The sequence below is a fragment of the Chanodichthys erythropterus genome, chromosome 13 (genome assembly GCF_024489055.1).
Source record: "Chanodichthys erythropterus isolate Z2021 chromosome 13, ASM2448905v1, whole genome shotgun sequence".
NCBI lineage: Eukaryota > Metazoa > Chordata > Actinopteri > Cypriniformes > Xenocyprididae > Chanodichthys > Chanodichthys erythropterus.
This window is the reverse complement of record NC_090233.1, coordinates 13587723-13714069: the sequence shown is the minus strand read 5'-3', so window position 1 is coordinate 13714069 and position 126347 is coordinate 13587723. Positions and strand designations below refer to the sequence as shown.

At 36.5% G+C, this 126347-nt stretch overlaps 5 protein-coding genes and 1 long non-coding RNA gene across 14 annotated transcripts; 4 read left to right on the top strand and 2 right to left on the bottom strand.

The window, feature by feature from the left end:
- The first annotated feature begins 7809 nt into the window (after positions 1-7809).
- nup214 (nucleoporin 214) lies at positions 7810-60770 on the top strand. 5 transcript variants are annotated; one of them, XM_067405785.1, is made up of 36 exons: positions 7810-8012; positions 8426-8621; positions 10798-10949; positions 11960-12161; positions 12263-12333; positions 12482-12545; positions 14336-14439; positions 14521-14627; positions 14711-14777; positions 16967-17093; positions 17494-17652; positions 19284-19701; positions 19782-19915; positions 22509-22594; positions 23349-23429; positions 23507-23656; positions 24339-24497; positions 24580-24683; positions 24953-25135; positions 26633-26718; positions 26924-27007; positions 29536-29808; positions 29886-30047; positions 31885-31987; positions 39153-39219; positions 39324-39402; positions 39572-39650; positions 39798-39850; positions 40235-41779; positions 44095-44165; positions 46409-46562; positions 46737-46889; positions 48266-48437; positions 59261-59403; positions 59880-59913; positions 60008-60770. In XM_067405785.1, exons 1-36 carry the CDS (start codon positions 7971-7973, stop codon positions 60042-60044), a joined length of 5901 nt encoding a protein of 1966 aa, XP_067261886.1. In that variant the 5' UTR covers positions 7810-7970; the 3' UTR covers positions 60045-60770. The 5 variants fall into 5 exon arrangements, with proteins under 5 accessions (XP_067261886.1, XP_067261884.1, XP_067261887.1 ...); XM_067405783.1 differs by having other exon boundaries at positions 7810-8027; XM_067405786.1 differs by having other exon boundaries at positions 11963-12161; positions 60008-60769.
- Positions 60771-67108: 6338 nt separating this feature from the next.
- Positions 67109-78122, bottom strand: fam78ab (family with sequence similarity 78 member Ab). 2 transcript variants are annotated; one of them, XM_067405788.1, is made up of 2 exons: positions 77258-78122; positions 67109-71567 (listed from the first exon to the last, which is right to left on the bottom strand). In XM_067405788.1, exons 1-2 carry the CDS (start codon positions 77548-77550, stop codon positions 71042-71044), a joined length of 819 nt encoding a protein of 272 aa, XP_067261889.1. In that variant the 5' UTR covers positions 77551-78122; the 3' UTR covers positions 67109-71041. The 2 variants fall into 2 exon arrangements, with proteins under 2 accessions (XP_067261889.1, XP_067261890.1); XM_067405789.1 differs by having other exon boundaries at positions 67109-75208; positions 77258-77394.
- Positions 78123-81900: 3778 nt separating this feature from the next.
- Positions 81901-83971, top strand: plpp7 (phospholipid phosphatase 7 (inactive)). Its single transcript, XM_067407924.1, has 2 exons — positions 81901-82321; positions 83551-83971. Exons 1-2 carry the CDS (start codon positions 81901-81903, stop codon positions 83937-83939), a joined length of 810 nt encoding a protein of 269 aa, XP_067264025.1. The 3' UTR covers positions 83940-83971.
- Positions 83972-87392: 3421 nt separating this feature from the next.
- Positions 87393-103091, top strand: LOC137034093 (GTPase IMAP family member 8-like). 3 transcript variants are annotated; one of them, XM_067406701.1, is made up of 4 exons: positions 87393-87504; positions 89878-89982; positions 99446-100027; positions 101187-103091. In XM_067406701.1, the coding sequence occupies exons 1-4, from the start codon at positions 87492-87494 to the stop codon at positions 102182-102184; spliced, it is 1698 nt and encodes a 565-aa protein (XP_067262802.1). In that variant the 5' UTR covers positions 87393-87491; the 3' UTR covers positions 102185-103091. The 3 variants fall into 3 exon arrangements, with proteins under 3 accessions (XP_067262802.1, XP_067262804.1, XP_067262803.1); XM_067406703.1 differs by lacking the exons at positions 87393-87504; positions 89878-89982 and adding an exon at positions 93648-93745; XM_067406702.1 differs by lacking the exons at positions 87393-87504; positions 89878-89982 and adding an exon at positions 93652-93750.
- Positions 91135-94704, bottom strand: LOC137034094 (uncharacterized). 2 transcript variants are annotated; one of them, XR_010896906.1, is made up of 4 exons: positions 94570-94704; positions 94365-94441; positions 93622-93691; positions 91135-91933 (listed from the first exon to the last, which is right to left on the bottom strand). It is a non-coding gene; the product is annotated as an uncharacterized lncRNA (long non-coding RNA). The 2 variants fall into 2 exon arrangements; XR_010896905.1 differs by having other exon boundaries at positions 94365-94704.
- Positions 103092-115310: 12219 nt separating the features above from the next.
- LOC137034938 (uncharacterized) lies at positions 115311-119480 on the top strand. Its single transcript, XM_067408184.1, has 7 exons — positions 115311-115323; positions 115489-115707; positions 116765-116904; positions 116982-117248; positions 118139-118457; positions 119057-119267; positions 119365-119480. The coding sequence occupies exons 3-7, from the start codon at positions 116855-116857 to the stop codon at positions 119478-119480; spliced, it is 963 nt and encodes a 320-aa protein (XP_067264285.1). The 5' UTR covers positions 115311-115323; positions 115489-115707; positions 116765-116854.
- Positions 119481-126347: the final 6867 nt, after the last annotated feature.

Below are 126347 nucleotides of genomic sequence, written 5' to 3'. Positions count from 1 at the left end.
CTTTTGGCCACTACTATACATTTCTTCTATGGAAGTAAACTAATGCCATAAGCTTTTAAAATAAAAAGCTTGTTGAATTGCTACTTGCAAAAAATATGCATCGCATTAACTGTGCTTGTATTTTAATGCATTGTATTTTTAGGGCTTGCATTGCAAAATGTTGAAATTTGAACCACTGACGTAAAATAAAAATGGACAGAAAATTGCCTGCTGAATATTATAGGTTGTATTTGTAAACAGAATTAATATTTTGGAAGTGATATCTGAAAGGTGAATATGGATTATTAAATGAAAATGTGTGAATGTTTTGAATTGAAATATTAACAGCTTAAATATATACACCATGTTGAATTTAAAAAAAAATGCAAGCCTTAAAAATACAATACATTAAAATACAAGCACGGTTAATGCAATGAATATTTTTTTTCAAGTAGTGCAATTCAACAAGCTTTTTATTTCAAAAACATATGGCATTATTTTACTTCCATATTGTTTTCATTTTTATTTTTAAAGTACTGTATTAGAATCATTGATTAATGCATTTTGATTTAATTTTCATTAGAATAGCGTCACAATGCAAACATAACATGGTGAAACGCGATCTGAGCATGTTATTTTGTGAGATTCATCTACTATCTGCGTTTAATAAAACTGAACTGATTCATTTCACGACAGTTAAGTGATGTTTCATGTCACTGCACAGTTTTCAAGTGCAGTAGTTTTGAATGCTTCCATCGTCTTTCAGATGCCTGCGCGTGTTTGACCGTCTGAACGCTCGCATGACGTCAGACACTCACAGAGACAAACGCACGCCGACGCTGCTAGAATGTGCGCTCACTTCCACCGCTTGCATGCCAAATCTGATACAAATTCACAGCCTTGATAAAATCTGCATCCCCAAAAGCAAGCAGATAAACTGCTACTGTTAATGTAAGGAGGGCGTCAGAGATGTGGGAACAGTCTGGAATCTGAGCGACAAGTTTTTCTGTACTATAGACTGTTTAATGAACTCGCTGGCTTCTTCACATTTGCACTTGATGGGTTTAAGATGGCGATGGAAAGACTGTTGACGAGCGGCACTAAGAGTGACGTTCGTGTCTCTGGGTGATTCTGTTCACGCAGGCTTTGCTTTACGTGCGAAGCGCTTCCTGTTCCCTATGTGTTTCTGACACATGCACTAGTCTAGAGGACACTAACAGAACAAGCCCTCCGGTCTACAGATGACACGATATGACAAAAACATGAAGTGATTCTCACCAAAATCACCAAATGATCTTTGGCCTTAAGAGACTCAAAATGTGTGTTGATGGAGGTTCTGCAGGAGCAGGGTTGGAAAGCACTTGATTTTTTGTGTGTGTGTGTGCGTTTTCTTCATGAAATATGTTATTTTGATTTACACTAGTGGTCAAAAGTTTGGAATATAGTTACGATTTAAAAAAAAAAAAAATATATATATATATATATATATATATATAAATATAAATATATATATAAATATTGTTGCCAAGGCTGCATTTATTTGATTTAAAAACAGCAAAAATTGTGAAATATTATTACAATTAATTTATTTCTGTGATACTTTCAGAAAAAAGTTCAAAGGAAATATTTAGTATCATTATAAATGCCTTTACTGTCACTTTTGATCAATTTAATGAATCCTTACTTAACAAATTTGAATGGTAGTCTATCACCAGGGTTGCCAGGTTTTCACAACAAAATCCACCCAATCGCTACTCAAAACTAGCATTTTTTGGTGGGGTTCCCCTGGTAAAATTTGCATTTCAGGGGTTAAATATCATGTTATTTGGGGTCACTTTAACCCGCGGACATGAAAAACAACTCGCTGCGACGGTATTAAAGTAGCCCAATTCCGCGGGCTTGGCAACACTGTCTATCACCGTTTTCACAAAAATGTTAATATTGATAATAAGAAGAAATATTTCTTCTTTAAAAAAAAAAAAAAAAAAAAAAAAAACATTAAAAAAATCAATTTTATTCCAAACGTTTGACCAGTAGTGTAAGCTCTTAAACATTTAATGACGCAAACATATATAATATTCTCACTGAGACTTTAAGAGCGTTATCTTTATCAGGCTATTAATCCTGTGGTCGTCAGAATCTCCAGGTATGTTGAGTTTATGGAAATCCTTCCTCAGTCCTGATGACGTTGAGATCTACTGATTTAACCTCGTTATATTTGATTCGATTGGTGGTTTATTTTGCACTGTCGGTTGTTAAAGTGCCTCGTCAGTGCCGTTGATTGACAGCTGTCATGATTCTAATCAACACTAGATGACTAAACTAAAGACACATTTGTTCTTTCTTTCTTGTGAAGAGTTCAAAACATCATCTTCACTCTCTTCTCTTGTTTTATCATTAGCAGCATCATTAATCAGGAAGATTCCTGACTCGCGTCTCTGTGAGGATGAAACGTCTTAAGGAGGAATAATCGCCTTGGTTTTGTTGTGGTTGAAGAACTTGTGCCTTATTGTGACTACTGATACCATCATAATAACAACACTTCGGCCTTGTTTGCTAATAATAATGATCAAACCTTCGCTTATGGAGACGGTTTGGGAAATTATGCAAAAAAAAATCTCATGCAATTGCTTGTTGTTTATCACAGCTGTAGTTGCAGGTGTTGGTTTGCTGTTTTAATAACCTCTACAAACCTGAAGATTCTGACCAGAACGATTAATACTGTTAGATTTCATGTTTATGTAGTCTGTGACTATTTAGAGCGATAGCAATACATTTCTAAAGGTAGAAAGAGTCACTAAAATGTGCTGGAACTAATATATGATCATTAAGGCCAGTTCTTACACTAGTACTTTCAAGCATGTCTTTTATCCACCTTGTTTTTCAACGCAGTTTTCTGTGAATGTGCGAGACTTGCGATTCTTCGGGAATCAACTAGTGCTGAAATGAAAAAACTATTTGCGCTACAGACCTGTGTGTTACGACAACACATTCAAATAATATGGTATGAAATGTTTTGGGAGGAGCTGTTTTGTGCAGCTGATAATGACTGGAAGTGGATAAGACCTGACACATTCAATTTGCAAATGGCCGTGGCGTTGTCATGAGAAATCGAATCCCCCCCCGGGGTTGCCAGGTTTTCACAACAAAACCCAACCAATTGCTCCTCAAAACCAGCCCAATGGCATTTCAGTGGGATCCCATGGTCAAATCCAGAGGGTAAAATTCACATTTTTGGTGGGGATCACCTGGTAAAATTTGCATTCCAGGGACTAAATATCACGTTATTTTTGGTCGATTCAACCACGGACATGAAAAACAACCCGCGGCAACAATGTAAAAGTAGCCCAATTCTTGGCAACACTGTCTCCCATTATTTTGCAAGAATTATATTCAGGGCTAAAAATACTACCCATTAAAAGTCTGTTGAACCAATGGGATCACTAAAGGAGACCCGATTCCTGGGGGGCACTCGATTTCTCACCACACCGTTCTTACGTGAAAAATAAGGTGGTTCTTCATTATTTACCCAGAAAGCCCAATATGCATCAATATGCCAACCTTCTAAGTATATTGTTATATCTTTGAAACTAAGCACGTTGCACTATAAAGTGGATATCGGAGAATGTCCTTTGCCAACCTGTAGAGCGCAAAGCGGTTTGTTGTAGCTATTCGAATGAATGTAACGTGCTAACTTATAGATTTAGGTAGAGGCTATTTCAATAAGGCCGCGAGATTATATCAGCACTAATGGCTAATGTAAGCGCTTTTGCACAGCTGTGAGGTTTTGTTTGCGTGTGAGAATGAGAGACGAGTGTTTGTGTCTGCGAGAACACTTTGAGCAGCTCCACATTGTGAATATAAAATGCAAACTCTGTCGAACTGAACATACTCGAAGATCACAGTGGTCCATAATTTCACTTGTATCATTTAGTGTTCGTTTGGATGCTGCCCGAGTACAGATATCACGGAAACTGCCTTTGAATGTAATGAAAATGGCTGTTTTCGGGTGAAACTCGCAAAAGAAATGCTCGCAAAATAAGAATGCGTATTTGTTCACATCAAGGTTGATGACTATAATGATAAAGATACAGTTCTAAATATAAAAGAATAGCAGAGTCCACATCACAACTATAATGATAACGGCACAGTGAAACGATATCGCAACGGGGTTGCCAGGTTTTCACAACAAAACCCACCCAATTTCTACTCAAAACTAGCCCAAAACCCGCCCAATCGCATTTCGGGCATAATTTCTGGTATGAGGATGCGAACAGCTCCGAGTAGAAAGTTGTAAAATTTGCGTTACGGGGAGTAAAATCTGCATTTTAGGCAGGGTTTCCCTGATAAAATTGGCATTCCATGGGGTTAAATATCATGTTATTTGGGGTCGTTTCAACCCGCAGACGTGAAAAATAACCCGCGGCAACAGTGTTAAAGTAGCCCAATTGGCAGACTTGGCAACACTGATTGCTAGAATCACTTTCAGAGCGATTTTTCCAGCTGATGAACTATAAAAACATTGACAGCCAATCAAAATCCATTCTGCTTTAAGGAGCGCGAGTATTTAAAGCGACAGATGACAAAACTGCAGTGCGCTTATAATAAACAGAACGATATTGTGCATTAATGTGGGTGCTAATATCGTTATCGTTCTTAGTGTGAATGGGTTTGTAAAGAAAATGAAGCAGGGTCATTCCTGCAGTTGAAAGAAAATTCAAATTAAATTATTATCTAGACTTGTCAGAATGTCTATCATAAAAACACTGGTCAAGCTCAGGCTAGTATCACCTAGTTCACATGTGGTCGAGGAAGTTTGTCCACCCTGTTATATGATATTTTTTACAACGCATTGTGTAACAGGGTGGATGTTTTAAGATAAAGCCCATCACTAGCTAGGAAAGAACAACACGCTAGCAGAAGATTTACATTTAGGAAGACTTTTAATGACTACATAAAATCTATTTTAAAAAATAAATTGGCACAACAGGGTGGACATGTTATGTTTTACACTATTAGGTATATGTTATAAAAAATACACATTTTTACTTTGTTCATGGAGTTGAGTGCATTCACGCCATGTCGTAATTACCGTAATTACGAGATTCCAGCGTTCAAGTCCTGCTAGACCTCATAATTAGCTTTTTCTGAGAGCTCCTACTTGTACCATGTGACTGCTGCAGATTAATTTAGACGTTGATAGTGTTGCCATATAAACGCATAATTCCTGGTATGAGGATGCGAACAGCTCCGAGTAGAAAGTTGTCAAGAAATTACGGTATGACATGGCATGAACACAGGAAGGAAATTATTTCACTTCTAGAAAGTCATGTGATTTAGGGAGTATGCATAAGATTTTGAAGGGCAAGTAGCACCAATGTAACCGGGTGGACTGAAGTTTGAGAGACAAACCAATTTAATGGTTTTACACAATAACAAATATCACAATAAATTGTATTTTATGTCAAAGTGGAAAATGTACTAATACTCAAAATTGCTAATTTAGAAATATAACATTAATTTCAAAGTGAAGTTGAGAAAACAACTTTGAGGACAAGTGTCAAGTGCTTCAAAAAGTTTTTATTTTTTAATAATTCTTGGGTACTAATTATGAATTTGTGTTAACTAGTTACATCTATGCATTGAAATCCATGTGCTATGATCAAGATTTTATGTAAAATATGAAGTATTGTTTCATGGGGACATAAAATCCACCAAACTATAGGAATGACCCCTAAAAATAGGCTTCATTTTCTTCATGCAAATGATCATTTCTCATTTTGTTCCTTTGATTTTGGAGTGAAAATCACCCTGAGGAAGTTGCATATTCCTCTGTGCAACCGAAAGACTTACTGTTTAATTATTGAAATTATTATGCGCATTAATTATCTGCCTATAATAACTGCATGCTGTTTCTCCACAGACTGGTGTCCCGTGTGCACGTGCGCACTGTTCGTATGCGTGTTTCTCCTTGTAAATAACGGCAGCACTTTAAACGCCTCACAGTTCGTGTGAAGCTTGGTGAAATAAATTCACTGGGAGCTTTAAAGCCTTGAGCTCCGAGCGCCGACAATCAGAGGAAGAAGATGTTTTCAGGATTTCTGCTATTGAATGTGTTTCTCGTCTGAACACACGAGGCCACGACTCAAATATAACGATAGCTAAGCTTTGCCTGTAGCGATGCGCTTTCATGCTTTGCATTAAAGACAGGTTCCTTAAGAAAGTTTATAACAAACCATTAAACTGCTTTTTTATTGAACTAAGAAACAATTATGTCTACTGCAACACATCACAAATAAAATCTCTTTCATTCCCAGTGTCATTGTGTTGTGTGATGCTTGTTTCTTTTTAAACGTATACTATATTTTAAAACTACAAAACTACATGCATTTTGCAGAAGAACATTGTTTTGGATGTGCTTTGGCTCTGCAGATGAATATGATTATCCTGCTGCTCATAAAACATTCACTACTAGGCTTGAGAGATATAACCAGTTTAAATGGAAAGGATCTCAAGCTAAAGACGTTACTGTAGCTTTACTCATTAATAGACACGGTACTCCTTGAAAATAAATTCCAGCACAGCGCTACAACAACCATAATGAGCCTTCACAATAGATAATGCTTTATAATGAACTCTGTTATAGAGCTACATTTGGCAATTTATCTGTTCAATAAAACAACTTACTCACCTGTTGAGTAATAAAACACCATCACCTCTGAAAAGCCAAGCTAATGTTGATTCTTGTTTTATTACGAGGTCTGTCGCCATCTCTTTTTGCCAGCAGACTCTCCTCTGGTCGGTGGTTGTTTAAAACGAGTGATTTCCCGGAGGCTGGAGATTTTTTCTCACCCGTTGTGTTGACTGAAGCCCAAAGTATACTTCATTTTTTATGTTTAAGCCTGGGTCAGCATACAGTGTGCGTGGCACTAATTTTGTCATCATCAGAGTACGCGCACCACCGGATTTTACGCACAGGTCGCACATGCGCATTTAATTTTTTTTGCAGTAATTAGTTTATCCACAAGGTGGCAGCCGTGCCCTGATACTTATGTGGTCCTCAAGATAAGGGAAAATGAGGCAGAAGCACAATGATAGTATTTAAAGTAATTTTAGGATGTTAAATGATCAGAATACATCTATGACATAGGGCTCTAAAAATATGGCTTCTTAAAAAAAAAAGTGTTCCTCTGGCTCAATTTACCCCAGGTTAGGGTAAGTTGAGCCGAGTCAGTAGGTGGGTGTAAACTGACCATCTAAGTTAAAAATTTTAAGTTAAAAATTAATTATTAATATAAACAAATGCATTTAATTAAGGGAATAAATAACAGTACAGTATTGTGGGTAAAAAAAAATGTAATAATGTAACAGAAATTGAATATTTTCCTAATATTTTACACATATTTATAGTATTAATTTGTCATAGTATAAATTGGGTCTGCTAGGGAATAATTAAGAAAAATTCAGAGTAAAACTGTAAAATAGGCCTAAATCAAAAATAAATGATTAAAATAAACATATTTTAAAATAAACATATTTTACATATATAATATATATATATATATATATATATATATATATATATATATATATTTTTTTTTTTTTTTTTTTTTTTTTAACAGTACAGCCTAAAACTTGTCTTTATACATTTATAGCTGTTTTTTAAATTTTAGAATGGGGTTCCTCGAGCCAAAATGGTCAAATTTGGGGGTCAGTGTTGTCTAAAAGATTAAAATCCCTCCATTATTACCTCATGTTCAGCTGCCGCTGTGCTCCGTTTGGCCAGTAGATGTCAATGTCCGAAGAGAAGGAGACAAGTTTCCGCTTCAAAACACGCGTCATTTCCTGCCAAAGTTCAACGCGGGTTCTTGCTAGCACGCAGAGAGTTTGAGATGACCAGAATAAATTCATTAATTCTCTATTAATAACTTAATTAAATTCATATTTACTTGTTATTGTTGTTGGCGACGCGAGCGGGACGCTTTGTAAAGATGGGAGACGATCCGGACTCCATTCCAGAGAGAGAGATGAAGGTGACACACTCAACGGCTAGTGCTATTATTATTATTATTATTATTATTATTATTAGAGTAAAATGTTCTGTGGCAGATATATGTTGTCTAAATGTGTTTACTTTCTCTTATAAGTCGATGTAGTGTAACTTTTGTAAAATGGTTATTATCTTTTGAGAAATAAATACACTAAGTACATTAGAGAGAAATATATTTTCCCATCAGATTCTCTACAAAGGTTCATTTCAGACTCACTTATTACTCAGTTTTCTGAAATCAGGCTTTCTTTCATCAGATTTTAAGTTATTTATGCTGTGAAGTGAAAGTGAATCATGACTGTGTGTTGTCATTATTAGTTTCACTTCTGTCATCATGTGTGTTTGCTGTACTAATAACTGATCTAATGTCAGTCATCTGATGCTCTTGCTCTCCAGGACTTCCAGTTCCGTCAGATGAAGAAGATCCGTGTGTTTGAGTCGTCTGCTGATCTGCCTAAAGAGCGCTCCAGTCTTCTCTCTGTCTCCAACAAGTATGGCCTGACGTTCGTCGGCAGAGACCAAACGCTCAAGGTGTTCTGGACGAGAGACGTCATCACCGCCGGACGGCAGGAGGGAAACCCCAATGACACCGGTGTGAACGCAGTCGGTCATGTCTAAAAAGTCAGCGTGAAACAAGTTGCGCTGGTCTTTTCTTCCCTATTGTGACGTACACTACCAGTCAAAAGTTTGGAAACATTACTATTTTTAATGTTTTCGAAAGAAGTCTCATCAAACCTGCATTTATTTGATCAAAAATACAGAAAAAAAACAGTAATATTGTAAAATATTATTATAATTTAAAATAATGGTTTTCTATTTTAATATACTTTAAAATATAATTTATTTCTGTGACACAAAGCTGAATTTTCAGCATCATTACTCCAGTCTTCAGTGTCACATGATCCTTCAGAAATCATTCTAATATGATGATTTATTACAAATGTTGTGCTGCTTGATATTTTTTTTATAACGTGATACTTTTTTTTTCAGGATTCTTTGATGTATAAAAAGTTAAAAAAGAGCAGCATTTATTTAAAGTAAATATTTTGTAACAATATACAATATTGTTCAAAAGTTTGGGGTCAGTAATTTTTTTTTTTCTTTTTTTTTTTTGGAAGAAATTAATACTTTTATTCAGCACGGATGTGTTAAATTGATAAAAAGTGATAGTAAAGATTTGTATTGTTAGAAAATATTTCTATTTTAAATAAATGCTGTTCTTTTTGACTATTTATTCATCAGTGAATCCTAAAAAAAGTATCACAGTTTCCAAAAAATGAGAAGCACAACTGTTTCAACATTGATAATAACTGAGTATCAAATCATCATATAAGAATGATTTCTGAAGGATCATGTGACACTGAAGACTGGAGTAAATTTAGCTTTGTATTACAGAAAAAAAAAAAAATTAAATGATATTAAAATAGAAAACCATTATTTTAAATTGTAATAATATTTCATAGGGCTGGGTAAAAAATATTGATTTCTCGATTTTAATCGATTCTTATATTTACGAACCGATATCGATTCTTAAATCCCAAGAATCGATTATTCTAGTCTGTTTCCAGTTGATGAATGAGCAGAATATGCAGCGCCTCCCATCCAATAAATCTCAATAATCTTTGTTACTTTTGATATGAAGCAAAGTCTCAGATTTCAAATGACGTCCATCTTATGAAATTCAAAAAATAAATGCCATTTTGGCGCTGTTTAATGTGGCGTGACAGATCGCTTTAGCGCCTCAGTTAAAGAGAAGCATGTGATCATCCTCTCCTCCGCTTTAATACCAATTACAGCGAAATAAACATGAATGAACATCTGAAGGTATGTTAAAATATACAGTACAACTTACCGAAATCCGTATCATGTCTCGTGTAATCGCTCAAACAGTGCTTCAACCTCAATAAAACAGCTTCAATGTCACGTGACGTCACATTTACCTCAGAAAAACATATTCAGTGACCATAAACTCATTAGTCATTTTTAATGTTCTTCAATATTTAATGCATGTTTGAATAAATCAGTTATGACAGCCCTGATTTAAATGGTTGTATTTCAAAAAAACGAATTGGAGTAGAAATATGATTATGTAATTCTAAACTTTATTCATAATAAAAACATAATTGAGTGTAATTTAAGTGTTTGTATATAAATAAGTTAATTTAACCTTCAATATTATTATAGTAGTACCAACTGACTCCCATGTGTAGTTTACAGCATTAGTTGAAAGATTTTTTTCCTCTAGAAAATTTGCCGTGTACTGAAATACTACATCCAAAATAATCGAATCGAAAGCATGTGAATAGTAATCGAATCGTGAAAATTGTGGCAATACCCAGCCCTAATATTTCACAATATTACTGTTTTTTTCTGTATGTTTGATCAAATAAATGAAGGTTTGATGAGCAAAAGAGACTTCTTTCGAAAACATTAAAAATAGTAATGTTTCCAAACTTCTGAATGGTAGTGTATATCCGAGTGACAGGTTGGAGAAGTGAAGAGATGTCACTGAGAGAGGGAGGGGAACTTATTCACTCACATGAGATCCAGCAGTAGTAAACCACAACCATCCAATCAATTACATTTGTTTGGGAAGCCGTTTCACTCAGGATATACGGTACAATAGAGGAGAAAAGACCAGCACAACTTCCCTTTCATGCTGACTTAAATTTAATTTCAAGAACATTATTCTTGTGTAACGTAAATAAAACTAAAAGCCGCCGGTGTGAGTGCGATCAGACTGATGTGTGTGTCTTGTGTGTCGTCAGTCGAGTGCCCGAGCGCTGTCACGGTGACTGTTGACATGGTGATGCATCACATGGCCCTGAGCAGTGATGAGCTCACGCTGTCCGTGTGCGGTGTGGGTGGCGCCGGTGGCCTCACACTGGACTTCTACGACGTCCGCACCTTCCTGAACAAGGTCATTCATCTCTTTTCATTATATTTCAGCTGTTTTCATTTGTTTCCAAGTCAAGCAGCATTTTATGTTTAGTTTGTTTTTCATCTTAAAGTTCAGTCATTAATAAAGCTCTGTGTCTGCTTTGCATGATATGGTTGGGGGGGGGGGCTGCTTTTATTAACCCTCTGTTACATTTTAGGTACATTTTACAGACTATAAGTAACTTTGCATCTACATGTCAGCTTATTCTACTAACACTGACCTTACAGTCTACTAATACTCTGAGAGATTGTTGACATGTAGATGCATTGTTACTTATCAAAATAAAGCTGAATGGTACAAAACTTGGTGACTTTTGTGGCACTTGCTATTTGAAAAATGAAATTGTGTTCATAAAGAGAAAAAGCCAAAGTGTCACACTTGTGATCTTTGCGAATTAACGGGAAATACGATAAATATGAAGATACGGAGCAATTTTTGAGGATGTGGGCTTTGATCATGCTGAAATGTGTCCAAATGCACAACATAATAACATTTTCTACTATTAGTAAATATGTCTGAAAATACTCTTATACTCTTACTCTTAAGCTAAGGAATACACAACCTTAAAAAAAACATCTAAAAGAAATGTAATTAAATTAAAATGAAATTTAAAAAGTATGTTTAAAAAAAAAAAATGAAATTAAATGAAATTATAATATATATATATATATATATATATATATATATATATATATATATATATATATATATATATATATATATATATGTGTGTATATAATTTCATATTTTAATTTAATATTTTAAAAAAATGCATGAATGTATATAAACAAAAAATATACAGTGTGTATATAAAAAATGTATTTTTTTTTATTTATTTATTTTTTTTTATTTTATTTACATTTCTTTCAGATGTTGTAACAAAATATATTACATTTATCTCATGGAAAAAATAAAACATGGCTGCTTGTCGTGGGTCTGTTGTGACCGCTGATGGTCACCTGAGGGTTGATGTCATGTGTTTGCCGCAGCAGGACAGACAGGAGAAGCGTCCCTTCACCTCCTTCAGACCCTCGGCTGCTCCGGACACGCTGGTCCAGGATCTGAAGTGGAGTCCGGTGGAGGCGTTCCGTCTGGCCGCGTGTCTGTCCGACGGCAGTATGATGGTGCTGGACGTGCAGGACTCTGTCAATGTGGTCGCTCAGCTCCCGGCCTCCACGGGAATCACCTGCGGTCAGTGTTCACTGTCAGGAGTTCACTGTGGGGATTTTTCAGTGGGATGTCACAGTGTCTTTGCCCTTTAAATATGTTTGTTCCTCTCTCGCACATTGTAGTTTGCTGGAGTCCCAAAGGGAAGCAGGTGTCTGCTGGGAAACAGGACGCCACAGTGGTTCAGTTCACTCCTGTAAGTGTGTACATGGACATTAATGATGGACAGATCTTCACACATCATCTGTTAACACTTTAAGGCTTGTTCACACCAAGAACGATATCGTTCTGAGCGGGCCTTTAGTCCAGTGTCTTAACTCATGCCGTGTGTTTGTGTGTCTCAGACCTTACAGGCCAAGAAGGTGATCCCCTGTCCCAGCTTCTACAGCCAGGATCACCCCGTCAAAGGTACGACAGCTCAGATTCACTTTCATTCTAAGCTGTTTTAACATATTTTATATCATCTTTTATTCTTGCATTTTTTTTTTTTTTTTTTTTAATTCCTTCTGTGTAAAGCACTTTGAATTATCATTGTGTATGAAATGTGCTTATAAATAAGCTTGCCCTGCTCCACATCAGCACTGATGTTACACTGACCGTATTTGCAATATGAGCACCAACACCACTTTAAACCCAGACTTGTGTGATTGGGGGAAATAATCGAAATAATCTATAGCAATATGACTACATAATAATAATTATTATTATTATTATTATTATTGTTATTATTATTATTTTGTTAATGTATTATTATTTTTGTTGTTTTTATTACAAATACTAAACTACTATTAATAAATAAAAATATTAAACAGAATTAGAAAAATTACTATTGTGATATTTTAGTGTAAAATATTTTTATAAATAATATTTTTACTATTTAAGAAAAGTATAAGACTAATTTTATTTTATAGTACAACAGTACAATTGCAATACCAAAATAATTTATATATTTATTTTATAAATACATACAAAATATATAAAATGTATATAAATAATACCAAAAAAGTTCAAACATTAAACCGTCAAGCTTTTAATACAGCACATTTATTATTATTACCAAACTACTAATACTAAATAAAAATATATAAAGTTAAAATTAAATTAAGTTTTATTAAATATATGAAAAAATGTAAAAAATGTAATTATTTTATAGTAAAATAACTTTTTTACTTTAAGAAAAATATAATAAAAAATAATAATTTTATTTTAAGGTACGACAGTATAATTACCATACTTTAGCTTATTTTCAAACATTAAACCGTCAATGATTTTTGGGCAATTTATTAGTTAATAGTAAGTAGTAATTACAGTTACTGTTGTAATAGTTTACTGTAAATTTACTGTGACGTTATTATAAAAATTATTTTTAAGTATTTAAGAAATATAATAATAATAATAATAATTGTATTAACAGCACAATTGTAATACTTTTGGTAATTTTCAAACATTAAACATCAAGCTTTTTTTGATGCAGCACATTTATTATGACAACTACTGTTATTAAATAATATATTTAAAAAATAAAAATATTACTATTGCAATATTTTGCAGTAAAATAAAAATCAAGAATTTTTACTGTAAGAAAAAATAATTATTTTATTTTAAGGTACTATTACAATACTTTAGCTAATTTTCAAACATTAAACAGTCTTTTCTGGACAATTTATTAGTTAATAGAAAATAGTAATTACAGGTAATATTGTAATATTATACTGTAAATTTACTGTAAAAAAATTAAGAAAAATTTAATAGTACAATAATACAATTGATACTGTAGCTCATTTATTCATTTTCTAACAAACCATCAAGCCTTTATTGACACAGCATTTATTTGTTTAATAAAATCGCAGCCTTGGCAATTTGATAATCGCGCTAAGCCATGTGGTGATTTTGGTTTTATTTTGGTTCATTCTTCAGCTCCATCCCATCATCCTCTGTGTTAGTGCGAGAAATAAAAAACACGTAGTTAAACGCCAATTACACGTGCTTTACTGAAAATCATCCACTATGGAAGCTTGTTTCCGCCACTGAATAAAAAATTACGCAATTACTTTTTATTTTTTACTTCGAGGTGGAAACAAATTACCATTATCCAGTGTTCGTTTGGAAAGTGAAAACGAGAGACAGAACTACGTAATTGCACATTTTAATCCTCAGTCAAACTTGCATCATGTTGTACTGTGTCATGTGATCTGCAGTGCTGGACGTGTTGTGGCTCAGCACATATAACTTCGCGGTGGCGTACGCAGCGGCTGATGGATCTCTGGAGACGCCGCCGGAGCTAGTGGTGGTGTCGCTGCCCGTGAGTTACTCTTGCAAAACACATCGTACAACACCTTTCAGACACGACCATGCTGACGTGCCCCGTGTGTGTGTGTGTCAGAAAAAGGACGAGAAGAGAGGCGAGCGCTATCTGAACTTCAACGACCTGGTGTACGGCACCTGCACCGAGAGGCAGCATCACTACTACCTGACCCATATGGAAGACTGGTGAGGCTGGTGTCGCACATGAGTTTTGTTGGTCAACATCGCTGGAAATGATAAATCTAATGAAACTGATTTCTTCTGCGCAGGGATCTGGTCTTAGCCGCATCCGCTGCTGCGATTGAGGTCAGCATCATCGCTAAACAAGAGGACAAGGTAAACACAACACTCCAAAGCACGTTATTATCGTTAACTAAAACTAAAGCCATAAATAAAACACACAAGCAAAAATCGTCACTTGAAATAAAATAAATGGTCTCACTATATTAAGTGGCTTCTATTAGGGCTCTATGATTTCCGTGATGCAGGAAATACGGACAGAATCCAGTCATAAAAACAGAATTTACTGTATAACATGGAATGTCCTGGAATTTCTCAAATTTTTGATCGATAAATAAAAAGTAGGTGGTTACACTTAAATCATGTTCTGTGTCTGTGTGAATGAATGGTGCAGACGCACGGTTACACGTGAGGCTCGCCGTGTTTTCAGCCTCTGCCGCCTCACTATATGAGGATATATCCGCATGAACTTTATCTCCAGAGCCGCTCTGAGAGTCACTCCATGAGCATTTTACCATTTCATTTGAGAAAAACTATCATCATATCATAAACACACAGAAACTCAAAGGTCTTCACGGCAGCCCGTCAAAATAAAAGTTCGGTTTAGAAATAGTGACAGAAATGTATTACTGTTGTACAGTAGAATTTAGCTGTGTCTCAATGTAATATTAATAATACCAACACTAATAATAATAATAAATTATTATTAAAACTCTATGGGATAATCAAATTTTTTCTTCCATGATTTAATTTTAACAGTAAAGCTCTGTTGTGCAGCACTTTGTTTGACAAAAGTTTAATTTCAAATGATTTAATGAATGTTTTTTGCCTTCAGTTGATTGCCAGAAAAAATTAAAATGCACAACACAGAATTTCTAAAAGAACAAAAACAAAACATTTCATAGTTTTTTTTTTAAATTACTACATTTTGTTGTTTCTATGAATTCAATTAATTAGGTATGCTTTTTGATTATTAAAATTAATATAATTAAAATTAAACTATTAAATTGGAATCCAGACAACTGGTAAAAACAGAATTTGAGGGGGAAAAAATAAAACATATGACATAGGGCACTAAAAATATATATATTTTTTGCTAAACTTTTAATGAATTGTTGTTAAATTTTATAAGTTTCATTATTTTAATTAATTGGACATGCTTTTTGATTACTTAAATTTAATTTAACCATTAAAATGGAGTGCAGAAATATTAATAAAACTGATTTCATTGGGCCCTATACTATATAGTAACATTAAACACCTACAACTCTATGGATTTACTAGGCAACTACATGTTATTCTGGAAAAATCCCACATTTACTGCTGATGAGTTTGAGATATGGTTAGGATTAGAGTAAAGGGTTAATATTATAGGGGTTTTTGGGTAATTGTTGGGTTATGGTTAGAGGTAAAGTTAAGTTTAACTGTAATGCATTGAAAAAACTGTATACATCTGTTGCATAAACGGACCCGGTGAAATGTAAGCTTATTAAACAGTCATAACTTTAAATTTCTCCACTAAAACCATATTGTATCTGATCAGTAATTTCCCATTAATTAGTGAATGTGGAAACTTTTTAGGTTTTGAATGTTACCATGTTTTTACCACTTAATTTACCCCCTTTTTATTAATTAAATAAATCAAGAAATTCTTTGAAATTTAAAATGTTACAAGAATTACAGAAAAAAACAGTGTGATGCAAGAAAATGTGTATTGTTTTTGTCAATATTTATGAAAACTATTATTTTTCTAACAAAAAAATCAATATTACTCAATGTATTCAAACAAAATATATTAATTTTACTTGCATAAGCATTCTGAATCTCCTTTTTATGCTGCAATGGTTCATCAATAGGTGGCAGCAAACTTCTTTTTCAAACCCTCTTTCCTTTTTCAAATTTAGACTATTTGGTCTATTAATATTTGATCTACAAACAGACATTAATTTGCCATTTTATAGTTGTTATATCTAAATATTTAAATGGTTACATCTCTTATGTTTTTATTTTAAAAAATCTGGGGGGAAAAAAAACATGTATTTGGCAGTCTTAACACGCATCCAGTTTAATTTTTTTTTTACTAAAAACTGGTCAAAACAGACCCGAATGCATTAGGAAAGTTAACTGCAAATGTTAATTAAATTCAAGTACTTTAATTATAATGCACCAACATGCATGAACATAATAAAATCTGAGTAAAATCTATAACAGTGTGTCAGTGGCGCTTCAGTAGCACTGGTCAGGAGTGTTTGTCGCAGAGGTTTGATGTGATGTGACGTGTACAGGTGAACTGGGAGCTGTGGATTCTGGAAGACGCCAGTCGAGCGGAGCTGCCTGTCACAGAGAACAGCGAGGACACACTTCCTGTGGGCGTGGCCATCGATTACACTAGCCAGGAGGACATTCAGCTGTGTAAGAGCTCCTGTGATTGATGCTTGTCTATTTGCATGATGTATTTCCTGTATTTACGTCCCAGAATGCACATTAAACTTGCAGCGCTTGTAGAGACGGAGTTGGTGAGATTCAACATTTACATGTAAATGAACACAGAGCCACTCTTTTATTTTAAAAGATATGTTGCCATTTCAGTTTTATGTCATTTAATTGTGCAAAAGAGGGGAAGAGTATAAATCATCTTCAACAGGTGCAAAATAGATCAATGAAAAAGGTCACCATTTAACTATTCTTTTTATTTGTGCAGCCACATTTGTTTATTTTAATGGTTCTTTCAGTTTAATTAGTTAGCTTTTCACCAGTTGTCACAGAGACTGGTTGTTTGTTGTAAAGTGTTTTGTGTTTGTGTCGTCCTCAGCTGATGAGAAGAGGTTGCCTCCGGCACCGACGCTGATGCTGCTGTCTACAGATGGAGTCCTGTGTCCTTTCTCTTTACTGAACCTCAACCCAGGGGCAAAACAGCTGACCGTGGCTGCCGTCCCGCTGCCCGAGGATGGAGAGAGAGCGCCTGCCGCCGGTAAGACCGCAGCTATAAGACTCGCTTAAGGCCCCGATATACTCAGTTTTTACATTCCTCACTTAGTGGGTAAAGTTTGAAAAGTGGTGACACTTTCCTATAAAACAAAATAAATGCACAATGAAGATTAAAAGATTAAAATTAATAAGATTAAAATAAGATTAAAATTAGAACACTGGCAGAAACTACCTGCTTTCAATGTTTAAAGGTTTCTTTCTAAGAAAACCAGCATGTCCACCATTTCTGATTTCACTGCCATAAGCAGCCTATGACTATAAATAATTAGAAAGGTCTAAGGATTTATTATAAAATATTAAATTATCATGATAAAAATCTGTGACGATAATTTCTTTATTTTTGTCAGGAGGTATCCAAAATCCATGCATTTAAAATGAAATATGTGCCTAAATCCCTTCTGTTGAAGAAAAACATTGATATGTTGCCCTCAAAGTTCTTTAGAGAGAGATATTATTTTTCCTATTTTTACAGAGAATAGGATTGAGTGAGCTTTACTTGCCGTTAAACACGTCTGTTTCATACTGGACGCCGGAGGGCGCTCTTGAGCAGATACTCCAAATATGTCTCGCAGAAGTAATGTTGTTCCAGGAAGTCCCCTATGGACATCATACTATCGCTGTGACTGAGTAAAAAGGAGATAGAAACACTTTGATTAAACATGATTATAATAAACAGACGACTATAACAACACATGGTTTATCCGTGTTCTTCAAGCCTTCTCGGGTATTTCAGGTATTTCCATAATAATAAAGTTAATCTTAATAAAGCTGTCATGATTAATGATATTCTAAAGCCCGCCCACACATTGACGTGATTGGTTACAAGGTAGTTTGTGATGTCACTAACACCGGCCATTTCAAACCACGTTTTTGAGACTGTCTTTAGATGACTGCTAGACTGGGTAAACCCAGCCTGATCTGCCGGCGATTTGATTTCGCCCGGCAACTCAGTCTGGAAACCCGTACATTCATTTCTACTGCGTCTGTTACACTTTTGCGGGAACCAATCACAGACTGGCTTGTCCACCTTGCTCGCTATTGGCGGGTATAACACGATGACGGTAGAGAAGCGACGGCAAGCGCGACCATCAGTCCAATTCCTTTTAACCTCTCGACGATGCTGAATGACTCACTTGCTCACTTCGACGCTCTGAATTTTTGTAAAGCTTCATGGGTAATGTAGTTTTTCACTTGAATTCAGCTGTTAAACATGATTATTTTAAAAAGATGTTGAAATAATGCATTCTGTTGACTTAAAAAAAAAAACATATTCCATCGATTAACAACCTTTTTAAGTCATCGTTAAAAATCAGTGAATGGAGTTTTTACTTCCAGAACTGACTTTTGCACTTTATAGTAGTTCAGAGATGTTTACCAACTTTTCCATAAAATTCGCTTTGGCAAGCTGTTTCTAACTGCCCAAACGAACTTCTGATTTTGTTCTAAGTTATGTCACATCAGTTCGTTCTTTTATTTTGGTTGAAGTATATCATTGTGCTCTGAATCAAACCTACAGGCTGCTTTGATGTTGACTGATTTAATTCTGTTGTAGCACTGATGCCGTGTTTTCCCTCCAACTCCAGTCATGTGACTTTATTGCGTTCTTCGTTTCAGAGTCGTCCTTCTCTGCAGCTCCTGTCTCAGCTGCGTCCTCCATCTTCCCATCTTTCTCTGCATCTTCTGGCACAGCCCCGCCCCCAGTCACATTATCCTTCACAGCCCCGCCCCCAGCGGCCCCGCCCACCTCTGCATCCACCACAGGTTTCTCCTTCTCTCTTCCTCCTATGGGCTCTGCCGCACCCTCAGGCTTCTCGCTCGGCTCCACCGCGGGGGGTTTCTCCTTTGGTGCTCCCAAAACGTCCTCCTCCGACGCTTCTGCCTTCTCCTTCACTTCCTCCGCGCTGAAGGAGGTCAGCGGTGCTCCGGCGTCCGCCCCTCCTCAGCATCTGCCCACCGTGTCTCCCATCATCAGCGGCCCCAAAGCCCCGGCGGAGCCTGCCACGCCTGCCGTCAGGACGAACCTCACTGACAGGTGAGCGCCTGATCTCAATATCACTCTTCCTGGACAATCCTGAATGATCAAATGAGCATTTCATGTGTGTGTTTCGGCAGGTTTTTGGCGGTGGACTCTATGACGTCAGTCGCACCTGCTGCCCCGCCGTTCTCTTTGACCTCCACACCCAAACCCCCAGCAGCGGAGGTCAGCGGTCTGACGGGAGCTGCGCTCAAACCAGCCGCTCCTGCAGGTACTCGCTCACCTCACATCCTCTTCCGTCCAGTTCTTCACCTCTTCAGGTTTTTCTTAGAGCCTCATTTATAAAATGCACAGATTTCATCCTACGTCAGAAGTGAGAAACAAATCGGGATTTATAAAGGCACAAACTGACGTGAAAATCTTCTTATGCTGAAGAGCATGTTCAAACTTTATGCACTCATATAAACCAAAAATTAAAATAATCTGGCATTGTTTATTAAAATGTAAATATAAATAGACATTCATAGTGTGCAGATATATTATTATATGCACAAATGAGCAGCTGCTTTGTGATAATTGTCACTGAAAATAATATATATGATTTCCTGAAGAAAAAAAAATATACACTAACGTTCAAAAGTTTGGGATCGGTAAGATTTTTAATGTCTTTAAAAGAAGTTTGGTCTGCTCACCAAGGCTGCATTTATTTAATTAAAAATAAAATAAAAAACAGTAATATTGTGAAATATTATTACAATTTAAAATAACTGTTTTCTATTTGGATATATTTTACAAAGTAATTTATTCCTGTGATCAAAGCTGAATTTTCAGCATCATTACTCCAGTCTTCAGTGTCACATGATCCTTCAGAAATCATTCTAATATGCTGATCTGCTGCTCAAGAAACATTTAATGTGTACAATTGTACAAAATATTTGTGTACAATATTTTTTTCAGGATTATTTGATGAATAGAAAGTTCAAAAGAACAGTGTTTATCTGAAATCTAATCTTTTGTAACATTATAAATGTCTTTACTGCCACTTTTGATTGATTTAATGCATCCTTGCTGAATAAAAGTATTCATTTCTTTAATTTCTTTTCAAAAAAATAAAAATAAAGATTCTTACTGACCCCAAACTTTTGAACGGTAGTGTATAATGCTACAGAAGCTTTGTATTTCAGATAAATGCTGTTCTTTTGAACTTTCTATTCATCAAGGATCCTGAAAAAAATTTAAACAACTGTTTTCAACATTGAAAATAATCATAAATGTTTCTTGAGCAGCAAATCAGCATATTAGAATGATTTCTGAAGAATCATGTGACACTGAAGACTGGAGTAATGATGCTGAAAATTCAGCTTTGATCACAGAAATAAATTACTTTGTAAAATATATTCCAATAGAAAACAGTTATTTTAAATTGTAATAATATTTCACAATATTACTGTTTTAATAAATGCAGTCTTGGTGAGCAGAAGAAACTTATTTTAAAAATATTAAAAATCTTACAGATCCCAAACTTTTGTACGGTAGTATATGTTTATTTTTTTGCAGTTGCGCTGCTTCATATTTGTGGAAACTGTGATACATTTTATTTTTCATGATTCTTTGATGAATAGAAAGTTCAAAAGAACAACATTATTTATTTGAAATTGAATCTTTTGTAACAAATGTCTTTACTGTCACTTTTGATCAATTTAATGCATCCTTGATGGATAAAAGTATCAGTTTCTTAACTATTGAATGGGAATGCAAATCATCATATCAGAATGATTTCTGAAGGATCATGTGACACTGAAGACTGGAGTAATGATGCTGAAAATTCAGCTTTGATCACAGGAATAAATTACTTTTTACTATTGTTTTGTTTTAAAGCGGGATGCATTTACAAACTTTTTTATTCCAATGGGGCATGTTATAAATCATTCATAGGAACTTTTCAGGAACTGACGTACTTTCACATTTTGGATCATTCTTTGCATGTCTTTATAAATGAGGCCCCTGGAGCATTAAAGGGATAGTTCACCCAAAAATGAAAATCATCCCATGATTTACTCATCCTCAAGCCATCCGAAGTGTATATGATGATCTTCTTTTAGACGAACACGGAGATAAAAATATTCTGGCTCTTCCAAGCTTTATAATGGTAGTGAACGGGGGGAGTGTTTTGAAGCCCCCACAAAAAAGTGCATCCATCCATCATAAAGATAATCCATACGACTCCAGGGGGTTAATAAAGTCCTCCTGAAGTGAAGCGATTGTTTTTTGTTTAGTTGTTTTTTTTTTTAAGAAAAATATCAATATTAAAAACCTTATTAACTATAATAACTAGCTTCCGGCAGACAGCCGTATGCATTGATTTGCAGCGGAAGAATGACCTCTGACCCGACACGTGACGTAATGAATGCGGAAGCTCAGAGGATAGAGCAAAACAAAACACCGGTCACGAATTAGAAGTCTAAAATGAGAAAATGTGAAGAGAAATGTCGGAGGATTTCGATATGAGTGAAGAGGAGCTTGAGTTTGTTGCACAGCCCTATTTGTTTAAACTGCGAGAGGCGTCTAAGCTGATACTCCTACATCCTGCGTCATAGATCATATCAGAGGTTACTCTTGCGGTGCAATTCGACTTGCACAGTATGCGTACGGCTGTCTGCTGGAAGCTAGTTATTTTAGTTTTTAAAGTTTTAAGTTTGGATTTTTTTTCTTACAAAAAAAAATTCTTTTTTTAAATGTATCTCTAATTGTGTTTGTCTGAAATAAACACCTAGGATGGGAGTAAATCTTGGGATCATTTTAATTTTTGGGTGAACAATCTCTTTAAGGCATCAGAATATGATGATGTTGTTGTTGTGTTTCAGTGTTGACACGGAGTGTCGCTCCTCCAGCCGCTCTGCAGAAACCAGCTGCGGTCGCCCCTCCTGCGTCCAGCGCTCCGTCTGCGCAGGTATGTCACCAGTGTCCATCCAGCCTCATTGGGTGATATGGCGAAAACATCATGTGACTTTTTCTGGCAGGATCACGATCTACAATTTTGCCACAACTCTTTTCTATGTTGGTTTTAAGGCTGTTTTGCAAGTTACTGAGCAGTGCAGCAAAAACTAATTTACCTATTTATAAATAAAAAATAGCCCAAAAGCCAACAAAACATGAAGGAAAATATAATGACAGACCATTTTAGATCAAAGTTGGGATGACCAATGACTTATTCCACTTTTATTTGATTATTATTAAAAATAAGAACAAAGATGTGAATTACAAACAACAGGATAAATGCAATACAAGAAAGAAACATTAAATAAACAGCTTTCAGTTTTTCTGCGACAGTAGGTCTATATAAACTGCATTATTTAAATATTCATTTATTTCTTATTAAAGCCACAAAAGTCATTCAGTCAAGAGCAGTGAGTGGTTTTCTCATCATCTTTTGTTGTTTGATTAACATTAATGACACAGATAGCCTCAGTTATATTAGGCTGCTGTTACTTTAAGACCGAGTGCACAAATCCAATATACTGTTAGATGTGATTTCTGTTTAAGTACCATAGTCACTGCATAGCAACACGGTAATAAAATGCATGAAAATAATAATGACCTTTCTGTGAAAGAACATTGTGGAGACATTTCAATCGCTCACAATCTTGTATTGTCATAACGCACACCCCTAGACTGATCTGAATAGTGTGTTTTTGGTCTGGCAGGCCGTGTCCATGAAAGCCCTGGAGAAACACCTACAGCAGAAGAAAGAAACGGACCCCGTCATGACAGGAATACTGGAGGAGGTAGAGCCGATAATCACATGAACGCGCGCTCACGTCTGAGTGCAAGTCGTATTTACGCTGCTCTGTTCTCTGCTCAGATTGCCCACTTTCAGAAGGAGCTGGACGATCTGAAGACCCGCTGCAGAAATGCTGATTTCAGGGTGGGCAGCACAGATGACATGAAAGACCTGAGGAAAGACTCTGAGAACTTGCACGACTTCACACTGGAGATCAAAGACACCACGGAGGTACGGCACACACACTTGAAGGGATAGATCACCCTAAAATGAAAATCACGTCATAGTTTACTCATCCTGCTGCTTCTTTCTTTTTTTGGACCACAAAAAAAACATCTTGTTTCCTCACAACTCTTTTGCTGCATCGAAGGTTGCATCCTCCAGAGGTCTCATTTGAAGGCTGCATATGTCATCGAGGCAGTCTCATTTAAGAAAAGTAACCGTTAGATTGCAAATTAAGAAATTAATGTCAGTATTTTACACCTCACGAGGGACAAGTCAGTTTTATTATGGTTACTTTTCTTAAATAAGACATCCTTGATGACGTATGGAGCTTTCAAATGTGACCTCTGGAGGACGCAGCCTCCAAAATGAGAGCTTTTAAGTTCATTTAAGCCGTTATTTAACTCATTTAAGACAACTTTTATGAGGATACTCCTCAAAACGGCATGAATAAGAACTCGATACTGGAGCGCGTCGAGTCGCTAGCCAGATTATGACGGAAAAAACAGATGCTGCACTAATTGTGTTAAATATTTTTAACATGATTAAACAAAAAAAAAATGTATTGCACGCTAATTTTGACAGCATTCGTTTAGTTTGATGTTCTGAAATAACTAATTAAACCCTAGACGTCACAATAGTTGTGAGTTGTATGAATGCATGACTGGCCGTGTCGATCCGTTGAGCGCAGTCTCTGCACGGTGACATCAGTGCGCTGAAGACCAGCCTGCTGGAGGGCTTCGCCGGAGCGGAGGAGGCGCGAGCTCAGAGCGAGCTCAACCGAGACAAAGACTACCTCCAGCTGCTCTACAAGAAACCTCTGGACCCGCGGCGAGAGGAGCAGCTCAAGGTCTCGTCACACGCACGCTTGACAGATCATCATATGAAGAGCGTATGAACGTGTGCTGAAAGGAAATGTGTTTTTGTAACAGGAGATCCGACGCTTGTACCAGTACGTGAAGTTCGCCATGGAGGACGTGAATGACGTTTTAGACGTGGAGTGGGAGAAGCACTTGGAGAAGAAAAAGAAGCAGAGGTGAGCGGCTGTGATATTCTGTCCGTACGGCATCTGTCCACCTATTTTTGGATATCGCATTAAAAAACACTGGATGAAACCGTAAAGTATGCATGAACATAATTTAGGAAAAGGAAAAAAAGAGCCTGATTGCAGCAACTTAAATTTTTATTACTGATATTTTGCACCAGGAAGTGACTATTTTATTCTCTTGAACACATTGGATGAAAACGCTGCTTTATTTTCAATATTGTGCGTAGTGTTTCAGTGTTCAGTGTTTTCTCCTGCAGGCACATGATCGTCCCTGAGAGAGAGGCTCTGTTTGCAGCGCTGGCCAATAATCTGGACATCATCAATCAGCAGAAGCAGCGTCTGGACCGGCTGGCGAGTGACCTGCACAAGCTGAGACTCTACAGAGCGACGTCAGTGTGGAGCTTCGCCAGCCGGACGCCCTCCACACCCTCCGAACAGAGGTGAGACCCACAACGTTAAAACAACTGCAATATCACACACTGCTAGAGTTACCATCTGATACTCTCATTGTACTTTGGTACCACCACAGAATGTTGTTAAAATAGTAATATTACATAAACACAGTTGTTTATATCTTAAAGGGGTCCTTGATTATGATTTCACTTTAACTCTTGTTAGTGTGTAATGTTGCTGTTTGATCATAAACAACATCTGCAAAGTTACAACACTCAAAGTTCAATGCAAATGGGATATTTTCACTGATTTTCACTAAGGACTACAGCACACGGCTGGTAGGGACTACAATGAGCTTCTTCCTGAGTTAGTGACATCACTAACCCTACAATTTACATAAACCCCGCCCCTGAGAACACACAACAAAGGGGGCGGGGCCATGTTGGGCTGCTTTAGAGAAGAGGAAGAGTTGTTGTAGTCGAGTGTTGTTGTCATGCCGTCATTTTACGCCGGACTGCTTCACAAACGAGGATCAATTCAACGCTGGATTTGCACAAAAGATGAACATGACGGCACATGCTAGTGGATGAGTTGAATCAACTCCACAGCAACTACATCAATTTATCCACTAACCATTCAGAAACGTCTAAAAGTTGTAACTTCTTCCTGAGTCTCTCCATCAGTGTCGACTCCGGCTTGAACAATGTAAGGCTGAACACTTTCGTCATTTTGGCTGCGTGAGATTCTCCAGCTTTGTTGTTTTTGAGCTGTTAAAGCCCCGCCCTCTTCTGGAAAGGGGGCGGGAGCAGCAGCTCATTTGCATTTAAAGGGACACACACAAAAACGAGTGTTTTATTTGGGCGTGTTTTTGCTCACACTCAAATAGGGGCAAATTTGACAAGCTATAATAAATGATCTGTGGGGTATTATCTAAAACTAAAACTTCTTTGTTATTTAATAAACTTAATATACATTGACTGAAATAAAACTCAATGAAAAATAGTGCTGATAGTTTTTATAATCAATTCATTACAAATTTATGGATAATAAATTAACCATGACAATATTTTGTAATTATTAAAATAAATTAAATTGCTTAAAAATAGCTTAGCTTCTTCATCACTACCATACTAATGCTTTATTTATTTTTTATTTCCATATGAAATATAAATAATTTCTACATTAGAAATGGAGAGAGGAAAAAAGGGACAGAAATAAAATCAAAGTCTTTTTTTTTTTTTTTTTTAAGTTTTCAAATGGCATTGTGACCTCACATGAATGTATTACCATTGATTGGATGGTTGTTTGAGGAGAGATGCCGCTGAGAGAGGGAGGGGAAGATATTCCGATTCAAGATTACAAGGAACATGAATTTAAAACGATGTATGCATAAATCATTTATAATAAATAGTGCAATATTTCATAAAAAAGTAAATGATGATTTCTTGGTTACTTTAAGAGCAGAAATATGTCTGGAGCTCCTGCTGAATAAGAGCGCGTCGCTGTTGAACCTCAGGATTCACTTTCTTCTGTTTGTTTTACAGTCTGGACAGTGAGCTGGAGAGTTTGAAGGATGCTCTTCTGAAGGCCAGTCTGGAAACGGCACCCAAAACTCCTGCCAAATCACCATGTAAGAGCTGCATGATTGTCCTTTTGTGATGATGCATGAACTCTTCACCACCCAGAGTTCAATCCACCTTCACCTCGAGTCTAAAAGCACTGCTGAACACATTAATCTGAATTATCCATGCCATTAGACTCATGATGCTTCTGCACAGTTGAATGCAGTGAGGAGTTGATCTAGTTTGATGTCATCCTGTGTGTGTGTGTTGCAGCTAAAATGACCCCAGCCAAACAGTCTCAGCTGAGGAACTTCCTGTCAAAGAGACAGACTCCACCGGTGCGCTCCACCGCTCCAGGTACGTCACACTTGTGCTTCTGTCTCGTATGCAGTGCTGGGTAGTAACTGATTATGTCATCTTTATTATGTAATCAGACTCCAAAAATGAAGTATTTGTCTTAAAATGCTCATAATCAGACTAGTTATTGTTTTACTGATTGCATATTATTCACATAATGGCAGTAAATTATTCATAATTTATTGATTCGCCCTAAAACCATGTCTTAACCATGTTAATCATCATCTTTTCCATGTTAATCAGAGTTTTTGTCATAACCAGCCGCGACAGCAACAGTTCTGTTTTAGAAACGGTTTCTATTTTTGCGACGCAGCGGCTGGAGCAACAACATACAAAGTATAACAATGATAATCTCAGGCACTGATTATGTGCTTTAAGGTTTAAAGAATTAATGTGAGTTTTAATGTTTTGCGTGAACTTTATAGCCATACTGAAAGTGATAATTCACCCCAGATCCTAAAAATAAGTTAAAGGAAACATTAACATTCAAATTTTCAACTCAATGTGAAAAAGAGGCAAGGATTGTTTCACTATATATTTTTAATGTTAAAATGGTTTAATTTATGAATTTGATGTGCCCGTCCATTTGGTTGTGATTGCAGTGCACGCTCTTCTGATTGGCTGTGATTTTTGATCGATTTGGTTGTGAGTGCAGTTGCAGAGAGACTCCGCCCACCCGCTCTTCTGATTGGCTGTGATTTTTGATCGATTTGGTTGTGAGTGCAGTTGCAGAGAGACTCCGCCCACCCGCTCTTCTGATTGGCTGTGATTTTTGATTTTTTTTGTTGCGAGTGCAGTTGCAGAGACTCCGCCCACAAGCTCTTCTGATTGGTTGTGATTTTTGATTTGGTTGAGTGCATTGCGCCTGCAGAGACTCCTCCCACATGCTCTTCTGATTGGCTGTGGTTTTTGATTTGGTTGTGAGTGCATTGTGCCTGCAGAGACTCCGCCCACACGCTCTTTTGATTGGCTGTGGTTTTTGATTTGGTTGTGAGTGCATTGTGCCTGCAGAGACTCCGCCCACACGCTCTTTTGATTGGCTGTGGTTTTTGATTTGGTTGTGAGTGCATTGTGCCTGCAGAGACTCCGCCCACACGCTCTTTTGATTGGCTGTGGTTTTTGATTTGGTTGTGAGTGCATTGTGCCTGCAGAGACTCCGCCCACACGCTCTTTTGATTGGCTGTGGTTTTTGATTTGGTTGTGAGTGCATTGTGCCTGCAGAGACTCCGCCCACACGCTCTTTTGATTGGCTGTGGTTTTTGATTTGGTTGTGAGTGCATTGTGCCTGCAGAGACTCCGCCCACACGCTCTTTTGATTGGCTGTGGTTTTTGATTTGGTTGTGATTGCAGTGCACGCTCTTCTGATTGGCTGTGGTTTTTGATTTGGTTGTGAGTGCATTGTGCCTGCAGAGACTCCGCCCACACGCTCTTCTGATTGGCTGTGGTTTTTGATTTGGTTGTGAGTGCGGTGCACCTGCAGAGAGACTCCGCCCACAAGCTCTTCTGATTGGCTGTAATTTTGGATTGATTTGTTTGTGAGTGCAGTTGCAGAGAGACTCCGCCCACCCGCTCTTCTGATTGGCTGATTTTTGATTTTTTTGTTGCGAGTGCAGTTGCAGAGACTCCGCCCACACGCTCTTTTGATTGGCTGTGGTTTTTGATTTGGTTGTGAGTGCGGTGCACCTGCAGAGAGACTCCGCCCACAAGCTCTTCTGATTGGCTGTAATTTTGGATTGATTTGTTTGTGAGTGCAGTTGCAGAGAGACTCCGCCCACCCGCTCTTCTGATTGGCTGATTTTTGATTTTTTTGTTGCGAGTGCAGTTGCAGAGACTCCGCCCACAAGCTCTTCTGATTGGTTGTGATTTTTGATTTGGTTGAGTGCATTGCACCTGCAGAGACTCCGCCCACACGCTCTTCTGATTGGCTGTAATTTTTGATTGATTTGTTTGCGAGTGCAGTTGCAGAGACTCCACCCACAAGCTCTTCTGATTGGCTGTAATTTTGGATTGATTTTTTTGCGAGTGCAGTTGCAGAGAGACTCCGCCCACGCTCTTCTGATTGGCTGTAATTTTGGATTAGATTTTTTTGCGAGTGCAGTTGCAGAGAGACTCCGCCCACACGCTCTTCTGATTGGCTGTAATTTTGGATTAGATTTTTTTGCGAGTGCAGTTGCAGAGAGACTCCGCCCACACGCTCTTCTGATTGGCTGTAATTTTGGATTGATCTGTTTGCGAGTGCAGTTGCAGAGAGACTCCGCCCACACGCTCTTCTGATTGACTTTGATATTTGATTGATTTTTGTTCATAGTCGTCGCATCTGGCGTGGACAGACAAACTTATTAGTATTCCAAAGTATTCTAAAGTATTTCGATTGTTACAAATCTTGGGTAATCTAACAAAATATGTTACAAATTACTTTTTAAAGCATAATCTGTAGTGAAATTCATTTTAAAAGTAACCTACCCAGCCCTGGTAATGACTACAGCTTTGTAAGTGACGTACTCTCCCGGTGTCTCTCCGTGTCTCAGCCAACCTGTCGCGGTCAGCCTTCCTGTCTCCTCAGTTCTATGAGGATCTGGATGAGGTGAGCTCCAGCTCGTCTCTGTCTCAGCCTCTGGAGCCCGAGGACACGCTGGCGGTGGCCGAGGAAGAGGACGAGCCAGTGCCCGTCCCGGTGCTGACACCCGCCGTCCCGCGACACCCCGCCGTAGTCCGAACACCCTCCATACAGCCGGGCTTCAGCATGCAGTCCAGTCCGTTCAGCAGAGTCCAGACCGGCCCCGTACCCGTCATCAGCGCCGGTGAGGCTCAATGTCAATCAAAACGCATCAAATAATGCATGTTTTTTGGTCATTAATGTCTCTTGAATGTGTTGCAGCTCCGAAGATAAACATGGACAGTGCCGACAGCACAGCGCTAGCCACAAAAACAGTGAAGCACGGAGCTCCGCCCACAGAGAAGACCACGCCCACTACAGTACCCGCCACTCAGGCTGCAGGAAGAGCCGCCCTTAGCAGACACATGACCAGCCAGAAACCAGGTACAAACACGCCGGCCTTCACACGTTTACCAGGCAGATCTGTGTTAGAATCCACATTTCAGCTTTGTTTTCATTTTAAAATGTTTAGAGCTGGTCTTTTAAAGGGATAGTTCACCCAAAAATGAAAATTTGATGTTTATCTGCTTACCCCCAGTGCATCCAAGATGTAGAGGACTTTTTTTCTTCAGGCGAACGCAAATTATGATTTTTAACTGCAACCGCTGCCGTCTGTCAGTCAAATAATAGCAGTGATTGGGAACTTGAACAATAAGAGTCGAAAAAACTTCCATAGACAAATCCAAATTCGTGACGGCACATTGATGTCCTAAGACACGAAACGATCGGTTTGTGCGAGAAACCGAACAGTATTTATATAATTTTTTACCTCTAATACACCACTATGTCCAACTTCGTTCAGCTTCCGGTTAGTGAGGTCTGATCGCGCTCTGACAACGGAAGTAATGTCTCGCGCTCATTGAAGTATATGGGCGAGACATCACTTCCGTCATCACAACGCGTTTTTTGACCTCACTAACCGGAAGCTGAACGGAGTTGGACATAGTGGTGTATTAGAGGTAAAAAATTATATAAATACTGTTCGGTTTCTCGTACAAACCGATCGTTTCGTGTCTTAGGACATTAATGTGTTGTCACAAGCCGCAGGTTTTAATTTTGATTTGTCTATGCAAGTTTTATTCACTGTTATAGTTGAAGTTCCCATCTACTGCTATTATTTGACTGACAGACGGCAGCGGTTGCAGTTAAAAATCATAATTTGCGTTCGACTGAAGAAAAAAAGTCACCTACATCTTGGATGCACTGGGGGTAAGCAGATAAACATCAAATTTTCATTTTTGGGTGAACTATCCCTTTAATATTCATGTATTTGCATCGGATGTGATTATCAGTGTCAGTGCAGTGTGTCTCTTTACACTAGAGGGCGACAGACACTATATATCAGACCTACAGCATGACTGAACTGTTAAACCGACATTAGTTTTCTCAATTTATTGTTATAAATAAAATACACACTACAGTTCAAAAGATTTTATTGTGTTTCAGGAAATTAAGGACACAAATTAATTGAACAAAAGTCACAGTAAACACATTTATATCAAACAAAATGTGTTATTTTGAACTTTATAATGATGATAAAAGACTCCAAAAATATATAAATATGAAGCAGCACAAGTGTTTTTATTATTGATGATAATCTTGAGTATCAAATGATCATCTTAGAATGATTTCTGAAGGATCATGTGACACTGAACACTGGAGTAATGATGCTGAAAATTCAGCTTTGATCACAGGAATAAATTACACTTTACTATATATTCACATAGAGAACAGATACATTAAATTGTAAAAATATTTCACTATTTTTACTGTATTTTTTATCAAATAAAAGCAACCTTGGAGAGCAGAAGAGACTTTCAAAAACATTAAAAATTAAAATAGTTTTTTGCACTTTTTTGCTCTTCACTCTGAGTGTCTCTCTATTAATACAAGCTCATAAAATCAGTTTTAGATTTAGTAAAACATTATTGAGTGTTTCATTGAAACTGAAGTTATCCTTCCAAAACAGACAGTCCGATGTATCATCATCATTTGGGACACTAGATCACATCACATTGAGACTGCATGTCACATCAGCTTCTGGAAAGTGTTATATAACAATAACTGATAAATTAAGTTATTATTGACCGTTACTGTGCTCACATTGAAGGCTGTGAAACACATGGACACGCAGCTGTCACCGTGATCAGAAATGTGACTTCGTTTAATATCGGCATATCCCTTCACGAGTAATACAGCTGTCTGTCGCTGTCATTTCTAGGAGCGTCTTTGACCGAGTCCACGCTCAAGACGGTTCCTCAGGTGGTGAACGTACAGGAACTGAAGGATAAAGGTCCGCCCATACCGGTGTCCACCGTGATCAGGTGAGAGCCCTGCGTACACCGCAGGGGAATTATGGGGCAGTTTTATTGTCTTTACACTGAATAAAGATGCTTCACTTCAGAACGGTTTGAAAACGCGTGCAGAATGCATTGGGGCTGTACAGTAGTAAAATCAGTATCATAATATGACTTATATGGTTGTGATTTAATTAAACAGTTATATGCACTACCAGCACATCCATTCGCCAGCAACCCGTCAAAATAAAAGTTTGGTGGTTTAACATTTAAAAATGAAAATATTAGTTTTGTGATTCTACAGTTGTATTATAAATAGGAAAATTTTTAATCTAATTAATTACATGATGTGGCAGTTATTAATCTAATTAATTGCAAATTAAATTTGGCTGATAAATATCCCCCCCCCCCCCAAAATAATTTCAAGTCCTTATTGTGTAAAGCATTAAATAGACATTACAAAAAGTAGCTTCTGAAAGAAATATTGTATTTGATTCAACAAAAAATTTTTTACACATGAACATTTGGATCGGGAGCTTGAGTAAATGATGACTGATTTTTCATTTTTGGGTGAACCATACCTTTAAGGGGTTTTTTTTGTTTGTTTTTTGGGACTGAAATTTTATTTTTTAGTGACATTATAATCTAAATAAAAAAACTAAAACTGCCAGTAGTTGGCAGTAAATGTCTTATTCATTCATTCATTCATTCATTCATTCATTCATTCATTCATTCCTTCATTTGATTTGTTCAAACAGCTGATTCATTCATGAGTGAATCAAATGGTTCTCTTTTTGAATTGTCCATTGAATCATTGGTTCACCCAATTCGTTCAAAATGCGGATTTAGAAAAAAATCCCGTTGTGTTGCTTTATCTTTATATTTTCATTTGACAACATCCTTATGCGTGTTATTTAGCTTAACTATATCATATGATGTAAATATGAGACAAAAGCTTGAACAGGGACATTTTTTTTGCCCCATATCTTGAATTTTAGGGACATTATAGGCAAGTGCATTAAATGCGTTAATAATTTGAATGCATTATTTTTACTGCAATTAATCAAATTAACGTGTTAAACATAATAATAAAATAAAATTATTTTTATTAAATACTCTTTTTAATAGTACAACAGTTAACAATAAAATTTATTATTTAATAATTATTACTATTATTTCATACTGAATTGGTCAAAAACACTAGCTATATTTCCATCTAAAGGTGTGAAGTTAACTTGTGCACAAAATTGGAATATGGTATAAAACATTTGTGAATAAAGCAGCGTTTCTGTCCCATGTGTTCAAGAGAACAAAATCATCACTTCCTGGTGCAAAATATCAGTAATAAAAATGTACGTTTCTGCAGTCAGGCTCTTTTTTCCTCCATAATAAAGGAGTTTTGTCTCAGAGCGTCGGACGAAACGCGATAAACGCTGTCATTTCCTCTTGCGTTCAGATGCTGGTGTTTGTGAGACGCTTCTTAGAGGGAATTAAACCAAATCATTCTGATGACAGACTGCGTTTCAGAACCACCAAACCAACATTTGAGATGCTGCGATGTGATTGGTCCACTGGGGCAAAGTCACATGAGGGTTTTGAGGGATTTATTGAGTAAACGTGTTCCATGCATCATAGTTTATGTGCATATTTTCTTATCAGATAAAAAATTTGCCTCAATTTTATTTTTTTATTTTTTTTTTTTTAGTTTTTATGCAATATCCCAAAATGTACATAAAAATAAGTGGATAAAATCAAAGCCAGTGGGAATGTGCCTTGTGGAAACTTTTTTTAAACTCTGGTTTTTAACTTGATGCTGTAAGAGGTTTGTATTATTTCTTGTAAACCCAAGTTACAAAAAAAATCCCAGATGTTTCAGTCCTAAAAGGATGGTTTGCAATCAAATAAGGAGTAAAAATATTTTCCAGCTTTTTTCAATTATTTTTATTTTGTACTCCCCAACATCATCACCTGGAATGATTATTTCCAAATACAGCTATTCAAGTCATCTGCTGAACATTCCTGTATTTCTTTACGTCACAATATATATATATATATATATATATATGGCAGAAATATATATACATATGTATATATCAGTGTTCTTCTTTCCAGTATCATGCGATCCTAGAATGCATGGGTGGTTGTTTTTGGTTTGTCACTGCAGTCGTTTCTCTCGCTGTGACACTGAGCTCACGCCACAGATAACACACTCATTATGCGCAACAGAAGTTATAACAAATGTGATGTTCATTCGCTGCGCTGCCTGTGCTTGTGTGCGCTCCGTGAATCTGCTCGGACTGTGAAATCCTCTCTCTGCGTCTGAAATGAGGTCAGGGTCAGACTGGAGTCTGTCTGTGTGTGTTTATTATGGGCTGTGCGTGTGTACGGCGTCCTGTTTTAACCTTTCACATGAGCTCATCTGCCCTCGGGTGCGTTTAGACCACGAATGTGAGCACGAGCGAACCATCTTATCTGATGAATAACAATCGCCCGCCGACAGCAGCTGCAGCCATCATAGATGTGTCGACCTGTGAGACCATCAAACCTAAATAAACATCTGACAATTGCTTAGACATGAGTGTCACATGACCACACACTGAACATCTGTCCATCACAACAAACAGTGTGTTTGGTTTTTCTCTCGAGGGGTTCACTTGCAGTGTGATGAAGTTATTAAACTGTCGTCACTGCATCTGAATCTTTGTCATGTGACAGATTTGTGCAGGGCTGATGCGTTGAGGATAGATGGCAGAGCATTGCACAGTACAACTATTATGATTATGATACAGAGGATCCTGTTATCGTTCATTATCATTAGTAAATTTAATTATAAATAAGTTTACATTAGTTATTGTTATGTTATAGATATTATAGTTATCATTTTACATATAATAATGTTAACTGTTGATAACTAACAGTAATAAGTTTAAATTGTAGTTATTATAGGAATGTTATCATTATCAGGATACATTAAAATTATAGTTTTTTGTTATTGTTATAATCATTAGTTTATGTAGTTGTTGTTGTTGTTATCGTTATAGATCTGGTTGTGACGTGAATCAGCCTTAAGTGTGTAGAGTTTTTCTGGTGTGCATTGAGACACAGCAGGATGTGAGAGTTTGTGGTGGTGATGTGACATCACTTCCTGCCCCGAAGCCCTGACTCTTGCTGTCCGAGCGGAGGTGTATCTCATGTCTGGTTGTTTCTCTGCGTTTTGTTACACGCGAGACGCCTCATCTGTGTGTGAATGCTCAAGACAGTGTATCCCATGCAACTTTAACCCAGACACATGTATTATTAACGCTCGAGCCGCTCGGCCTGAGACATACTGATCTGAGTGAATACTGTATCCCACAATGCAACGCTCAACCTGACCTTCCATTTCCTATGTAATATCAACTGTAATCTCTTGACTCATTGTTGTTAAATTTTTACCCTGACATTTTAATTAAGTTTAAAACAAGCATTTTATATCCAGTATAGTGAGGTCATGTGACAGATTTAGTGAAGACACACATATGGGGTTCATACAGTCATGAAAAACCTGGAAAAGTCGTGGAATTTGTAAAATAAAATTTTTGAGGCTTGGAAATTTTTTGAAAAATAAATAAACCCAGAAAGTTTTGGAAAAGTCATGGAAATTTGCTTCACAAAAATCTGTATAATAGAATGTTTAATTGAATATATAATACTTAGCCTTCGGGCATTCAGTCACGTGACTTTGAGAGAAAGAGAGCCTGTGCGAGCGTTACCTGTGTCTGATATAACATTCATTCTTCAGGTTGATGTCCATAATATTATATCCATTATAAAAATCTGTTTGAATGTCTGCTGAGGAAAGCGATATCTTTGTATTTGTCCTTTTTACAGTTAAGGGAATTTTCCATAACATACAGCGCTAAAATAACATCTTTTGTTTACAAAAGTCCCTTTCAATTTAAAAGTCTCTTGCGACTGACTGACTCATTCACTCGTAAAGTTTGCTGCCATCTAATGGCGTATTAGTGTAACTTTCACTCAATCCATATTACGCACTAATGGACCCTTTCTCAATCGCAAATACAACATATTTATATAAAATAATATTTATTGAACAACAATATTTAAATTAACAATAGCCATTATAAATGACAATAGGAAATAAACACAATTGTACAATTCAGTCAAACGTACAAAAGTAGTGCTCTACAGGATGTAAGTAATCAAATTTAACAACGCCCAATTCGATTAGCTCAGGAACAAGTAATAGATTAATAAGACCAAAGATTGCCTGTTTTATGTACCCAAAATGAATTTGATCTCATGTTTAACCACTATAAGAGACAGCCGTTCTCAGCGGGTACTCGAGCACTGAACGACCTGGAGCCTAAACAAATTGTAAAATTGGCGCTATGATTAAATATGAGTCTCATATTTCAGGTCTAAACAACTACATTCTCACCTGAAAAAAACTCTTAAAACTACAGTTCGTGGCACAAGTGTAGTATTTGTAAAAAATACAGTGGATTCGCTCGGCCGCCATGACAGTCGCTTTAAGTGGAGTGATACAAACGGTGAAAATTTAGGAGTGCCGTTATCACTAGAATATCACACTGCTCTCAGCCAATCAGATTCGAGAACCAGAAAGAACGTGGTATATGAATTATTATTCTTATTTTACATTATGCATAGACTTTCATGTAACATTAGGTCATGAATATTTGTCTCAAAAGTCATGAAAGTCATAATTTATTGGTAAAAATGTGAATGAATCCTGCAAATGGAGTACTACTACTACATTTACTATTCCTTACTTAATTTCATTCAAACATTACCACATCATTATTTAATTTGTAAACAGCACAAATAACTATATTGTGTAGGGATGTACCGTTGTGGAAATTTTGACCGATAATCCTTGATATTTGGAAGCCGATAACAGATATATTGGCCAATAAATCTAAATCTTGATATTTTTCTGAGCCTGATTACAAAAACAAAAGGCCACTGCTTTTATTTTAAAACAACTGCAGAAAACAAGGAAACTGCAATGAAACATCTAGATCTTTCTTTTCCCAAAATCATTTACTAATTTAATATATCAACCCAAAACCAATATGACCGCCGATATAATGTGCTTCTCTAATACCATGTTAAGCTTTTACTTAAAGTTATAGATAGTCAGATTGTTAGACTGTCCTCCTCAGTGTGTACTGCACAGTATGCACTACGCTAGAGTTTCAGCCTCTGTTTGTGTGTGTCTCTTCCTGTCTGTATTGATCTCTCATACTGATGCAGAAAGAGGCTGATGGGGAACGTCCACACACACACATTATTGTGTGTTCTTTTGGTTTTTTTCGCTGTGCAGAGGTCAGGTGACCATTGTAATGAGGTCACTGATGTTTATCAGAGCACATCTCTCCTCTTCCTCTGCTCCAGTTACTGCTCTTCATCATCATCATAATCACATGACCGTCGGACGTTCTGCCTGCTCACTTCTGTGTCTATCTGACCGGCACTGCAGTGGCAGATATTTGTCCTGAACATCCCGCAGGACACTTTCCACTTGATCTTCCTGTATGAGCATCACGCTCTCAGATGTGAAAGCAAAACTAACGTGAACGCAGGACATCAGACCTCTTTTGTTCAGATTTTCAGACTGTTTCTCAAATGTATCCCAGCATACCTAAACACACAGACATTCATCTGTAAATATGGTCCTCTCACACACACACTGTTCATGAAGGGTCAGTTTTGGCCTAGAGCCATATGAAATCCTTTTTATTTTTTCCCCCAATTTTTTTTTTTTTTTTCCACTTATTTTCTGGATTCCTTTTTAATAATTAAAATAAATTTATTAATCAAAAACCATATTTACTAATTGAAATCATGAACTGTTTTTAATTTAACAACACTTTTATAACTGTGACACTGGACCACAAAACCAGTCATAAGTCGCACAGATATATTTGTAGCAGTAGCCAACAATATTTTGTATGGGTCAAAATGATCAATTTTTCTTTTATGCCAAAAATCAGTAGGATATTATGTAAAGATCAAGTTCCATGTAAAATTTTGTAAATTTACTACCGTAAATATATCAAAAATATATTTTTGTGAGTGGATATGCATTGATAGGGACAACTTTAAAGGTGATTTTTCTCAATATTTTTTTTTTTTTTTTTCTTACCCAAATTGACCCTTATAATTGGTTTTGTGGTCCAGGGCCACAATTTTAAACACAAATTATCCTATGAAAATGTGTTGTTTTTTTTTTTGTTTTTTTTTTGTTTTTGTTTTTTCCCTAAATGTATTTTTTTCTAAATTCTGTTCTCATAATTTTTCTTGATTCCATTTTAATGATTTTTAATAAATGTAATTAAACATGATTCCAAGTTTAATTACATTTTAATAATCAATGCATTTAAGCATTTGACCAATTTATTGAACTTGTTACAGTAATACAAGCTTTTTCCCCATTGAACAACCACTTTCTGTTGGTGGTTTACATTTTTTCTGAAATTATGATAATTATTGTTACCAAAACCGATGATCAAATGAAGAAATGAAGCATTAACAATTTAATTAAACTCTTAAAGAAAAATAATACAATGAAAATGTAACAATTTATTTTATATTTTGGCAAACAAAATGCTGCAAAACAGGTTTACTGTACAAATTATCATATGGGACTACACATAGTATTGTGATATTCCTTTAAAAAATACATAATAATAATTGTATTTTTAGTTTTAGTAGTGTATTACTTCGAGAGGTAAATTCTACTGTACAATAGTAATATATTTCTGTCATTAATTCTTCAGGTTAAACCGAACTTTTATTATGGCTGGTTGCAGTGAGGAGCTGTGAGTTTCTGTGTGTATCTGCCGATAGTTTTCTCAGATGAAAGGCTGCTGAAGAGACTCTCAGAGCAGCTCTAGAGATGAAGTTCATGTGCTCATATAGTGAGACGGAAGACCAGGATTTAATAGCAGTCTTAATATTCACAGACACTAGTCCATATCGCCATTTGATTAAGTGTAATGATTGATTTATTCATCCAAAAATTGCCAAATTCGGTTACTGTAAATGAATTTACAGTGCAGTTCCGTCCATGTTTTTTCCGCAAAGCAGTAATCATAGGGCCTTCATATTACTTCTTAATGATTAATGGTCTTAATGATTAATGGTCCTGTTTTATGTGTGTCTGTAGTGCGTCTGTTCCAGCGCCGGCGGCTCAGGTGGTTCAGCAGGTTCTGGCTACGGTGGAGGCCAATAAAGTGAGTCGCACATGAGTTACATCTGAAGGAAACGTCAAACTGCTTTTTAACAGACCATCAGCAAATGTCTGTCGTTTGGTGTAACCATTGTTTTTCACTTTCAGAGTTCCTTTCAAGGTGCGTTAAAGGTCCCAGCGCCGCTGGCAGGTCCGGCCCAGACCACATCATCTAGTTTTGTGTTTGGTGGGTATGAGTTCTCATTCGGTTTTTACTGTTACTTTTGATCAGTTTGATAAATTTAATTGCTGAATAAAAGTATTAATATCTTTTTAAAAAAATCGTACTGAGCCCAAACTTTTGAAAGATATTGTATATTCTGTATCGGTAAAGTTTCATTATATTGCTGGTACAGGTGGAGCAGCTAAACCTGATGCAGGAGCATCTTTATCTGTCAGTGAGAAGAACTCAAAGGGCTTCTCATTTTCTCCAGCGTGAGTATTATAACTACCTCCACCTCATTATAGGTGATTGTTATTAACTGTATTGAGTCTTGACTGAAGCAACTTTTTCAGTGTCTCTTCAGCATGTCTTTATGTTTGTATATAAATATGAATGGTTTAGACTCTGCTGTTTCACAGGTCAGCAGGGTTCAGTTTCGCACCTCAATCACAGGACACCAACAACACTCAAGGTATCATCTCCATATGCGTCTTATCTCATTTGGAAATGCAAATAATTGATTTTACTCTTTAGATTTCTTTTTATCACTGTAATGGTCAGAAAATGTCAATTTTCAGTAGCATTCCAATGGCCGGGAGTCAGTGCTGCAAGAATCTGCAGAAATCGCTGCATAATTTACATCATTGTTTCTCAACCAGAGAGCCAGGGGCCTTAGAAACCCTCTAAGTGGGTCTCAAGAAGACATATAAATAAGACAAAGTATTGAAATAAGCTAAAACAACTAATTTGGTACTTATTTTAACTTTCTGCAGATTCTGGACCTGCCATTGGCCAATTAGTCACACCTTTCTTAGTAAATTCCTTTTTTTTTTTTTCCTTCTTCTTCTGCAAATAGCGAAGAGTTCAGGCCTGCCAGGCAAGTTCTCTTTTGCAAGCACTACGGGACCAAAGATGCCATTTGGCCCTGTGGGGTCTGAGGAGCCTTTTTCCTTCTCTCCAAAACTGGCTTCTCCCGCACAGAGCGTGAGCTCCTCTACACCACCTCCGGAGCCACCTAAAATCCCTCAAGCTCCCAAAGCCCAAGGCAGTACTGGAGAAACTCTTGGCTGCTTCTCCGGCTTAAGAGTGGGCCAAAGTGAAGAAGTCAAGGATGCCTCCAAGACTGCCCTAAGTTTCACCTTTGGACCACCTGGCAACGGAGCTACAGGATTCGCATTCGGTACTGCGCCAATCAAGCCTGCAGAAACTGGAAGTTCAACAGAATCAGCAAGCGCCACAACAGAGGCTCCAAAGACGACTACGCCACAAGTGCTCGGCACGTCTACGTTTGCCGTTAAACCACAGGAGGGAACGGCTCCCTCAATAAAGCCAACTTTCGGCATCCCCTCAACGACATCTTTTTCACCAGTCGCCACCTCTTTCGGCAGTCTTCTGCGTGCGCCTCTACAAGAGACGACGACGACTCTTCCAACAAAGTCCCTCCAGCCAGAGACGACGACTTCACCTGAGTCGACTCCCACCGCTGATACTGAACCTAAAGAACCTCCAGAACCCAGTCCTAAACTACTAACCTTAAGTGCTCCAGTTGTATCGGTCGCTGAAGCCACTGTTCCCACCAGTACCGAGACCACTGCAGCGCCTTCCAACAAGCCCCCAACTCCTCCAACTCTCGAGGTCTCACCCACACCACCTCCATCAGTTACCCCACCATCCGAGACACCAACACCTGTCTCCGAGCCTCCTGCAGCAGAGCCTGTCTCTGATCCTGCCGTTGAGACCACCAGCACTTCCACAGCCGCTCCTGCACCCCAAGAGACTCCAGTAACTTCAGCCCCAACGTCCGACAAACCAGGCTCTATCTTTGCCCCACCGTCGGGCGGCACAGACAGTCTAGCAGTAGGAGCCATCGGTTTCACCACAGCCGTCACTACGGCGGCCTCCTCCACCCCATCCGCAGCCATTACCACCAGTGCAGCTCCTACCTCGGTCTTCGGACAACCCTCGTCTGCTGCTTCGACTACAGCGTTCGGATCGACCGCTTTTGGCGCCAGTTCTACCACCTCTGGCTTCGGCAGTCTTGCCTTCGGACAGAGTGCTGGGTTCGGCCAGCCTGCAGCCTCTGCATCTGCTAGCAGCTTCTCTTTTGGTCAGCCGGCATTTAGCACAAGTTCTGGGTTCGGGCAGCCAGCTCCGACCGCCACCACATCGGCAGCAGCCAGCAGTGGAGGAGGGCTGTTTGGAGCCTCTAACGCCAACAGTGCCAGTTCCTTCTCCTTCGGAGCAAACGGCACCAGCTCTGCAGCCAGCACTGGCACTGGGCTCTTTAGCCAAAGTGCTCCTGGCTTCGGACAGCCCAGCGCAGGCTTTGGCCAGGGATCCATGTTTGGCAGCAACACCACCACAGCGTCGTCCTCTGGGTTCGGTTTTGGACAACCATCAGGTGAGTTTTTACAATACGCACTGGCCATTGTGGCTTGTTTTCACAAATTACAGGCTAGTTTATTCCATCAGGAATAGAATAGGATGTAGAAAGGATATATGAGGTTTAGTGGTGCTAACTGCTGGATTGTTCCCGACCAGAGGTGTCTCTCGACCCTTTTTTACTGGAACACAAGCCCTAGTTAAAGGGGGTCATTTCCTGAGGCGCACTTATAATGTTAATAATCTTTTTACATCAAAAAATCGTCATAATTTAGATTTTAGCCCTTTTATTTGAATGCTATGTTTTAAGGGGCGTGTCTGCTGAGAGACTTCAGTGTAAAAACCCACTGCTGTGATTAGCTAACATTTTTGCAATATGAAATAGCTAAGTATTACTTTCTCAAACTTTTAGCATGTTTTTACTATTACGGCTCTCAAGGTTAACTAATCATGAGAAGTGTTTATTATAGCATTACATTAAATCTATAGCATTATATTTAGATTGTAGCATGAAAGGTTGCAGTGATGAACATTGTAGTCGATCACAGACATGTTGTTGAGCTCATGAAAGCAGTGATCTCGTCATTGAAACTCAATTTCTGCACACTACGAATGTTTTCAACATAACTAACAGTGCAAACACCATATAAATAAGAGATTTGTTGAATAAAACAGGAGTTTTGGCTCGAGTCCAGAACTCAGTCACTGATAAACTCACTCTGTTTGATTGACAGCTCCAGTGATTGTAAAGGGAGCGTTCTTTAATCTCTCTATATATATAATTTAATCACTGTTTAAATAACAGATTATTTTCATCCTACTAAGAGAAACAAGGTGAAGTTGAGCGTTTAGTCGCTGGTTTGATTTACTGACACACAGACAGAGATCATGTGACTGTACATGAATCATTAATATCAGATCAGGCATTAGAATGAACACAGTTACTGACATGTTGTTGCATTACTGTCGAGTTCATATCGTAAAAGTCTGTTTGTGCCAAAATGAGATTGATTAACCAAAGAATCCACAGTGAAATGAAGCGAATACAAATAAAGCTCAACTGAGACATTCACATTGTTAAAAATAATCATATTCCTGCATTAGGATCCTTTGAAAGGTAATCCCTCCTCATCTCACTAACACACCAGTGGGCGGGGCTAACGTTGCAATGATGTAGGCGTTGATTTCTTCTGTGGAGGCGGAGTTTCACCATCTATAGATACATTCTGGGACAAGTTGTTCGCTGGGCCTGGTGTCAAAAAAAGGTTTTATTGGACTAAAAAGGACGTTTTTTAGTTCTGAAACTTGCAGGATAATCTTATAGTATGATGAACTTATATATCAAAAGCTCAAGGAAAAGTTCTAAATTCATTCATCCTTTAAATCCTTTAAATTTAAATATTACTGATAAATCATTTTCTGATGGTGGAGATTACAATATAACGACCTAATATGTCAGCAGTAGTGTCATGCATGTTTTCAGCTGTTTGGAATCAGAATTAGCCATTCGTGAGCGAATCTCCATTAGTCTAATCGGCCACAGAAAGGTCTGAAATTGTTTGTGATTCACTCACACACTGAGTATCGTACTTTATAAGACAGAAAGCAATGATAGCACTGGAGATAAGTTAGACTGTTGACATCTAACATGTATGTTTACAGGATTAATTAAGTGTTGCACATGTCATGAGGATGTAGTTATGGGTCAGTGGATGTGATTCCAGCCCATCCGTGGAATGTGCAGCAGTCTCGGGTGTGTCTTCAGGGCAGGATTTCTCCCATTCCTATGAGTTCTTAAAGTTCCTGTGACTTCCACATTATAAACAGCTGAGTCACTGACCCCTGACCCCCTATTCCCACCTGTTTATGTTCTGCTTGTTTAGGGCCACGTTAAACGCTAAAGAATGTGCTGATTGAAATGATGCAAATGTGATGGTCTGATTCACCTTAGACTGCATATCATGTTCTGGGTAATTAATGAAATTTGAGATGAATAGTTTGTGCATTTCAGACTGATAGAGGGAGTGTTAAAGGCCAATGCTTTAGTAAGGCAATCAAATCTCAACATCCAAATGAATCAAATTGGATAAACTCAAAAATGATGTCAATGAATGCATGCACATAAGCACATCTTCCTTGTTGCATGCCCTCATTATGATGCACAAATATAAAAGAAAGGTCATTTCAAGTTGAAAAGCATTTGATTTTGCAACGTTTGTCAGGTTCAGTGATAATTATGCATGCATTTGTTAATATGAGACTAATTAAATCCCATACTGAAGAATAAACGCATTCGTTGGCTGTATGTTTGATCTCTTAATGTTTTCTGGTCAGGTTTCGGCAGCAGCACCTCCACCTCGTCTGTGTTTGGACAGCAGGCCAGCGGAGCCGGCGTCTTTGGACAGGTACAGTCCTTACACAATACACAAACACACATTCTTTACCAGCTAAACCAGACAGGTTGAATGTAACGATCTGCTGGACGTGTTTGACTCTCAGATGCACTGACAGGTCATCTGGTTTCAGAGGCCTCAGCTGATGAAACACCATCAGTCTACTGAAGGACCGCTTTGAGTAACCTGAATGAGATCTTAGCTGGGTTTCCATTTTTGGAGGCACATTGTAGGTTTTTACTAGGGCTGTCAAACACATGCAATTAATCTTTTCAGCTTAACGCACTAAAAATATTTAACACAATTAGCACTGCATACATTTATTTTTCCATCATCCATTGGTTAGTGTGATGTGCATTCAAGGAGGACAAGACACTCAGTGACACACTGTCTTTCTCACTTAAATCGACAAACACAGAATTATGCCAAAATGGCCGCTTTGTCAAGTTTCCTCGTAAGCACAATCTTAAATGAGTTAAATAAAGTCTTAAAGAGTTAGTTCATTAATTACTCACCCTCATGTCGTTCCACACCTGTAAGACCTTCGTTCATCTTCAGAACACAAATTAAGATATTTTTGATGAAATCCGATGGCTCAGTGAGTCATTGAAGGCAAAATAATTAAAACTTTCAGTGCCCAGAAAGCTACTAAAAACATATTTTAAACAGTTCATGTGACTACAGTGGTTTAACCTTTATGTTATGAAGTGACAAAAATACTTTTTGTGCACCAAAAAAAACTAAATAAGGACTTTATTAAACAATATCTAGTGATGGGTGATTTCAAAACACCGGAAGCTTCGAAGCTTAATGAATCTTTTGTTTCGAATCACCCTTTAAATGACTCTAAAGAGTTGTTAGGACATCGGAGGTGTGTCAGATCCATGTCATGTGCGTCAGCTCTTAAAGTGACAGCAGCCTAATAAACCTCCTGCTGTCTGTCATCAATGTTAATCAAAGAACAAAAGACACAGAGAAAATCATTTACTGCTCTTGCCTGAATAACTTTTATAGCTTTAATATGGATTAATCTATATATGATTTATAATTTATGCAATGAAGACTGAAGTTTGATAATAGGGCTGCGCGATATATATATCATTTTAGCATCAAAATCGTGATGTGCGCATCTGCGATAGTCACACAGCAGAATATGCGATGTCAAGTAACTTATAAGGATCGTTAGTCCATACGGGCTAGACACCACGGCTCAAAATGGTCATGATTTTTGGATCAATTGCAAAGTTTGACCATCATACAATGAAATTTTATCTTTTGAACGTGTTTTAGGTCCAGTCAGTTTAAACATTCGAGTGATTTTAAACCATTTGAGTGCATGAAGACTTTGAAAGAGAACTCAATTCTGAACGCACACGCTGTCACGCAGATGTACGTGAACGCCGTTCTCTTACACGTCTGTTTGCGCCTAAACGGACACATATATGCAAAAAATGCATGTAAAACATTGAGTATCCTCATAAACACAGTTGCATATGGCTTAGGTTAACTAAACAATTGAGAGACTAAACCGGATGGCACAGTATTTTGGATCCGCGTCTTAAAGTGACAGCAGCCTAATAATCCTGCTGATTTCTGTGTCATGAATGTTAATCAAACAACAAAAGACAAAGAGAAAAAATAACTTTTGTAGTTTTAACACACATTACTTGTGTTTAATTAATACAGTGAAGACTATGCAGTGTTATTTTACATGTGGTTATTCAATTTCTGTACCTGAATACTGTTTAGACTTATCTGAAAAATATAAAGCACTATTCATTTCATTTGTATCTTTAATTTATTATATTTATCTATACTTGTGATTTGTTCATTATTTTGGATACTATGCATATTCACTCACCTACTAGAATGATGAATAGCTTTATTTGGAAAGAATTAAAGTCATCTGGTGTAATAGATAAAGCAAAAAAACGAAATATCACAATGTCAGTTTTTTTCCAATTTTGTGAAGCCCTAATTGATCATTTATTTCAATTTCTATATATTTCATACCTGTTAGATTAAATATTTAAAATATACTATCTTTATGTTGTTTCTACATTAATCCTGAGATTAAATGTGAAATTATTACAATGTAAAAATATATTAAAAACTGAAAGTGATATGATAAAGATAAAAAAGACGACTGAGTATTATTCGGAAAATCAGATTAAACTGTTCTTCCACCAGGATTATAGTTGATTATACTAATTATATTAATCTAAAGTGTGGATGCTATCTTTTTATGTGATCAGGCTCAGTCCGGTGGAAGTCTGTTCGGCTCGAACGCTGGAAACACTTCCTCGGGATTTTTCAGTGGTCTTGGAGGAAAACCCAGTGAAGACGCTGCCAACAAAAACCCGTTCGGAGCGCCAACTGCAGGAGGATTCGGCCAACCCATTAATACAGGTGTGCACACAGATTTTACTCTTACCAGGGTATTTATAGTAAGCCAACACTAAAAGATGAAAAATAAAACCCCACTATGATAGTATCTCAACGATGGATGTGTGTTTTGAGCGTCGGAGGGGTGTCTCTCCTCTCCATTGGTGCTGATGTCCTTGTGTGGCTTGTTTATGGCAGGTTCTTCTAACCTGTTTGGGAACAGCGGAGCGAAGGCCTTCAGCTTCGCCAGCAGTTCGTTCGGGGAGCAGAAGCCCAGCGGCTCGTTCAGTACCGGAGCAGGATCTGTGGCTGCTCAGGGCTTTGGCTCCTTCTCTACACCAACCAAACCAGGTCAGACACACACCACATGATGACTATATGCAGTGCAGTCTGAAGCTGCGTTCACGCCGTGTCGTAATTACCGCAGTTTTGAGATGACAACACTACTCGGAGCTGTTCGCATCTCTGGGGATTATGCGTTTCGGTGGAAACGCTATCAATGCCTAAATCTGCAGCGTCACATGATACAAGTAGGTGCTCTCAGAAAATTCCCAGTTTACAAGTTGTAAAAAGCAAAGCCTCGTGGAACTCATAATTACAAGTTGAAATCTCGTAATTACCACATGGCGTGAACGCACCTCAACACATAAAGAAGGAATTGATAATTTTAATGCCAAGCATTATTATTATGTGATTATTATTATTATTATTATTTTATTTTTGTATTTTATTAAATTTATTATATTTAATCTTTTATTTGTTGTTTTATTATTATTATTTTACTTTTATTTATTATTGTAATTATTATGATTATTAATGTTATTATTTTATTGTATTTTATATTTTATTTTTATAATTATTATTAATAATAATAGTTTGTTTTTTATTTTCTATTTTATTTGTATTATCTATATTAATGTTTTATTTATTTTTAATATTATGATTAATATTATTATTTTTTTTTTATATTTTATGTAATCTTTTTTTATTTTTGTTGTATTATCTTTTTATTTGTTTTTTTATTTATTGTTTTGTGATTATAATGTTATTTTATTGTATTTAAATTTTTATTGTTTTTTTTTTTTTTTTTTTTTTTGTCATTCTCATTTTATTTAGTTTTTTTATTTATTATAATATCTATTTTATTTTTTATTAATAATATTATTATTTTATTGTATTTATATTGTTTTTAGTATAATTTATTGTTGTTTTCATTGTTAGTATTATAATTTTATTGTGGTTTTTATTTTTTTAGATAATTTTTAATTTTTTTGTTTTTTTTTATTTTTGTTGTTGTCTTTATTCTTATTATATCTTTATCTTATTATATTACATTTACTATTTTATTGTTACATTTATATTATTATTATTACTACTACTATTATTTTTACTACTATTGTAAATATAATATAATTTTAATATATTAGGTACAATCATCTTTCACATTCAGCGTGACACTATTCTGAATGCAGCAAGCATTTACATTAATGCCAGCCATCCAGAAAATGTAATTCAATGACATGACTCACTGAATTATTCACGCAGACGTGCATTCGGCTGGCTGTAATTTCAGAGCGCGCTCAGTTAGCGACACTCTTTCCTGAACAAGACAGCTGCCGCTTCAGTGGCAGTGTACTTCCTGTCCTCCTGCCTCAACTGAGCACTAAACCTCTGAAGAAACCTGTGATGCCCATGTTGATATGTGCTTCATCTCTGGTGTTCTGCAGCTGGCTTCGGGAGCGCACCGGTGTTTGGCAGTCCTCCTACATTTGGTGGATCTCCAGCGTTTGGAGGGCCGGCGGGGTTCGGCTCCGCCCCTTCCTTCAGCAGTCCGCTGGGCGGCTCCTCAGGGAAGGTGTTCGGAGAGGGAACCACGGCCTCCAATGTCGGGGGATTTGGGTGAGGTCCTTTACAGTCTCACTGGTGCCTCGTCCAGTTCAATACAGTGATTTTAATGTGAATGCAAATGAGACAAAAACAATCGAACACATTTTGCATAAAATAAATCCAAACTAGGGCTGCACAATTAATAACACTTAAATCTTGCTGCAACCTAAAGGGCTGTTCACACTGAACCCATTGGATTGCTTTCCATTGGTTTGGTTTTCACACACACACACACACACTAACTATCGGGGTTTAAGCATTTTAAGGCCTTTATGCCAATGTGTAAAAAAGTATCATGTTTCACATTAGCAAACATGTAACCATTTAAAGCATAGAAGAAAAAGACCATTTACATCCAATACAGGCAATTTACCATATATGGTTTTAAGCTTTTTAGCAGTTATAGCACCACCTATGGTCTGATCTCCATAAAAGTTTGCATTCTTGTTTAGAGTCTTATGTCGCATGTGTTCACCAATTTCCAAGTTTTCGTTTAGGAGTTATCAGCTTTTGTGAGCACTTGGCCACACCCATTTTTTAAATCACCCTGTTATAGCTATCCAAAGGGTAAAGTTAAACTAATTATTGACCTGTAGAGTCCAGAGAATTGTCCTGCACTGATTTAGTTTCGATCAGGTGAAAAACCTAGGACTAGTTCGCAAAACTATTTTTTTACATAATCATGAATATTTAATGAACGATTTGATTGACAGCAGTGGTTCTTGAGGAAAAGTTGTTCAGAATGAGGAAATCTAACAAATTATATGCATATTGTATGGATGTGTGAAACCATGTGATTACAGAGGCATAAAACTCGTTGGCGCCATCTAGTGGTCGATTTCTTTCAAAATTCTTAGACCGATCGGCTTGCGTTAACCTAGTCTAATAGGTGCTCAAACATCATTGGTCAATGGTGACCATGTTTTTTGAGATACCAAGAGGCCAATCTCCACAGTTTTTTGTTTTTGTTTTTTATACTGTTACCTCAGATTTAGCTCATTCATACGTGTACCAAATTTGGTGAAAATATCTCATTCTGTTCAAGAGTTGTAGCCATTATAGTAAAAGTGGCTCCGCCCACTTAGAACATTTTGGCGACCGTGAATCAAAATTTCTATTTATTTTTTATTTTTTTTAATAATATTGATATTCAGACTCCCGAGAATCTTTCTGCACTGGTTTGGTTCCAGTCGGGCAAAAAACCTAGGACTAGTTTGCTAGTTAGTAGTATGTTTCGGACAAAATCCAAAATGGTGGAAAAATTTGACTCAAGTTATAGCCATTTAAAAAAATAAAATAAAATAAAATGTTTTTTGCGCTGTCGCGCCACCATCAGGCCGATACTGTCAACCTCTCCCCAAACTGTGACCTACAATCTGGCCAAGATTCACGTAATAATAATAATAATTATTATTATATTATTATATAATTATCCTGGAGTGATCACAGCTTCCTTTTATTCTTCGTTTTAGTCAAATATGCGTGTATTTTGCATGTTGAATGGATCAGATGAGCGGTTTGTCCTGACATCTGCGGCTCAGAACGGCTCTGACTGTACGAGAAAATTAAATGTTGGATTTTTGTCATTTTCATCTGGCAGCGGATGGCGTGAGCGTGTTTGTCAGAGGATGTAGGTTATGCAGAGATTATCTGACCGCTGGTTTGTGTGTGTTGAAGATTACAGGCCGAGAGAGATCAGACCGGTTTCAGATATAAGCCACGTCAGGGATCAGCACACTCGTCTGCGTTTGAACACAATTATGAATGTGTGATTACATGTAGTCGAGGTGAAACAGAAACATGATTGTATTTCTGTTGGACTGATGTGGATTTTAGTGGTTCTGACTGAAGTCTAGGTTTAATCATGACGCTCAAATGACTGTTTTCACCTTTTTTTTTTCTTTTCATATTGTAGAGTTTGTAGATTTGGTGGAAAAACAGCTCTGATACTTGAGCAGGTGTGATTTAAGCTTCAGAAAAACATTGCATCTATACGAATAGAAATGAAATGAGATCTTAAAATGCCTTAAATTTAGTTTTGTCAAATTTAAGGCAGTGAAAAGGCTTATTTCCCAGGTGAATTAATCAATGAATATCGCACATTTCAAAATTAGAGACCCATAAAAGTTTCATTATGCATAAAATATTTTTTTCTATTTAATTTTGACACAATAAACTGGCATTTAATTCAGCATAAACTCTTGTGACGTCAGAGTAATGTAAATTCAATATATATAGATTACCACAGTGAAGGATGTGAGAAAATAGAAAATACATTTTGAAGCATCACCATGAAAATAAATGAGAAAAAGAGACGTGAGCGAAGGAGAGAGACGAGACGTTGAGAGAAGTGTAATCTAGAGGAATAATTCATGATATATCGATCATCAAATCAGGTGATCGCGCTGTCTGCCGTGAGCAGAATGAAACAGGAAAAAGACACAAATCTTTAACGCAGCACTTCACAAAAACCTTCATGTGATGTGAAGTAAACAGTCGGTAGACAAAAAAACGAATCGTGAGCAACAGAACACCTATAAGGATTCAAATGATACAAGACGTTCAAAAAAACATGCAATTTCTTATGATGATGAAGAGGATAAAGCTCTAGCTAATAAATGCATCTAGTAAATTAATAGATATTAAAGAGGACCTATTACGCCTTTAATAAAGTGAAATGTTTTTGCTCTCTATTAGAACAGCTTTTCCTGCTTGAATGTTATTTTCCTCATATTCTCCATTGTTGCAGCTCCTCTCTTCCCAGTCTTCAGTAACACTGTTTAGTTCCTGTCTCTATGAAGCCCCGCCTTCTGAAAAGCACAATGTGCTCTGATTGGTCAGCTGGTGTGTTGTGATTGGTCAAGCGATTCGAGTGTGTTTGGGAAAAGCCCCGCCCCTTACCATAACCGCCAGTTTAAACACACTACTAACTCAACAAGGCCCCGCCCCTTTATTCTGCGTATGCCTTGGGCAGGAATTATTCAACACTGGTGCTCTTCGGCCATTTTTTACCAAAACATTTTACGGTTATTTTTTTTTTTGTTTTTTTGTTTATATTTTTTTTTTACTTCATCGGAATTGTACGAAACTTGTATGGATTGGTATGAACACTTGTTCCTCACTGCCAAAAATGAACGTATTAGAAGCTAATTTCATCTAGTGGAAGCTTTTAGTACTGCACCCAAACAAAATCTTACTGAAAGCTCATTTTTTGAGATATTAAGCTCAAATTTGGATCACAAATCCTTTAAATTTATGGCTTTGATTTTCTTGCAGTTTTAGAGTAAAATGTGATTTTGAAATATGTATTTCATATAAAAATTAAAAATTATTTTTGTGGACTTCCGCTTCCGGCCGAATGGAGTGAGCAACGAAGTTAGGCAGCTCCGCTAAAGTTTCAACAATTTAAGTATCCTGGGTCAACGAGCATCGCCCTTTGTCTGTAATTTATCTATAAAAATAATTTAGGACAATATTTGATATGAAGGGCACTCGGAAATACACACAAAAAACTCTACAAACCACACCCGCACCGGTTGGCACTACTCCGGCTAACGACTCTGCTAACAAGGCCTCAACCGGCACTGCGAATGCTATTGCAGCACAGGCTGACGCTAACACTGCTCCAGATGGTGAAGCTCTGGCCTGCTCACGAGATGAAGGCATGATGGCGGAAGAAGAAACGCCTCTTTCTGTAGGAATATTTCGAAGTGAACTACGTGCTTACCGCGAAAATTTAAAGAATGATATAAAAGCGGAAATCGAGATTATGCATCAAGATATACGCAAAGACATCACATCGCTACGGGAGGAAGCTAAAGCGGACATCAACACGCTCAGAAACGAACTTTCACAGAAAATAGAAACATTGCACAGAGCCCATACTGAAACGGCAGACACACAGAGAGAGATGGAAAGATCTCTCTGTGATGTTCGGATAGAATAACCGCCATGGACAAAGCACACGCAACCTTACAGAAGGACTACAATAAACTACAGGAAAAATACATGGACCTGGAGAACAGAAGTCGCAGGCAAAACCTACGCGTGGTGGGAATTAGCGAAGGGATGGAGGAAGGGAACCCAAGCCGCTTCATAGCAGAGTTTTTTCAGATGTGCTCGGTGAAGAAAACTTTGAATCACCAATCCTGATAGATCGAGCTCACAGAACCCTAGCCCCTAAACCCCGAGCAGGAGAGCGTCCAAGAGCGATGATAGCTCGCCTACACTACTACACCGACAGGGAGAAGATTCTGCAACTATCCAGGAGCAAAGGCAACCTATTTTACAAAGGATCACCTGTACATATTTTTCCGGATATGAGTCCAGAGATCAGCAAGCTGCGAGCTTCTTTCAACCCGATTAAGGTGAAACTACGCAACGCGGGAATACCCTACAGTCTGTACTACCCGGCAAAGTTGATCATAACGATGGGCAATACCAAACATTCGTTCACTGACCCACGGGCAGCTGAAAACTTTATCAAAACCCAGGCCCCGACAACTGCACAGGGAGTAGAGGATTAAAGGTATTTGAATATTCCTTTCAACAGACAATGGTGATGCCACCAAGGAAAACATACTAATAGGCAGTTCTCTTTGGACACATGTAACACATGTTTAATTTAGAGGATATTGGAGTAAAGTTGATAGAGAGAAAATGAGGGGGTAGAACAATTAGGTAAACAATTATACAACAAGTATGTGTGTGAATGCATGGGTGTATGTGGGTATATGCATATGTATATTTATTTTACTGTATATATATATATTTTTTTTTTTCTTTCTCCCTCCTACCCTTTTAAAGTTTTGTTTGTCATTTATTTATTTGTTATTTATCTAGTTTCTATGCGTATTGGACACAAACTGATTTAAATTTCAAGTTTAGGGAAGGGGCTTAGGAGTTGAATTTAATTACTATATTAGATTTGATTTGTGTTTACTTTTATTCAATAAGAAGGTGCCACAACTACAAGAGATCTGACCCAGGAGTATATAGTTTACAACTTTAGGAGTTAAGTGGGTAAGTCGAGTGTCCACGGACTTAGGGATTAGGAACGTAGGGATCTTTATGAAGATCTTTTCTGTTCTTTGTTTTTACCCTAGCACGTTTAGTTTAGGGATGTTGAAAAAGTTCATATGTTCAGTCTTTGTTCTACTTCAGAGGATGTCACACAAGATAGTTTTCACTACCATGCATTAATTAAATATAACACCATGTTGGCTAAAACAACTCCGCACAACTTGGTCAAATTTGTGACTTGGAATTGCAAAGGGCTTAATGGAACCATAAAACGGTGTAATATTTTAGCACATTTGAAAAAACTAGATATGGATATTTGCTTTCTACAAGAAACGCACTTGAAAAATCAAGATCACAACAGATTACGCAATAAATGGATTGGACAGATATTTCACTCTAACTTCGGTGCAAAGAGTAGGGGTACAGCAATATTAATTAAAAAAACAGTACCGTTTATTGCTTCAAAGATAATTCCAGACTCTCAAGGCAGATTCATCATAGTCACGGGTAAACTTTATGATAATTTGATCACATTAGTAAATATATATGCGCCCAACGTTGATGACGAACAATTTATAAACTCATTGTTATTAAAAATACCTGACATGGACTCTCATCAACTGATAATTGGGGGAGATTTTAATTTAGTGCTTGATTCTGACCTGGATAGGTCATCACGGAGACCGGTTACTGTGACTAAAATGGCAAAAAGTGTTAAGAAATTCATGAATACTTATAAAATAATAGATCCATGGAGAACCCTGCACCCCAATACACGGCAATATTCTTATTATTCCCAAGTTCATCAGACTTATACCAGAATAGATTACTTTTTAATAGATAGTAAACTCCTTCAACAAACGAAACATTGCAATTATGAAACATTAATGTTGTCAGATCATAGTCCTCTAACTCTGCATTTAACTTTCGGATATAATCAAACATCGAAGACCTGGAGGTTTGATAACAGCATACTATCAAGCAAAGAAGGAATAGAAGAAATAAAAAAGCACATAAATTTGTATTTATCATTTAATGACACTCCAGATGTCACAAAATCCACCCTCTGGGAAGCGCTAAAGGCATTCATTAGAGGCCAGATAATCTCATGGAAAAGCCTGAAAAACAAGCAACAAAGGGGAAAAAGAAACTCAACTAAAAAAAGAAATAATAGAAACGGACAGACAACATTCATCTAGCCCCTCAGTAACTCTACATAAGAAAAAGCTGGCTTTGCAGACCGAACTGGAATTAGTATACACTTCCAGAACAGTTAAAATGCTGACCAAAGCAAGGCATAGATATTATGAACAAGGGAAAAAATGGGTAAGATTTTGGCTCAACAAATTAAAAAACAAACTGCATCAAGGATGATTACGGAAATCCGCACAGATTCAGGCCAAGTTACAAGAGACCTACAGGGGATAAATGATACATTTAAATGTTTCTATAAAAAACTATATACTTCAGAATCCAAGAAAAACCCCACATTCATAGATATGTTTTTTGATAAAATGTCTATTCCAACAATTAGTTTAGAAAATCTAGAACAACTGGAAAAACCCATAACAAAGCAAGAAATTGAACAAGTTATAAACAGTATGCAAAATTCTAAAGCGCCTGGTCCAGACGGCTACACTTCAGAATTTTACAAAGCCTTTAAAGAGCAGATCTCGATATTGCTGTTAGATGTATTTAATGAAGCCTTACATAGGGGCTCTCTACCTCCAACATTTTACCATGCAAGCATTTCTCTTATTCACAAAAAAGACAAGGATCCTTTAGACCCCGCGTCTTATAGACCGGTGAGCTTACTCAACGTGGACAATAAAATACTTGCAAAAATTGTAGCTACACGGCTGGAAACAATCTTACCGACAATCATTTCACAGGACCAAACTGGGTTTATCAAAAACAGACAGTTGTTTTTTAATATTAGAAGATTACTAAATATAATTCACACTCAAGATAAAAAAAATCTACACCCTGAAATTTTACTTTCCTTGGATGCGGAGAAAGCTTTTGACAGGGTCGAATAGGATTATCTCTTTTCGACCCTGTCAAAGTTGATTTGGCCCAAAAATTATATCTTTGGTAAAATTATTATATGCCCAACCCCAGGCTTCAGTGCAGACTAACAATATGCATTCAAGTTATTTCCCTCTCAGCCGCTCGACTAGACAGGGCTGCCCGCTCTCGCCATTACTTTTTGCAATAGCCATTGAACCCCTGGCTCTTTTATTACGGGCAACGGAGGAGTTCATTGGGATTAAAAGGGGAAAAACGGAACATAAGGTTTCTCTGTACGCGGACGACCTGTTACTATACATTTCAAACCCTGTTAAATCTGTTCCTGTGATAATGGAAATTTTGAAAGAATTTGGAGCAGTATCAGGTTACAAATTGAACTTATCAAAAAGTGTCTTATTTCCAATTAATTCTAAAGCCCGTATGAATACTAATGTGTTTAATATCTTTCCTTTTTCAATTTCAACTGAATTTAAATATCTTGGGATAAATATCACGCAGGAATATAACGGCCTCTTTAAGCACAACTTTTTGAAATTATATGATCAAACGAAAAAGGATATAGAGTCATGGAAAAATCTACCACTTTCACTAGCAGGTCGAATAAATATTATTAGAATGAACGTTCTGCCTAAGTTTTTGTTCTTGTTCCAATGTATTCCTATTTGGATAGCCAAAGCATTTTTTAGTAAACTAGATTCCCTCATGTCATATTTTATATGGAATGGAAAAACTCCTAGAATCAAGAAAATGTTCTTGCAAAGACCAACTTGCCAGGGAGGAATGGGGTTACCCTGTTTCTGACGTTACTACTGGTCATGTAATATCCGCTCAATGTCGTTTTGGTTGTCCACTCAGGAGGCTGATTGGAGTAGGATGGAGAGTGAAAGCTGTTATCCCACCTCGTTAAAAGCATTACTTTATTCAGCTTTGCCAATTTCAAAACAAAAACCTGAGAACCCAGTAGTTTCTCATTCAGTTAAAATCTGGTCCCAGATTAGGATGCATTATGGATGGAGGGATGCGTCAGCTTTAAGTCCATTGATTAATAATCATACATTTCCTCCATCAGTCTTAAATATGACATTTCTTCAGTGGGAGTATAAAGGTATTCGATGTTTAAAAGATTTATTTATTGAAAATATTTTTCCCACATTCAAACAATTACAGAGCAAATACAGTTTGGAAAATAAAGATTTCTTTAAATACCTACAGATCCGAAGTTTTGTTAAGTGCTTATTTCCGTCTTTCCCTAATCAGCCCCTAAATTCTGCAATGGAAACAGTGTTTTTGTCTAATCCATGTCAAAGAGGGCTAATTGCTAAAATTCACAATGTGCTATCACAAGAAGAAACAACACCTACATTGGACCATTTGAAAAGAGCCTGGCAAGATGACCTAGGAGTGTCTATTACAGACAACCAATGGTCAAAAGCCCAAAGAAATGTTCATTCTACCTCTGTTTGTATTAGACATGGTCTTTTGCAGTTCAAGGTGCTCCACAGATTGCACTTATCCAAATTAAAGTTGTCAAAGATGTTTCCTTCCATTAGCCCTTCTTGTGATAGATGTTCACAAGGGCCAGCCTCTCTTGCACATATGTTTTGGAATTGCCCTCACATTACGACCTATTGGAACACTATATTTCAAACCCTTTCCAAGATTTTGAAAAAACAGCTTAAGCCAGAACCAATTTGGGCTCTTTTTGGTGTGAAACCTGTCTATGTACAACTTTCGGATACCCAAAACAGCATGGTTTGTTTTGTGACCTTGTTAGCACGGAGATTGATTCTCTTGTGTTGGAAACAAAAAATGCCCCCTGCTCACTCAGCCTTAATGAAAGATATAATGGGTCATTTGAAATTGGAGAAAATTAAATACTTGTTAAGGGGGAAGTCTGAAATATTTTATTCAATGTGGCAAACTTTCATAGACTACTTTGGTGAGAATGTTTAATTGATTGACTTAGCATGGAAATAGAAATGATGCCCTCTGATGTACGTTGTTTGTTATGGTGTTTTTGTCTTTCTGTATTTGATATGTAAAAAAACCTCAATAAAAAGATTTATAAAAAAAAAAAATATATATATTTTTGTGCATTTTTCATAACATTGAGAAAATTAACAATGAATTTGTCCACTTTTTTAATCTTCATTTCAGCAATAATCTGTCAGGTGTTGAAAAGAGTTCAAACTTTAGTCTGTGCTCTAAAGCGTTAAAGATTTATGACAGTTTAAGTTGGAAATTTAATTTTCAGGTCTATGCTCAAAAAGTGAATAAATGGATTATAACTAAAGCGTAAATATAATTTAATACCAAAAAATCCCCTAAAAATTCTAAATATTATATAAAAAACATTATCGAACAAAAATATAGCATGTAACTACAGCGTAAATATAATTTAATACCAAAAAATCCCCTAAAAATTCTAAATATTATATAAAAAACATTATCGAACAAAAATATAGCATGTAACTACAGCGTAAATATAATTTAATACCAAAAAATCCCCTAAAAATTCTAAATATTATATAAAAAACATTATCGAACAAAAAATAGCATATAACTACAGCGTAAATATAATTTAGTACCATAAAATCCCCTAAAAATACAAAATATTACATCAAAAAAAATTATCGAACAAAAGTATAGCATATAACTGGCGTAAATATAATTTAATACCATAAAATCCCCTAAAAATACTAAATATTACATAAAAAAACATTATCGAACAAAAATATAGTACATCATTTCATTGAAATAAAAAACAAAAAATAAAAATATTTATGACAGTTTAAGTTGGAAATTTAATTTTCAGGTCTATGCTCAAAAAGTGAATAAATGGATTATAACTAAAGCATAAATATAATTTAATACCATAAAATCCCCTAAAAATTCTAAATATTATATAAAAACATTATTGAACAAAAATATAGCATGTAACTACAGCGTAAATATAATTTAATACCATAAAATCCCCTAAAAATACAAAAATTACATAAACATTATCTAACAAAAATATAGCACATAACTAAAGCGTAAATATAATTTAGTACCATAAAATCCCCTAAAAATTCTAAATATTATATAAAAACATTATTGAACAAAAATATAGTACATCATTTCATTGAAATAAAAAAAAAAAAAAAAAAATTATGACAGTTTAAGTTGGAAATTTAATTTTCAGGTCTATGCTCAAAAAGTGAATAAATGGATTATAACTAAAGCGTAAATATAATTTAATACCATAAAATCCCCTAAAAATAGGAAAATATTACATAAAAAACATTATTGAACAAAAATATAGCACATAACTAAAGCGTAAATATAATTTAGTACCATAAAATCCCCTAAAAATACTAAATATTACATAAAAAACATTATAAAAATATAGTACATTTCATTGAAATTAAAAAAAAAAAAGTAATTTTAATAAGTCATCCATTGCCACTACAGTGGAGGCGTTTCAGGGAGTTCAGAACGGTGACACTGATATAGAGAAGAACTCCTGCTGGAGGGACATTTTCATGCTCAAACAGCAACATTACACTCTAAAGAAAGATGAAGATGTGCAAAAGCAGAATGTGTCCTGTTTAACATGAGGGTGAATGACAGATGGGGTCAGAGGTGCTGTGTATTTCTGTGTCGTCTGCTGTGATCTAATCCTGGCGTGTCTGTATCTGTAGGCACCTGTGCCGGGCCGCATAACTCGCCCAAATAAACACGCTGCCATCTGTGTGACATGTTCAGCCTCTGACACAATGCATGTTTTTTTATCATTTCAGGTTCGCGTCTCCTCCTAACGCACCATCGTTTGGCAGTCTAGCCAATCCGAGCGCAGCGGCGCCGTCGTTCGGGAGCCTGGCACAGCAGCCATCAGGGTTCGGCGCTCAGACCGGCGCTTTCTCCGGCTTCGGCTCGTCTGGAGGTGAGATCCCGCCGCACGTCCATCCGTCTCCTGTCAGGAGTTCACAGGCTCTCAGCTTTCAAACATAGAGCTGCTTTTATTGTCCTTCCCTTTATAGTTGCAGCAGATCGAGCGGTTGATGCTCGAACATGAGCTTGCTATAAACATTCACACATGAGGCGCTCGAGGGTTCGTTTCAAACAGCAGTTTCATTCAAGCTACACAAGATTTTTCAGTAAAACTTTGTGCCACTGTTACATGCAGTTACCATAGTAGTAACTATAAATCATGCATAATTAATTGCAACCTAACCCTATAGTAAGTACATGTAGTTAATTAATATTACTCAATTACTAAAATAAAGTGTAACCAATTTTTCTTTCTTTTCTTGTGGCACTAGTGCAAACTAGAAATCTGGAAAATCAAGACGCTTTTTTCCACACTCCATTACTTGATGAAGTCTAACTCTCTGGTTGTCTGTTGGCTTGTGATTGTAGGTTTTGGAGGCTTTGGGAACACCAACACCAACCAGTAAGTGGCAGGTCATGTGGTTGATTCACAGATGATCATCTCGGTGATCACGTGTGTCCATCAGTGTCATGTTCACATCTCTGATGTCTTCCAGACCGTCGTCTCAGACGTTCAGCAGTTGGAGGAGTTGATCAGCGGACACTGACTTCCACAGACACGCGCGTCATCCGATGTGATTTTATAGTGTGTTTGGTCATCTTTAGGTGTGCTGATGTTTTATGTTCGGTGCGTTTGTTCTGTTTTAACCTGCACAATGAGAAATAAACTCGAGCGCTGTTGACTGTACGTGTCATTTCTGTACTTTACTGTCACAACTGAGCTGCACTGAACAAGAATGTTACATAGTGTACCTTTTAAATATTCATATTTTCAAAATGCATTGGTTCAATTTGCTTAAAATCTGCATTCATTGAGAAAGCAATTGATTTATTCGGTTATAAAATATGAACAAGGTTTTAAAAAATGTCTAGCCGTACAACAAGCAATATTCATGTAGTTAAAATGTATATGATTGATACTAATTAGACTTGATAATAAATATATACAAGTGATTGTGGATTTCAAACACGTTTATTATTATTAGTACTAATACAGCAATCTGACCCGTTTCAAGCACAACCAAAATAATGTTCTTCTGCAAAATGCATTTATGTATGATTGGCAAATATGCATCACATTATTAGTTTGATTTGTTAAAGCTGTAATCTAAATGCATGGGATTAGGATTAGGGCCAAGCAATAATAAAAAAATAAAACCATCTCAAGATTAAACTCATTAAATTACGAGAAAAAATCTAGATAAAATGTTGAGAATAAACTCGTTAAATTACGAGAAAAAAGTCGAGATAAAATGAGAATAAAGTCATTAAATTATGAGAACAAATTAGTTAAATTATGAGAATTTGTTCTCGTAATTTAACGACTTTTTTCTCCTAATTTAATGACTTTATTCTCATTTTATCTCGACTTTTTTCTCGAAATTTAACGAGTTTTTTTCTAAAATTATGAAAACAAATTCATTAAATTATGAGAAAAAAACTCGTTAAATTTCGAGAAAAAAGTCGAGATAAAATGAGAATAAAGTCATTAAATTAGGAGAAAAAAAGTCATTAAATTATGAAAACAAATTCATTAAATTATGAGAACAAATTCGTTAAATTAGAAAGATGAGAAAAATGTTATTTAGAGAAAAAAAGTCAATAAAATGTTGAGAATAAACAAATTGAGAAAAAAAGTCATTATAATTTAATGATTTTATTCTCATTTTATGTCTACTTTTTTCTCGAAATTTAACGAGTTTATTCTCATAATTTAACGAGTTTATTCTCAACATTTTATCTCAATTTTTTATTTTTAAATTTAACAAGTTTTTTCTCGTAATTTAATGAGTTTATTCTCAACATTTTATTTCGACTTTTTTTCTCAAAATTTAACAACTTTAATCTCGAGATGGTTTTATTTTTTTATTTCTTGGCCCTAATCCTCTTCCATAAATTTGACATGCAATTCAAATGCATAAATGTTAAATGTAGATCCAAATATTGTTCTCTCCTGGCATCTGATATGTTCCTGAAGTGTAAGGAATGTCACAGTCACTCAGGCTCTTATCGTCACAGCAGCTCGATCCACATGAATGTGAAGGGGGGGATAATCATACTGGAGTACTTCAGATTCTTCTAGAAGAGAATCTGTACGAGTCTCTTCATGTGTCACATGCTTCACATAACTGACTCACCTCTGCTGCGATTTCAATATTCCTGATGTTTGAGTTTTCTGAGGCTTCATGGGAGCCGATCGTGACATGAATCCTGCAGCGGACTGACTGACTGGCATTGATGATGATGAAACGCATTCAGTAATCCTGCCCTTATTCTCCATCTCTGCAAATCCCTCCTGGATAATAAGACCGTCAGATCAAGGAAAACAAGATCAGACATCATGATCTGCTGTTTTCTACATGTTCTACCTTTTCCATCTCGCTGTGATTACTAAAACTGTGTTTTCCTCAAAGAGATTAGTGAACTCCACAACTGTAACGATTACAACACTGAGGAACAATATCGCTGGAATCAGGGCGATGTTTTTATTTACTGCTGATGAACAATAAAGCATTTACAGCCAATCAAAATCCATCCTGCTTTAATGAGCTTGAGCATTTAAAGCAACAAACAACAAAAGCTGCAGAGCTTATAATAAACAGAACGATATCATCTGCTGGTGTGAACGCTAATATCGTTACACCATGTCCAAACCAGACTCGATGCGGCACACGATAAAAGGTATCTTTTCCATGTAAATTAGTTTTTCTTTGTACAGATGACAACGTTATCAAAACGGATCTGCGAAAATGACTAAAAACGCTGAATTACGCATGCCAGACAAGTAGATGGCGATGTCACTTTGTAAAGAAAGATTACGCACCTGCGCACGATGCTATAAATGAACTAGTAGGAAGAGATGATCGGTTCACGAGCCGCTTGATCTGAGGCGCTACAGAGATCTGCCACGACACATTAAAGAGCCACAAAATGGTTTTTATTGTTCAAATTTATTTAAAAATGACAAAATTTGAAATTCGAGACTTTCATATCAAAAGTAACCTGCTCTGTCTTGTCTGTCGACGCGTTGTCCGTTGTCTTTGTCCTCTGCTCTGCGATGTATTTTACACTGCGTGAGAACATGATGTGTGGCGAGACATCGGCATGGCTTTTCGGACATAGCAACAGTAACTAAAGGGGGCGGGTCTTTGAGAACGGTCAGTTCACCTCAGATCTTCAAAATAAATAAATGGGCACAAGAATGTTCAAACTGTTAACTCGTGAACAGACAAGTGTATTCTATGACAAAGATTGTTACAGTATGTATTTTTAATCATGTTAAAATGGTGTAATATTCATGAATTTGATTATATAGCAACTCATCCGGGAGCTTGCCAAGAGACGCTGCCCATGTGCTCTTCTGATTGGCTGTGATTTTTGATTGACTTTATAAAGTCTCATATTCACGTAGCGTCTGGTGTGGACACAAATTGTTTGTCGCTAGTATCGCATCGCGTTTGGTTAGGACACAGTGTTATATTTATCTGGTTCAAATTATAAGCAGCATAAATAGCAAATTCATCTCTAAAATGCTTTCAATGTGAGCTATTTTATTTGGAGAAAGAGATAGGGATGTGAATTTATTGCGTCACATATATGCAAGTTTACTCACAGCTGATTGGTCCAGTCAAAGTCCCTTTAAAACAAGTCATTTCACTCGGCGGCCATCTTTGAAACGCCTCTCAGGCATACTGGGCATCATACAATCTCTTTGAATGGGGAAACATCAAATTCTCCAAAACTGTTCGCCAACCTTACGATTAAATTTCATATTTGAAATCACCAATGAAATCTGACAGCAACTGTCTCATAAATGTTTTTTCCAAACTCTCGAATCATGACAAAAAACAATTTTTCAGGCTGGATCAAGCTAATGCGCGTCTCTTGTGCCTCATTTCGGAGGCGCGCGTCTGACTGTTTCTATAGAAACCAGTGCTTCTAACGGCCGCGGCAGTGACGCGATGACTTTACCAATCGGCGATTGGTTCTTATTTTCTTATTCCGCCATATTGCGCGTTACACTTTCTACCATTCAAAACAATACGAGTGACACGTCTTGTGTTATTCTATAATCTTTGGTCCAGTTTTGGTTTGTGATCTCTTTGGGTAAAACCGGGTGTGTCTCATACGTTCTGAAAAGTGAAGCCACGGGCTCTTTGATCGCCCCCTGGAGGCTGGATGCAGTACAGGTCATAAACACCGCCCTCTCAATGCAGTCGAATGAGACTTCAGTGAAAACTTAAAAATAAATTCTGCTTCAAATAAAACTTTATGAAAAATGGTTTTGGTCATTTAAGGTAGTTGTTATCACACTGATATATATTCAATTGTTCGTTTTTGTGATGATTTAGATTTTAGCTAGCAATTTGATGCTATAAAAACGGGGCGTGTCGTCATGATTCGAACTTGATTGACAGCTCAGCTTGTCTGAGGACTGTCGGAGCTTCGAGGGGAGATTGAAGATGTATTAACTAACTGTTAATTTTCGATTTCTTTGTTATTTAACACCAACAAAATGAGTTGTTCAGCAGTAAACTGTACTAACCGACCTACAGGATCTGACGGATCACTGAACCTTTTTCTGTAACATTAAATATGGGTGTTATAAGCTAATTAATAAATGTTATTAGTTAAGATAACACACCTAATGTTAACAATGTCGGGAAAAAGCAGGTGATCGTTATCTGGCAGTTACTTATTATTTTTATGGGTATAAAATAATAATTAGCAGGACAAAACTAATGATAGCTTACTTACTTACAGCAATCGATCTCCTGTAACATTAGTTGAACTTGATTTAAAATGGCAGGACCGTTTCTGACGATTTAGAGTTGTTTCTAGTGGCATATTATATTGATTTTATCTACTGAATTTGCTGTTTTAAAAGTATTATTGCTCTAGAAATAGAATAGCCTATTATTTTATAGGTAGAATTTTAAATTGTATATAATTTTTATAGTCTATTTAAAATACATGAATGATGACGCAGTCGTCTGGGCGGAAGTTTGATATCGCGACTCCGCCTCCGGCTCCACTGACGGTTCCTTCTGCGCATGCCCAGGCTCCAAACTTACGTATTGCGTAACATGTCAGCGCCCATTCGGTCGGCCATTTTGGCTTCAGTTCATTACAATGGAAGGAAGCGACGTCGCGTCGTCCATCTTTTTTTACAGTCTATGGGTAAAACTAAGAACCAATCCATCTTCATGAAAAACTAGATTTTGCTCAAACTGGCAGCCACTGATCCAAACAACCTTTGTCTTTCTGTTTGTTTTTGTTTGTCACCATGAGCTCATTTAACACTTCAGTACAACAGTATGATATTTTTGACCATCTTCTTTTTCTGCGTAATTCATAATCGGGTATTCATAAGTCTTCATGGAAAGGTTTTGTGGCCTGGATCAGACATGACCGTGCTCCATTATTAGCATCGCTGATGTTGGTCTTAAGGTGATTATATGCGGCTATAGAATGAGACAGATGCACGAGAGCCGCCTGTAAATATAGCAGTGAATGTAGTCCTGGGAATGCAGACGCGCCTGCAGCTCTGAGAGCGTCTGCGCAGACCCATCTGAGACTTTCAGAAACTGACCTGTGATGTTCAATAAAGCTGGGCCACAATGTTGACGCCCTTCTATAAAGGTCACTGTCAGCATCTAAGACATGTCAATCTTGGTTCCAGATAATCAGAATCATCTAGAGATCAATCCCATCATCCCATGTTTGTGCTCTGGGATCGAAGTCTCTCGGCTGCTTTAGTTTAAGCCTCTTCCTCATCCATGGATAATGGGATAATATGCTTCACTATCAAGTGCAGTTAAATCCACTGTAGCTGCTGCAAATATATTGTGCCATGAAACATGATCTCAAACCAGCCACAGCGTCTGTTTCAGTGACACAACCATAAATCATAAATCACAACCAGGCTTTTAAAATCTAACTACACTACACTGTTCAAAAGTTTGGGTCGGTAAGGTTTTTGAAAGTGGTTCTTGTGCTCACCAAGGCTGCATTTATTTAATTTTTAAAAATACAGTAAAAATTGTGAAATATTATTAAAATTTAATACACCTGTTTTCTATGTGAATATATAGTAAACTGTAATTTATTACAGTGAATTTTCAGCATCAGTCTTCAGTGTCACATGATCCTTCAGAAATCATTCTAATATGATGATTTGCTGCTCAAAAAAACATTTATGATTATTATCAATGTTAAAAACAGTCACATTTTTGCGGAAACCTTCGTTTGTTTTATTTGTCAGGATTCTTTGACGGTTTCTCAGCATGCACTGCAGCATAAACATTTATTTGTTAAAGTTTTTGTTTGTATTTGTAAAGTTGAAGTGGCCTGAATATAGTTAAATCCTGAATACAGTAGTCAATTCCTTCATTCTTCATAATGATGAATATAATGTACAGTATTCACATCAGATTAATTATTATTTCGGATTGCAGAGTTTTGTTATGAATGCAGAACATCTATCAGACATGAATCATGTTACAAACTCTGTTCTGCTTTTTTATCAAACTGTCTTGTATGGAGTTGAATCCAAGCCACATATATTTGCAGAACAAACGTTTTGCACAGGAAAAAGTATTGAGCAAATAGAGCTCTTTTTTTTGCAAACAAAAGAATTACTTGGTGCTTTCAGATAAACAGCTCTTGCCAGTTTCATTAAAGTGTTAATCTGTAATCTTTAAACTCATCAAAGATGCACAACAAACAAACAAAATGCAGAGATGGCGTGACAGACGAATGAAAGACAGGAGACTTCTGAATTTCACAGTTTTATTTTTCATGAAAAGTTCAGCTGTCTTTGAATGTTTTGTATTTGCAATGTGCATCTTCACAGTTTGAAATGTTTCCCACTTCTGTTTTTCAAGTATTATTTGTCAAAGCTATAAAACAAGCCGAAAAGCCTTTGTTCCTTCTGAAAAGAGAAAACCAAAACAAAACAGCCCCATAACAGAGTCTGACGCCACACACACTCTCTCACACACACACACACACACACACACACACACACACACACACTCTTGTACGTGTCTTTGTGAGGACATTCATTGACACAATGCAATCTCCAGCTCCTTACCATAACCCTACCCATCACAACGAAGTGCCTAAACCGACCCTTACCCTACAACCTGATCCCTAAAACCAAGTCTTGACCCTCAAACAGACCTTTAAAGTGAAGACCGGCCAAAATCTCCTCATTTTACTCCGTGTCCTCACTCTGATGGTCTAAAACTCAACCCGGTCCTCACAAAATATCCATGGAAGCTCGTTTCCGCCACAAAATAAAAAAAGTGAATTACTTTTTATCTCTCACAATTCTGACTTTTTTTCTCAAATTATAACGTCAGAATTGCGACTGCGAATTTTGAATTCTGACTTTTTCTTGTTTCGAGTTTTTATCACGTAATTCTGACTTTTTCTCACATTTCTGAGAAAGAAAAATCAGAATTTTGAAATAAAAAGTTGCAATTACCTTTTTTATTTTTATTTCATGGCAGAAACAAGCTTTCATAGATATCAGTACAAGTACACACACATACAATATAAACACGTGCTGCTAATCGAGCTGAAGGAACTCAACATTACAATTTCATATCCAAAACTTAATGATTTATTGTGGATATATTGTCTTTGTTGTGACTCTTAAATATTCTCTGAACGTTCTGAAACAAGTAGTAACATCTAAAAAATGTTAGACAAACAAAAATGTTTCAGAAAAAATGCTCCATGAACGATGTATAAATAATATATTTTGAGAACGTTATTAAAGACCAGATCACTGAACAAACGTTCTATTAACGTTACTGGAAGAACGTTTGTTCAACATTCTGAGAACATTCCCTGTTCACTACAGACCCCCAAAATATGATAATCATCTTGCATCCTAAAATTTCTTGTGACGGCCCAATTTATATTGTGGAAAAATTAATATTATTAATATATTGTAACTTATTACATTTTTTTCCACTCATTATAGCATCATACTCCATAGATGCATCATTTATTTGCTAATATTTTTAATCTAATTTTATTTAGTGTAATCCAATTTGTATTTGTTTTTAAATAAAATCTATTTTATCATTCATTTTAATGTTTACACTGCTTTGAAAGCCCCAGTTTTAAGCCAAACAGCAGGAATCATGTAGCGCAGGATTCTTGACATGAACAAGAACGTTTAATAATGATGGATAAAAGTCTTCTGGAGGTACAAACATCAGAAATCTTAAATATAATTCTTCAGTCATGTTGTCTACAAGCGAACACACACACACTCACTCTCTCTCACACATCACGTGATTGTACCAAACACACATGAGCATCAAATAAAGCATTTTCTGAAATGACACAAATGATGGCGGAGACGTCCGGCACTGAACGCTGAGGAGGTTTGTAATGAAGCTCGGTGTTTGTGCCACATGTGCATATCACTGTTGCTCAGCGTTCGACTGCATGTTTAATGTCAGCAGCTTAACTAAAGGCGTCACAACATGAAGGCTCATCCGTCTTGACCAGTTTGTAGCGTCAACACCTTCAGTGTATAAGGCCTTCAATGTGATCAACAACAAATGGCATCAGGAAGCGCTGAAGTGTGTTTTATCTTATAACTGAGTTTGACTGAGCTCAGAATGGATCAAAAGTGTGCATAATTGCCATTTTTACTAATATATTAAGCAAATTTGCCCTCAAATTCTCCAACACTGCAATGCAAAAAAATAGATTTAAATGTTAAAGTATTTATACACTATCAGTCAAAAGTTTGGAATTATTATTATTATTTTTGAAATAAGCAATGTTGCATTTATGGTTACATTTTTTAAAATATTTTATAATGTAAATCAGCCGTTTTCTATGTGAATATATAGTAAACTATAATTTATTCCTGTGATCAAAGCTGAATTTTCAGCACCATTACTCCAATCAGTGTCACATGACCTTTCAGAAATCGTTCTAATATGCTGATTATTAATTATTCCAAAGTTTGGACTGCCAGTGCTCATTATAGTGGTATCTGCCCTTCATTGATGCTGATTTCAATAAACATCGCTGTATGACAGCGAGGAGAGGAGGAAACGCACTCAACTGTCATGAAAATAATGTGCAGTTCTTTTGATTTTGTGCAGAATTGTGGCCTGGACACGAGCAGCAGTCAGTCGGAAAACACAGCTTCTGCTGATTGTGTTTGATTTTAGGAGGAGATCAATGAGGAGAGCAGATGCAGCCTTCAGCGCTTCTGTCGCCTCACACATATACGTGCCCGTCATTCAAACGCCAGGAGAACTGATTGTTTGCGCGTTCGTTCGTAATAACTCTATTGATTGGCCACGATGTCTTGACATCTTGACAACTCACATGTAGTAGAAAATATATATTTTTGGACTCTCCGCTCTTGTAAAATACAGCAGAAGTGCATCAGTGGCTGGTCGACGGGGAACAAAAACACTGAAGCTCCTGTTGAAAACACTGAATGCATAATAACGGCGTCCCGCTCCGGTCTGGTGTCCTGGTTTGGTTCATTGCCGTCCCCTCAGACCGAGGACTAACTGGGACACGATCAGTGCAAATTCTACCATCTGACAGGTAGGATGTGCGAGGTTTACTGCATTGCACTTGATTTAAGGCGAAAGTTTGCAGTGAAAGCAATGTAAACTTAAGGCAGCGTGAATTGAACAGTCTGGGTGCGTCTCAATCAGCTCTCCAGCTCCCTAGGCCGTCAATCACTACACACTGATGACTGACAACGTCATTACTGGAATTTATGAACAACAGCAGCACAGATATCTTTCTGACATTATTTTTTGTCCTGCTATTTAAAGTACATTATGAAAAATACTTTCCCTTTTACACTTTTCAGCTGTAAATTAATTATAAAAATTAGCTAGATCATGTTCACTGCCTGCCTGTGTTTTCGTTTATGACTGTAAAGCTGCTTTAAAACAATCTGTATTGTATAGCGCTATATAAATAAAGCTGACTGAACTTTACTAAAATAAGATGTTTAAAAAAAAACATGTCCCCTATGAGATGGGCAGAAAAACTATATGTCAATGCTTTTGCTTTCACTGACAAAACTTGAGTTATTTGCGAGCAGATGCAAAGTTACTCTGAGAAATGTAAAAGTTTTGGAAGCGAACGCAAGACCTTTGTGTTTCCGCAAGAGGCGAACGTAGTTTCTCAAAACACAAAAGCCTTGTTCAGACTGTCAGTCCAAATCCGATTTTTGTGCATATCCGATCAGATTTAGCAAGTCTGAATGGCCAAATACCTCATGAAATGCGTTTCGAGCTGGTTTGGAATCCTATTCAAATCACATTTCTGGAAATCTGTTTCAGTCTGAGTGTTCCGATTGGATTTCACATGGTTTTTGTGACTATCTCACGCAACAGAAACATGCTGAAAGTCGCTGCAGAAACAATGCTGTGTTGTTGCAATGTGCCGGATGAGCAGAAATTAGCTAGGCTATAACTGAGACATGTTTTGCGACCGGCGGAGACGACAGGACGGAATAAAGTCGCTCATACCATCCTACCATGTTTCTGCCGTTGCCTTATCATAACGCCAGTGCCAGCGGCTACACATTGTCATGATGTAAATAAGATAACATCTGTATTGCAAACCCCTCCATGCTGTGGTTGTTGTTGTTGTTTTTGGCGTATAACTATGAACGCAACGTCATAGAAACCAATGCAGATATTCCGGAAAACAAAAATGCAGATCTGAACACTTGCGATACACAAAATTTTTAGATCAGATTCCAATCGGATACACAAATAATCTGATTTGAGCGAGGCTAAAGAGTCTCAGGTGAACGCTTTACTAGAGAACAGCTTTTGCAAGCGAATGGAAAATTTCTTGCGGGAAGGCAAAGGTTTTGGAAGTGAACGCAAAATTTCTCTGGGAAAAGTTTTGCGAGTGAATGCAAAGTTTCTCGGGCGAACGCAAAAGTTTTATGAAATAATGCACAGGTTTTGGAAGTGAATGTAAAGTTGTTCTGGGAAACGCAAAAGATTTGCAAGAGAACGCAAAAGCATTAATGTATATCTTTTCCTCCCATCTCATATTTTTTCCATCACCATGTCCCTTTAGGGGCTCCATAGTATTGATTTGAGCAATTTATGTTTCACGCTTCAGAATTTCCATTAATGGAACATGGTTCCCTTTCGTTGCATCGTCGAAGATGACTCTATCGGGGTAATTCCCTCCTTCCTCATAGCGATATCTTCGTCTCGTTCCCTCCTCTCAGGGAACCGAGGTTACATTAGGTAACTGGAGATGTTTCTGAAGTGGGACTTTTTAAGGAAACAAAAGTTTCAGTGCACTGGAAGGATTTGCAATTGAGACGACCACCCTGATCAGTCAACTAGGGTGCTGATTGAGACGGACCCTCTTTCCATTCGTCAGAGACATCGCATTTCGTCAAGCAATATTCTCCCACAAAAAAGCCTTTATATTTTGCAGTGGCGTTTAGCACAGTGATTCCCGACCCGTTTTGCAGGTAGAAGCTCGTCCCAGTCTCAGTGTTTAGGAGGGATGACCACCACCGGCTCGCCCGCTTTCGGCCGCCACATCAGCACCTGCGCGTCATTGGCGTTGGGTTTGACCATGGCGTTGGGCGGGATGGCTTCGTTCTTGCCCAGCACCTGCGGCTGCTCCTGCGCGATCGGCTCGCGTAGCTTGGCTCTTTGTCCCAGCGGCTTGTCCGGATCCACCTCGATGTGCAGACGCATGCGCCAGCGCACCGTCTGCAGCACCAGGATCTCACCCGACGCCTGGTTGATGGCCACCAGCCACGTGGTGAAGCTCTGGTCCCTCCAGATGCTGCTGAGCATGGGAACGTTGCTGTCGCTCACCGGGACGCCCCACGTCACGCTGGGATAGAAGTTATCGTTCATGCTGACGGTGAACTTGGTGTCCTTCTTGGTGGGACCCACAATGGTGCAGGTCTCGGTGGTGTTGCCGTACCATGGGTAGTTGACACCGTCCGAGTCGCTGATGGCTTGGATTTTTCCGTCTCTGAGATCCGGAAGCTCCCAGCTGGACCTGCGGGAGACACCAGAAGATGAGAGCGCGGAAACACGAGGGAACTGGGCCGAATGAAGCGCACTGACTCTAGAGGAAACGAGAACACTAGTCGCCAAAGGCAAGAGATGCTTTTTATTCCAGCATTTAGAGGAAGTTAAACATAGAACAGGGAGCCTGAACAAAAGAGGCCTTTCATAAAAAACAAACCCTCGCATCTCTATTGGGTCACATCATATTCTGACTCAGTGTTCTGTGTTAATCTCTACCCTTGTGAAAAAGAAGTGCACTTAAATTGTATTAAACAGCACTTGTTTGCATCTTAAAAGTACATTTCTAAAAATATGTATTATGTATCTATGTATAATTAACCATATTTTAAATGTACTAAAATCCAACTTCATAGTTTTGAACAAGATTTGACAGCAAAAAGAGCAGCGTGGACATTCTCCTAAACACCTTCTTTAGTGTTTTACAGAAGAGAGAATGTCAGATGTGTTTGAAGCGACATGATGATGAGTAAGTGATGGCAGACGTCTCGTTTGTGGTGTACTGTGCCTTTAAGCAGCGATGCTCTCAATGACCTTCACCGTACAGTAGAATCAGCACATGGCGCGGGTGATGGCAGGACAAACGCTAGAGCTATCGATTCCCTGATGCAGGAAAACCATGACCTTTCTCCCAGAACTCATGCATCAGCAGAAGTGCATCATGGGAAAGAGGCACATGACATGAACACATGAGGGGGCTTTGATTATCATCAGGGGAATAAGAATAGAAACACTCGAGAGAGATAGAGTGTGTGTGTGTGTGTGTGTGTGTGTGTGTGTGTGTGTGTGTGTGTGTGTGTGTGTGTGTGTGTGTGTGTGTGTGTGTGAGATAGTGTGTGTGTGTGAGAGATAGTGTGTGTGTGTGAGAGATAGTGTGTGTGTGTGTGAGATAGTGTGTGATCATAAGCGCAAGTCAAATGGCTTAAACGGTTTGTTTTTTTTGTATTCAAACAATGCAGAAAGTTGTCTGTGATGGGTAGGAATAGGGGTAACGTATATACACCTATTAAGTCTATGCAGAGTCCCCAAAGATAGCGAACCAGAAGTGTGTGTGTGCTTACGTTGTATGTGCCCAAATGAGAAAACTTGTCTATATTCAAATTTAATAGTGTCTAATTGATGTAAATGAGAGTTATGGTTTGGTTTTTGTAGAAGGATTAGCCTTGGGCTTTAACTTACACGTCTTACTCATATAATTACCAACATACTGAACTTTGATAGTTGGATGAGTAATGCCTTTACAATTAAACATTTTGTTTTTTAATAGAATTTCAGTCAACTTGCATGTCATTTAATGGGTTATATAGAACAAAACGTGTGTCAGTAGTTATTAGGGGCCAAGCATCGAAAATTGTGTAGGCACCTATTGAATCCGCTGTCGTTCTACTTTTTCTTCTTCCCCTATGGATGTTTATGGCAGCCCACAAACCACTTGCAGTTGAAGTTTTGAAATCTGGCACACTGATAGAGGCCAGTCTGAACTGTCACCATAGCATATTTGGGGCCTGATTTGTTCGGATAACGTCTTCCTCTGGCATTCCAAAGAAATTAATATGAGTGAAAAATATTTTCTCCCTTCTATCACAAGCTGTCTGTGCCATGCAGCCATGTCGCAAAATGGGTTAATACATGCTTTTTTGGGGCGTTAAATAATGGCACAAATACCAGGAAAATTGACTAGCTCAAACATTAGTAAATCATGTTGCTTGATTCATTTAAATACTCCCCTCCCATAAATGTTGCTACAAATGCATATGCAATAAGGTCAACCGCAAAAACAACTCACCTTTTCAGCGTTAATTTTGCACTGCGTGTCTTTAGTAAATCCCGACAGTAGGTTTTTAACCGCAAAAGAGGGTTTGCACAAGCTGTTAGTAAATCTGGCCCACGGTGTCTCTAACTTGATCCCTCTAGCACCACCAACTGTCCAAACTTGCACTTATATTTCTGCTAATAACTTTTGAACTGTAACTAAATATTTTCCTTCTGATTTTTTTGGCTCAAGACTATTTTATTTTCCGATTTTTTATTTTGCCATTTTGAATTTTCAGAAAAAAAAAAAAAAAACTTTTTTTTAACTCCTCCTAGGCCGTTGTTCCAATTTTCATGAAAATTGAACCAGATCATTTTCAGATAATGCCGACAAAAAGTTGATTTGTCAAACTGTTTTTGAAAAACTTGAACGAATTTTATGCAGCGCTTGCGAAAATAGACGTAAAGCTCCTCAACGCTTTGTCATATTCCAACCAAACATGGTCCATGTCATCACAAGCATGACCTGAGGTTACATGCTGCGTTTCGGCGCAGCGCCACCTACTGGTCCAGAGATACGGAAAAAGTGGTCTCGTTAGATTCATATCGGCAATTTTGAATTTTGTAGTAAAATGCTGTATTTTACGAACGCATGAATGGCACGATGCCCTGAAGGAGACTGAGAAGTTTCGGACCAGCGCCACCTAGTGGTGAATTCATTAACATGCTTATAACTTTGGATGTGGTTGACTTATTTTCACGGGAGTCATCTCCATAGATTCCTGAATCCCTACTGAGTCCAATGATACCAAACATGCTAGGTTTCGCCTTATGGTTAGTGCAACATGATTTAGCATTTAAACAACATTCACGAATATCTTAGTTAGTTAGTCAAATTGAGACGAAACCACCATAGGAAAATCAGAAACATAGGTTGTTGTTTAAAAGCTAATGGCCAAATGTCAAAATTTTGATAGTAAGTGGCAAAAAAAATGCAATCAAAGTCAGGTGTGGGTAATTTGATACGCTTATGTATGGGGTCTCTCTGAGGACACACTTGGTGGCGCTATAATTGAACAAAACATGAAGTTGGCTCTAACTACATTTCTATTGATCTGACTGACTTCAAAATTGACATGCAATGTCTTTGTCTCAGTTGCTATCATAGTCCAATATGACATTGTTGATCTACTTCCTTGTTTGCTTCTGTTGTGTTTGGCCCCTTAATTGCTGCTTGCAGCTATATTTTTACTCTTATTTTACTTTATTCAAATCACTGTTACAATGGGGTTAAAACAATGTAGTGCTTTATGGCTCTGCATACATACCTGCTCATATTTTGCATGACTAAAAAGAAAATGACTTTTGATGTTTAAGGTTGCATTCGTAATCTGTTTTAATGTTCTTAATGTTCATATTTATCTCTGACACGTCAGGTGATGTTGTCTGGAACAAAACCCACTTCAATGCCAAAGGAAAGAAGCAGCGTTAAGTAAGGTGTGGTTTCCGGCTCAAACCACCATCGCTTCAGCTCAACACGTCTCAGAGAAACCTGGATCTGCCAATTAACCTTACAAAAACAACCCACTTCATCTTAGTGTAAAATAATAATCTGGAGTGTAAGCAGACACTGTTGATATTATAATCCTGAGAAATCAGACAGCGAAGAGAGAGCATGCTAGATATGAAACTTTTTTTTTTTGCTTGCTGAAGTGTGTAAATGTTCGACGGGACCAACGTTATCAGGCTGAAACAGCAGTTGAAATATCAGTCAAGAGCGTCACGTCCGCTGTTACGCGATTCACGTAAAGCTCCTTCTCCGGCTGGACTCGTATTTGCTGTAACGTCCTAAAAGAGCATCTGGAAAATTGCAAAAAGGACAAAATGTGGAACTAAATAAAGCAATGATAATAATATCTGCAGTAATGTTTGTGGAATAAACACTCAACACTATTATCAAATACGTTCTTCCAGATATAACTTATTGTTATTCAATTTTACATATTAATATACTTTAAATGCACTAAATAGCAATTTCATCATTACAAATGTGTGCTTGTCAGTACATTCTAACCATATTTCAAAGACAACAATGTAATCAAATATAAGGTTGCAATTAAGTGGGTCAAAAACACTTAAAAGTTCAGCTAACTGCATTTCATTTAAATTTATACTATAATACATTTAATTGCAATTAACATGCAATTACATGTCTGAAAACATTACATTCACTCACTCGAGTTTATTTTTATAAAGAGCTGTTATATAGGATATGATGTCATCAACTTGCAAAAGGAAGTGGAACAAATTATTAGAAAACAACGTATTTTTGCTTTCAGGAGACAGTGTGCACGTTTAATATCAGCCGTTTCGTCATTTATTTTAAATGCGTCTAATTTCTGTGCTCGTTTTCTCCAGGAATGTATGAAGGCTGAGCATGTGCTTATCTTAAAGTCTCCAGACATCATCTTAAGAGGCTTTTTTCGTTTCATACAGGAAATAGGGCAAAGCATAGCCTCTTCAACAGGAAGTAGGACAAGTGAAACCTCTAACGATGTGCTGTAATGCCACGAGACATGCTTCTGTTGCATGGTCAGATCATCATGCTTTACAATGACGATCCTACAGTAAACGTGGTCACATTTAGACAGAGAGATATTTGATTGTTCTCTTAAATGTGTGAGATTGTGAAAGTAAAGCAAGAGCATGTGCTGCACACAAATAACAGTTGTTACACATGCCACATGTAGTTACTATATTAATAACAATAAATGATGCATGCATGCAACTAACCCTAACCCTATAGTAAATATTACTCTGTAAGAAACACAAATCCAACAGACAGAGTACAACATAATTACATTACTGATAATAAACTGCATGTAATTAATGTGTAATTATCCTGTGGAGCTGCTGGTAATTACAGTAATTGTTTCTAGTTACACATGGGTGTCCATGTTATATTGAAATTGTACAATTAAGTAGTGAGTAATATTAATTAATGTACATGTAATTATGCATAATTTACTGTTGTTACTATAGTAAGTGCATGTAACGTGTAACAAGGACACAAATAAAGTGTTACTATGTTTTCCCCAGTAATTCCTCTTACAAAAACATTCACATACAAACACATTATAGTGCATTTTAATATTTCAGTCATTTTACATCACAATTTCAAGTTTGATTCAATGTGTTACTCTCCGTTTCTGTAAATAATTACGATTATGATCATTATAGCAGGGGTTATCAATCTTTTAGATGCCACAGACCCCAAATATGAGCCCATCCTAAAATTTAAAAGCCAGCTACTGTATGTTTTCATATATAAAAGACTGAAATTGTGAATTATAATTATTAACTGTGAATTATTATAAATATTTAGTTTCTGTGACATTTTTTTCTACTCACTAGTACTGTTAGATGTATTATTTATTTAAATATATTTATTTATTTTAATATGTATTTTATTATTTATTTTAATACATTATTTATTATGTATTTTTATATTTCCGATTCAAAAGCCTCTAAGTGAATGTTTATGTTCAGTTATTTCACTTTAATGGCAATGAAAAGGACCTAAACATATGAGCTTGATATAAATGCTTAAGTTAGAAGAGAATTTCAGACGGCACAAGTCTAATATATATATATATACACACATTATTATATTTATTTAAATTATTTGATCATTTTTATATTTTCATATATAAAGACCCAATTTAAACTGTGAAAAATAATTATATACATAAAAATAACATAATTATTAAATAAATATATTTTTTTACTACTTTTTTATTATGTATTTTTGCATTTTTTTTACACTTTTTTTTCTCTCAGCTTTTCCCATGGACACCAAACCCTTGCACTATAGTGTTAAACTTTGTGTTTAATGTCAGGTTTACTTACATCCCTTTCGATCCGTATTTGTTGTAGAACTCCATGTGGTTGCACGCCTGGATCCAGCCGACGGTCCAGCTCTCTTTACCGGCCACCGGCGGCACGACGACCCGGGCGGACGCGCGGAAATGCGGCGTGCGGTAGCGCAGCACCACGCTGGAGGACTCGTCGATGCTGGTGGGGTTCGAGTCGATGGAGGAGTTGAGCTCCAGAACCATGACGCTGTCGCGGAAACTCTTGGGTTTGCATCTGATACTCTGAATACAGCCCATCACAAGCAGCACGAGCGACCAGCAGAACATCAACCCTCAGAATAACGCACGCGACGCGCTGTCCCTCACAATATCGCTCTCAAACGCTGAACGACGCGTCGCAGCGTCGCCTCAGTAACTCTTATTTACGTTCAACCATAAAAGAAAAGAAAACAAAAGAAATAAAAACAATGTTCGTCAACTTTCCGTCATCGGCGGACCGTTAAAACGGTTCGTCATCAAACGTCATCACAGCTGGTTTTATATTAAAACAAACAGGTTAAACCCATCGGCTCAGAGTACTGTTGGCATGTTGCGGGGAAATAAATGATTTTTAACGCTGGAAAAGTCATTATGTTCACATTGTCAGTGAGTTTGTCCTTGAGGTTCAGTTTCTCGCGCACTAATGAGTGAACGATCCGTCTCGCGCGCCGCCGCAGCATCCAGGTGAACTTCATCAGCCCGCGTGAATAAACATGAGCGATGGATAAATCAGTCCCGCTGTCACGAACATACATGTTGTGATGAACAGCCCATCATTGCCCCGTCTAGCTCTTTTCATCAGTTATAATCCATCCTCATCCTCACGCCGGTGCCGCGCTCAGCCTCCGTCCCGCAGCGCTGTGAGTGTCACCGCATCAGCTGCAGCTGCTCTACTCCGAGCGCCTGTGACGTCACTTCCGCTCTCGACGCACGCATTATGGGGCGTGTAGTTCTGTTGAAATATCTATAACAGCTACAACAAATATATTTCTCAACAACAGAGATGTCTTAACTTTAAGACTGTTATATCGAGATCAAACCATGGCTCATTGTGGTGAGTAAGTGTGAAAACACACAAAAAAAAGGAAAACCCACTCGGGTGCCATTGTGGGTTACCTCATGTAGGCCCACAGTAGTTTTTCACTAGACTTACAGAATAGCGGGTACGATGATTTAGGTACGATGTTGTGATGAACCTTTCTCCACTGATATTCAAAGTTGTTCAAAGCATTTCTAAGGATGCTGAGGCAGACTGTGTAACATTAGCAACACATTATTAGCTGTTTTGTAACTTAGTCAAGCAAAAGGCTAATCATATTAATTAGCGTTGTAAAGAGCGATTGTGTTTATCTTAAGTTGACCGAGTGAATCTCTGAGCTGGCGTGAGTGGAGGTGGGGCTAATTTGGATATTCATGGATCTGCGAATACTAAATGAAGTGTAAAGTTACATTCAAGTTTGGTACGGATCCCCGGACATGACATGCAGGAAAAAAATAATAGGCTAAATTGTGCGCACAATTTACTAATTCATTCCCTCAATTTACTAAAACGTGCGGACAATTTACTATTTTGTTCTCGATTTACTATTTCGTTCCCTCGATTTACTAAAACGTGCACACGATTTACTATTTCATTCCCTCGATTTACTAAAATGTGCAGACGATTTACTAAAACGTGCACACAATTTACTATTTCCTTCCCTTGATTTACTAAAACGTGCGCACAGTTTACTGTATCGTTCCCTCAATTTACGTTTGTCTAACATTAGCAACACATTATTAGCTATTTGATAACGTAGGCAAGCAAAAGGCTTATCATATTAATTACCATTATTGTAAAGAGCAATTGCATTTACCTCAGTAAGTTGACCGAGTGGATCTCTGAGCTGGCGTGAGTGGAGGTGGGGCTAATTTGCGTTGGATCCACGTATACTAAATGAACTGCAGAGTTACATTCAAGTTATTTTAAGGCATGAAGAACATTTTTTCACAGAAAAAAAAAGTTTCGATAAGTCAGTTTGGTACGGAGCCCCGGACATGACATGCAGGAAAAAATAGTAGGCTAAATTGTGCGCACGATTTACTAATTCATTCCCTCAATTTACTAAAACGTGCGCAGGATTCACTAATTCGTTCCCTCAATTTAATAAAACGTGCGCACGATTTACTATTTCGCTCTCTCGATTTATTAAAGTGTGCGCAAGATTTACTGTTTCGTTCCCTCAATTTACTAAAACATGCGCACGATTTACTGTTTCGTTCCCTCGATTTACTAAAACGTGTGCACGATTTACTATTTTGTTCCCTCGAATTATAAATAATGCTCATGATTTATAAATCGAGGGAATGAAATAATTAATCATGTAAATTGTGCGCACGATTTAGTAAATCGAGGGAACAAATAAGTAAATCATTCGCAGAATTAATTTTTTTTTCTTGCATTTCATGTGCGGGGCTCAGTATTTTGGTGATCAAAGATGAGTTTTAAGGGATAAAATTATTGCCTAAGGGGGCTTTAACTTATTTGTCACAATAAAACAATATAAATGGTTGATCATTGACTGATTTCTTTATTATTAGCATTGGTATTTATCAGTTATGTATTTATTACTATACAAATGATAAATAAGAATAAATAAATATAGAATATTATATTACTCGTGCATAACTATGTGATATAAGGTCTATACTAACTTATACTATGTGGTATAAGTTTATATTCTAAGGGGATTTTAGACTTAAGACCTGGAAAAACACTGATTTAAATACCAAACGATATCGACATCGACGGTCTGCGCGCGCCCGTTTAAGCACCTTGGAGAACGCCAAACTCCAACACGCTGTCCGATTTGCGATTCCTACTATGGCGAAGACAGAGCTCATTAATATGTGTTCAACCGTTACAGCTGTTTCATTGAAGCATCCAGTCACATGATCAAACTTATATTCATGAGCCGAGCCTCCATTCGTCAGCCGTCTGCCTTCCAGCCAATCAGCATGGCTACTGGGCGTACGTCATTAATATTCAAAAGGCATTCCTTCACCTTAGTAGTATTGTGATATCGCTGCGGGGCGGACCGTGATGGATGCTGAAGCAGTGCTGACAAATTCATTGATATTTTATGTAAAGATGGTTTCCAAAACAGGTGTCGTACGACGTTTCTGAGCGTGTGAACTGACGCGACTGTAAGCGGATCATAACACACCTAGGTAGGCCAGATGATGCTTTACATATGGTTTAGATCAAACCAAACACGACGAGATGGCTGCTTGTTGTAATTGTTCTCGTTTATTGTTTATATATACATTTTCATCATTTGAACAACAAAGTTCACCCATAAACAAAATGAGATTGAGATTGTGTTTGTATCTATTTAGCCATATTTTGGGCGACAAATGTGTTCCAGAGCTAAATCTTAATATTCCTTAGGTAAAAACGACACAAAAATCAACTTGATTTGTATGATTAAAATGGTTTACTTTCAAACAATGTTCACTCATAAATGGAAAGTAACTTTCACAAATAATTACAAGACAAATAAGAAACGACAATAGCAAATTAATTTTTTAAGAAAAAACCCTGAAATGCAGTTTTTTTGTAAAACATACTCCAACAATCTTCATAAAATGCATTTTTTTTACAGTGACAGAAACAAAAACAATGTGTGGAATGATAACTAAGATCAGGGTTGCCAGGTTTTCACAACAAAACCCGCACAATTATTACTCAAAACCCGCCCAATTGCGTTTCAGAGGGGTAAAATCTACATTTTTGGTGGGTTTCCCCTGGTGAAATTCTCATTCCAGGGGCTAAATATCATGTTATTTGGGGTCGCTTCAACCTGCGGACATGAAAAACAACTCGCAGCAACAGTGTAAAAGTAGCCCAATTCTGCGCAAAAACCACAGACTTGGCAACACTGGGCTAACGGACGCTCTTTGGAATGTAATACAAAAGCGTCAGTCGTTGCCTTGGTAATGCAACAGTTTACTGATGAAATGAGACGTAAATAGCGAACGCACAATGGAAGATGATTGGATATTTCTTATAATTTTATTATTAATTTGTGTTTAAGCCAGCTACAGAGAAACTGGTAGCCAGGCAACAGACAAGTGACTAATCACTTCACTTCACAAATTCTACCAGCACAATTCATCGGTTAGGGGCCGTTCACACAGAACACGTTTTTCCATTTCAATGCGAACTTCTCAAAACAAAACTTTTCCACTGACATTTGCACTCGCGTCTTGTGTTTTTTGCATAGTCTTGTGCATGAAATGGCGTTCTAAAAATGCGGCAATATAGTTCAAAACACTTCAACTTTTTGTCTCTGTTTTGGTCCATTTATACTAAAACGCATTTTTGAAAGTCTGTTACACCAGTAGGTGGCGACAAGTGTCTTTATGAGTGAGTCACTGAATCATTCACTCAACCATTTCATTCTAAACACTGATTCATTCAAGAATGGATCAAGTGATATTAAATAATTTTCACATTGTAAGTTCAATTGAAATGAAATCAAAACTGGTGTAAAGGAACCATCCTCCTCTCTACATATATCTGACACTGTTTTCACAGAGCACAGCCACATCTGAAGCTCATAAGCATCTCGTCCTGCTGTACGACTAAACCGCGCAATGCCTTTGAACCCGAGTCGCTCCAGAGCCAAAGATCGCAGCAGCATTCTGGGCCGCCCCGAGTTTCTGTCCCTGAACGTGCCTCCGCAAAACAACAAATCGTGGAGAAGAGCCGGCCCATCCAAGAGCCAGCAGAACCAGTCGAATGAGAACCCTGTGGAGCCGCCGGACGAAGACTGCATGCTGCTCAACCCGTCCTTCAAAGGCATCGCCATCAACTCGCTGCTGGCCATCGACATCTGCCTGTCCAAGCGTCTGGGCGTGTGCGTCCACACCTCGTCCTCGTGGGGCAGCGTCCGGTCGGCGGTCACCCTGCTGGCTCTGACGGGTCACGGCATCACCTGGATCTGCGGCACTCTGGTGTGTCTGACTCAGAGTAACACGGCGGCGGGACAGGAGCTCCTCATCAACCTGCTGATAGGTGACCACTGCAGTTACACCTTCACTGTTTGGAATTAGTTCTTATTTTTATAATTATAAAGTTTTAGTAAATTTGTTTTGTTTTTGTCATGTTTAGTAGTTTTTTTAAAATGTCAGTATAGCTTTTATTAATTTTTTATTATAGATTTATTTTATTTTTCGTATTTTCTGTTTTCATCTTGAATTTGTTAATTTTAGTAGTAATTTTGTTTTTTTTGTTTTTTAAAAAGTATAATTTTTATCAAATTTTATTTTAGATTTAGTTTTTAATTTAGTATTTTCTGCTTTTTTGTAATTTAGTTAAAGTTTTAGTAATTTGTGTAAAGTATGTTTTTGTCATTTTTATTAGTTTTAGAAAATGTTTATAGGTTTTATTTTTTTTCAGTTTTGTTTTTTTGTTTTGTTTTTTGTTTTGTTTTCAGTTTTTATTTTTGTTTTGTTTTTATTTTAAATTTAGTAAATTTAGTAATAGTATTTTTTTTTACAATTTTATTAGTCTTTTTTAATGTCAATTTTTATTTCAGATTTTTTATTTTTGTATTTTGTTTTCATCTTGAATTTTAGTTAAACTGTTAATAATTTTCTTGTTTGTCATTTTTAGTTTTTTTTTAATCTATATAGTCTTTATATTTTTTATTTTAGATTTAGCTTTTATTTTTGTATTTTCTACTTGTATTTTCATTTTAGTTAAAGTTTTAGTAATTTTCTTGTTTTGTCATTTTTAGTAGTTTTTAAAAATAGTTTTAATTAAGTTAAAATTAATTTTTTCAGATTTTAATTTTTGTTTTATGCATTTATTTTAATTTTAGTTAAATTTAGTAATTCTGTTGAGCGTTTTTATCATTAGTATTTTTTCAAATGTCTGTATAGTTTATTAATTACAGATTTAGCTTTTCTTTTTAAAGTTTTAATTTTGTTTTGTGTTTGTCATTTTTAGTAGGTTTTGTTTTCTTTTTTTAAATGTCTATATAATTTTTGTAAATTATTTCAGATTTAGTTTTTAATTTTGTATTTTGTTTTATTTTCAGTTTAAAGTTTTAGTGATTTTCTTGTGTTTTTGTCATTTTTAGTATTTTTTTAAATGTCTAGATTGATAAAATTGTTTTTCACATTTAATTTTTATATTTGCATTTTCTGCTTGTCGTTTCATAATTTTCCTGTGTTTTTGTCACATTTAGTAGGTTTATATATCTCCTGACAGAGACACTCTTTCATTTGACTCTCTTCCAGCACTGATTCTTGACGTCCTGACTGTGGCAGGGGTTCAGAAACTGGTCAGGCGCAAAGGACCATGGGACATGAGTCCCGGCTTTCTGGACTGCGTGGCTCTGGACACGTACTCGTTCCCGGCGGCGCACGCGAGCAGAGCGGCCATGGTGTCCAAGTTCCTCCTTTCCCATCTGGTGCTGGCTGTCCCGCTGCGGGTCCTGCTGGTGCTGTGGGCTGTCCTGGTGGGCCTGTCCAGGGTCCTGCTGGGTCAGCACCACCTGACCGACATGGCGTGCGGCTTTGCTCTGGGCTTCCTTCACTTCGCTCTGATGGAGACGGTGTGGCTGTCGTCCGGTGCCTGTCAGACGCTCATCTCCATTGGGACCTTCAGCTGGGGCTCCGTCCATTAGGTGGACACTCAGTCACCGTACGTTTACATGCCGAGTCCGAGCGCACGGGACACAATCAGATGGATCTGTCTTTCGACACGGGATAAATCTGGTTAACAGGTTTATTAGCTGCGGCAGTCGCATTATCAGGTCTGTTTGGGTTTGACTGGCATTATTTCAGTCTCACTAAAGCGTTTACATGACATGACTTCAGTCAAGTGCATGCAGAACCACTGGATCTCACTGCACAGTTTCGACTTTCATTTTCACTTCTTAAATTCTGATCCCTCCACGCCACACGTGTTGCTGGTTTTGTTCCAAAATAAATCTGCAGAACCGAGACATCTCATAGAGGAAGTTGCTCGGAAAAGAAGTTTTTTTTTATTTTTTGGCCTGATATAGCAACTGACCTTATACAACAAGTTTATTAGTTAACTGCGTTTTGTCTGGGTTGAGTTTTGGTCATCTGTGCAAAGTGTGAAAACTATGGAAGCTTGATCGAAGCCACGAAATAAAAAATAAAAAAGGTAATTGTGACTTTATCTCACAATTCTTACTATTTTTTTTCTCAGAATTGTGAGATACGAACTCACAATTCCAAGTTATAAAGTCAGAATTGCGAGATAAAGTCAGAATTGCGTGTTATAAAGTCAGAATTGTGAGATAGAAAGTCAGAATTGCGAGATATAAAGTCAGAATTGCGAGATATAAAGTCAGAATTGCGAGTTATAAAGTCAGAATTGCGAGTTATAAAGTCAGAATTGCTATATATAATGTCAGAATTGCGATATAAAGTCAGAATTGCATGTTATAAAGTCAGAATTGCGAGTTATAAAGTCAGAATTGCGAGATATAAAGTCAGAATTGCGAGTTATAAAGTCAGAATTGCGAGATATAAAGTCAGAATTGCATGTTATAAAGTCAGAATTGCGAGATAGAAAGTCAGAATTGCGAGTTATAAAGTCAGAATTGCGAGTTATAAAGTCAGAATTGTGAGATAAAGTCAGAATTTCAAGATGTAAAGTCAGAATTACGAGATATAAAGTCAGGATTGCGAGATATAAAGTCAGAATTGCGAGTTATAAAGTCAGAATTGTGAGATAAAGTCAGAATTTCAAGATGTAAAGTCAGAATTACGAGATATAAAGTCAGGATTGCGAGATATAAAGTCAGAATTGCGAGACATAAAGTCAGAATTACGAGATATAAAGTCAGAATTGCGAGATAAAGTCAGAATTGTGAGTTAAAAAGTCAGAATTGCGAGATATTAAGTCAGAATTGCGAGATAAAGTCAGAATTGCGAGATAAAGTCAGAATTGTGAGATATAAAGTCAGAATTAAGTCATTTTATTTAGTGGCAGAAACAAGCTTCCATAGAAAACACATCTTTAAAACACACACTCAAAACACACTGGAGTTGATCAGGATTTTCAAAAAATTACTGTTTCAACCAGGCATTTTTGCTCCTGTCTGGTTTTCTTTGTGTGCATGAATGTTTTAAATCATTATTTTCTGTGATACCGATCAAAGTACTGTAAAGACACATGCAATATTCAAGGGATCAGTTGCCTTTGTATTTGTCAGAAAATGAACTTCTGAACTGTATCTGTACTGTACATATTTGTACCTCAACTATAAATAAATGAGCCACTTTTTGTTGATCTCGTTCTGTTAGTTCATCTGATACATGAACAGCAGCCTCAGATTCTCAGATCACGTGTCTGAGTCTCCAATGCTCAAATTCACTAATGTGAATAGGGGGGAGTGAATGAACAGTAAATCCAGCCTCTTTCCTCCTGTGGTGATAGAGACAATGTTTGTGCTGAAGCAGATGAAGTTTCTCGCTTGTCTCTTCTAGATTAGTGTATCAGCACCATGCATGTGCTTCATGCGCTCTAATCTCTCCTGCCGTCTGCGTTACGGGTGGAGACGTGTGACGTCACTGCTCATGTTGTTTTAGTAAAGTGTCTGTGTGTATGATTATAGAATAGAGACTAACTGTGCAACAGTATGAGACTAATTGCATGTAAAACATCTGAATCATTGAGGAAGTCTGTTGGTTTACGGTCAGTTACCAACCGTCAGTTTGTCCGAATCAACTTTAGCACATATGAAAGAGGCAGTGGTTTATAAAATATAAAAATAAAACCAGCTGAATCCTTCTGAAGAAAGAAGTGCACTTATCTGTATTTAATGTGCACTTGTTGTGTACTTGTAGATAATATAACATTTATGGAATAAAAATGTCCACTTAAGTGCACTTAAAGAGAGCACACTTTCAACATGGCAAAAATACTTGACTACCCTACTAAAGCACATGTAGCCTAAATAGGCTACTTCATTATAATTTTAACTGTAAGCAATTCCATGATGTTGGGACATTTTTTAAAATTTGAATAAAATGTAAACTAAAAGACTTTCAGATCACATGAGAGAATATTTTATTCCTAATAGAACATAGATAACATAACAAATGTTTAAACTGAAAAATTCTATTCTTTTTTCCATTAAATGAGCTCATTTCAGATTTGATGCCTGCTACAGGTCTCAAAATAGTTGGCACGGGGGCAACAAATGGCTGAAAAGGCAAGAAATTTTGAAAAGATTAAACTGGGAGAACATCATATTGATATCAGGTCTGTAACATGATTAACTATAAAAGGGATGTCTTAGAGAGGCAGAGTCTCTCAGAAATAAACATGGGCTCTACAATCTGTGAAGAAATGCGTAAAAAGATTGTGGAAAACAATGTTCCTCGATGTCAAATTGCAAAGGCTTTGCCAGTGTCATCATCTACAGTGCATAACATCATCAAAAGTTTCAGAGAAACTGGAGAAATCTCTGTGCGTAAGGGACAAGGCCGAAGACCTTTATTGGATGCCCGTGGTCTTCAGGCCCTCAGACGACACTGCATCATCATCAGCATGATTGTGTCAATGACATTACTAAACGGGCCCAGGAATACTTCAAGAAACCACTGTCGGTAAACGCAATCCGCCGTGCCATCTGCAGATGCCAACCAAAGCTCTATCATGCAAAAAGGAAGCCATGTGTGAACATGGTCCAGAAGCGCCGTCGTGTCCTGTGGGCCAAGCCTCATTTAAAATGGACTGTGGAAAAGTGGAAAAGTGTTCTCTGGTCAGACGTGTCCAAACTTGACATTCTTGTTGGAAATCACGGACACCGTGTCCTCTGGGCTAAAGAGGAAAAAGACCTTCCAGCGTGTCATCAGCGTTCAGCTCAAAAGCCAGCATCTCTGATGGTATGGGGGTGCATAAGTGCATACAGTATGGGCAGCTTGCATGTTTTGGAAGGCACTATGAATGCTGAGAGGTACATAAAGGTTTTCAGACGACGTCTATTTCAGGGAAGGCCTTGTGTATTTCAGCAGGACAATGCAAAACCACATACTGCAGCTATTACAACAGCATGGCTGTTTGTGGTCAAAGACTACCATGAACTCTTCAGAAGCTGGAAACCTATATCAGGCTAGAATGGGACCAACACCAAAACTCCAGAAACTCATAACCTCGATGCCCAGATGTCTTCAAACTGTTTTGAAAAGAAGAGGAGATGTTACACCAAGGTAAACATGCCCCCGTCCCAACTATTTTGAGACCTGTAGCAGGCATTAAATTTGAAATGAGCTCATTTTGTGCATAAAATTGTAAAATTTCTCCGTTTAAACATTTGTTATGTTATCTGTGTTCTATTGTGAATATAATATTGGCTCATGTGATTTGAAAGTCTTTTAGTTTTCATTTTATTCAAATTTAAAAAACGTCCCAACATTTCCGGAATTCGGGTTGTATGTTTAAATTCAATATATTTTAAATGTACTAAATTGCAAGTAAGTACAAACATATTTAAATACATAAAAAAATACAATAAAGTATATTAGTTTACAATAAATGCTTGTCAGTACACTACCATATTTTATAGACAACAGAAGAAATTTGCACTTAAGTATCTTCTTTTAACATACAAGTTCTTTTTAAAAGTAATATTTTTTATTTTATTATTTATAACTTGTTTAAATTCGTTTCTAGATCGGTTTAATTCCAGGTCATATTCATCTATGCAGTTGTTTCTCTGTCTATAAAGAGCTGCTGTCTGTGAATGAAGGTTCAGTGCTGCTGACAGCATCATTCTGCTCGCTCAGACGGTGGTCCAGATGCACATGATGTGAAAAGAAGAGGAGAACACTTCATTAGATTGCTGAGAGAAACAGCTAAATTAACCACAAATTAGTGTTGAAACTGTGCCAGAAGTGCCCCATTGAAGAGCGCAGCAAGAACCCTGTTTCTCCGGTCATTTTATCTAGGATTAAACACGCATTTACATTTGCATTTATATGTGTGGCTCATCAGCTCACAGATGGGATGATTTGACTGATTCTTCTGCCCTCTAGTGTCTCACTCAAACTAACACATGCGACACTCACTGAAACACAGAAGCTCAGAAGTCAGAATCAGTCAATTTAAAGCTGCAGTCCGTAAGTGTTTTGGGTTAAAAATGATCCAAAATCAATTATTGAGCAATAACATAACCAGTCAGTGTTCAAAGCTATCTCCTTACCTTAGCCCGATTCACAACGGTAAGCTTGTAATAATGTTTTATAATTTGAGTGTGGAAATTCCAGCATCTTTGCATCATTACGTCACGTCTGTTTACATAAAGAATGAGTCCAAGCTAGTAGGCTATATCATGTGAGGATGCTGCTGGTATAGTTTTCTCACAGCAGCTTGAATAATTAAACATCATTTTGATAGCGGATGGCAAAGTGATTAGACTGTACAGAAACTGAAATCTACAGGTTACACTAATACACACTAAATACATGTAGTCACGCAATGCTGATGTTGTTAATGTTTTGAGAACAAAGTAATAATAATAATAATAATAATAATAATTTGCGCGTTTGATGTGATATGAGCCAAGCGATCGTTAGATTGAATCACCATTGGTAGCGTGATTTATTGCAATGCTTTGTTTTTTTTGGTTAATCAGAACAAAAGTGGCAGTCATGTTTCTTACTTGTCCAGATGATATTTTCCGATGAAAATTCTTATTTTACTCATACTTCCAAGACATAGAATCTGTGATTCTGAAATACAGTATCCACACTGGCACTGAGGAGTAATGCCGATGCACAACCCACATAAAGATGAAAATTCTGCAAATAACTGCAATTACAGGTTTCAAACAGAGATGGCGACAAAGAGGAAAAACTTACAGACTGCAGCTTTAAAAAACACTAAGTTTTGCTGTTAACTGCATGCATTTTGCATACTTAATTGAAAATAAATTCCAGCACAGCACTACAACCATGATGAAATGAGCCTTCACAATAGATAATGCTTTACAGTAAACTCTATGACAATTTATCTGTTCAATAAAACACATTACTCATCTGTAGAATAATAAATATTTAAATGAACAATAACAGCCATTATAAAAGTATAAGAAGTAAACACAAAGAAGCACAAACCTTCTGGTAGATGGCTTAGAAGTGTTTGACTAATCGTTATAAGTTTACTTTTGTACCAGAAGCCATTCGTATCTGTAATTTTAATTTTATTTACAAGTAGATGAATTTTATTATGAAGCATGTTCTATTGTTGCAATTTGTAAGTATGCAGAAATGTGTTTTTTGTTTTGGTGTTTTATGCTTATTGAATGAATGAGGCATTTATCTGGGAATGATATTTGTGATGTGATGCCCATGCCCTATTGTAACAGCCCCTTGTGGGATTAATAAAGTGGTTAACTAACTTAATATTTGATTAAGAATACAAAGCTCTCATCTCAATGTGAATACTATCCATCCTATAGTATGTGACATTCGCAATATTCAAATATTATTTAGAGCAGATATGGTTGATGCAGGGAAATACTTTCACATTCTGCTTTGTCATGTGATATCAAGGAAAGCCCTAATGTTATCATGTGGTTTCAGGGTACTCCAAATATGTCTATAAAAATACCAACAGAGATCTTTTATTTGCTATTTGGACCTCTAGAGGTGGACAGAAAATGCGCAGAGTGAGAGATCAACAAGCAGGTTTGAGTTTTTAATTTGATCAATTTTATCACTTTGACCAACTATTTTCTGTTAAAATTTAATTGATTTTATGTATTTTATATTTTAATAATTCATATGGAAGTGTATGGGTATATTCAATTTGAAAGCACAATGCAAAATGGCAATGCATTTCTGTATTTAAATTTACATTTTCCATACCAACGTTTAGAGCAAAATGGACATTGAATAATACAATTTACATTTATAGTATGTAACGTATAATTATTTTAACGTAGTTTTAACATAATAATTTAAACATTTTAAAATTGCAAAATTGAAATGGTTAGATATGTTTGTTTAACATGTTAAAATAAAAACTAGCAAAATGATCATTTAAATGTTAATTTTCTTTATTCTCTTTGCATTTAGACTCACAGTTAAGACACTTGCGATTGCATTTTCATTAAATGCCCCAAAATTCAATGTGGAAAAGCTGTTAAATGTCTAATCTAACTCCACTGTTACTCTCGTACTTCAAATGACTGCATGTAAATTTTCTTGTATTTTTGTATCATTTTACATGACAAATTACACCAGGCGCTCGTGTTGTTCTGTGTAGCACGCAGTTTGTTTTCTGACTTTCTTCTTTCTGATGAACATAACTGGAGAAATATTAATAAATATAATGAGCTTTATAATGGCAGTGAGCGGGATCAACGAGTATGAGCTGAAGAAAGTGCCTCAATCCACATCCATCCATCATAAACGTACTCCACACGGCTCAGGTTGATAAAGGCCTTCTGAAATTAAACGCAATTGTGTAAAAATATATCCATATTTAACAAGTTATGATATAAAATATCTAGCAACCACTGACACCACCTGCTGGTGAGTCGACTAACAGCAGATAGAGATAATGTATCTCTCTACAGCTTTTCCTGCAGTTCCCAGATGCGGAATGTTGAATTTTCAGAAGAATTTCAAAAATGTTGTCATTAATTTGCTTCCATAGGTGCAAGAACAGAGAAACGTCAATGTTCCTAAAGATAATGCGCATTCTTAAGTGATAAATTCAGTATGTTATTAGAACATTTATTTAAACCAGTGTGTTATTAGATATTGTAACAAGGTTCACCTTTAAATAAACATCAACACAACTCACACTGTTAAAAATTGTCCTGTTAAAAAACAGTAAGTAACTGGCAGCACGGTTGCCAGCAAGTTACTGTTAAATTAACAGTGTCTTGCTGTTGTTGAAATTTACAGTTTGTTACTGTTTTTGTAAATACAGCATAAAGCTGTTATTTTCTACATTAACAGTAAATTACTGTCAAAAGTATTAACAGTTAATTAATGTTTATTTGCACTTTTTAACTGTAAGCTACAAATGTTATTATATTGAGAAATGGACTGCTAAGAAAAAAAGGTGTAACTATTTTTCTAGATATTTCTTTGATTTTATTAATTACCCCTTAGACGTCTTGTTTTAAAACCATAATACAATGTACAAATATATCCTTTGAAACATTACAAATTTAACACAATGCAGAGTAACTTCAAAATGTGCTTTATTAAAACTTTGAAAAACTTGAAAAATAAAGCCACTTTAAATCACAAAATATTCTCAAAATTACTTACCCCCATGCCGTTCCACACCCGTAAGACCTTCATTCATCTTCAGAACACAAATTAAGATATTTTAGTTGAAATCCAATGACTTAAAGAGGTCTACGGTTATCATTGAAATCCGATGGCTCCGTGAGGCCTTCATAGGGAGCAATGACATTTCCTCTCTCAAGATCCATTAATGTACTAATGAAGGTCTTACGGGTGTGAAACGACATGAGTGTAAGTAATAAATGACAAAATTTTCATTTTTGGGTGAACTAACGCTTTAAGTCCATTAGCTTCTTAAGTAGACTGGCAACCCGAGTGTGATAAGTCTTGTCCACCCTTGGTGCCTTTTTCAGGATTTATTCCAATGAAGTGTCTGAAAAACAAATGCATACATTCAGAATTAGTGTGGGTAAAAGTTTACATAACGAGAATGTGAATAGAAATTAAGGTAACACTTTACAATACGGGTAATATGCATTAATTCATGCTTAACTAATGCACAAATAATCAAGTTAATGTATGACTTATGAAGAACTAAACCATTAATTAATGATTACTGCATCAGCAACTAATAAAGTTTCTATATGTTTAATAGATTAAGTAATCATTATATTGTTATTAGTTAAATGTGTCATAATATATTAATTCCCTAATAGCATATTATATTAACTAATAATGTAAATGAACGTGTTAATTACCACAATCGGTCAAAGCCATGCATTTCAACTTCCAGTTGTCTGCTTTAAATAATCTTTAGCTAATGATTTACAAAGGTATCTTGTTATGACTTTACTTGTTGAGGCACATGACTATTAACTAATTCAAAATTAATTCAAAACCCATAACCACAATGACATATTACTTAAACGGTAAGTTCACCCAAAAATGAAAATTCTGTCATTAATTACTCACCCTCATGTCGTTTCACACCCGTAAGACCTTTGTTGATCTTCGGAGCACAAATTAAGATATTTTAGTTGAAATCCGATGGCTCCGTGAGGCCTTCATAGGGAGCAATGACATTTCCTCTCTCAAGATCCATTAATGTACTAAAAACATATTTAAATCAGTTCATGTGAGTACAGTGGTTCAATATTAATATTATAAAGCGATGAGAAATTTTTGGTGCGGCAAAAAAACAAAATAACGACTTATTTAGTGATAGTCAATTTCAAAACACTGCTTCATGAAGCATCAGATCATTGTGAATCTGTGTGTCAAGATCCATTAATGTACTAAAAACATATTTAAATCAGTTCATGTGAGTACAGTGGTTCAATATTAATATTATAAAGTGACAATCAAAATTTTTGTGCGCCGAAAAAACAAAATAACGACTTATATAGTGATGACCAATTTCAAAACACTGCTTCAGGAAGCATCGGAGCATAAATGAATCAGTGTGCGGAATCATGGTTTGGATCGTGTGTCAAACCGCCAAACTGCTGAAATCACGTGACTTTGGTTCTCTGAACTGCAGATTCGACACTTTGATTCATTTATGATTTTGAAATCAGCCATCACTGAATAAGTCGTTATTTTGTTTTTTTGGCGCACCAAAAATATTCTCGTCACTTTATAATATTAAAATTGAACCACTGTACTCACATGAACTGATTTAGATGTGTTTTTAGTACATTAATGGATCTCGAGAGAGGAAATGTCATTGCTCCCTATGAAGGCCTCATGGAGCCATCGGATTTCAACTAAAATATCTTAATTTGTGTTCCGAAGATGAACGAAGGTCTTACAGGTGTCAAATGGCATGAGGGTAAGTAATAACTGAAAGAATTTTCATTTTTGGGTGAACTAACCCTTTAACAATTAGTCATGTGCCTCAAGTAAAGTCATAACATAACAAATATTAATAAAAGTCTTGAGGGCTTGGAATGACATGAGTGTGGGTAAAAGATGGCAGCATATTTATTTTGTGTGAACTGTCCCTTTCAGTGTTGTACAAAAGCATTTACCATGTTTGCTGAATTAAAAATTAATAAAAAATGAAGAAAAAAAAACACCCTTAGAGGCTTATGTAATAAAATAGACTAGTTCTATACATACCAAGGAGTATCAGTCGAGGAGTTGCAGGTTGTTCAAGTGTCCTTTCTACATCAGCTGCAGTGGAAGAGGCCTAAGACACAGTTACAATGATGAGGACAGACTCAATACACTAACAATAATGCCTGTAATGTATGCATTTAATTTTTAAATTAGGAAAGAGCATGTCTATTTCAGTTGTTAGGACAATAATACCATGATAGAACATAAACAACAACAGCGAGTCAAATTGGACAGTCTTTGGGCACGAAAATCTCAACAACAACAAAGTCTCCACTGAAATAAAATGTCATTTAGCCTACTGTACTGGGCAAAGTAACATTACAATACAAACCATCAACATAATAACTTACTGAGTAGTAACGCGCAACTTATTCTATCAAGCTAACCTTGGTCGAAGTAATCCAAAAAGACACCCAACGCTAAAGAAGCAAAACAGCAACAAAAGAAAAACTCCCCTCATAATACAGTTATGTACAAATTAGAACAAGCTTACCCAAATTTGCAAGCACAACGTTATCGAAATCAACGTTTTGTCTAATATAAACTAAATGTAGGCTATATTATCCAATAAATGAAAAGATCTTAAGCTAAAATTAGCAAACGAGATGACGACAATTTCAGCGCGTTAGAAATAACTTACATCGATATTACTTTGTTGCTATGATGTTAAAGGCTTACTTTGCAGAAGAGTTTATAGTATATCATATTTGAAAAACTTGTATAGGTATACATAGTGAACTCACCTCGTACTCGGGAAATGTATGAATCCGAAATCCAGCTCCACTCTGTGACGCAGTTTGCACGGTTGGCAGGTTTGGCACTGAAATGGACGTATAAAACAGTTACAAGCTCAGCATCCACAATTATTACAGTTATTTGCACAGTTATTTGCAATTGCAAACGTGTAGCCTATCTTGTGTAAAAGGAGCAAGGCAAAGGTGCACTCACCGGTTAAATCACAGTGTAAAGACGGATAAAAATCCAGATGTGTTCGCTGCAGTTTTCAGTTCCAAAAATACTGTTAAGTACTGTTTTCTTTCCTTTGTGGAATAAATACGGTAAAATGCTGTTAAAATTTGTGTATGTCATTTCACCAACCGTAAAAAAACAGTAATGCGCTGCTTTTTAATATAACAGGATTATACTGTTAAAATTTTGCCGTAAATTAACAGCAATTTTTAACAGTGCAGGTTCGTTTTAAATAAAGTTAAAATAGATTAGACAGATTAAAATAAAATAGATAGATTAAATATATTTATTGATGGCTTTACAAAGTTATTATACAGGACACCCTATATATGAGGTGACCAGAGTTGAGCATCAAACCACACAAGAATAAACAAAAATCACACAAAAATAATAGAAATAAATTCATTAAAAAAAAAACCTTGTGATTCACACAATTCTTCAAAAGTAAATTACATGCAAAAATAGCAACACTAAACATATAGTGTCCTTGTAAAGTATATATAAACAATAGGGGGAAACAAACAAATTACAAAGAAAAGAAAACAAAATGGAAACTAGTCCGCCCAAAGGGCCATAACCACATCTTTCAGCCCAATTACCGATTTAAATACCTGGGCGGACTAGACAATATACCCAAACCAATGCATTCAAACCAAAAAAATAATAATAAACTGAAACTCAAATACAACAAGAGCAAAAAATGGGCTCTGTAGAGCTGCAAAAACACACATTAAAATACCTTTATTATTTATATCATGACAAACACAACCTATTAAAATGTTTTAGTGCTTCAAACTATGGAAGGCCGTTTCAGCATAAAAACGTTCCAGCGTTACTCGTCGTAATTATATTTTTACTAGTAACAATTACAATTATAGAGCTCTATAATTCAATTTTTACTAGTAACAATTATGATTGTAGAGCTCTCTAATTGAATTACAGAGCTCTGCAATTGTATACTAGTAACAACTGAATTGTAGAGCTCTATAATTCAGTTTTTACTAGTAACAATTCCAATTAGAGAGCTCTACAATTCATTTATTACTAGTAAGAATTCAATTGCAGAGCTCTATAATTGTAATTGTTATACTAGTAAAAATTCAATTAGAGAGCTCTATAATCCTAATTGTTACTAGTAACAATTGAATTACAGAGCTCTATAATTAAAAATGAATGGAAGCCAATGGAGACATATGACTAGTAAAAATTGAATTAGAGAGCTCTATAATCATAATTGTTACTAGTAAAAATTAAATTATAGAGCTCTGAAATTGTAATTGTTACTAGTAAAAATTGAATTATAGAGCTCTGAAATTGTAATTGTTACTAGTAAAAATTTAATTGTAGAGCTCTATAAATGTAATTGTTACTAGTAAAAATTTAATTATAGAGCTCTGAAATTGTAATTGTTACTAGTAAAAATGTAATTGTAGAGCTCTGAAATTGTAATTGTTACTGGTAAAAATTTAATTGTAGAGCTCTATAATTGTTATTGTTACTAGTAAAAATTGAATTATAGAGCTCTGAAATTGTAATTGTTACTAGTAAAAATTTAATTGTAGAGCTCTATAATTGTAATTGTTACTAGTAAAAATTGAATTATAGAGCTCTGAAATTGTAATTGTTACTAGTAAAAATTGAATTATAAAGCTCTGAAATTGTAATTGTTACTAGTAAAAATTTAATTGTAGAGCTCTATAATTGTTATTTTTACTAGTAAAAATTGAATTATAGAGCTCTGAAATTGTAATTGTTGCTAGTAAAAATTTAATTGTAGAGCTCTATAATTGTAATTGTTACTAGTAAAAATTGAATTATAGAGCTCTGAAATTGTAATTGTTACTAGTAAAAATTGAATTATAGAGCTCTGAAATTGTAATTGTTACTAGTAAAAATTTAATTGTAGAGCTCTATAATTGTTATTGTTACTAGTAAAAATTAATTTATAGAGCTCTGAAATTGTAATTGTTACTAGTAAAAATTGAATTATAGAGCTCTGAAATTGTAATTGTTACTAGTAAAAATGTAATTGTAGAGCTCTGAAATTGTAATTGTTACTAGTAAAAATTTAATTGTAGAGCTCTATAATTGTTATTGTTACTAGTAAAAATTGAATTATAGAGCTCTGAAATTGTAATTGTTACTAGTAAAAATTGAATTATAGAGCTCTGAAATTGTAATTGTTACTAGTAAAAATTTAATTGTAGAGCTCTATAATTGTTATTGTTACTAGTAAAAATTGAATTATAGAGCTCTGAAATTGTAATTGTTACTAGTAAAAATGTAATTGTAGAGCTCTGAAATTGTAATTGTTACTAGTAAAAATTGAATTATAGAGCTCTGAAATTGTAATCGTTACTAGTAAAAAATTAATTGTAGAGCTCTATAATTGTAATTGTTACTAGTAAAAATTGAATTATAGAGCTCTGAAATTGTAATTGTTACTAGTAAAAATGTAATTGTAGAGCTCTATAATTGTTATTGTTACTAGTAAAAATTGAATTATAGAACTCTGTAATTGTAATTGTTACTAGTACAAATTAAATTATAGAGCTCTTTAATTTAATTGTTACTAGTAAAAATATAATTACGACAAGTAACGCTGGAACGTTTTTATGCTAAAATGGCCTTTCATATCAAACAACTTCCTACTTATGTCAAAGAACCAATGGGCTCCATAGAGCTGAAATACATGCATTAACACCTTATTCTTCCTAAAAACAAACACCACATATTAAAACACATTAAAGAATTCAAATAAACTCATACCTATCTCCGAGATCCAAGAAAATCCACATGCGAACCTCTTGCAAACAAACAGTATTTTATATAATAAATAACAATATTTATGGTTAGAACTGGTTAGAGAGCCTTGCAGAGAACGTACCTGGCACTTTATCGTGAGCACGGTGACGTGGCGTGATGCGATGCGACAAAAGACAACAGAACCCATTATAATCAGTGATGCTTTCTACACTGGATGCGGTGCGACACGAGCAACAAATCACAAACTGACACGAAGGACAAATGCTTCTAAATTTATGCTGCTTGACACTGTAAACATATTTGTAATTGTTAGGATTTTATTATTATTATTCCGTCGTAAACCAGATGCAAACCAAACCATAAGATCTAGAGACTTGAAACCTTGCCAGGTGGTAGGTCTCAATTTGGGGAGAGCCTGACAAGGTATGACCCCGATTGGCCAATAGAGGGTGCTACAGTGATCAACAACGCGAAACTGCTCATAAGTCCTAGTCCGTTTGTCGTAGACTCAAGTGTCTTATATCATTGGAATCAAGACGAACAATCTTAAATGGATTTGACCAAACTTGTCATCATCATGTACATGTTCATTCTGTGGTCATACAACAAATTTGGTGGTGCTATGATACAAAAAACCCAGCTATAACTACAAAACTGTTAGTCCAATTGACTTGAAAATTGGCATGCACTGTCTTTGTCCAGTTGCCTTGATGATTTATGATGACATTCATGTATAAACCTTGAGCACCTCTTAGACCAGGTTAACGGAGGCTGATGGGGGTGAAGCTCAGTGGGCCTGTTTGACTGGGGTCTGTGTGAATTTGGAAAGAAAACGGCCACTGGGTGGCGCAGTCGTGTTTTAGACCCTATATATCACACAATGTTATCAAACATACACACAATATTAATTTCATATGTTGAATCTCCTCATTCTGAACAACTTTGCCTGAAGAACCACTGCTGTCAATCAAATAGGCCATTTGTGCAATCTGTTCAAAACTTGACATGCATCATCTAGAAACCTTCATGTCAAAAAGTTATCAAAATAATTTCGATTGGTGATTCAGGTTCGCAACAGAACTCCAAAACATTTGATGATTTTACTAAAATGGTTATATCTCTTGATTGCAAAGAGATATTTTCATCAAACATGGTACATGTGTATACAAGCTCAGTCTGAGGTCACAGCAAAAAAAAAATTAGCGTTTGGCCACTTGGTGGCAATGTAATAGAAAAAAAACATGAAAACCACTACATCTACACAACAGTTACATCTACGGGCCAATTACCGAGCTCGGAGCCTCTCCCCGGACAAATGCCAAATACTTTTACCAATTAATTTATTTTTATTTTTATTTTTATTTATTTGTAAGTGTGAACTCGTGAATTGATTTGAAAATTGGCATGCGCTGTTCTTGCCAAGTTGCCATGATAGTAAAGCGATTGTCCACTTGGTGGTGCTATAAAAACATAAAAATGGCAAATAACGCAATCCGTTAGTCCGATTGACTTGGAAATTGGCATTCAATGTCTTGGTTGAAGGTGCCATGAATGTCTCCTTCAAGTCTCTCAAAAACATGGCTGCTATTGGCCTGTTAGACCAGGTTAACGGAGGCCAATCAAAATGAAACTTGGTGTTTGACTCTTGACTCTAGCAGTCTGTGTGAAGTGTGAAAGAAATCATCCACCGGGTGGCGCTACGTATCACACATAAACAATATTCATAGCATATGTTGAATCTCCTCATTCTCTATAACTTTGCTATAAGGTCCTAGTTATTTCACTCAAAACCACTGCAGGACAATTCTCTAGATTTTTTAGGTCTATAATTATCAAAAACTGTTGAACTTTGCCATTTGGATAGCCATAACAGGATCATTAAGAAAATGGCCATCTTTAAATGCACACAAAAGCCTATGGGCCCTATCATACACCTAGAGCAATGCGGCGCCAGGCGCGACACAAGTGTTTTTTGCTAGTTTCAGCCCGGTGCATTTATTGTTTCCACGTCCTGTGCCACATTGTTTAAATAGCAAATGCATTTTTTTATCACTACTGTTTTTATCACATTTTTATTGTTTTGTTTCAGGTCACACATCAAAAATGGAACAAAGTTTAAACTTTGTATTACTGGGGAAAAAAGGAGCTGGGAAAAGTTCATCAGGAAATACATTACTGGGACGAGATGCTTTCAAATCAAAGAAAAGCTTAAAATTAGTCACACGAGATGTTGCTGTTGAATCTGAAACCCTCGATAGACTGCAAATCAATGTTTATGACACACCAGGATTCTGTGACCCAGAGATGAGTGAAGATGAGATTCAGCAGATGATCAATGAAAAGGTTTTCCAGAAATGTGAATCTGGTCCCTGTGTGTTTCTGCTGGTCATCAAAGCTGAAAGCTTCAATCAAGAAGAGAAAGAAACTGTGGAGAAGATTGAGAAGCTGTTGGGAGAAAACCACTTTGAGAAGACCTGGATTCTCTTCACCAAAGGAGACGAACTGGAGGGAGAAAACATGACGATAGAAGAATTTCTTAATGAGTTTGAACCCTTAAAGAAACTTGTTGAGAAATACGACCAGAGATACCATGTGTTCAATAACAAGATAAAAAGTGACCAATGTAGAATCGTGCTTATAAAAATGATCCAGAGATCACTGGGGTTAAAGGGTAAGTCTTATTACAACTGAATGTGTTTGTAGTGTTTGTGGATCATATTGTTAGTAAGTCTCTCAGTTTTGTCCTGATTGTCTGCAGGAGAACACACTTCCCAAATATATGTAATGAGTAAGTTTCAAGACTGTGATGCAAATAATGCCATCAAGGACATTTTAATAGCTATTCCTCTACATTCCTCAACTTGAGATATGGGTATTTCACATTCAGGCAGCATTTGTGTACCAGTGAACCCAAAAATGATCATTCTGTAATCATGTATTCATCCTCAAGTCATTCCAAATCTGCTTGACTTTTGTTCATCTTGAGCGCACAAATTAAGATTTTTTTCTAAATAATTTCTCATCTTCGTTGTCATCATTTTATCCATCCATAGAAATCTTATGCAAGTAAGATTTTCATGCTCAAAAAGTACATGGTAAATGTAATCCATATGAATGGAGCGATTTAAACCTACTGAAGAGACACAATCGCTTTATATGATAGAGAGATTTCATTTAGACTTTTATTCAAATCAAATCAAACTTTATTTCTATAGCACCTTCCAATAACCAAAGCTGACCAAAGTGCTGTACAACATAAAAAATAAAATATAAAAAAATATAATAATTACTATTATTATACAAATAATAATACAAATAGGTCAGCAAAGCACATTCACATATAAACACTGATCAGTGCACATACATAGTGGGCATCAAATGTGGTAAATGGCAGCTCAAGTGCAAAACCCAATGTGGTTTGATTGATATGTCACGGTATTTAATTATACATGAGTTGATCTGTCATTTCATTAGATAGTGAATATTGACATATGTTGCATTGCATTATATAAATGAGGTTTTTATGGTCAGTGTTGTGTGATGTCCAATTAATTTGGAATTCATGAAAGCACAATTAAAATAGTTGATTTATTCTGCTAGAGAATGGTCAAACTACGAGAATGAGGATAAACATTATTCTATGAATAAAAGTTAGAGGAGATGTACCTATCCATTCTTATTCTCCTCTGATGAATGCAAAGTCCTTGCAAATAGAAAACAATGGCAGTTTTCATGGGTATGAATATGGATAATTTAAGACCTCTGCTTTAAGTCACACAAAATTGATTTGGACAACATTCAGACTGACCTCTGTTTTCTCTTTTATTCAGCGTCAGATGGAGGGAGGCTGCAGAGAAGGATTCCTGCCATCAGAGCAAAGACTCATGATGATCAACAGACTGCTGTCAGTCCCTCATTCAGAAGACTTGTTCTTATAGGTAAAACTGGTGTTGGGAAAAGTGCAACTGGAAACACAATACTGGGACAGAAAGTGTTTGAATCTGAGTCAGGCATGGGTTCAGTATCACGGGAATGTTTAGAGAAACGCACCACTGTTTCAGGCAGGACATTGACTGTAGTTGATACTCCTGGATTCTTTGACACAAACATGAAACCTGAGCAGTTAATGAAAGAGATTGCTAGATGTGTTTATTTATCCAGTCCTGGACCTCATGCTTTTCTCATAGTGTTTCCTGTGAATCACAGATTCACTGATCAGGAGGTGGAGACTGTTGACCTTATTGAAATATTTTTTGGAGAGGAGGTGTCAAAATACTCCATCATTCTCTTCACCCATGGAGATCAGCTAGAAGGAGAGTCCATAGAGAAGAACATTGAGCAGAACAGTAGAGTAAGACATGTAGTTCAAAAATGTGGAGGCCGATTTCACATCTTCAACAATAAAGATCAGAATAACAGAAAGCAGGTGAATGATCTGCTGAAGATGATTGACACTATGGTAGAGCAGAATGGTGGATACTACAGTAATCAGATGTTAGAAGATGCTCAGAAATTTAGACAAGAGCAAGAAAAGAGGAAAGAGAAAGAGGAAGAGGAGGGAAAACAGAGAGAAGGGGACCAGGGAAAAGCAATACAGTTAACTGGAAATAACAGTGAATTTGAGAGTTTTTTAAAGAACTATGGACATAGGTTCATTTTTTCAGCTTTTGCATTTGGTAAATTAGATAAAGTAGCTTTGGGAGCAGCTATTTGTGGACTTACTGCTTTAATTTTTAATCCTGTTGGTCCAGTTTTCGTTGCAGGTGTTTGTGCAGGTGTAGCTGTTGGTGCAGCTGGTGGATATGTTTGGGACAGATTCCTTAAGTGATTGGTTTACGGGGTTCAAAATCGTGTTCTGACAGAGACTGTCCACACATGTCAAATTTGTCAAGTCAAATTTATTTATATAGCGCTTTTACAATTGGTAATTGTTTCAAAGCAGCTTTACATATTAGAAGCACAGAAAAAAAAAAGGGAAGTGGTTAAAACTGTACAAACAAGCGTGGTAATATGTAACATATACAAGATGGTGCTACATTAAGCCAATGTCGGCTGACTTCCAGGGGTGGAAAAAACCCCCGAGGAGAAAAACCCAGCGTGCTAGCACTGGGAAAAAAGTCCTAGGAGGGAAAAAACCCCTTGGAAGATATATATATATGTAAATGTATATGGAGATCAAAATCTGAATTGTACATTTTTATTATAGAGTTTAAAAATCGATTATATATAAATATATGCATCACCCATAACCCTCCACTCCTGATCCATGCTACAATTTAAATGGTCATTGCATATATTTGTATACATTTCACTATAGTTATATAGTGCAAAAAAAATCAGGATCACATTTCCACAAGAAAATCAAATCAGATCCTATAACTAAAAAAAAAAAAAAAATTTCTGAAACATTAAAACATTTTTATGTTGATATTGTTACTTGCACTTTCTGTGGCCTCTGGATAATGCATTCTTTTGAGCTTTTTTGGCTCAATTTTTGTGTGTGAATCATGTTTTCTGATCTTGGAGTCATTTTTGATCTACACACCACGGGAAGTTTTGTGTATGAGTATTCATTTGGACTGTGATCTGGTGCTTTATGTTTTCTCTCCATGCATGACCCACAGTGGAATCTATTACACCAAACTAAATAAATGCCATACAATAGCTTATAAAATATAATATTGTGTTTTTATTTTTGACCATTTATGTCCCTGTCATATATTCTAAAAAAATGCTGGGTTAAAAACACCCCAAGTTGGGTTGAAAATGGACAAACCCAGCGGTTGGGTTAAATGTTTGCCCAACCTGCTGGGTAGTTTTATTTAAACCAACTATTATTTAAAAATTGCTATTGTTACCTTCATTTAAGATTAGAAAATTAGCTAAAAGCTGACATATACTAACTGAAGCATACTGCATGTATTAAATAATTGGAACATAAATTTAATAGTTTCATAGTTTATTAATATAAATTTATTAATAAGCAATTTAATACATATTTATTGTTTCAGTGGAATCTATTACACCAAACATAAATAAATGTTCATTTCCAACATACTTTGGGTTAATTTTAATTAAGCAATACAGTCATTTTTAAACAATAGTTGAGTTAAATAAAACTACCCAGCAGGTGGGGCAAACATTTCACCCTACCGATGGGTTAAAACAACCCAAGTGCTGGGTTTGTCCATTTTCAACCCAATGTGGGTTGTTTTCAACCCAGCATTTTTTAGAGTGTACTAAAGCCTAACCCCCGCTTTAAATCAGTAAAGTTTCTCAAATCATGCTTGATCATCTTCATACATTTACTCATTTTCCTTACTGAATTCACTCTCTTTTTATTGACTGTAAAGTCTGACAATAACACAAGCTGATAGTAGTTCAGGCTGTGAAGCAGCATTTCATTGGGTTGGCCCTACTGAATATGCCATTTTACTGAACAAGAGTCTGTAATTTGAGTTGTCAGTCTTTGGTCAGGTAAATTACAGTGTCCATCTTGTTTTATTAGGATCAGAAGAGCACATCAGTCATTGCAACCATCAGACCTGACAGTGACAGGTACTAAAGTGAAGGGTGATAGGGTGTAGCGATATACGCTTAAAGATGTGACAGAATTCACATACAGTGCTAGTGTTGTAAATTGACCCATTTGTTTCCTTTTTTTTTCACATTTATTTTACTTTGTACTACATTTCCCATAATTCTTTGTAATTTACAACACCATATATGGTGCACTACATTACCCACAATTCCCTGATCAAGGACTATAACTAGATCTCATTTCCTTTCTTTGTTCTTTTTGCATTGGTGAGGTGTGGGTGTTTGAACTGGACACCCGACCATCTCCTTTGAGTCCTTTCCTTAGGATGTGTTAAGTTTGTTTTTGACAATTGCGTGGTTTGAATTTGTTTATTTGAATTATTTTTGATTGGGTTTAATAATTATCTTGAATTGAATATATATTGTTAATGTTTATTTATCAATTGTTTGTATGAGTCTAATTTACTTTTGTTGGTTTGTAGTGACTAAAGACCATCTTGTTCACCCCATTCTTTTAATCATGTCCCTTCTTTTAACATCTGTGATGTCAATTTGCTCCCTGTATCTCCATGTGCTTTGGGTCATTCAAAGAATTCAAGACTTAAGCATCCTGAACTCAATAAATTAAAGATCGTAAAAACTAGAACTTTTTCCAGTGTTTTAATCAGACACACACACCACCAAGTTTCTACATCTCTGACAAACTTTGGATATTTAACATCTGATATCCAACAGCTAGGTTTCCTCTTTAAGAATGTTAGTGACCGGTGTCGTGCTGAAAACTGACTGCTGTCCGCGGAAGCACATCATGTTTGGACAAGGAGAAGTACTGATGATAGTAAACAAAGAGTAATAATGAAACACTCAAACTGTATTAGTATTAATGCCCTCAGCTACCAAGCACACGACATCTCAGACGCGGCGTCACTGTTGCGTCGAGTGCGGACTGGAGACCAGCCATATTCTGATTGGGCGTCATCGGTCACATGTGACCGGCCCCAGCGGGCGGAGTTTCTGCGCCCCTGCTGTTTGCCCCTAAAGCTGCGGGGTTTGGCGTTCATCTGCACAAACAACAAAACAAAAATCATAAATAATTATAAACACAATGGCAATTACAATACAAGACTGCTCCAGAGTGAGCCAGTCACATGACATTTACAGCTCAGATGATTGGCTGAGCAAATATGGCCGATTTCGAATCAAACACTTCTGGAGAGTCTTGCACCAGTCGAGCAGCTGCCACTGAGAGTGTTTATTGTGAAAAGTGCTGTACAAATAAATCAAAAATGTGTTTCACTGCAAAAAAATGAGTTTCATTCTCTTAGTATTATTGATGTCTTGTCCAGTACAAATAATCTCAAGATATATTTACTTCAGAAGCAAAATCACCAAAGACATTAAGTCTTGTTTTCTAAAAAAAAAAATAAGTATATCAATATATATATAAAGCAAGATTCTTTTTCATTGCCACATTTTGTGTAGTTTTAAACAAAAAATTATGAAAAATTGATACATTCTTCAAATTTTGCTTCTTAAATCTTTCGTCTTATCTGTGTCTTGTTTTCCGTTCAAATAATCTCAAAATATATTTACTTGGAAAGCAAAGTGACCAAAGATATTAAAAATTAAAAATTGAGTGAGCTTATGCTTAAAACAAGAAAAAAGAAGAAATATATATGTGTGTATATATATATAATGTGTGTGTGTGTGTGTGTGTGTGTTTTTCTTCCCCATTGGCATATATATCATGTATTTTGCTTCTCAAATAAATGTATATTTTGTCTTGTCTGTCTGTATTATTAGAAAGCAAATGAAAGCAAAGATATTTTTCTTAAAAAAAAAAAAAAAAAAATTAAATGGGGAAAAATACAATTATTTTATGATAAACTTACTTTTTTATGATATTTTGTTGTTTTAAAAAATGGTGAGAAAACAATTAATATAATGCAATTTTGCTTCTTAAATAAATGTATATTTTTTTCTTGTCTGTCTTATTTTCAATACAAATAATCTCAAGATATATTTACTTGATATTTACTTATATTTATCTTTGCAAAATGAAGCAAAGATATTAAGACCTTTTTTTCTAAAAAAAAAAAAAAAAAAAAAGTATCAAAATTAAGTGGGGAAATAAATATTATTATTTTATGATAAACTTACTTAAAAAGGAAAAGCCCATTGGCAGATATTTTGTCATTTTAAACAACAACAAAAAATTGTCAGAAAACAATAATTAATATAATGTAATTTTGCTTCTCAAGTAAATGTATCTTGATGTAAGAATGTTTTAGGTATTTGTACTGTAAAGTAAGACAAAAATAAATAAGAAAATCATTTCCGCCGTGTACACAACACACTCAGCTCACTCGCTGCAGTCGATGGTTTGCACGTTCTGCAGTAATGCTTGTGTTCAGTGTCTGGAGTCAGATAAAAGCAGCTGGAGTTCACAGACCTGCACAAACACGGCCGTGTTCATCTGTAGAGTCTCCACGCGATCGGTCAGCTGTCCGAGCCAGTCCACGTGCTCAGAGATGCACTGTTTCATATCGTCATTATTCTGTGAGGATCAGATGAAGCACATGAGATGCTGCTCATCTACAAACACACAACAGCAGTGATGAGGAGAGAGAAGCAAACCTCTGATAAAGCGTCCCGCAGGTCCACGGCCGACAGACGGATGTGCTCCAGTTTATCAGTGTGTTCCTTGAGTCTGTCCTCCAGCTCCTGCATCATCATCAGACCTTCATCGGCCTTCAGCGTGTGTCTGCCGGACATTCCTCACACAAACAACACAATTCACACTCATTCCTATGTCATTTGGCTCATTTGATTACGCTTTCAGCTGCCAATCGTACCAGTGCTCAACTGCAAAATAACATGCATCATCATCACTGCCACATTTGCACTGTAAATTTGTCACAAAAACCAAACTATACATCACAGGCTTTTCATTTACAGATATCTATGGAAGCTTGTTTCTACTACAGAATAAATAATTGCATCATTTTAGTTAAATGTAAATTGCAAGTTTACATCATTTTCTTGCATATGCATGGGTTTTGATGGCATAGTTACACATCAACCTCTACAGTGGACCCTAGTGCATCATTCTATACATTGCCACCTAGTGGCAAGCTGTTGTTTGTCATTTTTTTTGCCCTTTAAACCAAGATTGCCAATGGCCAGTCAGAAATGCAAAGTTGCTCCGGAATATCCATCCATTCCTTCTATCCTAAAAGACTCTTGCAGGTAAAAAAAAAAAAAAAGTAGCATCAAGCAATATCTAATGAGTCATATCACAGTTAAATTGTCCGAGTAATGATTTTAGATTGGGAGGAAATTCTGATTAATCATCTGTCCACTAAAGTGGACATCATGCATCAACAGCTCAGCTATATTTCAACTACAATTCATACTATTACTGAGACTTGTTTTTGAAAATACTTAAATCTACAGTAACTTTTTTTGACTGTAAATAAGTGTATTTGTGTTATTTGAATGTAATTTGCATTAACATCAAAAAGTAATCTGATTACATACATAATGTACGTTACAAGTAATTACAAGTAGTGTATGCTACTTGTAATGCATTACTCGTTACATCAAGAAAGTAATCTGATTCAGTAATGTGCGATTGATCAACACACGCCTCACGAGCAGCGGGACTTTTATTATGACACAGTCGCCGGCGCCGCTTCCGCTTTTCCGGTCATGAGTATTTAGGTAACGCAGCTCTGTTTATCATATTAGATACATTTGAGTGTGTTGAAAATGATGTTATAACGTTACTCTGTGCGTTTGCTCGCCGGCTGCTGTGAGACACTGTTACACACTGCAGTAAGATAGATCGATTTTAATATCATATTAAATGCTGGATGGCTTGTGTTGATGATGGAGAAAATGCTGTATTACTGTTACTAAAAATAAAGCTGCATCTGATTATGCTATGTTAGCTACTTCACAAAATAGTGTTTTCTCTGAGGCATGGAAAAGCATGGTACTCGCAAAAAATCAAGAAAATTAGCAGTGCTTCCCACAGGTTTGAAATATACTTGCGGTAAAAATCCTCCTATTACCCACGGCACAAAAATGCTCTACTACATGTGACAAACAAATAATGTGTGATTTTTAACATTATTTTTATTCATTTAATTTTAATTACATAGCATTGTATTACATTTAATTACATACTAATATTATGCATTATTATGCATTGTAAATTATGCAAAATTACAGCATTTAAATGGTTATCCTTTTCCTATGTTCTCCTTGCTGTCATATAGTGTCTCTCTCAGTGAATGGGACACAGATTTTACTAGTAAAATTTATATAATGAATAATATATGTGTCAAATAATGTTCTTAGTCTTTTCTTCCTGTGGGGGAGAGTACAATAATTTAATATGAATTAAATGGAAATCAAATTAAATACAATTTATTGTGTAACCAAAATACCAATGATGCCCAAAAGAAAAAGAAAAAACTTAGCGTGTGACTTTTAATTAAAAACAAGCCCGAAATACACCGGGACTCTTAATTTGAAATGTCTGTACTATTGCAGGCTGATCCTTCAGATTCTTACAACCGTATAAAACGTTTTATATAAAGGCCATAAAGTAGACATTGTAATAATTCATTAACTTCAGTTCATTAGCAATCGCTTGGCATAAATCTGCGCTTTTCATTGATTGAGAATCACTGTGAAGCAGTCTGAAGCGCTGTTGCGCGAGCTTGTAGAATGCGCAACAGCGCCCCCTTGTGACTTTGCATCATGCAGCACCTGTGGAAATGTTCGTGGGAGTAAACAGTTCTGACGCACACATAACGAGCAGGTACGGAACGACTAGTTAATCGATCGCGGATGGTTTCATTATCTTGGCGGATATAAAAGTATAAGAGGATAAGAATAATAAAAGCAAAAATGTGTCTCCAATATACTTGGGCGGCCGTTATTATACCTGGGCGGCCCGCCCAAATAAAGTCTGTGTGTGGGAAGCACTGATTAGATTTAAACAATAAGACTAAATGTGTTGAGCTATACAACAATAATTAGTTTTCTGTCTATAAATATATCAAAACAGTTGTTCCCTTGTCTATTAAAACATGTAAATATTAAAGCTTCTTTGGTGTTTCCATGGTTTCTACAAAATAAAACGGGAAACCGAGGGTAACGCGGGTATGACGCAATTGACAGGCGACTCCTCACATGTCCCGGAGCCTTGGTTAAAATTGCAATTTTCTCACGATTTACAAATAGTTGCAAACATTTGGGATATTGCAAGTACTCAAGTGAATAAAATATATAACACTGGCCTGGGTTTTGGATATTTTACTGCAAAAATCTTACATATTGCACCTTTAACACAGTATCTCTTCAGTTTAAACCATAAACACATACTGTCTACTCAAGTGGAATCTGAAAATCTCTTTTTCAAAAATGTGTGTAAAAAAATTATTTCAAATCTTGTTTTTCATGGACTAAAAGCAACAAAACATAGGGGGAAAATCCTGACTGAGGTTATCATAATTGACCAATGAAAGGGTTAAAATTAAAACACTATACTGTTAAAATGATACAACATGAGTGTAATGAATGTAATTATGAATGTAATACCTTTGTTCTGACTAAAAGTCTGTTATAAATATCACAGTGTTTGAATTAATATTTCTGAATATGATATCGATAACATTCTTCGATCCGTTAGCAGTCACACAATGTAAAAAAAATAAAAAAGTAAAGATTATTGTAGAATGTTTAAAAACAAGTGACGCTTTTCATGTTACTTGTCGTTTCTTTGTAATCATTTGTGAAATGTACGGGCAATTTCTGAGTGAAATTGTTTCAGAGCAAAACAATAACTGCATATGCAAAAGTAAATCACGCATCTGTCGCTTTTTGCACAATCCAAAACATTTACGCCACGAGCTGAAAGTTTTCTTGTGAACATTCGCCATCAAACGAAATCTAAAATCACGAACGCACGAGATAACGAGATCAGACCTGCCCGACACACACACACACACACACACACACACACACCACCGCCAGAGAAACTCGTGTCTGAATAAGGATAAAGTTTGGATTCTCCCGTGTTGAATCTCGTCAACATACGCGATACTCACTGTTCACACGGTTCAGCTCTGCGTCTCTTCTGAGAATCTGCTGTAGATCCGGAGGACCGGAGCTCACGGGGAAAAATGCGCGGAATTCACTCACCGAGCCACGTCACCAGCCCACTAACCACACACACACACACACACACACACACACACACACACACACACACACACACACACACACACACACACACACACACACACACACTCTCTCTCATGCAAAGATCTACACACACTGTGTGCGTCGTGCTGGATAAAAGCATCTGCCAAATATAAAAATGTAAATCATATGTCATATAAATCAGGTCACTAACATAGAAAGATGACCACAAAAAACAAACATTATTTTCTAGTTGGAAGTTGATCTTAACAACAACAAAAAGTTTTGAGTTCAGCTTGGAGTGAGAATTATTCCTGCAGGTGAATAATAATTCATAAGCCTGTGATTTAATATGATTATTTGGATATACATTAGACTACATGTACCTTTTTTTTTTAAGGAAAAACAAATCTCTCTACTAATGAGGAAATTATTATTAAAGGTTAACAATGGATTTGTATACACTTGCATATAAGACTAAATATTAATGATAATTTTTATAACTTTTTAAGTATATAAGAATATATAGTGTTTTTTTCCAAATTGCTCCTCTCCAGAGATCATTTTTCATGCTAACTCATTGAATGGCTTTTCTGAGGTAAATGTGACCTCACATGATATTGTTCTCAGGCTGTTTTATTGACACAGATTGAGCGATTACAGGAGAGATGATTAATTTCAGTAAGTTGTACTGTTTTTTTCAAAATAGCCTTGAATGTTCATTCATGATTATTTTGTGCGGTAACTAATAGTAAAGAGGATGATCAGTTCACCAGCCGCTTGTGATCTGTCACGCCACATAAAAGAGCACCATGCGTTTTTATCGTTTGAATTTCGTAATAAAACTAGCGGAATTTCAAAGCTGAGCCTTTGTTTTATATCAAAATTAAAAAGTTATCCACGTGTTCTCATTGATCTATCATTTTTTTTCTCTCGCCCATAAAGTCAAGTCACCTTTATCTATATAGTGCTTTTTACAATGCAGATTGTGAAAGCAGCTTTAAACACAGATGGTAGTTTATTATCTTGACATTAAGGACAAGATTATGGAACAATCTGCCCATTTTAAACATGAAGTTGTAACAAACAAGCAAACAAACACAGAAAGCTCCTCTATTGAAGAAAAGGCATGTTGAAGCTCATTTGAAGTTTTCTACACAACATTTGGAAAGTTTTGAACTCCTGAGAGAATTTAGTGTGGTCAGATGAGACAAAAATCAAACTTTTGGCAACAATAATACATGCCATGTTTGGAGGAGGAATGGCTCTGCATATGACCCTAAAAATACCACACCAACAGTGATGTTTTTGAGGTGGAAGCATCATGGTATGGTGCTGTTTCTCTTCACATAGTACTGGCAGAATCAATATTATTGAAGGCAAGATGAATGGAGCCATGTACTGGGAATTCTTGAGATGAATTTGTTACCATCCACCAGGATGATGAAGATGAGACTTGGTGGACCTTCCACCTCACCAAGGAAAGTTTGAATTGGTTCCAGAAGAAGAATTTTTTTTTTTAGAATGTCCCAGTAAATCAGCAGACCTAAACCCAACAGAGCATTTTCTGGAAGGAACTGAAGATCAAAATTCACAAGAGAGACCCAAAAAAAGCACTGCAAAAAAGACTTTTTCACCAACTATTAAATACAATTTCAGTTAGTGTGTTCAATACTTTTTTCCTGAGTTATTTCCCTTTATTACACACACTTTTTTATGGATTGTAAAATTATGATTTCTTTGTTTGTGTAGATTTCTTAAGTTATCAATGTCTGTTCAAAATGTATGTGAATTGCTGAATTGGAACTTTGTTTATTAAAGCCGCAGTCCGCCCTCTAGCGGTTAATAAACAGAACTGCACACGTCTTGCGGAAGAACATTGTAGCCGGAGCTACTTTTCTCGTGTAGGCCTATATGGCGAGTCACGCAGTTACTGTGCGGCGGGTCCTACCAGTCCGGCCTGAAATAGTCAGAATATAAACACTTATTATAAGTGTACCATGATGATTCAGGGTAAGACAAAAACACGGTTTGGAAAATGGATTCATATTATACATTCTCATTATATTATATTTGTAAATTTTTAACACAAAAAAGTTACGGATAGCAGCTTTAAAAAAAAAAAAAATGTTGAGGTATTCTATACTTATTTTACCCACAATTGGGAGTTCGTCCTTGACTGAGCCGTTTTCTAATTAAACACCGGACATCTGAGATAATCACATAACATAATAAGTCACATAGCGTGAGGGTATCACAAGTTCTAATGTATATGCCATTAATGAATTTAAACTGTTAATGTCTCTCGTTCGCTTCGCTTTTGTCCAGTCCGGCGTGTCATAATGTTGTGTACGGTGGCCGAGAAGTGCAAACAAATTACAATTACAATACGACTATGGGCGCTGACACATTAAGGGTTAGTTCACCCAAAAATGAAATGTAATTTATTACTCACCCTCATGCCGTTCCACACCCGTAAGACCTTTGTTCATCTTCAGAACACAAATTAAGATATTTTTGTTGAAATCCGATGGCTCAGTGAGGCCTCCATAGCCAGCAATGACATTTCCTCTCTCAAGATCCATTAATGTACTAAAAACATATTTAAATCAGTTCATGTGAGTACAGTGGCTCAATATTATTATTAAGCTTCTAAGCATAATGAATCAGTGTCGAATCAGTGGTTCGCAGCACCAAAGTCACGTGATTTCAGCAGTTTGGTGGTTTGACACGCAATCCGAATCATGATTCGACACGCTGATTCATAACGCTCCGATGCTTCCTGAAGCAGTGTTTTGAAATCGGCCATCACTAAATAAGTCATTATTTCGTTTTTTTGACGCACCAAAAATATTCTTGTGGCTTTATAATATTAATATTGAACCACTGTACTCACATTAATTGATTTAAATATGTTTTTAGTACATTAATGGATCTTGAGAGAGGAAATGTCATTGCTGGCTATGGAGGCCTCACTGAGCCATCGGATTTCAACAAAAATATCTAAATTTGTGTTCTGAAGATGAACGAAGGTCTTACGGGTGTGGAACGACATGAGGGTGAGTGATTAATGACAGAATTTTCATTTTTGGGTGAACTAACTAACTAAGCAAAAAACGTCAGTTTGGAGCCTGGAGGTGGAGTCACGGTATCAAACGTCCACCCAAATGCTCGCACGCCCAATCAACCGTGCCCTCTGAACTTCTCATTTAAGAACACAATAATATATATTAAAAAGCCGTAGTGATGTAGGCTATTTTTTAATTAAAATGAACAATTCTATCACAATGTATTGCACAGCAAAATTAAGGATCTTTAGTTTATGCAGTCTTACAGTTTATGGCGAGCACATACATTTATTTTTTCTCATATAAAATAAATATATATTTTGTTATCTTCATTTTAAGAGTAATGTTAGAAATGACGTCAACAAATAAATTAGGCTACTGATACATTTGGATAGGTCAAAACAACATATCGTAATTGATGCATTTTAAATATATAAATTATACACAATTTAAAATTCTGAGGTAATGTAGTTATCCTACTTTATTGAGTATTTTCATTTTATGCAACTTTACACATTTATTAATAGTAAATTAATAATTAATTTTAATAGATCACGTTACAATTAATTTTAATAGATCACGTTGTTTTAATAGATCACGTTACAAACATAATGATCTTATAATGATGCATTGCTGTGTCCATTGTAATTCACACTTTGGGACACTTTTGTTTTAACATACAACACTGCAAAAACAAGATGTCATTTTCTGTTATATGCCTACATACCCAATTTTTCTGATATCCTTAATTTAATTTCATAGGTTGGTATTAATTCAGTGTTTTTAATGCTAATACTTGAACTTCAAAGAATTTTTTTACCCAAATGGGTTTCTAGAGCAAAGGTTTTGTGAAAAAAGTGGAAGACTTAAACACACAGACTGTAAAATAAACTGTAAAACAGATTTGATGATCACTAGTGATAGTATTTTATTCTGTGTTGTCATCATTCAGGTTGGATGCAACCAGTGCTCAAGGAAGTCGACCGGAAGTTGAAGTCAGCCGCGTGCCACCATCTTGTAGCAGAACTTCACTTGCGTTAGCATCCCATTGACTCCCATTCATTTTGGCGTCACTTTGACAGCGAATAACTTTACACCTGAGGCGTTTAAAGACTCCATTTGTCCATTATTTATTTCTAAAGATACACGACAATGTATAAAGGGCTCCATTACCTTCTATGTTACATTATGGCCCCGTAGAAACAGTTTTTGTAAAAATAGGCTAACGATTGCGTCATAACCACTCGACTCTCTGTCGCACAGTAGAGAAATTACCGTACAGACAGGAGGAGAAGCTCGCAGGCAATAGTATGCATTAACTTAATATGGCGTACTGGCATTACATTTTAAAATACTATACAAAATAATTAATCAGAATACTTACTCCTGCTCACTCACGCCAAAGAACTCCCCGCTCAAGCTCGCCGTCTCTGCAAGATTAACGATGGCAGTTTGCACGCACAGCTACTAGAAGATTTACATCTGTCAGACAGGTTGCTGACGTCATCAAGCTTAGTTTGAGTCTGCGCGTCAGAAACGGAAGTGCTAAAAATCGCTAAAAATGGGCTTCACTTGTCTCAATTGAGTTCCAATGGGGTCGCTGTGTCCATTTCTTTTACTGTCTATGGATGCAACCAAAGCAGAGCAGCTTTGCCAAAATGGCGGAAACGTAGGAATGGCGCTGGGCGTGTCACTACTTGATCCGTACCGGAAACACGATTTGTTCTGCGCATGCGTAAATTTACTGCCACTTCCTGTCACCGCCAGAGCCGTTGAAAAAGCGTGATTTTTTTCCCCAAACCAGTTAAGCGCAAACCACGCCCCTTTACGTTAAAACCCCACCCCGCAGCCTTGACTCACGTCTCTAGCTCGATTTCATTGGTCAACACTGTTACATTGTCACCTGAGGCGATAATGAGGCCGTTGATGGATCCGTCGCTGACAAACGGTAAGATAAGCCTGCCAATTGTTTTTAATTGCATTTTATTATCATAAGTAACGTTATTTGTAGGTTTCAATGTGAGTTTTTTGTATTATTATTATAATTTTCATTTTTACTCTTATCTTTATTTCGATCAATCTGACGCCCTCAGGGGAGTACGCCTGTTCTGGCTGTGATGAAGAGCAAGCCGTACATCTTAAAGTTAAAAATTTAAATTAAATTAATTTGATGCATCACTTTTCTGATAATGATTTATGTTTTAAAAAACTTCGTGTGTCTAAACGCTAGGCCATCTCAGTTAAAATGCTTATGGGCAAACTCTCAGCGTTAAGTAGCAGGGTGACTAATTTCTTTTTACTTTTACAGAACTGGTTACCTCCTGGGTATAACTATCACTTCTGCGCCTATCGTTCATGCACTACACAATCAAAGTTGGACCACACAAGCTTTGATGCGTCGCTCAGAATTGCACTAACAGAAAGTTGTGAAGTAAAGGAATGGGTGAAAAAGCTTAGTGAGTCATCAGGAGTGAGTTGGAGAGTGGCAGTGACGAAACCAAGAAAGGGACAACGTGTGCTTTATAAGGTAATGTAAAATCAGTTCATTCATCTTTACACTTAATTAGTGTAGGACAATTTGTTACACTGAAAATGTCTTTACAGTAGTCTAAATGGTGTTAACACACAGTACTGTATTGTGCAAAAGGCACATTAGATTCTTCACCTAAATCTTAAGACAATTATATATTTCACTAGTGTGCCAGTAAGAAATATCAGTTAACATTTTCAAACTTTCCTTTTACCATTAATTGTACTAGTTCAGTGAGATTTTTATCCCTGTGATGGACTGGACATCTGTAGGCTCCAGTATTTACACAACCCTAGGACAAGTGGATTTTCGTATGCACAGCGAGTCCAGAATGGTATGGTTCGGACATAGATAATGTAGTCCATAATGTAGTCCATCTGGGATTGCATAAAGAGAAAAAAAAAAACTGTGGCAACATCTCTAATACACTTGGAGAAATCTACCTGCAAATCTAAAAACAATAAAATCTAAAACAATAATAAAACATTTATTTATGAATTTTTTTTTAAAACATCCTCAATTTACAGCATTTTTATCAAATGCATACACATTTTTACATTTTTCGGCTTTGCAGGTAGATGAGTATTAGAGATGTTGCCACAGGATTTAATCAGTCTCAGTTTTTTGTCTCTTCATGTAATCCCAGTCGGACTCGATGATGATGGTGAGATCAGAACTCTGTGTGGGACATGCTGTTTGTTGTTGGACTCCTTGTGAATACAAAAATCTCATTGGCTTATTTGTTGTTGCTGTCATTGTCAGCCAGGACTCTCTGGAAGAAGAGATGCATCACAATTTTATGTTTTCCTAGATAAATAAATTGGTGGTAGTAGTAGTAATAATAATAATAATAATAATAATAATAATAATAATAATAATAATAACAATTAATGGCAAAATGAAAGTTTAGAAATGTAAACTTTTTTTTTTTTTTTTCTTTTACTGGCACACTAATACAACAGATATAAATGACTAAATAAAATCTAACATGCCAAAGATTTGTGCACAGTTCTGTATATTTAAACATTCATATTTGATCTATATCTATCTGTAGGCTCATTATAGGTGCCAGCACAATGTTTGTGTTCGATCAGGCACGGCTAATCAAAGACGGTTGTCAAAAAATACATGCTGTGAGGCAAAAATGGTTTGCACTCTGGTGAAGGCTGTAGACAAAAGGGGAGGATCTAGTAGGTGAGTTAGAAATATGAAGATGAGATAAAATAAGTGTTTTTGCAAGCTGCTTTGTGAGATTTGTTTTTATTTTTCAGGAGCAATGATCCCCATATACCCACCTACCCAACTTCTGTGCATTTGTATAATGTACATAATCATAACATCTTTGTTGCGGAGGCACTGAGACACAGGGATGTAGGGGCCAAGGCAATAGAGTCCCTGACGCAGTTGTTTGAGATCGGGCACAGCCCAACATCAGCTCTGGCTGTACTTAAAAGTGACCTGCTGGCTGAGCATGGCAACAACTATGTATATGCCTCAGCCAACCGTGCCCTTTGCCCAGACCTTCAGTTTTGCTACAGGTATGTGAAATTGTACTAGGTCTACAAAGTAAAATCAGTAGCTTTGACAGACCTATGTAGTTCAAAAAAATAATTTCATTTGCAGACTGTATCAGAAGGTTAATAAGCAGGAGTTTGGAGAGCAGAGTGGGGAGGGAATGCTAGCAGCTTTGGAAAGGCAGGTAAAATCCTACAATGCAGCATGTGATGACAGCTGTGCAAAGCTTGGAATGTCTTCAGCAGGAACACCACTTGTAGCCATTTGTTCACCTTTGATGAAACGAACACACAGTCTTTCCAATAGTGGAGAGATGTGTTTTATGGATTCTTCTGGTAACATGGACCGGGAGAACTGCAGGGTGTTTCTCCTTCTCACACACACCTGTGCAGGTGGTCTTCCTCTTGGGATAGTAATAACCCAGTCGGAAGATGAGAGGACAATTAGTGAGGGATTGACGCTATTTAAGTCCTTATTGACAAAAGATGCCTTTGGAGGGAGAGGTGAGGCAGGCCCTTGTGTGTTTCTTACGGATGACTCAAAGGCAGAAAAGGGAGCTATAGCCCAGGTCTTTCCTGAAGCCACACAGCTGCTCTGCATATTTCATCTTTTGCAAGCTGTGTGGAGGTGGTTGTGGAACAAAGAACACAAAGTTGAGATGAAGGAAAGACAGACACTGTTCAGCATAGTAAAAGACATGCTTTATGCCAGGGAGATGAGTAAAGTTGAATTACTCTACCAGCAAGCCCTGAACAACCCTTTGACCACCAGGTAGAGAAAATAGTAGACGGGTAGAGGTAGCTTGAATATTTTCTTATTATTTCTGGTGTGTTTACCCTGAGAGGCCTATTTAGAGGCTTTTATTGTACTGTATTTATTCTTTACAGTTTTTTTTTTTTGTAACTAATTACAGATACAAGAAGTTCCTAACCTACCTACAGAGTCTTTACAGTCGACGTGAGAGTTGGGCTCTCAGCTATAGAAGGGACTTGCCAACACGTGGCAACCAAACAAATAACTATGTGGAAGCTGCTATGCGTGTCTTGAAAGACAAAATACTTCAGAGGACAAAAGCATTCAACCTCCCTCAATTATTCAACCTTTTCGTCACCCGACTAGAGATGTACTACGAAGCACGTGTGACAGACGTTGCACTTGGCCACTGGGAGGCATTCCACCGATCAAGATTCCTTGCTACAGAAAGTAATATTAAAACATCTGATATTTCTCAGGTGAGATTATTTTTAAATATAAATCGTTATAAAATTGACGATTCTTTTCTCATTATATGTTTTTAAGCCATCTTGCAGACTTGTGTTTTCGTCCTGTCATCATCAACCGTCAATGTTCAATTCCAATAAGAACGCAAGTACAAAGGAGGCATGAAAGTACCCCTATGTAAAAAGTAAACATTTGTCATTTTGTTTTACAGAAATTACACAGAAATTAAGTGATAGAGACTTGGAGAGAGCCTGCAGTATGTTTTATTGGCATATTAAAAAGAATCTTAACATTGACAAAGCGCTAGTAACATTAAATATGCATATTTGTTTTTGTGAATACATGCAGTAAAATAAAAAATATATAAATAATATAACCTATTGAAACATTATTTATAACATCTGTAAAATGTAAATGTAAAATGTTATTTATTGTGCATTGGGTGTGAACTAACCCTTTAAGTACCACGGTGGTACTTAAAGGGTTAGTTCACCCAAAAATGAAAATTCTGTCATTTATTACTCACTCTCATGTCGTTCTACTCCCATAAGACCTTTGTTCATCTCCAGAAAACAAAACAACAAAATAACGACTATTCAACAATATCTAGGTTGGAGAGAAGAAGTTTCAGGTGAAATCCTCCACATCAGGGCACACCTATACAGTGGACATGGAGTTGGAGCTCTGCACATGTCCTGTTGGTCATAGTGGAGCACCATGCAAACACCAGGCAGCAATAGTGCAAAATTACAACATCACCTCCATCAACTTTCTTCCCACAACAGCTGAAATGAGGGCTGAGCTGCTGAAAATAACAAAAGGTAATTTTCTTTCTTTGCAGCATAGGTTCTCACACATAGACTGACACTACCTTCTTTAGATATTTTAACAAATATGTCCTGTTTATCATCTTCACAGCCTCAGTTTCTCTTGACTTCCTGAAACCTTTACGGCAAAATATGCCTAAGCCAAGCACGTTAGCTGTAGGTAAGAAAGTTCAAGTGGGACATAAAACCTTCATTATATATACTTAATTCTTAATAAAAACAACTTGTACAGCAGTGTGACATTAGTATACAATTGTTATAGACATGCCTCCGAGGCAAGAAACCTGCAATACTGATCATCAGTACCATCTCAGTGCTCAAGATGACGGTCAGTATAAAGGGAGAGATGGTGCTGTTTTTTTTTTTCCAATGTATTCCTTTTTCTTTTTTTTTTTCTAATGGTGGCATATCTCATGCTACATTTCATTTTGTCTCTGTGTTTGTTATGAACCCTTAGACTTGCATCAACTGGGCCCTTCTTCCCTCAGCTCTGCACAACTGCACCAAACATCACCTACTCTAGAGGACTCATACTCCAAACAACACTGTGTGCCGGGTAACTCGGAGGAAGGTGAGTCCATGAAGCTTAATTACATTAAAAATTCTGTCTAATTGTTATTAGAGCCAAAGAAGTTTGCTACCAAAATCATCATTCTGATTCAGTATCATACCATTCTGAAAAAGTAAACGGATGTAAAAAATTAAAACATACAACTAACAACAAAGATTACTAGGGAGTTAAATGCATGTGCCATGCAGTGCTTGGGCTTGCAGTGTTTGCAGCTATATTCAGATGTTTGTGTGGAAAGACATTACTGTTACATAATTTAGTTTTGACTAAATTGACAACCCTCAGTTTTGTTTACTGGTCAAAGTGTTTGTTGTTGTTTAATTGTTTTTATTGTTTTCTTATTAAACAGCATCTATACCTCAGTCTCCTGTGAGACGGATGCTGGGACTGCTCAGTGAACTGGCTGAAAACTCTGACTACAGTGATGCCATTACTACAATGGCCAAGCAGCTTGAAAAGATGCAGCACAACCCGACCCAACTGATCTCTGCATTTTACTGTTTTGGTAAAGGGATGTCGGTGTCAAAACGTGCAGCAGCATTAAGACGAGCTGCTAGAAGACCAGGTCCTATTATTGGCTGTCAGCCAACAGCAGTGGCCCGAAGAACAAATAAGACCGGTTCTAGGCGGAGTTTGACAGCTGGACGGCCCAGAAAAAGTAGTTCCGGTCCAGAGCATGACTACAGCAGATATACAGGAAAAGGGGGGAAAAGGGCTGTCAGGGTTCGCCACAAATTGTCAGAATCTGTGGCAATGAACTACTCGCATCAAACTTAAAATGGTACCAATGTTTGTATAGTGTGAGTGGGTTGGGTGTTTTTAATTTGTTTGTCCTGAATGTTTCAAAATATCAATTAGTAGACAAGTTTAAGGGTTAGTTCACCCAAAAATGAAAATTCTGTCATTAATTACTCACCCTCATGTTTTTCCACACCTGTAAGACCTTTGTTCATCTTCAGAACACAAATTAAGATTTTTGATGAAACCCAAGTGGTATATGACTTGTCCATAGACGGCAATATAATCAACACTTTCAAGGTCCAGAAAGGTACTAAAGATATAATTAAAACAGTCATGTGACTGCAGTGGTTCAACCTTAATTTTATTAATGATGAGAAATACTTTTTGTGTGCAAAAACAAAACAAAAATTACAACTTTATTCAACAATCTCTTCTCTTCTGTGTCATTCTCATAATTGTTTATGTCCAGCGCTTCCAGGTTCTACGTCAGAACGCCGACTCATTATTGGCCGGCTCCTGCGTCAGCATCACACGCATGCATCATGCTGATCACATGATCAGCTTTAGCCAATACTGAGCCGGCATTCTGACGTAGAACCTGGAAGCGCTGAACGTAAACAATTATGAGAATGACACAGAAGAGAAGAGATTGTTGAATAAAGTTGTAATTTTTGTGCGCTAAAAAAAAAAAAATTCTCGTCTCTTCATAACAGGTTGAACCACTGCAGTCATATGACTGTTTTAACAATGTCTTTAGTACCTTTCTGGACCTTGAAAGTGTTGATTTATATATCTCTGTCTATGGACGAGTCATATACCTCTCAGATTTTATCAAAAATATCTTAATTTGTGTTCTGAAGATGAACGAAGGTCTTACGGGTGTGGAACGACATGAGGGAGAGTAATTAATGACAGAATTTTCATTTTTGGGTGAACTAACCCTATACTGCAAACAAAGTATTATTTATGAATTCTAGGTTAGGACTGCAGGTTATGAAGTTATATTAAAAATCATATTCATAAACTTGTTTACACTAGGAACTGCACAGACAAAAATTTAATTTCATGCATCCTTTTAAAGTTCTTGATAGCATTGTGAATTGTATGTAATATTGTTTTTGTGTACTATGGCATTTTTGCATTTTATCTGTTTAACCACACAGTGCTGTGGTATTTTTTCTTAATCAGCTCTGTGATCATTTGTAATCATTAAATTATTTCAAAGAAAGGTGTGCTTTCAAATCAGTCTCTGGGTACTTTGATGTCATACTCCGATTGGTCTGCGCAGCTTCAGGTAGCCTTAGACTGCAGGGTAATGAGGTCATATTGTTTATTAAAGAATGAAGAATAAGCTAAAGAATAAAAAAAGGTGTTTTTTTTTTTTTAAACCCTTTTGTTTGTGGGTGTTTTATAGCCTATATGTGTGTAGTTTTATGCACTTTTTATTCACTTTATGCATCCTTTTTTATTTTTTTAAGTTGTAAATTGTGTGTGCAACGTTTCACTTTGTATACACACTCGTGTATCTCTTTTGTATATTGGGTATTGTATTAAAATTAGTTTCCCACTTGAAAAATATTATAGTAAATAATAGTAATTACTATAGTGTTTTGAACCATACTATAGTAAAGTACTTTAGAATTTACCACCACAAATTTAATTTTAGTTGTAGTGGTAATATAAAAAACTATAGTAATATAAACAAATTACCCAATACTGTAAGTATTCTACAACTATAGGGTGTCTTATACTACAATACACTGTAGTATACTTTAGTTTTTACTAGAGTAAACTATACTGTTCATTACAGTTTATCAGTTCACTATAGTTAATGCTACAGTATTCTGTAGCATTCATAAAGTGTTGTAAATACTAAAATATATACTGTATACTACAATTTACTATAGTGCGGTTTACAAACACTATCGTACTTAATATAAATTACTATAGTATTTTTTCATGTGGGGCGGTGTGGCAAATCAGCGCTGTGATTTAGTTGACCAATGAAATCGAGCTAGAGACGTGAGTCAAGGCTGCGGGGTGGGGTTTTAACGCAAAGGGGCGTGGTTTGCGCTTAACTGGTTTGGGAAAAAAAATCACGCGTTGAAAAACGTATTTAACGGCTCTGGTCACCGCTAACGTTTTTACGACAACGACGTCACTGTTACGAATTGTACTCTGTGTGTGAATATTATCGATTTATAGAGACATGCTGGAGAGTGACATATGATAGCATTATGGATTTGTTTGCTTTGTATGTACATATTCAAGAATATCTGTTAAAAGGAGAAATTCCTGATAATCTTACAGAGCGTTGGAAGGTGAAACGGGCCTCTACGAATTTTATTATCAAAGGTAACTATGGCCTAATTTCATAGACAGGGCTTGGATATAAGCCAGGATAAGGCTAAAACTCAACTATGGTATTTTAGTAGCTTTTATAAACGTGCCTTAAAAAAATTGCTGGTGTGCATTTTAAGACAAAACAATGGCAGTCATATATTTCAGGATAAGTCAGTGCAAGTTACGTTCAGTTAATACAGCTCAAATATGCATTTTAGTCTGGGACTATCTTAAGCCTTATCTGTGAAGCCGGGGGTATGAGTACCAAGAGATTTTATAATGAAAAATAGAACTGCCTGTCTGGAGCAACCTGGTTCATGTGCTTAATTCACAAATTTTGTATAAAATACCAAGCTTTGTTAAAGGGATAGTTCACCCAAAAATGGAAATTCTGTCATCATTTACTCCCCCCTCATGTTGTTTCAAACCTGTAGGTTTTTTTTCTTCTGTTGAACACAAAACAATATATTTTGATGAATAGTTGGTAATCAATGAAGAATAGTTGGTAATCAAACAGCTGACAGTAGTCATAGACTTCCATAGTAGAAAAAAAAAACAAATACAATGGAAGTCAGTGGTTACTGTCAACTATTTGATTACCAACATTCTTCAAATTATCTTCTTTTGTGTTCAACTGACTTTTACGGACATTTTCTTTTTTCCTCTTAAAACAGACAACAGACTCTTTTACATCGGCCCCAGTAGGCAATACATGCGGCTAGTTGTCCTGTCAGAGGAAGAGAAGAGGTCTGTTCTTACAGAGTGCCACAATAACCCTGGGACTGGCAATCACAGTGGTGTCAGAGGCACTCAAAACAGAGTTATTGCTGGCTACTATTGGTCTACAATTATCCAGGATGTGAAAGACTGGGTAATGTACTGTAGAGGTGTTACTTTTTCTTTTAGTTTTGCTAGTTTTTGTTATACATCTATACTTTAGAATGTCTCTTTTTTACCATCTCTGATTGTTAGATACATCCTTGATTTAGAAGTTATATTTATTGTCATCACCAACTTGTCAACTAGCTGTTTTTATAGACATTTTGTTCAAAAAATGTTTGTTGCTTTTTAGGTCAGATCTTGTCACTGCTGCCAGTTAAATGACCCAATAAAGACTGTTGTGTCAGTCTTGCATTCCATTAAGGTACTGCTTGCAGTGTTTAAGCATACTGATGAGACAAACCAGCTAGTCTCAAGCTTGTGTACAGTTTTACTAGCATTTGGCTGATGTAAATTTTATGCCATGCAGGTAAAAGAAGCTTGGGAGGTGCTTGGTTTGGATTTGATTGGACCACTGCCAGAAACAGCACGCAACAAGAAGTACGTCCTTACCATGACAGACCTGTACACCAAGTGGGTGATTGCAGAACCCATGCAATCTAAGACAGCAACTGAGGTGTCTGCAATAATAACCGCAAAGTTGTACTTGTTCGGCATGGTTAGGAAAATCATTACAGACCAAGGGAAGGAGTTTGTTAACGAGGTGAAGTTTTGTAAAGTTTTAATTATGTTTTTTCCCATCTACTCTTGTCTCAAAATATATCGTTATATACAATTACTCCACTATTGCAAATTTAACTGATGATCTCCCTGCAGCTAAACAACAGCATTTTCAGCATGCTGAAAATCAAACATGCTGTCTCCAGTGCATACCATCCCCAGACCAACGGACAGGTAACTCTTTGGATATCTGTCCGGTAAGATCTATTGTTGTCTTATGGTTATTTATCAACCTTATAAATGCATTGATATGTACAGGATGAAAGAACCAATCAGAATATTAAGCGTACTCTCAGGAAGTATGTGAATGACAACCTCAATGATTGGGACCTCCACCTTCCTGCTGTGGTACATGGAATTAACACTGCAAAGCAGGTTGTCTTAACACGCTTACTTAATATATCTGTAATATCTATCATTAGTTGTCAATGGTGTAACTGAATTAATGTATTTATGTAATGTTGAGGGTGGAGGTTTTCCTGATAATAGAAATTTAATAGTTAATGGGAATCCTCCTATGTGATTAGTACTCCACTAGATACAGTCCCTACTTCCTCCTCTTCCATCGACACCCACGTCTGCCTGAGGTCATGAATGCCTGTCTCATGGGAGATGATTTTGAAGTTGCTGACCCAGAAGATGACATTGACACCAGAGTCAATAAGATGAAACTTCTCAATGAAACGGTTTGTATCTGATATAAAGGTAAATTAAGTTGTGTATAACTATTGGAATTAGACTTAGGCATAGACTGATCTATGTATGTTCTTTGCTATGATTCTGCTTTAAATGTAATTCTACCTCTTATGTCACTGTTATACTGATATATATCATTTAGAGATGTGGAAAATGTAATGTTTCTGGGACTGTGTGTGTGCATGCTGAGAGTGTCTTTATCACTTTAGCATTCTTTGCTTCAGTAGATAGCATCACCAGGAAAAGAATTGATGATGGAGGCCCAGTGATTGTAATTAATAAAACTTGTTCCTTATTCTGCCTTAGCCTGACTGATGGTGCGTTCAAGTCATGTCGGAATGATCGTATTTACGAGCAGAACCGACATGAACACCACCACAATGTTGTAAATACCAATGGGAAGCTTGTAATTTTCTTTAAGCTCCGATCTGTATGAGTTGGGGGCGTGTCAGTCAGAAACATAGCGAAATACCGCAATACTTACAGGTATTTAGCAGTGACATTGTCAGGCTTTTCTATTTACAACGAAGTAAGCTGATTCCCAGCAAAAATATGATAGCGTCACAATATAAAAATGTAATATGTAACAATAAAGTTTACAATGGCTTCATAAACTCATTGAAAAAACATAAAAAAGCAACATGCAACTAATGCACATTCTTTGCTCTACATTTTCTAGAAGCAGAAGTGTTGTTATTTTGTGTAATTAATTTAGAGAAGGCCATCATTCTCCGATGAAAGTGACTTGAACGCACCTACTGTCGTACACACGACTTCCCACCTCGTAAATACGAACTTCCCAGGAGGACTTGAACGCACCATAAGACTCCATTGATATGTTGGTTTAAAATCCCATCAATAAGTTCTCATTTTTTGGTACTGTTCTTTTTTTCTTTTTCTTTTTTCTTTTCTTTTTTGTAGGTTCTTGGCAACATAGAGAGAGCACAGAAACAGCAACAGAAATCATTCCAAAATCGCAAACGCAAATTTGTGAGGGTATGTTCCGTTCAGGCTGGAGATGACGTTCTGATCTCAGGGGACCCCAAGAAACGACGAACAGGCACATTTAAAAGTTGGCACCAAGGACCATATAACGTGGCCAGCATTTCTTCCAAAGGGGTGGCTACCATTGTTAAAGGGTCAAGTTGCCAGAGGGTCAGTGTGTCAAGATTGAGGACATACTACAGATCACAAAGTAAGATCAAAAAGTTTGATTGAAACAA

What these genes read in the sequence shown, in the direction of transcription:
- nup214 (XM_067405783.1), top strand. Translation starts at nt 7,971, where the DNA reads ATGGGAGACGATCCGGACTCCATTCCAGAGAGAGAGATGAAGGTGACA. An exon ending in GGCGAGAGGAGCAGCTCAAG is followed by an intron (nt 24,498 to 24,579) that starts GTCTCGTCACAC and finishes TTTTTGTAACAG; the next exon opens with GAGATCCGACGCTTGTACCA. An exon ending in TCCAATGTCGGGGGATTTGG is followed by an intron (nt 48,438 to 59,260) that starts GTGAGGTCCTTT and finishes TTATCATTTCAG; the next exon opens with GTTCGCGTCTCCTCCTAACG.
- fam78ab (XM_067405788.1), bottom strand. Translation starts at nt 77,550, where the DNA reads ATGTTCTGCTGGTCGCTCGTGCTGCTTGTGATGGGCTGTATTCAGAGT. An exon ending in AAATACGGATCGAAAGGGAT is followed by an intron (nt 71,568 to 77,257) that starts GTAAGTAAACCT and finishes TGTCTCCCGCAG; the next exon opens with GTCCAGCTGGGAGCTTCCGG.
- plpp7 (XM_067407924.1), top strand. Translation starts at nt 81,901, where the DNA reads ATGCCTTTGAACCCGAGTCGCTCCAGAGCCAAAGATCGCAGCAGCATT. An exon ending in CCTCATCAACCTGCTGATAG is followed by an intron (nt 82,322 to 83,550) that starts GTGACCACTGCA and finishes ACTCTCTTCCAG; the next exon opens with CACTGATTCTTGACGTCCTG.
- LOC137034093 (XM_067406701.1), top strand. An exon ending in AGTGAGAGATCAACAAGCAG is followed by an intron (nt 89,983 to 99,445) that starts GTTTGAGTTTTT and finishes GTTTTGTTTCAG; the next exon opens with GTCACACATCAAAAATGGAA. An exon ending in GAGATCACTGGGGTTAAAGG is followed by an intron (nt 100,028 to 101,186) that starts GTAAGTCTTATT and finishes TCTTTTATTCAG; the next exon opens with CGTCAGATGGAGGGAGGCTG.
- LOC137034938 (XM_067408184.1), top strand. Translation starts at nt 116,855, where the DNA reads ATGGTTTGCACTCTGGTGAAGGCTGTAGACAAAAGGGGAGGATCTAGT. An exon ending in AAACATCTGATATTTCTCAG is followed by an intron (nt 118,458 to 119,056) that starts GTGAGATTATTT and finishes AACAATATCTAG; the next exon opens with GTTGGAGAGAAGAAGTTTCA. An exon ending in GCTGCTGAAAATAACAAAAG is followed by an intron (nt 119,268 to 119,364) that starts GTAATTTTCTTT and finishes TCATCTTCACAG; the next exon opens with CCTCAGTTTCTCTTGACTTC.